Source organism: Salvelinus fontinalis, chromosome 24 (genome assembly GCF_029448725.1).
Source record: "Salvelinus fontinalis isolate EN_2023a chromosome 24, ASM2944872v1, whole genome shotgun sequence".
Lineage (NCBI taxonomy): Eukaryota > Metazoa > Chordata > Actinopteri > Salmoniformes > Salmonidae > Salvelinus > Salvelinus fontinalis.
Window position 1 is genome coordinate 28,504,639 of NC_074688.1, and position 121,896 is coordinate 28,626,534.

At 44.3% G+C, this 121,896-nt stretch overlaps 2 protein-coding genes across 4 annotated transcripts; both read left to right on the plus strand.

Annotated features, from left to right (window-relative positions):
* Window positions 1-42,265: 42,265 nt before the first annotated feature.
* On the plus strand, window positions 42,266-71,325 carry LOC129822232 (short transient receptor potential channel 4-like). The gene is made up of 16 exons (XM_055880330.1): window positions 42,266-43,065; window positions 43,192-43,379; window positions 43,801-44,019; window positions 49,784-49,924; window positions 50,133-50,309; window positions 50,510-50,710; window positions 59,700-59,885; window positions 60,037-60,187; window positions 61,889-62,028; window positions 64,758-64,901; window positions 65,196-65,368; window positions 65,904-66,099; window positions 66,559-66,753; window positions 67,548-67,589; window positions 67,908-67,997; window positions 68,185-71,325. The coding sequence occupies exons 2-16, from the start codon at window positions 43,221-43,223 to the stop codon at window positions 68,770-68,772; spliced, it is 2,802 nt and encodes a 933-aa protein (XP_055736305.1). The 5' UTR covers window positions 42,266-43,065; window positions 43,192-43,220; the 3' UTR covers window positions 68,773-71,325.
* A 3,507-nt stretch (window positions 71,326-74,832) lies between these two features.
* On the plus strand, window positions 74,833-121,352 carry LOC129822233 (periostin-like). 3 transcript variants are annotated; one of them, XM_055880332.1, is made up of 22 exons: window positions 74,833-75,059; window positions 76,668-76,766; window positions 97,156-97,220; window positions 97,724-97,881; window positions 98,153-98,317; window positions 98,614-98,760; window positions 99,668-99,809; window positions 102,369-102,581; window positions 102,936-103,070; window positions 108,319-108,467; window positions 108,991-109,127; window positions 109,779-109,909; window positions 110,217-110,347; window positions 113,428-113,530; window positions 114,862-114,929; window positions 115,359-115,404; window positions 115,522-115,554; window positions 119,208-119,419; window positions 119,577-119,673; window positions 120,021-120,083; window positions 120,312-120,350; window positions 120,556-121,352. In XM_055880332.1, exons 1-22 carry the CDS (start codon window positions 74,944-74,946, stop codon window positions 120,597-120,599), a joined length of 2,493 nt encoding a protein of 830 aa, XP_055736307.1. In that variant the 5' UTR covers window positions 74,833-74,943; the 3' UTR covers window positions 120,600-121,352. The 3 variants fall into 3 exon arrangements, with proteins under 3 accessions (XP_055736307.1, XP_055736308.1, XP_055736306.1); XM_055880331.1 differs by having other exon boundaries at window positions 74,834-75,059; window positions 119,208-119,458; XM_055880333.1 differs by lacking the exon at window positions 120,312-120,350 and having other exon boundaries at window positions 119,208-119,458.
* Window positions 121,353-121,896: the final 544 nt, after the last annotated feature.

Genomic DNA, 121,896 nt, shown 5'->3' on the forward strand with positions numbered 1-121,896 from the left:
AAACAGAGATGCTTGTTCTAGGTCCCAAGAAACAAAGAGATCTTCTGTTGAATCTGACAATTAATCTTGATGGTTGTACAGTCGTCTCAAATAAAACTGTGAAGGACCTCGGCGTTACTCTGGACCCTGATCTCTCTTTTGACGAACATATCAAGACTGTTTCAAGGACAGCTTTTTTCCATCTACGTAACATTGCAAAAATCAGAAACTTTCTGTCCAAAAGTGATGCAGAAAAATTAATCCATGCTTTTGTTACTTCTAGGTTAGACTACTGCAATGCTCTACTTTCCGGCTACCCGGATAAAGCACTAAATAAACTTCAGTTAGTGCTAAATACGGCTGCTAGAATCCTGACTAGAACCCCAAAATTTGATCATATTACTCCGGTGCTAGCCTCCCTACACTGGCTTCCTGTTAAGGCAAGGGCTGATTCCAAGGTTTTACTGCTAACCTACAAAGCATTACATGGGCTTGCTCCTACCTATCTTTCCGATTTGATCCTGCCGTACATACCTACATGTACGCTACGGTCACAAGACGCAGGCCTCCTAATTGTCCCTAGAATTTCTAAGCAAACAGCTGGAGGCAGGGCTTTCTCCTATAGAGCTCCATTTTTATGGAATGGTCTGCCTACCCATGTGAGAGACGCAAACTCGGTCTCAACCTTTAAGTCTTTACTGAAGACTCATCTCTTCAGTGGGTCATATGATTGAGTGTAGTCTGGCCCAGGAGTGTGAAGGTGAACGGAAAGGCTCTGGAGCAACGAACCGCCCTTGCTGTCTCTGCCTGGCCGGTTCCCCTCTCTCCACTGGGATCCTCAGCCTCTAACACTATTACAGGGGCTGAGTCACTGGCTTGCTGGTGCTCTTTCATGCCGTCCCTAGGAGGGGTGCGTTACTTAAGTGGGTTGAGTCACTGACGTGATCTTCCTGTCTGGGTTGGCGCTCCCCCTTGGGTTGTGCCGTGGCGGAGATCTGTGTGGGCTATACTCGGCCTTGTCTCAGGATGGTAAGTTGGTGGATGAAGATATCCCTCTAGTGGTGTGGGGGCTGTGCTTTGGCAAAGTGGGTGGGGTTATATCCTTCCTGTTTGGCCCTGTCCGGGGGTATCATCAGATGGGGCCACAGTGTCTCCTGACCCCTCCTGTCTCAGCCCCCAGTATTTATGCTGCAGTAGTTTATGTGTCGCGGGGCTAGGGTCAGTTTGTTATATCTGGAGTACTTCTCCTATCTTATCCGGTGTCCTGTGTGAATTTAAGTATGCTCTCTCTAATTCTCTCTTTCTTTCTTTCTCTCTCTGAGGACCTGAGCCCTAGGACCATGCCTCAGGACTACCTGGCATGATGACTCCTTGCTGTCACCAGTCCACCTGGCCGTGCTGCTGCTCCAGTTTCAACTGTTCTGCCTGCGGCTATGGAACCCTGACCTGTTCACCGGACGTGCTACCTGTCCCAGACCTGCTGTTTTCAACTCTCTAAAGACTGCAGGAGCGGTAGAGATACTCTTAATGATCGGCTATGAAAAGCCAACTGACATTTACTCCTGAGGTGCTGACTTGCTGCACCCTCGACAACTACTGTGATTATTATTATTTGACCATGCTGGTAATTTATGAACATTTGAACATCTTGGCCATGTTCTGTTATAATCTCCACCCGGCACAGCCAGAAGAGGACTGGCCACCCCTCATAGCCTGGTTCCTCTCTAGGTTTCTTCCTAGGTTTTGGCCTTTCTAGGGAGTTTTTCCTAGCCACCGTGCTTCTACACCTGCATTGCTTGCTGTTTGGGGTTTTAGGCTGGGTTTCTGTACAGCACTTTGAGATATCAGCTGATGTAAGAAGGGCTATATAAATAAATTTGATTTGATTTGGAGATGCTTAATGTGAGTCTGGAAGGAGAGTTTACTGTCTAGCCAGTCACCTAGGTATTTGTAGTTATCCACATATTCCAAGTCAGAACCGTCCAGAGTAGTGATGCAAGTCAGGCGGGCGGGTGCGGGCAGCGATCGGTTGAAGAGCATGCATTTCGTTTTACTAGCATTTAAGAGCAGTTGGAGGCCACGGAAGGAGTGTTGTATGGCGTTGAATCTCGTTTGGAGATTTGTTAACACAGTGTCTAAAGAAGGGCCAGATGTATACAGAAGGGTGTCGTCTGCGTAGAGGTGGATCAAAGAATCACCCGCAGCAAGAGTGACATCATTGATATATACAGAGAAAAGAGTCGGCCTGAGAATTGAACCCTGTGGCACCCCCATAGAGACTGCCAGAGAAACCAAGGCTGTTGAGTCTGCTACCAAGTCTGATGCCGAAAAAGAAAGGAAATTCTTGTGTTACATCCGTCGTTAGAAGGAGACCAAGGCGCAGCAAGCGTACATCTTTCTTTATTAAGATGAACACCAACAAACGAATAAACGAATGTAACGTTCTGCAGACTACCTAGTAACTGTGCAAAAACAAGATCCCACAACTGAAAGTGGGAAAAAGGGCTGCCTAAGTATGATCCCCAATCAGAGACAACGATAGACAGCTGCCTCTGATTGGGAACCATACCCGGCCAACAAAGAAATAGACAACCTAGAATGCCCACCAAAATCACACCCTGACCTAACCAAATAGAGAAATAAAAAGGCTCTCTAAGGTCAGGGCTTGACATCTTGCCTACTTCACCCATATTTTTTATTTTTATTTTTTTAAGTGTGTAGTTCCAGTAGTTAGCTACACCGCTACATGGCAAAACAATTATTAACTACTGAAACCACTACCTAGATTTAAATTTAGTTTAACTACCACCAAGCTACTGCAAAGTTGAACTACATGTAGTTCACTAATCCCCAAGACTGCTAAATAGGCCTACTGTATAAGGACATATTGCACATACAAATTCATAGTACTAATAATTCCTTATACGTGGTCTAACCCAGGACAATCATCTGAAATATGTGATATGGGATATGTGTCGTTGACTGACATGTCTTGCATAGCATTGCATAGCTTTGTACAGCAAATCTGAGTGGAGAAGGCAGCTAGCTGCTTATAATGAATGTGAGAGAGAAAATGGACAACAGGCTGATGTCAACACCATCAGAAAGGGAAGTATTGAGTGTTCTAGTCTGCTGGCACACAGTTGATTAATGTCTCTATGCATGCATCCCCAAATTGCACCTTATTCCCTACATAGTGCACTACTTTTGACCAGACCCAATATCATTAGTTGTGGTTGATTTACTCTATCCTGCAGAGTTTAGCAGTGCTAAGCCATGCAGTGACTTCCTCAACCTGTGTCCTTCCTCCCTACCTCCCTCCATCCGTCTCTCTCATCACCCAGGTCTTCTAGCTGTCAGATGTTTCCTAAACAGAGCATTCTGCTCCGACAGCTGTCAGGCACGGTCAGGGTGCTTCTACCTCTCTCCACACCACTGATCTTTCTCTCTTCCCTCTGCTAACCTGATACTCCGCTCATCTCTCCCCATTCTGCCCCAGTCAGAATGTTTCTCTCTCTCTCTCCCCCTCTCTCTCTCTCTCTCTCTCTCTCTCTCTCTCTCTCTCTCTCTCTCTCTCTCTCTCTCTACACCCCTCATCTCTCTCTCCACACCCATCGGCTGGCAGCTGAATATTGATTGAGAGGCTACAGTCAGTCAAAGACAAAGGAAAGTATGATATGGTACTGGGATGAAAGTATGATATGGTACTGGGATGAAAGTATGATATGGTACTGGGATGAAAGTATGATATGGTACTGGGATGAAAGTATGATATGGTACTGGGATGAAAGTATGATATGATACTGGGATGAAAGTATGATATGGTACTGGGATGAAAGTATGATATGGTACTGGAATGAAAGTATGATATGGTACTGGGATAAAAGTATGATATGGTACTGGGATGAAAGTATGATATGATACTGGAATGAAAGTATGATATGGTACTGGGATGAAAGTATGATATGATACTGGGATGAAAGTATGATATGGTACTGGGATGAAAGTATGATATGGTACTGGAATGAAAGTATGATATGGTACTGGGATAAAAGTATGATATGGTACTGGGATGAAAGTATGATATGATACTGGAATGAAAGTATGATATGGTACTGGGATGAAAGTATGATATGGTACTGGGATGAAAGTATGATATGGTACTGGGATGAAAGTATGATATGATACTGGGATGAAAGTATGATATGATACTGGGATGAAAGTATGATATGATACTGGAATGAAAGTATGATATGATGCTGGAATGAAAGTATGATATGATACTGGGATGAAAGTATGATATGGTACTGGGATGAAAGTATGATATGATACTGGGATGAAAGTATGATATGGTACTGGGATAAAAGTATGATATGGTACTGGGATAAAAGTATGATATGGTACTGGGATAAAAGTATGATATGGTACTGGGATAAAAGTATGATATGGTACTGGGATAAAAGTATGATATGGTACTGGGATAAAAGTATGATATGGTACTGGGATAAAAGTATGATATGGTACTGGGATAAAAGTATGATATGGTACTGGGATAAAAGTATGATATGGTACTGGGATGAAAGTATGATATGGTACTGGGATAAAAGTATGATATGGTACTGGGATGAAAGTATGATGGAATACTGAGATGAAAGTATGATATGATACTGGGATGAAAGTATGATATGATACTGGGATGAAAGTATGATATGATACTGGGATGAAGTATGATATGATACTAGGATGAAAGTATGATATGATACTGGGATGAAAGTATGATATGATACTGGGATGAAAGTATGATATGATACTGGGATGAAAGTATGATATGATACTAGGATGAAAGTATGATATGATACTGGGATGAAAGTATGATATGATACTGGGATGAAAGTATGATATGATACTGGGATGAAAGTATGATATGATACTGGGATGAAGTATGATATGATACTGGGATGAAAGTATGATATGATACTGGAATGAAAGTATGATATGATACTGGGATGAAAGTATGATATGATACTAGGATGAAAGTATGATATGATACTGGGATGAAAGTATGATATGATACTGCCAGCTCATCTAAATGAGCTCATTAGCTCAGTGCATGCAGAGAGGAACCTGGTGGTTATAGATATAGATATTATAGATAGGCCCACAGTTGTTTTTGGTCACATTTACTATGCAGTTTAGTTTTAGTACGCAGTATAGCACACGGGTATAACTTTTATTAATTCAGCAAGTCAACAGTGAGCACTGCAAACACAAAATACATACAACACTCAAACAAAACGTGCATTCCTCTATGAGCTTAATGTCTTAAAATGACAACATTTTCAGAGCTTAAGTGTACCCTGAGGCTGGAGTAGTGTAGCCAACAGACCAGAAGCTGTGACATGTCCATAGACATGCTGGAGGGAGGCTTTTAGACATAATTGCACTGTTTAACGAAGAAAAGGAGACTGAAGAATATTGATGTATATTGAAGATCTGATGCTAAAAGTAATCGAGTTAAACAATGATATAGTGTTCCAGTCAGTTTGACAGTATACTTACTGTATGAGTGTCAGCTAGGTTGTCATTCACCACCTCATCCACTGTGTTCTACCGCACATGTAGAGAGGGCCTCGCCCTGTTTATGTGTTGTGCAACCCAAATAGCACCCTACACTATCTCCTATATAGTGTACTACTTTGACCAGGGCCCATAGGTAGTAGACTATATACAGTAGTGGATAAGGTGCCATTTGAGATATAGACTATCTACTTAGCTGATTGTACATACTGTCATGGTTTCACCTGTCACCAGAGGGCAGCAGAGACCATCCTAAAGACATTGATGACACTCAGGTGTGTTCTATTTACTCATTATGATTTCTCTGTTAAAATAGGTGTGTTTTCTGTTGTCCTTTGCTGAAGCTTGAATTATGTGCCGTGTGCGTTTGTTTCCTGCGTGAGTTTTCGAGACTTAGTGTTTGTTGTTTTCCCAGTGTTACTGTGATCCATCCGTTACCATGTCTCAGTAAAGTATTATGTTTATCCTTAACCGCTGATTCCTCGTCTGGTCTCTTCTCAGCTCTCTCAGAGATCACCCAGATCAAGAATGTTATAACCCACCAAGGAGCACTGCTGGGGCGGCAGCAACAACAACTCTTCCAGATATCAGAAACCCTCCAACCACAGTCCAGCCCCAAGCCTCCAGAACCCAGCATTGAAGAGCCCATGCAGCTGGGACGCACACGTTTGAGCCCACAGGAGCGTGACAGGCGCATGCGCAAAGACTGTTACCTCTACTGCAAAGGTCTCGGCCATCTCCGTGCTACATGCCAGGACAAGGGGAGACCCTGTCGAGCTGTGCTGTTACCCCCCGGCTACCCAGTCACCGTCTCTCACTACCCGCAATCCTCCACTGTGACAACCGCCAGCTCCAGATTCAAGCCTTCGTGGACTCCGGGGCCGCACATAATTTCAATGATCAAGACTTCACCAGAGAATTACAAATTCCCTTCGTGAAATGTCCTATCCCTCTGCAGATTCAAGCCCTCGATGGATGCCCCATTGGCTACAGGCCAGGTGGAATATCAGATCAAGCCCATTCTACTGCAGGTTGGGGTGAATCACTCAGAGGCTCTTAGTTTTCTTTTGATTATGGCTCCCGAGAACCCCCTTATCCTAGGGTACCCTGGCTAAAGCTACATAGCCCACTACTCTCCTGGTCCACAGGACACCTACTAGACTGGGGTAAGAACTGCCAGACTAAATGTATAAGACCCCCACCTAGAGCCTCATCCCCCTGCATCCATTGACTTCTCCGCACTCCCTACCCAATGCTTCGACCTGTGGGAGGCAAGCCGCCACCCTCCCTCCTCATTTGCCATACGACTGCGCCATAGAACTCCTACCAGGCTCCACCCCTCCCCGGGGTCATTTGTGCTCCTTCTCGATCCATGAAGCTGCAGTCCTGGACAATTACATCCGTGAGTCACTGGAGGCGGGTTTCATTCGCTCCTCAACATCACCAGCTGGAGCAGGTTTCTTCTTCGTGGGAAAGAAGGATGGAGGTCTGCGTCCCTGCATCGACTACAGAGGGCTGAATAGGATCACGATTAAGAACCGTTATCCTCTACCCCTGATGTCCACCGCCTTGGAGCTGGCCCAGGGGGCCCAATTCTTCACCAAACTGGACCTCCGCAACGCTTACAATCTGGTGAGAATCAGGGAGGGAGATGAATGGAAAACTGCTTTAACACCCCTAGTGGCCACTAGGAGTATTTAGTCATGCTATTCGGATTATCAAACTCACCGGCAGTCTTCCAAGCATTGGTCAATGACACTCTTAGGGATATGTTGAATCGGTTCATTTTTGGCTACCTCGCCAACATCCTGATCTTCTCCAAGACCCTTCCGGAACACATCCTGCACGTCCGCAAAGTCCTGAGACACCTCCTGCAGAGTCAAATATACGTCAAGATTGAGAAGGGTGAGTGCCATGTATCCCAAGTCTCTTTCCTGGGCCACATGATCTCTACCACTAGCATCCAAATTGACCCTGTTAAGGTTAGGGCGGTCACTGACTGGCCCCGTCCTGCCTCACTCAAACAAGTCCAGCAGTTCCTTTTACAGGCGTTTTATACTGAACTTTGGTACGTTGGCAGCACCTTTCACGGCCCTAACCCGCAAGTCCCAGACTCGTTTTTGTCTGGACCCCGGCTGACAGGACATTAATGGAGCTCAAGGGACGTTTCACCTCCAGACCCATCGTCGTTCATCCTGATCCTACTCATCCCTTTGTGGTAGAGGTGGACGCCTGGGACACCGGAGCAGGGGCGGTCCTTTCACAGCGGAACGAGGGGGACAAGAGAATGCACCCATGTGCTTATCTTTTGAAGCGATTCTAGCCAGCGGAACGCAACTACGATGTAGGCAACTGGGAGCTCTTGGCAGTCAAGTGGGCCCTTGAGGGGTGGAGACACTGGTTAGAAGGGGCACCTCATCCTTTTGTGATCTGGATGGACCATAAGAACTAAGCCAGGAGGTTGAATGCTTGCCAGGCTAAGTGGGCTTTGTTTTTTAACAGGTTCAACTTCACCCGGGATCCAAGAATCACTGTACGACAAGCCCAGACCCAGCGGGGGTCCCACTAGCAGACTTTATGTTCTGCTATCAGCCCGTTCTCGAGTGCTACAATGGGGACACTCCTCTAAATGAACTGGCCATCCAGGGGTTAATCGGACACGGGTTCCTGAGGTAATTCTCAATTCTGGTGTCCCAACTTGAGGATGTGAGTTCCTTTGTTGCGGCCTGCTCCACCTGTGCCCAAAGCAAGTCCTCACGACAGCGACCGGCTGGGTTGCTCCAACTTCTGCCCATCCCCAGCCGGCCCTGGTCCCACCTGTCCATAGACTTTATCACAGGGTTACCTCCATCCCAAGGGCTTACCACTATCCTGGCGGTTGTTGATCGGTTCTCCAAGGCAGCCCATTTCATTGTCTTACCCAAGTTGCCCTCAGCGAAGGAGTCCGCTGATCTCATGAATACCCATGTCTTTTGACTACACGGACTTCCCCAGGACATTGTCTCGGATCGTGGGCCCCAGTTCGTCGCACGGTATTGTAAAGCCTTCTGCTCCCTGTTGGGGGTGTTGGTGAGTCTCTCCTTGGAGTTCCACCACCACCTCGGGGTTCCAGTCGAATGGGCAAATGGAGCGGGTCAACCAGGAGAGTTCCTCCTCTGTTTTGTCTCCACCAGGCCAGCAACTGGAGAAAGTTCCTCGTCTGGGCGGAGTATGCTCACAACACAATGCCGAACTCGTACACTGGACTGTTGCCTTTCGAGTGTCAGTTCAGGTTCGCCCCCCTCTTGTTTCCTGAACAAGAGGCCGAAGCAGGGGTGCCATCAGCCGAGGCATTCATTCGATGATGTCGCCGCACCTGGATCAGAGCGCCATCTTCCTTGCTCCGCTCATCTGCCCGACACCAACACCAGGCAAACTGGCACCGAAGGCCTCTTCGGCTCCTCCGACTGGGTCAACGAGTGTGGCTGTCCACCCTCGCAGAAGCTCGCTCCACGCTACATATGACCATTCAAGATCCTGGGTCGCATCAACCCGGTCACTTATCGTCTCCAGCTTCCCAGGTCTATGAGGGTCCATCCTTCCATATCTCCCGTCTCAAGCTGGTAAGGACCAGTCCCTTCTCTCCCCCCACACCTGCCCCTCCACCCCCTCGGCTTGTCGATGGTCGCCCGGCCTACACTGTCCGGTGTCTGTTGGAGGCTGGTCGTGTCCAAGGCACCCTGAGTTACCTGGTGGACTGGGAGAGCTATGGCCCCGAGGAGCGGGCGTGGGTGCCAGCCCGGGACATCCTGGATCCGGGACTTGTTCGGGACTTCAACCAACTGCGTGGTGGCTCCGCGGCTGGAGCTGCTGCAGGAAGGGGGGGTATGAGTGAGTTTTTGAGACTTAGTGTTTGTTGTTTTCCCAGTGTTACCGTGATCCTTCCGTTACCGTTCCTCAGGAAGTAGTATGTTTATCCTTAACCGCTAATTACTTGTCTGGTCTCTTCTCTGCACCTGGGTCCAACCTCAAGATGTCACACATACCTTATGATTCCCTCCGGTTGTAATGTCCCTGCAGATTTAGATGAGCTGAGAAAGTTTGACATAAAATATGCCACCACTGAAGGAGCTGTCACTGGGCTGTGGCTCCACTGTGGCTCCTTGGCTTCCATTTGGAGAACTGCCATTTCATCCACTGGCTCCAGGGTTCAGCCTCTCTGTCTGGCTGGCAGGAGAGATGGACATGGGATTTAGACAATGTGATCCTGGATTATGGAGAACGTGCTTTGTTTATGAACATATTTGACTGCCTTACAAAAGATACGTGCATGACAGATGGCACCCTATCCTGTGCGATGGAGATGGAGAACCTACAACATTTATTAACCTATTTGACTGCTTTACAAAAAGCAGATAAACTCTCTCCCAACTAACACGTGTTGAATGATGTATATCAGAACGCATTAGGATGTTAGGAACACACCATGGGTGCTTCAGGCCTTTCCATCAGGGCCCAATTAAAAACACATGAAAAGAGGTTGACTGCAGAGCGAAGCCCCCAGCCATACAGGGCCTGGAGGAAAAAGATAGATGAGAGAGAGGGAGGGAAGAAGAGTAAATAACTGTATTGTACTATGTTGTGGCACTCTGTGCTAAAGACAGAGAAATATGAACTAGTGCTGTGCAGATGTTGTACATGAAGATTGTTCCATGTATGACATTTATGAAAAAATTACTAAAGCGCAGGTGACCTATTTGTTTACCAATATCCTGAATGGACAACACATACATGGGCTACATTTACAATAAGAAAATATCTTTTTGTTTCTTTTATTTTTCGGTAATGTCCTTAAATAGACACGTTTGTGTTCAAAGTGGGTCATACAAGACTACGCTACAGTACATCACCCTGTAATCACGCCACTAGTATGTTTGGAACCATTCGATGCTGTATACTATGTTTAAGCTATGTTTCTACACACACTATGTGTAGACTAAGTATACAGCTCTGTCTCTGAATGCAACGGTGATGGTTAGTGGAAAGCCCCATGAGGAAGAGGCATAACCAGGAGAGGGTTGGCATAATGCACAACACAACCCACCTACATACATGGGCCCCTATTCATAAAGCGTCTCAGAGTATGAGTGCTGATCTTGGATGATTTTAATAATGGATGGACAGGGAGGAATCTGATCCTAGATCAGCATTCCTACTCTGAGGCTTTATGATTACGGGCCCTGGAGATAAACATGTTGGACTTGATAGTAACTAAAGTCATTATCTAGTCAACAGTTGAGGTGCAGTGGGTCACGGCAGACTGGTAGAGAACCACCGCCTGGCACCTCTTCTAGAATACCTCTAAAACATCAACTCTGTTACAGTCAAATTAAAGTGAGCCCTGTCATCCTTTTAATTTAACTTCAAGCACTGGTTAAAGTGTATCCACGATAATAACAGACAAACAGAAATGGGTGTGTTGTCTGTGGTACTGTTTAAAGCATGTGTGTGTTCTCCATCCCTGGTATTGTTGAATGTTTAATCTGGGTTGTCTGCGGTATTGTTAAAAGCATGGGTCTGTGTGTTGTCCATCCATCCATGATTTATTGAAAGCTGTAGTAACATGACAGCAGTTTCCCCTCTCATAGAACGGTATCCCAAATGGCACCCTATTCCTTATCTAGTGCACTAGGGTGCCATTTGGGACGGGGTCTAGATCCTCCTGCTGAAATCTATTCCTGTTAATTGTCCCCCCAGGCGTTAGCCCCACATTGCCTTCAGTGTAAAAGTCATTCATGTTGATTCCAGTGGAATAATAGTTGGAGTTTATCAGATCTATTTTAGCTGCTGGGTTGTGAGAGAGACAGGGCTGGCTGGGCCCCACTCTGCTCATTACGGCTATTTCAGTTCATTACTTCACAGCCAGGGACCAGGCTTTATCACTAATGCTGGTGGGGTTGACACACAAGCACGCTCACTCACACGCATACACAGGCATGCACACAAACACAGGTAACCTACATCTGTACCATAACAAACAGGGGGCAGAATCCAACGACCCCTGAGGAGTTAGAGGGGTGTGCCATTTGGGACGCACACAGGGGTAGATAAAGAAAAGTGGTGCTATTGACCTGAACAGTGTACTACTTTGATATTGAGGATTGGTCCTACATACGTTTCATTGTCCAGGGCAATAGTTTTGTTTATTCAGATACCCATTAGTACATCAGGACTAATATTTCTGAGTTCATACTGACACACTCTCCAACACAATGCAATACATGAAACACAAAATAGATAGTCTCTAGACTCATTTGTAGCAGAAAAAAAGAAAATGGAGAGAGACAGATGTATACAGCTGTAGATCTGTCATAACACACCATGTAGTAATCTACTCTGATAGATTCCCTGCTAGCGGCAGTAAAGATGTGTGGATTAAAACTTGATTATTGATTATCTTTACCAACTGTTCAGAAAATGAGTTGCACTAAAACAAAACCCTTAACAAGTTCTTCCCATCCAGCTAAAATGGTGGGGTGTTGATATAAATGACAGAATCCCAGATTCTCTGGCAGAAAAATGTTACAAGATATACTTCTATAAGTGTTCTAGTTAAAGCTCAGAATGCCAGTAAAACTATACTAACGGTCACACACCAAAAACCATTCATAAAGTCTTCACCCTTTTATGGTATACAGTACATACGTACAATGTTTGGGTGTGAGGCATGTAGTGGACAGTTAATAAAATAAAAGATGTGAGGCATGCAAGGAACAAGACAGCTGTTCTGTTCTGTTGTGATGGAATTATCCATTTTACTGTCTCTTTACACTTTATCCTATCTCTTTACCCCACTCCTGGTATGTTTCATGTGGATCTCACACAGCAATTTTAAGACATAGGACTTTAAGTAAAAGCAGTGAGATCAAACAGACAGAGGAGGGTATATTACTTATTATTATGAACAGAGGCGTCTCAACATGAACACAGACATTAGACATTTCCAGGGCAAGTACATGCAACACTAGTTCTTCTGATATCTTTAATAACAGGGGTAGGGGTAAATGATATAAGAGCTCCTCTTCCAAATCAGATCGCTCCGTAGGTGGGTGTTTCCCAAATTGTACCCTATTCCCTATGTAGTATGTAGTGCACAACTTTTGACTAGGCCCTGTCGATTACTCACACAGATCTGAACCCATTATAGTGAACTATAAAGGGTATAGGGTGTCATTTTGGACTCACACACATACACCTGTTTTTCCCTGAAAAAAAAATGACTTGTTAGCTACATCCTAATTATTTCCACTGACTGGCTGCCCATCCCTATTCACCCCTAACCATCTATTAAATCCCTCTGAGCCAAAGCACATACTAGAAGCACCAAGGACAGGAAATAGAGTTATTTCACAACTACCCTCCTCACATTCCGGTGTTTAACTAGTTGCTGAGAGGCTGGGGTTGAATCCCAAATGCTGTACACTACTTTTGACCAGGGCTCTAGGCCCATAGGGCTCTGGTCAAAAGTAGTGCACTATATAGGGAATAGGGTGCTATTTGGGATGTAGCCTGGGTTAGGTTAATAAAGATCCTGCAGGGTCTAAATGACTGACTGCATCAATAATGTCACTGCTGTGACTATTCAACCAGAATAGAAAACAGTCTGACTCTTGCCCAGAGCTGTGAGCTTTTATAGAACTTATTCAAAAGTCCCTGATGGTTTCCTGCTGGGCTGTAGTCACCTAGAGTTCAGAGGTCACTGTGTTTAATCCGGTTTGTGCCAGTTCTGCTTAGATCCCACACAGGCTGTAGCTCTGCTGATGAGTTTTAAACCCAAAGCACTTAACCCACAGGCCCGCTTTATGGCTGTACCAAGCCCAGACCACCCCTTTAACATACTACAGGATCGTAATTTGGTCACCTGTTGTTGCAGGAAATTTGCACAGCAGGACTTAGTGTATTCAAGGTTTAAAAAGGATTATCGAGTTTGCAATTTCCAACTGAAAATTTCAGACTTGGTTTGCACTAGCTGAGGATTCTCAACTCCACGATACTAAAAAATATGCGGTTGTCACGACTTCCGCCGAAGTCAGGTCCTCTCCTTGTTCGGGCGGCGCTCGGCGTCGCTGGGCTTCTAGCCATCGTCGATCCACTTTTCATTTTCCATTTGTTTTGTCTTGTTTTTCCACACGCCTGTTTTCAATTCCCTCATTTACTTGTTGTGTATTTAACCCTCTGTTCTCCCCATGTCTTTGTGTGGGATTGTTTATTGTAGTGCTTGTGCACGTTCCCCGTGAGCGCACGACGGGTTATTTTTGTGCCCATTTATCTTGTTGTTCTGGATGCCTTTGGTTTTGCTTAATAAATCTCCGGTTATTACCCACTTCTGCTCTCCTGCACCTGACTTCCCTGCCTCCAATTACGCACCCTGCTACAGCGGTGAAATGACTGGGCTGCTCCTTCGCCATTAACAAACAACAACTCCCTTGGCGGACGCTGCGTAAAAAGCTATTTTCATCAAAAACTCTGGATTAAATAATGTATTTTTTTTTAAATACCGACTGATACCGACTTGATGTAGTCCGAGGTACACTCAGCCAAATCTCATCACCACTCAACTCCATTGTGGGATTGAGAATTCTCAGCTAGATTTGCCGTAAATAAAAATGTATCAACCCCTCCAAAAATGTCCATTAATTATAATTCACACAATAATTCACATTTCCTGTTGCTGCAGGATTCTTTTCCTGCTGTGAGAAACTGGTCAAATTAAGATCCCACACCTATACGTCATACAATGAAAAGATAACACTCTCTTTGTCATTAAGAATCACAACTCTACTTGTGAAAGTAGAGTTTCATAATGCCTGGTGGGAGGACAGCAGTAGTCTGAGTAGCATTACATGGATATGTGTTTTGTTCACAACCTGACACTTCTGTGTCACACACTATAACAATAACAACAGCCTTCTGGAAATTGTCAGAAAATTGTTAATGGAATATTTGCATCCAAACTGTGGTGGTTTCAGTGTCTACAGAGAGAGCTGCTGGCTTTGAGATTCATATTGGTTAACAATGATTCTACTGCATAATGGCATGAGGTTTACTCTTCATTGCTCTCTCTGTGAGTCTATCTGTCTGTCTGCCTCTCTGTGTCTGTGTGTGTGTGTGTGTGTGTGTGTGTGTGTGTGTGTGTGTGTGTGTGTGTGTGTGTGTGTGTGTGTGTGTGTGTGTGTGTGTGTGTGTGTGTGTGTGTGTGTGTGTGTGTGTGTGTGTGTGTGTGTGTGTGTGTGTGTGTGTGTGTCTTTCTTTGTCTCTCTCATTCTCTCTCTCTCTGTTTATTCTATGACAATGCTGCTCTCATGGTGAATTGTTTTTCTCTTTGGATTGAAACCGTGGAATCATATGAACTGACAGTTATTTTTACTGTTAAACCAGAGGGCAAACAGACATCAACCACGTAAAACATTACTTTAAGGAGGTTATTATCAGTTACTGTACTTTTACAAAAATTATTCTCAGACTATCAGGATGAAATACACTGACAACTGCTGCCAGAATCAACCCCAAATGATGATAATGCCTACTTCCAAAATGGGACTATTTCTTATTTACTGCACTACTTTTGACCAGAACCATGTGTACTGCACTATTGCCCTGGACAGCAGCCACCTACTAAGGGCCCACTCAGGTCCCACTGGGGCTGGCAGTCAGTGGCTGTGTTTCAAATGGCACCCTGTTTCCTATGTAGTGCATGAAGATTCTATACAAACTGCTAATGTACTTGTACTTCATCCTTGATGCCAGAAGGTGGCAATGTAACATTTTATATCTTTATTGTATCATGTTTTTCACTTCAATCTACTTTGCATTTCTAGATAGGAAGTGATGAGCCTGTGCCTTCATTACTATTTTACTCAAATGTATTTCCAGTAAAATCCAATATGAGATATCTGTTATTAGCAGAGGTCGACTAATGGAAAACTGAGTGAGAAGTGAAAGCTATAGAGCACCAAGCTGTTCAAGTCTCTGAGAGACCATAAGACATGCCTTTAAGCGCCATTAGTATTTGTGTATGTCCCAAATGGCACACTATTCCCTATATAGTGCACAACTTTTGACCCAAGGGCCTATGGGTCCTGGTCAAAAGTAGTGCACTATAAAGGGAATAGGGTGCCATTTGGGACGCATTCCTTTGTCATCACTGGTTGGTTTTACAGAGGAACCTAAAGGCATCTCAGAGAGTAGAGGAGTAACAGTCTGAGTGTTACAGACTAGCTGATCCAGTCTCTCTCTGAGCTCTGTGGTTTTCACTAATCGATGTCTGTTTGGTTAGAGTCCGACCGCTAATCAATATCTGTAGTCTAACAGGAGAGTGGAAGACAGACAGGTAGTCAGAACGAGAGAGAGTGAGGCAAAGAGAGAGAGAGAGATAAACAGAGTGAGATCATTTGGTTTGCTGGCTGTGTGGGTTTATATTAGCCGCTGGAAAGACATGGGCAATTTAAGAGTCACATGCACCACTTTTGACCAGAGTCTTATGCGTTCCTGGTCAAAAGTAGTGCACTATTAAAGGATTAGAGTTCCATTTGGGACATGCTCAGATCTATCCTGTAGTCCAGTGTCACCACTCTGCTTGTATCACCTTTCTGCCAGGAAGAACATAGTTGCACTCCTCTGTGTTTCTTCTCTGTGCACACAAGGAGATACCTTCACAGCAATGCAGTATGTCTGACAAACTATATGAAGTTTCATAACTCGGCTACAAACTGTACCTTGTGAAGTCTGAATTGTTGTTCTGAGCTGGAGTATTGCGTCAGGGCACTTTGAGTGTTCATTTGCTGTACCGAACCTCTCCATGCTCCACAGTACATTTTAAAACGTCTAATAGTTTGATGATTAAAACAGCTCAGGACAGGACAGGACCCCATGGAAAGGAAGGCTGGACCCTAGAGTATAGAATTCCATATAGAAACAGGAATTATAAGATTTCTATGTGCACAACTAGGTCTGAGGAAGCAGCCTCTGTGATGTCTGAGAATAGATGGTTTCCATGGGGAATCTGGTGTGTTTACATTGACCATTACAATATTGTATTCCATTAGTTTTTTCCATAGAATTCCATACTGTATATCATTTATAGGATCTATGTGGTCTTTGTATCAACCATTATTGAGAGAATACAGAGATAATATATTATAGACTGTATAAAGCAAAATAATATATACATTCAGTTCTAATACTGTAAATCTTAAACAGCAGGAAGTGGCTGCAAAATGTATTTTATGCAACTATACAGTATATTGATATTGATTACTGCATTGTTGAGAAAAGAGCAAGCAATAAAGGAAGTCCTCAGTGATGTCCACAGGCACACAGTGATGAATCAACATTGTTTCCACATCATTTCAATAAAATTACTTTGAACCAACGTGGAATAGACGTTGACTTGACGTCTGTGCCCATTAGGATTTCACTGTACTAGTGCACGTGACAATAAAACTTGAAATCCACCAACTATTCCCAGTCATGATACATGATCCACCAAGACTCTTCCTAGAGCTGGCTGCCAGGCCAAACTGAGCAATTGGTGGAGAAGGGTCTTGGACAAGGAGGTGACCAAGAACCCGATGGTCACTCTGACAGAGCTCTAGAGTTCCTCTTTGGAGATGTGAGAACCTTCCAGAAGGACAACCATCTCTGCAGCACTCCACCAATCAGGCCTTCGTGGTAGAGTGGCCAGTCGGAAGCCACTCCTCAAATAAAGGTTCAATAAAATTAAAATAAACACATTTTTTAAAAAGTATGTGATGCTTGTTCCATTTGACATCCTTTTCTCGCTTTTGGTGATTTACATTTTCATATTGTGTTTGGATCTGGCAAGTGTGTCACGCCCTGGCCTTAGTATTCTTTGTTTTCTTAATTATTTTAGTTAGGTCAGGGTGTGACATGGGTTATTTATGTGGGTTTTGTAGTGTCTAGGGTGGTTGTAAGGTTTAGGGGGTTTATTTAGAGTAGTTGGGTTTATGTTTAGTGTAGTTGTCTAGGTGTGTCCATGGTTGAGTGTAGGTGTTTAGGAAAGTCTATGGTTGCCTGAATTGGGTCTCAATTAGAGACAGCTGGATATTGTTGTCTCTGATTGGGAGCCATATTTAAGGTAACCATAGGCTTTAGCTGTTTGTGGGGAATTGTCTATGTTGAACGTTTGTAGCCTGTGTGTGTGTGTGTGTGTGTGTGTGTGTGTGTGTGTGTGTGTGTGTGTGTGTGTGTGTGTGTGTGTGTGTGTGTGTGTGTGTGTGTGTGTGTGTGTGTGTGTGTGTGTGTGTGTGTGTGTGTGTGTGTGTGTGTGTGTGTGTGTGTGTGTGTGTGTGTGTGTGTGTGTGTGTGTGTGTGTGCGTGCACTACGTTTATAGCCTCACGGTCGTTTGTTGTTTTGTTAGTTTGTAAGTGTTTTGTTTCGTTTTGCCTTCTTCAATAATAAAAGAAGATGGCTTATTTTCCACATGCTGCGTTTTGGTCCGTCTCACTCCCACACGATCGTGACAAAGTGAAAGAGTAGGGTATATTTGAGAGAGAGAGGGAGAGACAAAAAGACAAACAAATATTTTATTTGCTGATTTAGTGAGTTTGGGAATACCTACTGTTTTCTACAGTTATATAATACTTTGTCATCAATATTTATAGCTTCCTCTGAAGTTGTGTCTGCAGCAAACAGTACTGTATATGCAGTAACTTTTTCAAGGGAAACAAAACTCACCGACTCTAACTGTGTCCCAGTCACTTATAATGCATTCGGACCCCTAGACGTTTTCCACATTTTGTTAGGTTACAGCCTTATTCTAAAATAGATGAAATTGTTTTTTCCACCTCATCAGTCTACACACAATACCCCACAAAATCAAAGCAAAAACTGTTTTTTGGAACAATTTTGAAAACTGAAATATAACATTTACATAAGTATTCAGACCCTTGACTCAGTACTTTGTTGAAACACCTTTGGCAGCGATTACAGCCTCAAATCTTCTTGGGTATGACGCTACAAGCTTGGCACACCTGTATTTGGGCACATTCTTCTCTACAGATCGTCTCAAGCTCTGTCAGCTTGGATGGGGAGCGTCGCTGCACAGCTATTTCAGGTCTCTCCTGAAATGTTAGATTGGGTTCAAGTCCGAGCTCTGGCTGGACCACTCAAGAACATTCAGAGACTTGTCCCGAAGCCAGTCCTGCGTTGTCTTGGCTGTATGCTTAGGGTCCGTTGTCGTGGTCGAAGGTGAATTTTCGCCTAACCCTAACCCTAACCCTAGCCCTAACCCTAACCCTAACCCTAACCCTTTTCTGTCCTGAGCGCTCTGGAGCAGGTTTTCATCAAGGATCTCTCTGTACTCATCTTTCCCTCGATCCTGACTAGTCTCACAGCCCCTGCCGCTGAAAAACATCCCCACAGCATGATGCTGCCACCACCACACTTCATCGTAGGGATTGTGCCAGTTTTCCTCCAGACGTGACTCTTGGCATTCAGGCCGAAGAGTTGAATCTTGGTTTCATCAGACCAGAGAATCTTGTTTCTCATGGTCTGAGAGTCCTTTAGGTGCCTTTTTGGCAAACTCCAAGCAGCCTGTCATGTGCCTTTTACTGACTAGGCAAGTCAATTACTTCCTGTTGAATCTGCAGACGTGTTGCTGTGCGTTTTGTTGCTGTGCGTTTTGCTGCCAACTTTACTGTACAAACAGTACAAGACCCAATTCACCACAACTCTCTCAAATTAAAACGTAATTTAGCTGACTGACAACTTTACAAATTTTTGTTTTGTTTTTGTTTTTAATTACCGTTTATATTTTTAGTTTTTCCATCGCAACTTTTTTCCCTCATTCAACTTTTTCACTCCGGACGCTTTATCTGGACATGGTTCGTCAACACCTTCAACAGCCGAAGCTAAGTAGTAACATTAACATGATGTCTTCTAATTGCAGTCGCTGTACTCATAATATACAGGAGAACGATCGCCTTACGGCGAGAATAGCTGTGCTACAAGCCCAGCTTCAGACGCAATCGTTAGGCAAGGGTAATTTCAGTGTAGGAAAGGAAGAAACAGCGTCTGTGCCACCAGTAAGTACAGATAGTAATGTTAGTATAAATCCCCCCGCACAGTCCCCGCAGCCGGACAACTTTCTCATGGCTTCTGGAGGGAAATGCTGTTGGAATGCTCAACCGGTGTCGCTCATTCAGCCGACAGAAACTTTCAACCGGTTTTCCCCATTATGTAGCGAGTCGGAGTCTGAGGCTGAGTCTTCTCTTGTCTCTACTCCTCCCGTTACGGGGTCTGAGACGCCGAAGGCTCCCACCATTAGCTCTGACAAATTGAAAACCCTAGTCATTGGCGACTCCATTACCCGCAGTATTAGACTTAAAACGAATCACCCAGCGATCATACACTGTTTACCAGGGGGCAGGGCTACCGACGTTAAGGCTAATCTAAAGATGGTGCTGGCTAAAGCTAAATCTGGCGAGTGTAGAGAGTATAGAGATATTGTTATCCATGTCGGCACCAACGATGTTAGGATGAAACAGTCAGAGGTCACCAAGTGCAACATAGCTTCAGCGTGTAAATCAGCTAGAAAGATGTCTCGGCATCGAGTAATTGTCTCTGGCCCAATCCCAGTTAGGGGGAGTGACGAGCTCTACAGCAGAGTCTCAGCACTCAATCGCTGGTTGAAAACTGTTTTCTGCCCCTCCCAAAAGATAGAATTTGTAGATAATTGGCCCTCTTTCTGGGACTCACCCACAAACAGGACCAAGCCTGACCTGCTGAGGAGTGACGGACTCCATCCTAGCTGGAGGGGTGCTCTCTTCTTATCTACCAACATAGATAGGGCTCTAACTCCTCTAGCCCCACAATGAAATAGGGTGCAGGCCAGGCAGCAGGCTGTTAGCCAACCTGCCAGCTTAGTGGAGTCTGCCAATAGCACAGTCAGTGTAGTCAGCTCAGCCATACCCATTGAGACTGTGTCTGTGCCTCGACCTAGGTTGGGCAAAACTAAACATGGCGGTGTTCGCCTTAGCAATCTTTTTAGGATAAAGACCTCCTCCATTCCTGCCATTATTGAAAGAGATCGTGATACCTCACATCTCAAAATAGGGTTACTTAATGTTAGATCCCTCACTTCAAAGGCAGTCATAGTCAATGAACTAATCACTGATCATAATCTTGATGTGATTGGCCTGACTGAAACATGACTTAAGCCTGATGAATTTACTGTGTTAAATGAGGCCTCACCTCCTGGTTACACTAGTGACCATATCCCTCGTGCATCCCGCAAAGGCAGAGGTGTTGCTAACATTTACGATAGCAAATTTCAATTTACAAAAAAAAAAATGGCGTTTTCGTCTTTTGAGCTTCTAGTCATGAAATCTATGCAGCCTACTCAATCACTTTTTATAGCTACTGTTTACAGGCTTCCTGGGCCATATACAGCGTTCCTCTCTGAGTTTCCTGAATTCCTATCAGACCTTGTAGTCATAGCAGATCATATTCTAATTTTTGGTGATTTTAATATTCACATGGAGAAGTCCACAGACCCACTCCAAAAGTCTTTCGGAGCCATCATCGACTCAGTGGGTTTTGTCCAACATGTCTCTGGACCTGTTCACTGCCACAGTCATACTCTGGACCTAGTTTTGTCCCATGGAATAAATGTTGTAGATCTTAATGTTTTTCCACATAATCCTGGACTATCGGACCACCATTTTATTACGTTTGCAATCGCAACAAATAATCTGCTCAGACCCCAACCAAGGAGCATCAAAAGTCGTGCTATAAATTCTCAGACAACACAAAAATTCCTTGATGCCCTTCCAGACTCCTTCTGCCTACCCAAGGACGTCAGAGGACAAAAATCAGTTAACCACTTAACTGAGGAACTCAATTTAACCTTGCGCAATACCCTAGATGCAGTTGCACCCCTAAAAATGAAAAACATTTGTCATAAGAAACTAGCTCCCTGGTATACAGACAATACCCGAGCTTTGAAGCAAGCTTCCAGGAAATTGGAACGGAAATGGCGCCACACCAAACTGGAAGGCTTCCGACTAGCTTGGAAAGACAGTACCGTGCAGTATCGAAGAGCCCTCACTGCTGCTCGATCATCCTACTTTTCCAACTTAATCGAGGAAAATAAGAACAATCCAAAATTTCTTTTTGATACTGTTGCAAAGCTAACTAAAAAGCAGCATTCCCCAAGAGAGGATGGCTTTCACTTCAGCAGTAATAAATTCATGAACTTCTTTGAGGAAAAGATCATGACCATTAGAAAGCAAATTACGGACTCCTCTTTGAATCTGCGTATTCCTCCAGGGCTTAGCTGTCCTGGATCTGCACAGCTCTGCGAGGGCCTGGGATCGGGAGAGACACTTAAGTGTTTTAGTACTATATCTCTTGACACAATGATGAAAATAATCATGGCCTCTAAACCTTCAAGCTGCATACTGGATCCTATTCCTACTAAACTGCTGAAGGAGCTGCTTCCTGTGCTTGGCCCTCCTATGTTGAACATAATAAACAGCTCTCTATCCACCGGATGTGTACCAAACTCACTAAAAGTGGCAGTGATAAAGCCTCTCTTGAAAAAGCCAAACCTTGACCCGGAAAATATAAAAAACTATCGGCCTATATCGAATCTTCCATTCCTCTCAAAAATTTTAGAAAAAGCTGTTGCGCAGCAACTCACTTCCTTTCTGAAGAAAAAACAATGTATACGAAATGCTTCAGTCTGGTTTTAGACCCCATCATAGCACTGAGACTGCACTTGTGAAGGTGGTAAATGACCTTTTAATGGCGTCAGACCGAGGCTCTGCATCTGTCCTCGTGCTACTAGACCTTAGTGCTGCCTTTGACACCATCGATCACCACATTCTTTTGGAGAGACTGGAAACGCAAATTGGTCTACACGGACAAGTTCTGGCCTGGTTTAGATCTTACCTGTCGGAAAGATATCAGTTTGTCTCTGTGAATGGTCTGTCCTCTGACAAATCAACTGTACATTTCGGTGTTCCTCAAGGTTCCGTTTTAGGACCACTATTGTTTTCACTATATATTTTACCTCTTGGGGATGTTATTCGAAAACATAATGTTAACTTTCACTGCTATGCGGATGACACACAGCTGTACATTTCAATGAAACATGGTGAAGCCCCAAAATTGCCCTCGCTAGAAGCCTGTGTTTCAGACATAAGGAAGTGGATGGCTGAAAACTTTCTACTTTTAAACTCGGACAAAACAGAGATGCTTGTTCTAGGTCCCAAGAAACAAAGAGATCTTCTGTTAAATCTGACAATTCATCTTGATGGTTGTAAAGTCGTCTCAAATAAAACTGTGAAGGACCTCGGCGTTACTCTTGACACTGATCTCTCTTTTGACGAACATATCAAGACTGTTTCAAGGACAGCTTTTTTCCATCTACGTAACATTGCAAAAATCTGAAATTTTCTGTCCAAAAATGATGCAGAAAAATTAATCCATGCATTTGTTACTTCTAGGTTAGACTACTGCAATGCTCTACTTTCCGGCTACCCGGATAAAGCACTAAATAAACTTCAGTTAGTGCTAAATACGGCTGCTAGAATCCTGACTAGAACCAAGAAATTTGATCATATTACTCCAGTGCTAGCCTCCCTACACTGGCTTCCTGTTAAGGCAAGGGCTGATTTCAAGGTTTTACTGTTAACCTATAAAGCGTTACATGGGCTTGCTCCTACCTATCTTTCCGAGTTGGTCCTGCCGTACATACCAATACGTACGCTACGGTCACAAGACGCAGGCCTCCTAATTGTCCCTAGAATTTCTAAGCAAACAGCGGGAGGCAGGGCTTTCTCCTATAGATCTCCATTTTTATGGAACAGTCTGCCTACCCATGTGAGAGACGCAGACTCGGTCTCAACCTTTAAGTCTTTACTGAAGACTTATCTCTTCAGTAGGTCATATGATTGAGTGTAGTCTGGCCCAGGAGTGTGAAGGTGAACGGAAAGGCTCTGGAGCAACGAACCGCCCTTGCTGTCTCTGCCATGCCGGTTCCCCTCTCTCCACTGGGATTCTCTGCCTCTAACCCTGTTACAGGGGCTGAGTCACTGGCTTGCTGGTGCTCTTTCATGCAGTCCCTAGGAGGGGTGCGTTACTTGAGTGGGTTGAGTTACTGACGTGATCTTCCTGTCTGGGTTGGCGCCCCCCCTTGGTTTGTGCTGTGGTGGAGACCTTTGTGGGCTATACTCGGCCTTGTCTCAGGATTGTAAGTTGGTGGTTGAGGATATCCCTCTAGTGGTGCGGGGGCTGTGCTTTGGCAAAGTGGGTGGGGTTATATCCTTCCTGTTTGGCCCTGTCCGGGGGTTTCTTCGGATGGGGCCACAGTGTCTCCTGACCGCTCCTGTCTCAGCCTCCAGTATTTATGCTGCAGTAGTTTATGTGTCGGGGGGCTAGGGTCAGTTGGTTATACCTGGAGTACTTCTCCTGTCTTATCCAGTGTCCTGTGTGAATTTAGAGACTTTCCTCACTTTTTTTGAATACCCAGCAGAAATCAAATCAGAGAAAGGAAGAATCAATTTTAAACACAGAATTCTGAGGGAGAACCCAGAAACTTTGTTTGCCGACTGCTCACAAAACAGGACTGTTACAAACCTGTTATTTTACACAGACCACACCACTGCCTGGCATGCAGCTGTAACCAGGCATTTCAGCTATACCACGAAGAAAGGCATCTGCAAGGGAAGGCAAATCCACATTTTTGAGGACAGCGATAAGGACAAGGAAAACAGGTTTCTGACGGTAAATATGTATCAGAACGGCACTGTCATGGTCCAGGGCAGTGAGGCTGCACTCAGCTCTGTTGTGCAGGACTTCCCCACCCTAACGAAGACAGCGGAAAGCAACAAAGAAAAGGACAGCACCCCGACCTCTCCCCTCACCTCAGGCACCCCAACAGCAGGACCATCCTCCCCCCTGCCTGCCTACAACCACCAGAGCCAAGACCACACTACCATCAGCCTGTTGAGAGACAGGCTGGCTGTGATAGAGGTATGGGTTACTGAGCTGAAGGAGCAGCCCCTCAGCTACACCACCACCAGCCCAGACACAGAGCTTCTACAGGACCAGATCAACCAGTGCAGGACCCAGCTGAAGAACTCTGTCCAGGAGCTGAGAGAGAGCCTTACCACAGCGCTTGAGGAGGTAAAGGCCACCATGAGGAGAGAGCTGGTGCAGGTAAAGGAGGAGATGGCAAAGGAGTTGTCTGGCATCAAGAGGGTGCTGCAGCACAGAGAGCAGACTGTAGAGACTCCTGGAGAGAAGCTGCAGCCCCCCACCACCCCTAACAACCCCACCACCCCTAACACCCCCACTGACCCACCTTTACCCACAACCCCCCCCCATACCGACAACACTTTACCCACACCCCCAGTCAACAAGAAGGCTCACATGGAAACACCTACTACAGAGAGAAGCTCTCTGGCCCCCCCTGACACACCCCCACACGCCCCTCCATGTACACAGGCCCTGTGTACTCCAGCCCCAGACCGTAAACCCACTAATCTGGTAAAACCCGCTGAGGTGGCCATCCTCATTGACTCAAATGGGAAATTCCTCCAAGAAGATAAACTCTTCCCACAACACAAGGTGCGCAAAATATGGTGCCCAAAAACACAGGATGCACTCCACATCCTGTCCCAGCCTGACTTTGGCACACCAGGCAACATTATTATTCACACCGGCACCAACAACCTGCGAGAGGAGCAGGAGAGAGTAGGCAGCCTGGTCAACAGAATAGCAGAGAGGGCCTCTGAGCGGTTCCCCAACTCCCACATCACCATCTCCACTCTGCTGCCCCGCAAAGACTTTCATCCCCATACCATTCAGAAAGTCAACGCTGACATCACCAGAGGGTGTGGCCTACTCCCAAACGTACACGTTGCTCACCACCCAACAATCACCCCAGAGCATCTGCACGACCACTCCCATCTGAGGAAACAGACATTAGGGATGTTTACCAAGTCTCTAAAGGACGTGGCACTTGGTAGACAAACACCCCATGCCGTATTGGACAGAGGACCACCCAGAGACCCCTACCAGACCACTGCACCACCAAGGAGCCCCAGGCCCCTTCAACGCCACACCAGACCCAGCGCACCCCACAGGCCCCACCCACCACCAGACCATCACCACTTCCATCGGCTTAGCCAGACCGGACCGGGCCCAGCCTACTGCCCCGCATCAGACCACCATCCCTACCAGACCAGAGAGGAAGCCCCACGGCCCAGACCTGGTCCCCCTCCACTCCACAGGGCCCAACAGCAGGACCAGCGCAGCTACGCAGAGGTCGTCAGAGGACAGGAGAACCTTGTAGGATTAAGTGAGATTAAACAGCTCCTCCAATACATCTGCACTAAACTGCACTAAACACACACACACGGACGCATGCACACACACACACACACACACACACACACACACACACACACACACACACACACACACACACACACACACACACACACACACACACACACACACACACACACACACACACACACACACACACCTATTGTACTCAAATGTACTTGTTCAATGAATAGGAATGTTTATATATATAACAGAAAGAATGTTAGCTGTTATCCTGTTTATCTCGCTCTTAACAACTTAATAGTTAGTAGTCACAGTATTTCTGACTGCTATTCTTTCTTTTGTAACATGAAATCGCTATCAGTTAGCATGTGGAACATTCAGGGCCTAAACTCATCAACCTTTGGACTGAAGAGTTTAGCACTGGAGTTCAACAAAAACCTTAAAGATGTTGATGTCATCATTCTTCAGGAGACATGGTGTAAGGCTGACATTGTCACTCACTGTCCCACAGGTTACAGAGAGGTAATTGTACCGTCACAGAAACACAGCTCTGTCAATAGAGGCAGAGACTCTGGAGGACTGATCATTTGGTACAAATCCGAACTACAACATCTAATTGACCCCCTCAAAATTGGCAAATATCACATTTGGTTAAAACTGAAAAAAGAACTTGTAGTGACAGAAAAAGATGTGTTCCTTTGCGCAATTTATATCCCCCCCCTCAGAATCCCCATATTACTCAGAGGAGATCTTCCCCACCCTTGAGGAAGAGACGTGCCATTTCCAGGCCCAGGGAAATGTGCTCATCTGTGGGGACACAAATGCACGCACAGGAACACTACCTGATCTAACGAGCACACGAGGGGACAGCTTTATTACAGGCCATACTGTTTCTAACTGCCTTAATCTCCCCCATAGAAACAACAGTGACAGCACCGTCAACAAAAACGGAAGGGATCTGTTGCAGCTCTGTAGAAGCCTGGGTCTATACTTTGTCAATGGTAGGTTACGGGGGGACTCTTTGGGGAGATTCACCTACTGCTCACCTCTTGGCCACAGTACAGTAGACTATATGATCACAGACATTGACCCTTTCTCTCTCAGCTCATTCACTGTCAAGCCACTAACACCTCTGTCTGATCACAGCCAAATTACATTGTTCCTCAAAAGAACAGACATGGAAACAACCACACATTCACAGCCCAGTAAGCTGTACAACATCAGAAATTCATACAGATGGGCCCAAAACAGCACAGAAGAATACCAGAAAGCAACCTGGAACCAAAATATCCAAACACTCTTAGATAACTTTCTGGATACCACATTCACTCACAGTAAAGAAGGCATCAATCTAGCAGTACAAAACATCAACTATATATTCAGGCAAACGGCAAAAGAAGAAATTGATAAAAAACAAAACAAAAAAGATCACAGATGACAACTGGTTTGATGCAGATTGTAAAATTATAAGAAAAAAAATTAGAACACTATCCAACCAAAAGCACAGAGACCCAAATAATGGTGAATTACGCCTTCATTACTGTGAGACTTTAAAACTCTATAAACGTACACTCAGAACCAAAAAAGCCCAGTACAACAGAAAGCAGCTGATGCTAATTGAGGAGTCCATAAACACAAACAACTTCTGGCAAAATTGGAAAAAATTAAAGAAATCTAAACAAGAGGAATTAGCGATACAAAATGGTGACATATGGACAAACCATTTTAAAACACTCTACAACACCGTTCAAATTGACACAAACGCAGAACAACGCCAAATTCATGAGAAGTTGAATGGATTAGAAAAAGCTATAAAGGACAACCAAAATCCACTGGACTCCCCAATTACTGACCAGGAGCTCTATAAGAAACTTCAGGCTCTCAAATTTAAAAAGGCATGCGGACCTGATGGCATCCTAAATGAGATGCTCAAACTCACTAGTGCAAAATTTCAATTGGCCACATTAAAACTGTTTAATTTGATCCTGAGTGTAGGTTATTTCCCTGACATCTGGAATCAAGGACTCATAACCCCAATCTTTAAAAACGGAGACAAATTTGACCCTAACAATTACAGAGGCATTTGTGTGAACAGTAACCTGGGGAAGGTTTTCTGTAGTATTATAAATGTAAGAGTTCTAAACTTCCTTAATAAGCACAATGTCTTGAGTAAAAGCCAAATTGGATTTATACCAAAACATCGCACGACCGATCATATTTACACCCTACACACCCTGATAGGTAAACATGTCCACCAAAATAATACCAAAATACACGCTTGCTTTATCGACTTCCAAAAAGCATTTGATTCTATTTGGCATACAGGACTGTTCTACAAAGTTATTGAAAGTGGTGTAGGGGGTAAAACATATGACATAATTAAATCAATGTATACTGGCAATACGTGCAGCATTAAAATTGGCAAGAAAAGAACAGAATTCTTTAACCAGGGGCGGGGCCTTCGTCAGGGTTGTAATCTGAGCCCTGCACTCTTCAATATTTACATCAACGAATTGGCCACTATTCTAGAAAAATCCTCAGCCCCTGGTGTTAGTCTCCATAATTCAGAGGTTAAATGCCTACTCTTCGCAGATGACCTATGCCTGTTGTCACCCACAGCACATGGCCTACAGCAGAGCCTGGATCTGCTAGAGCAGTACTGCCAGACCTGGGCCCTGGCAGTAAACCCCAAAAAGACTAAAATAATGATTTTCCAGAGAAGATCCAGATCTCAGGGAATTAGACCAAAGTTCTCAATTGGTACAAAATATATAGAGTACTGCACACACTACAATTACTTAGGTTTAAAAATAAGCTCAACTGGACACCTTAATGAGGCAGTGAATGAACTGAGAGAGAAAGCACGCAGGGCATTCTACGCAATTAAAAAGCAAATTCAAATTGAAATACCTATTAAAATTTGGCAAAAAATAATTGAATATGTCATTGAACCAATTGCACTTTATGGCAGCGAGGTGTGGGGTCCACTTGCAAAACAAGATTTCATCAAATGGGACAAACATCCCATTGAAACCCTGCATGCAGAGTTCTGTAAGATTCTCCTACATGTCCAGAGGAAAACTACAAACAATGCATGCAGGGCAGAATTAGGCAAATATCCACTAATAATAAAAACTCAAAAAAGAGCAATTAAGTTTTGGAAACATCTAAAATACAGTGACCCCCTCTCATATCACTACCAAGCCCTGCAATACCAAGAGCTGAGCAAAGAAAAGAGTCCCCTCATCCAGCTGGTCCTGGGGCTGAGTTCACAAACCTGTTCTACTAACACACTGAAGCCTCAGGACCAGAACATCCAATCAATCAGAATAAACCAAATTACAACACAGTCAAAACAAAACTACATTGCTTATTGGGAAACACAAGCACAAGCACAGAGCAAAATGCAGTGCTATCTGGCCCTAAATCGACAGTACACCGTGGCTAACTATTTGACTATGGTTACTGATCAAAACCTTAGAAAAACCTTGACAAAGTACAGGCTCAGTGAGCACAGCCTTGCCATTGAGAAGGGTAGACACAGGAAAACCTGGCTCCCTGTAGAGGAAAGGCTGTGCAACCACTGCACAACAGCAGAACCTGAGACGGAGCTGCATTTCCTGACAAAATGTCAAAAATACAAAACAATTAGAGTGTCATTTCCCCAAATTTGAAACTCTTATTCAAGGTTTCAAAGACCTCTCTGATGAGGATAGGCTACCCGTCCTGTTGGGGGAGGACGCAGAGAGCTGTGGGTTGGCAGCGCACTACATTGCTGCCTGCCATAAGTTGAGGGACAGTGTCTGACAGACCAATCAACCTGCACATGTACTCTACTGTATGTTTATTGTTATTGTTGAATGTATGGTTATTTTGACACTTAGTTATTGTTGTTACTGTTGTCCTGTTGACCATTTTGATTCTCATTTTTATATTGTAAATAAGCTTTGGCAATATGTACATTGTTACGTCATGCCAATAAAGCAAATTGAATTGAATTGAATTGAATTGAATTGAATTTAAGTATGCTCTCTCTAATTCTCTCGTTCTCTCTTTCTCTCTGAGAACCTGAGCCCTAGGACCATACGTCGGGACTACCGGCCGTGGTGACTCCTTGCTGTCCCCAGTCCGCCTGGCCTTGCTGCTATTCCAGTTTCAACTGTTCTGCCTGCGGTTATGGAACCCCTACCTGTCCCAGACCTGCTGTTTTCAACTCTCAATGATCGGCTATGAAAAGCCAACTGAGATTTATTCCTGATTATTATTTGACCATGCTTGTTATTTATGAACATTTTGAAAATCTTGGCTCTCTCTAATTTTCTCCTTCTCTCTTTCTTTCTCTCGGAGGACCTGGGCGCTAGGACCATGCGTCGGGACTGCCGCCCGTGGTGACTCCTTGCTGTCCCCAGTCCGCCTGGCCTTGCTGCTATTCCAGTTTCAGCTGTTCTGCCTGCGGTTATGGAACCGCCACCTGTCCCAGACCTGTTGTTTTTCAACTCTTAATGATCAGCTATGAAAAGCCAACTGAAAATTATTCATGATTATTATTTGACCATGCTTGTCACTTATGAACATTTTTGAACATCTTGGCATAGTTCTGTTATAATCTCCACCCGGCACAGCCAGAAGAGGACTGGCCACCCCTCATAGCCTGGTTCCTCTCTAGGTTTCTTCCTAGGTTTTGGCCTTTCTAGGGAGTTTTTCCTAGCCACCGTGCTTCTACACCTGCATTACTAGCTGTTTGGGGTTTTAGGCTGGGTTTCTGTACAGCACTTCGAGATATTAGCTGATGTACGAAGGGCTATATAAAATAAAATTGATTGATAAATTGATTGAATTAAGAACAAATTCTTATTTACAATGACTGCCTACGAAGAGAGACACCAAAACACTACATAAAGAGAGACCTAAGACAACAACACAACATGGCAACAACACATAACATCACAGCATGGTAGCAACACAACATGACACAAACATGGTACAAACATGGTTAGGCACAGACAACAGCACAAAGGGCAAAAAGGTAGAGACAACAATGCATCACGCAAATCAGCCACAAGTGTCAGTAAGTGTCCATGATTGAGTTTATTAATGTAGAGATGGAGATAAAACGTAAAACTGAAGAAACTAAGATCAGCCTTCAGTTCAATGAAACACGCTGTCCTTACAGTACACCCAGCAGCAGCAAATGCAACAGTTGTCAGTAACAAGCAATGTTCCCTAAATGTGTTTGGAACTGAGAAAACTTCAGGTCTTCGCAAACTTGAATGTTGTGAAAATTCTGTGCAACTTCCTGAGCGTGTTTACTGTGAACACTGAGGCTGTACCCGCTTTAATTTTTTGTTTTAACATTGGCCAAGGAGGCTACTGTGACTGTTTGGTCACAAAGTAGGCCTACTAGAGTGGCCTACCATAACAAACAATGGAGAAAATGCATCACCTAACATTTTAACATGGAAATAGCGGTTCTATCATTCAGCCTACAGTAGCAGACAATATGTGATGTTCAATGTAGGCCTACATTCCATGAGACTTTTTGGGGGGGGGAAACATGCAGGGCTTGACATTAACCTGTTTATTCACTTGTCCTCCAGACTGAACATTTTGTTGTGTTCTTTGATGCAAGAAACCACTTTACAAAATAAAATGCATTATTATTCCCATACCATTATTACAGAGAATCAGACAAATTATCCTACCCTCTGCCTATTGGCTACTTAGCTTATTCAAGCCTGTCTCAAAATACAACACTGCCCCTTAAGAGATTTTTTTTTTTTAAAGCTCTTTACCTGACTTGCTTTTCAAAGATGGCTAGAGATGTTCACGTTTTGTGCTCTTACAGGAAGCAACCACTCCCACATTTCTGACTACAAATGAGTTATACCTGGGCTAATAACTCACTAACTAGATAATCATATGAACAAATGTGCACAAGTGGCTAAATGCAGCTCTCTCTCTTTGATCTCAAAACAAGCAGCGCATAATAATCGCAACCACTGTAAAACAGTCCAGTTCAAAGTGAACAGCACAAATCCAAATATGGCAATTCTCTATTTGCATATAATCCTACTGCAGCTCTGAATGGTTACTGCGCACCAGTCTGTGTAGGGTAAGGGTGGGCATTCCATCTCTTTTCAGTGAGCCGGCTCATTCCGCTCAGCTCACCAAAAAGAACCGGCTCTTTTGGCTCCCAAACGGCTCTTTAAAAAAATATGTTTTGTATTTTTTCAAGTCAAACAGTTTGCGATAGTTTGACTATGATTGGTGTTAAAATAATTCTCATTAAATTATTAAATTAAATCATACTCTACCTTAACCACAATGTATTTAAAAATGTATTGGTTTGTTATGAAAAATATTACTTTAAAAATGCATTTAAAGTATAACTTTTTAATGTATATAAACAAAGTGCATATATATCTAACCATTCAAAACGAATACAATCTGAACAGCATAATAGAATATTGCGCCAAATCAATGAAAAATAAATAACAATTTGCAAAGCTGCAGCATCCCACAAATTGAAATAAATGTAAAAAAGAAGGATGCTATTACGCATGTGCATTTAAAGTATAACTTTTTTAATGTATATAAACAAAGTGCATATAAATGTAACAATTCAAAGCTAATACAATCTGAACAGCATAATAATAGAATATTGCACCACATCAAAGAAAAATAAATAACAATGTGCATGTCACGATCGTCATAATGATTGGACCAAGATGCAGCGTGATATGTTTCCATCCCTTTTATTAGGAAGAGAAAACTCAAAGAACAAACAATAAAGCAAACAAACGAAACGTGAAGCACAGGACGTACTGGACTGTGGAGGCACACTGGAGGCCTGATGCGTGGGACCGGTACAGGTGGCACCGGGCTGATGACACGCACTTCAGGACGAGTGCGCGGAGAAGGCACAGGACGTACTGAACTGTGGAGGCGCACTGGAGGCCTGATGCGTAGAGCTGGCACAACCCGTCCTGGCTGGATAATCACTTTAGCTCGGCAAGTGCGGGGCACTGGCACAGGAGGCACTGGGCTGTGAAGGCGCACTGGCGACACAGTGCTAAGAGCCGGCGCAGGATTTCCTGGACCGAGGAGGCGTACTGGAGACCAGAAGCGCTGAGCCGGCAGAACCCGTCCAGGCTGGATGCTCACTTTCGCATGGCAAGTGCGAGGAGCTGGCACAGAACGCACCGGTCTGTGGATGCGCACTGGAGACACATTGCGTATCTCCGCAAAACATGGTGCCTGACTGGTCTCACGCTCCTCACGGCGACTGTCTTGCTCCAGACACCAAACCATCCACTCTACCTCATCACTCCCCTCAACTATCTCACAATACTCCTCGCTCAGTCTATCCCAATATTCCTCTTCGCTCTCAGACCCACCCCTCGGTTTCGCCGTTTTTGAGGCTGCATCTCGGGCTTCCGTCGTGGCCGCGAACCCCGGTGTCGTCGTTGTCCTTCCTTCACCACTTGCATCTGCTTCCATGGAAGGCTTTCGTCTCCTGCCATTATCTCCTCCCAAGTCCAGCATGTCTTTACCTCCTGGATATCCTCCCAGGCCCAAGATACCTGCTCCTCCTGGCCACGCTGCTTGGTCCGTTTGTGGTGGGATCTTCTGTCACGATCGTCATAATGATTGGACCAAGATGCAGCATGATATGTTTCCATCCCTTTTATTAGGAAGAGAAAACTCAAAGAACAAAACAATAAAGCAAACAAACGAAACGTGAAGCTAAATATAATGCTCACAGGCAACTATACATAGACAAGATCCCACAAAGCACAATGGAGGAGTATCATTTTTGAGGCTGTCACATAGCTGAAAAGAGAGAACAGTAACTTATTAGTTCAGGTTCATGTTTGTCTACTGATACTACATTCTCATCTACTGCTCATATACATGTATAATACAGGATTAAATAATGATGTAGCAATAACTGCTTACTGTACCTCTCTCCACTGATCTCCACAGTGACCTGCTCAAAGAGTTCCAGGACGCTGCACATTACCTCCACCACCTCCCATTCCTCTTGGGTCAGAGCATCAACAGGTGCATTGACAATGGCCAGGGTAGAGATGATGGCATCCTTTGACTCAAGAAGCCGCATCAACATATAAAATGTTGAATTCCGTCTTGTAGTGCAGTCTTGTTTAGGCCTCAGCTCAGGCATCCCCATCTGGCGTTGTGTAGACTTTAGTTTTTCAGCACCTACTGTGCTCCTGTGGAAGTATTCCACACCTGCTTTCACTTTGTCCACAGTGGGCTTCATCACCTTCAGAGCATCTCTTACAATCAGGTTGATTGTGTGGGTAAGGCATGGATGATGGTTCCATTTAAAAATGTTCATGGCTTTGATTATGTTAGCTGCACTGTCGCTAACACAACAGACCACTTTTCTATCTACTTGCCATTCTCTGGCCACTCTCAACAGTTCCTCTGCTAGGTTCTCTGAGGTGTGTCTGTTGCTGAACACAAAGCAGTCCAGAAGACAGCTAGACATCGAAAAACCTTCAATGAAGTGACATGTAACCTACATGTAACAAGTGGTTACCCTTGATGTCCAGCAGTCAGTGGTAAGTCAAACTGCAGTAGCTTTTTGGACTCTTTCCTGCACTGAAGCCTGTGTGCTCTCGTACAGTTGTGGAATAAGTGATTTTGAAAGGGTTTTCCTGTTTGGAATTGTGAACATTGGAGTTAGACTATTGCTATAATTTCTAAAACCTCAACCGCTACAGCTAGCTTCACAGTCGGGTGCACAGTTCGCATATGCCGGTGTAGGTTGTGCGTAGAACCGGCTTTATATGAGATTTGGTTTTGGCAAATTCTACGCTGTGCTCTAAAATTGTCTACATTATTAAAATGCATCCAAATGCTACTGTGCTTCCGACTCATTTTCCAGCTGTTGTTTTCACAGCTGTCCTTCCATTTCTCCTAGGCTGCTAAGTGTGTGACTGTGAGTGAGTTGGCTCGGCCCTCCCTCGCGCATCTTTGATTCATTGGTTGACACTGCGTGTCTGATTGACTGGAACAATAGGTGAGGCTGTTAGTCTGAGCAGACAGTCAGAACGAATGTGTGTGCGATTGAGCATTTAGGCCTATATTGTTTAAAAAAAAAAAGTTATTTGAATTAGATAATTCTATTCATTTAAATATTTAGATTATTCATATCTTCATTATCAATATCTTTATGAATAGATTCGGCTCTTCTGATATGCGAGCCGGCTCCCAACATTCACCTACAAGAGCTGGCTCTTAGAGCCGACTCATTCACGAACAACCCATCACTAGCCTGAGTCATGCTTGTCAATGCAATAGAATCCTACTCCGATGCGCTCTACCTACATATGTTGCGTTTAAAGTGGCTAATATTGCGTTGATTCGATCCCATTTCCCACAGTAATAGGAAACGTTGATAGTGCTAACAGGGAAAAATCGAGAAAGTCGAGTGTTCAATCTCCTGCTCAGGCTGATATTTCTTCTGCTCTGGCAGTCCTGGGGGAAATGCGGCGCAGTTTAGAGGGAACATTGGTAACAAGCATAACCTGCTGCGTTAGTCAGGTTATGCATCGAGAGCATCCTGACTGGTTGCATCACTGCCTGGTATGGCAGCTGCTCGGCAAAGCGCTACAGAGGGTAGTGCGTACGGCCCAGTACATCACCGGGGCCAAGCTTCTTGCCATCCAGGACCTCTAAACCAGGTGGCGTCAGAGGAAGGCCCTAAAAATTGTCAAAGACTCCAGCCACCCAAGTCATACAATCAAATGTATTTATATCAATCAAATTTATTTATAAAGCCCTTCTTACATCAGCTGATGTCACAAAGTGCTGTACAGAAACCCAGCCTAAAACCCCAAACAGCAAGCAATGCAGGTGTAGAAGCACGGTGGCTAGGAAAAACTCCCTAGAAAGGCCAAAACCTATGAAGAAACCTAGAGAGGAACCAGGCTATGAGGGGTGGCCAGTCCTCTTCTGGCTGAGATTATAACAGAACATGGCCAAGATGTTCAAATGTTCATAGATGACCAGCAGGGTCAAATAATAATAATCACAGTGGTTGTCGAGGGTGCAACAGGTCAGCACCTCAGGAGTAAATGTCAGTTGGCTTTTCATAGCCGATCAGTCAGAGTATCTCTAGCGCTCCTGCTGTCTCTAGAGAGTTGAAAACAGCAGGTCTGGGACAGGTAGCACGTCCAGTGAACAGGTCAGGGTTCCATAGCCGCAGGCAGAACAGTTGAAACTGGAGCAGCAGCACGGCCAGGTGGACTGGGGAAACAAGGAGTCATCAGGCCAGGTAGTCCTGAGGCATGGTCCTAGGGCTCAGGTCCTCAGAGAGAGAAAGAAAGAAAGAAAGAGAGAAAGAGAGAAAGAAAGAGAGAATTAGAGAGAGCATACTTAAATTTACAGGACACTGGATTAGACAGGAGAAATACTCCAGATATAACAGACTGACACTAGCCCCCCGACACAGAAACTACTGCAGCATAAATACTGGAGGCTGAGACAGGAGGGGTCTGGAGACACTCTGGCCCCATCCGACGATACCCCATGGACAGGGCCAAACAGGCAGGATATAACCCCACCCACTTTTCCAAAGCACAGCCCCCACACCACTAGAGGGATATCTTCAACCACCAACTTACCATCCTGAGACAAGGCCGAGTATAGCCCACAAAGATCTCCGCCACGGCACAACCCAAGGGGGGGCGCCAACCTGGACAGGAAGATCCGTCAGTGACTCAACCCTCCTAGGGACGGCATGGAAGAGCACCAGTAAGCCAGTGACTCAGCCCCTGTAATAGGGTTAGAGGCAGAGAATCCCAGTGGAGAGAGGGGAACTGGCCAGGCAGAGACAGCAAGGGCGGTTCGTTGCTCCAGTGCCTTTCCGTTCACCTTCACAGTCCTGGGCCAGACTACACTCAATCATAGGACCTACTGAAGAGATGAGTCTTCAATAAAGACTTAAAGGTTTCAATAAAGACTTAAATACACTGTTCTCTCTGCTACTGCAGCGGTAAGTCTGTGACTAAAAGGCTCCTGAACAGCTACTAGCCCAAAGCCAAAAGACTGCTGAACAGTTAATCAAATAGCTACACAGACTATTTGCATTGACCCCTTATTTTATTATTATTTATTATATTTTTTTGCACTGACTCTCTTGCACAGGCTCAATGTACACTCACTTTACTCCAACCACACACACACACACACACACACACACACACGCACGCACGCAGGCACGCACGCACGCGCACTCACACGCACACACATGCATATTGATGACACACACACACACACACATACATTCATATTCTTTCGCACTCTTCACATAAGCTGCTGCTACTCTCACTTTACCCCTACCTACATGTACTTATTACCGCAATTACCTCGACTAACCCGTACCCCTGCACATTGATTTGGTACTGGTACCCCTTGTATATACTCTCATTGTTGTTATTCTATTGTGTTAATATGTTTCCTTTAATTTATTTTGTAAATCCTTATTGTTGGTTAGGGGCTTGTAAGTAAGCATTTCAAGGTAAGGTCTCCAACTGTTGTTTTCTGCGCAAGTGATAAATGAACTGTTGTTTTATTTTATGTTAGTCATTTTCTGGCTTGCAGATGTCACGCCCTGACCTTAGAGATCCTTTTTATGTCTCTATTTTGGTTTGGTCAGGGCGTGAGTTGGGGTGGGCATTCTATGTTTTGTGTTCTATGTTTTATATTTCTGTGTGTTTGGCCGGGTGTGGTTCTCAATCAGAGGCAGCTGTCTATCGTTGTCTCTGATTGAGAACAATACTTAGGTAGGCTTTTTTCCCACCTGTGTTTTGTGGGTAGTTGTTTTCTGTTTTGTGTTTCTGCACCTGACAGGACTGTTCGTTTTCGTTCATTCTTTTTGTTATTTTGTTTAGTGTTGTGTTTAAATAAAAATAACATGAACACTTTCCACGCTGCGCTTTGGTCCACACCTAATTCAACAGACGAATGTTACAGCAGAGAGGACCTTTTCAAACAATTCTATGTCTTTGTGTCAGATAGTGAATGGTGCTACCTGTCACCGGATGACTAGCAGGCATAGAAATAGGGTGTTATTCTGCTGTGAGGTCTATCCTATGGTTCTGTCTGCCATCTGTACTGACAGATGCTTTGCGTCATGCCTAAGAACAACTCTTAGCTGTGGTATATTGGCCATATATCACAACCCCTCGGGCCTTGTCGCATTAATATTGCATAGCCGGTAAAGCCTATCTGGGTACAGAGTGGTTCTCAAACCACTAAAAGCTGCCATGATATTATGATACTAATGTTGTTGTAGCACTAGAAGATAGAAGATAATATAACACAGAGTGAAATCTGACTGAGAATACAGAGTAAAAGTGTGTAGAAATGGCATGGGTGCCATTTGGGATGCAGAGACAGGAACATTGCAGCAATCCAATTCTGATCACCTGGTCATAGTGCAAGAGTACCTCGGGAGTTACTGTGTGTTTTGATTTGATATACCCTACCTTCACAGACACAACCCAGAGCTTAGTAACACAAGGCCCAAACAACTGTCATTCTGCTTACATACACACACGGCTTCCAATGCGGTGGAGGAAAGAGTGGTTCAAAACTGGGCTGAGTAGATGTACTGTAGGCCTCTATTATTCCCTAGAAATAAAATAATAAAATATACAAAACTGCTTTGTGCTTTTAACATTGTGGGTAATGGGTATATCAAGGACACATTACTGCAGTGAATGCCCTGATCCGCTATATCAATCTATGTCAATTTGATTGGAGAACCTAATAGACATTATTTGTGGTGCGTCACAAGGTCTTATACATTTTGTTTAGGCTAGTTCCATGGTTTTAGATGCATAGGAAGAACAGATGTCAGAAGGCTGTTTTAAGGACCGCTGTTCTTTCAAACATAAGGTCAATTACAGTCGCGTCCCAACTGGGACCTTATTCCCTATGTAGTGCAATACTTTTGACAATTACATTCCCCACTATGTAGGGAATAGGATGCCATATGGGACGCAGCCTAAGAATGACGTTGTGGGGTGGTAATGGACATGAAGAAAACAAGTTCACATCATTTCCGGCTGATCAAATTATCATTTGATCAAATTATGTGTAATAACGACAATTATATAAAGAAGACTCCAACTCATCATTTAAACGGCTCCTTGGCCGGTATTCAATCTGTTGAGTGCTGTCGACAATGCACCGTTTAAAGGCAATGCTCATGCTTTCACAGATTAAAGATGCAGTCCGGAATGTTAAGGACAACAAATTTGTGACATAATGTACAAATTGGATTCGTTAACACACACACACGCATGCACGCACAATCGCACTACACACAAACACACACCTCATGTTCTCCTCTCCTCATTACAGTACCAGAGATGTCTTCTTTAGTTAGACATCAGCTCGTGCCTGTGTTATAAAGTACTGTTATACTTAAAGCCTTAACAGAGAAGAAGCCTATTATAAATATAGGTTGACATGAAGCACACAAGGTGGCACTTTGTTTCAATCTGGAGAGTGCCATGTTATAGTCAATGCAGAAGATGTGAGATGCTGGAGACCTACAGTACATCAGCATTTGTTATGATGCTGGAAAAATACGGTAGCCTGGTCCCAGATCTGTTTGTGCTATCACGTCAACTCCTTGCTATGCCAAAAACGACAATGTGTGGCAAGGAGTGGCATGATGGGACAAACAGACTGGTGCCCAGGCTAAATATACCAGAACATCACCATTTATTATAATCATAGAATTAGAATAGAAGATGATGGGCCTCCGAGGGCCTCCCGAGCGGCGCATCACTACAGCCTGGGGTTCGATCCCAAGCTGTGTCACAGCCGGCCATGACTGGGAGTCCCATACGGCGGTGCACAACTGGCCCAGCGTCGTCCGGCTTAGGGGAGGGTTTGGCCGGGGGGGGCTTTCCTTGGCTCATTACACTCTAGCGACTTCTTGTGGCGGGCCGGGCGCAAGCTGACTTCAGTCATCAGTTGAACGGTGTTTCCTCCGACACATTGATGCGGCTGGCTTCCGGGTTAAGCGAGCAGCAATGAGACAAGATTTGATCGCAATTGGATATCACGAAATTGGAGAGAAAAAGGGGAGAGGACTGTCATGTGGCAGAGGGAGAGAGAGAGAGAGAGAGAGAGAGAGAGAGAGAGAGAGAGAGAGAGAGAGAGAGAGAGAGAGAGAGAGAGAGAGAGAGAGAGAGAGAGAGGACACTAAAGATGTCTGTCATGCATTGGTACCCATATCAAGCTTCAGAACATAATACAACCCTAACCTAAACCAATCCGTCATACCCGGTTGGTGTTCCTGACCGTTACTAATGACGTCAACGGCAGTGGGAGAGGGACTCCTGCCTCTGACTGGGCTGTGGGGTAGGGACTCCTGACTCTCTTCTACTGCTTCTGACAGGGCTGTGGGAGAGGGACTCCTGACTCTGTCTGCTACTGCTTCTGACAGGGCTGTGGGAGAGGGACTCCTGACTCTGTCTCCTACTGCCTCTGACTGGGCTGTGGGAGAGGGACTCCAGACTCTGTCTCCTACTGCCTCTGACTGGGCTGTGGGAGAGGGACTCCTGACTCTGTCTCCTACTGCCTCTGACTGGGCTGTGGGAGAGGGACTCCTGACTCTGTCTCCTACTGCCTCTGACTGGGCTGTGGGAGAGGGACTCCTGACTCTGTCTCCTACTGCCTCTGACTGGGCTGTGGGAGAGGGACTCCTGACTCTGTCTCCTACTGCCTCTGACTGGGCTGTGGGAGAGGGACTCCAGACTCTGTCTCCTACTGCCTCTGACTGGGCTGTGGGAGAGGGACTCCTGACTCTGTCTCCTACTGCCTCTGACTGGGCTGTGGGAGAGGAATTTATAAAGGAGGCAGTCTAAGAGATGGAGCACGTGCCACATCAACTTCTCTCTCCTGTCCCCTCCTATCCTCTCTTGACTCTCAGCTTGTTTAAAGATGTGGTGCATCGTCTTGACGATGGGAAATGTTCACCAAGTCTGAGTCTCCTCTGTCCTCCTGACTGCCCTTAGTTTTTGAAGCTGTGCAGTGTGCAGAATCATGGCCCTGCTGCCGGGCTGATGGGAAATATTCACAACTCATGCATCTGCTTTGTCTCACTGTCAATGTTACAACTGATAGTGAGGAGAACAAAACCTAATGTTGCCGTATGTTTACATAAGCTTGTTAAACAAAGTAGGTTATCAATTATGGTGGACCAAACTGTATACTGTAAGGATTGGTTGTACAGTGTTTAATCTTATATACGTTTTTCTACAGAAAAGCTTCTCCAGTTTGATCTTGTGGGGACTTGATGAGTTGCTCTTAGATGTTCACTAAGATTGTGAACACATCTACATGCTGATGTGATGGTAAATGCTGTAAGGATGATAACAACTGACAAATAGTTATGGAGATTTTAGGACACACTGCACACACATAAATGTCCTCAAATGAAAGCTAACAATATCAGGAAGTTCATTAATCCATCTGTTGCTCAGTAATCCTAACTAAACTAATTGAATGCAACTCAATCATATGATTAATATTAATTCAATTAAAGTCAACTACCCCTCTTCAGTTCTCCTCTAATGTGATACAGACAACTGTTCAGCAGGAAAGTATGTTAAACTGTCAGACGCATGGCAAATGTAAGCTATGCTCAGCCCCTGTCCTCCTGCACTGAAGTTAGTGTCTGTCTCTATGTTTGTTTCAGGATGAACATCACCTGGCAGACATTGGAATTCACAATAGTATTTACAATATTAAGTTACCTCAGGAATGTTCTTCAGTCCCCCCTCCTCCATCTTCTCTGTTCAGTCTTCCTAACCCTATCCAGAGGCTCTAACTAAACCATCACAATTCTCTTAGTTCTACTTCATTCAGGTGGAGCCTAATGAAAATACTGAAGTGTCTGGTGCAGCATAATGTTGTTCACAACGTCAGCTAAATCAACCTCTTATTACAAATTCAATGCCACATGTTTACACCTCATGAGATATTTCAACCTCGTGTTTTTCTCCTCTAACTGTGTTGTAAAGGTTTGCTGAAATGAGAAAAGGATAATTGAATGTAATTTGCAGTTGGTTTGTTCCTTGCGATGTTGCATATGTAATGTTGTCTCTGGCTGGAACAACCTTTTACGTTAAATTATCAAATAAATTAAACCCATCAATCAATTCACATGGACATGCATCTCAAAGGAAGAACTCGGATTGCGCTTCAGTATTTTCCCTGCATGCTTTTCTTCTGCGACCATACACACTCCTACTGAGTCACGAGATGCTCCTGCAGTCTATCAAAGCGCGCGAAGCTGGAGGCAGCGAAGAGGATGCGTGCGTCTCCGGTGGACTAGATTGCGTGTTTGGGAATGTGTTTAACCAGGGTGGATTTCCTACTCTTGAACAAATAATTGTTTCCCAAGATCACACCTACTGAATTGAATGGTTATGAGTCCCGAGAATGTTCATGGAATTGTTGGAAATTCTGGAAAATATTTTTTTCTGCAACCATGTTTGATCGCGAACAGAGAGGAAGATAGTATCAGCTTGCTCTAATTATAACGCTGTTGCTTTAGGTTACATATTCAGTATAGGCTACTTCTGTCAACTGGAATACCCAAAGGAACAAGGTGGAATAGTTTTTCTTCGTCCTATTTCTATTCTGCAACCCCACAGAAGCCCTGCTGTAGTAGTAGGCCAATGTGTTTCAAACAATGAAACAGAAATGTATAATTTTTTGACAGTCAAATGTCATAGTCAAGACGTACTGGACTGAGACGGTAAGTTTAGCTGTGTATTTTTGTTTGCTTGTAAAATGCGTTTGTATAGTATATTGACATTGATGGGATGATCTACAAACAACCACATTGAACGTTTGAGGATATGAATGGTTTCACCAAATTCAGTTATTACCAGCAGTTGTTGTTATCATATTCATTTTAAAAATAAACGAAGAAATATTTATATTATCCAGAAAATGTATGTAAATGCTTTGCTGACTTTGTTGTTAGCCTCTGGATTTTTGTTGATTTAGATTCCGCTGGACTTTTTCTTTACTGCCAAGGACGTTGGAATTAGTCAACCTGCCCTCAGGGCAATTAATACGATTTGGTATGTAAATCTGATCCACTCCATTGAGCATGACACATTACAAATCTGATTCCCCCTGTCTCTGTCCACTGACTCCCCAAAATGTAGATTAGGGGTAATCAATGTTATCTAATCTAACCTGTCTAGGTGAGTGAGATTGCCTAGCAGTAGCAGCGATGTCTCGACTGTACTACAGGAGGACAGACAACTCCTCCTACAGGGACCGGATCGCTCTGAGGATTGTCAGGGCCGAGTCTGAACTGTCTGGCCTGGAGAAGAACTACCTGGGAGCAGTGGAGAAAGGAGACTACGCCTCAGTCAAACAGGCTCTAGAGGTAGGGATGAAGGGAGGAGAGGAAAGGAGGAGGGTGGAAGGAAGGGAGGGGATGGATGAGAAAGGAGACTTTGCACCTCAGTCAAACGGGCTCTGGAAGTAGGGAAGAAGGAAGGAGAGGTAGGGTTGAAGGAGCAAGGGGGAAGGGAGGGAGAAAGAGTTGGAGGAAGGGAGGGGGAGAGAAGGGAGAGAGGGAAAGTGTACTATACCTCCCTCCAACAAGCTTTAGAGGTAAGGATGGAGGGAGGAGTGGGAATGGAGAGATGGAAGGGAGGTAGAGAGAGAGGAAGAGGGAAGGGAAGGGTGGGAGGGAGGGATAAATACGTCTCAGTTCAAGTACAACATCAATAAACATACAATTTGCTATCATGATACCATATAACTAAGTAAACATCCGTTGTCATTCCCTCTCCCGCCTGTAGGAGGCAGAGATCTACTTCCGGATCAACATTAACTGTATAGACCCGTTGGGCCGCACAGCTCTGCTGATCGCTATTGAGAATGAGAACCTGGAGATTATAGAGCTGCTGCTCAGCTATAACGTTTACATCGGTGACGCTCTGCTACACGCCATCCGTAAAGAGGTGGTGGGGGCCGTGGAATTGCTGCTCAACCACAAGAAGCCCAGCGGGGAGAAACAGGTAGAACAGTTACAGAGTGCTTCCCAAATTGCACCCTTTTCTTGAGTGTTTGCTATAGTCACTTGGTGGAGGGGTTCACCTGCATACAGCACAACACACTGTCCTTGTGTTATCACCTACATACCAATAGGCTACCTGCTTTACAATCAGATTGGTCTTGAGAACGGCCTTAGACCAGACATGTCGATATAGAACAGTCTCTACTATATGCCTTCTTCTTGTTTTCCTGTGCTTTACACTACCCCATCCCCTCCCAGGCACATACTCATTCCTATAAGGATTACTTCAACCCTATTTTATTTTTCATGGAATAGATCAGCTATGAAATTAGCAGATTTGAGTCTATTAAATAACATTACTTGCATCACTTCTAATCCCGCCCCCTTCTTTTATATAATGGCCCAACCCCCCTCTCCCCTGGTTAGGGCTCGGTGGAAAACATTAACATTCAACCCTAACTGAAAGCTACAAGGACAAAATGTACATGTGCAATTTAGAAATGTTTCTCCATGCTATGACACACTGTATATTTGAACCATTTAATGTTGGTGAATTACATATTCTTCCTCCTCACATCTCTTGCTTCAGCACAGTGTCTCTCTCTTCTGCACATAATTCCCTTTTCACTTCTCTCTCTGAATGTGTTGGTATACTCTAATTAACTGGTTCTCTCAGAACTGCAATGAGATACGCTACTCTGGGCAATTTACAAATTTTCCCCATACACTTGCACTTTGGATATTTGAACTATAATTCTTACTATATATTCTCCACTGCATCTCTTCCCTCTCTGTGTTGATCTTGGTTGCGTCCCAAAATGGTACCCTATTCCATATTTAGTGCACACAACCCTATAAGCCCTTATCAAAATGAGTGCACTATATAGGGAATATGGTGCCATTGAGACTTGAACAGGTGAACAGAGGTATGATAAAACAGACAGGGGGTCCCTTAGGTTTGAAAGAGAATGCTTTACTCTGCTCATCTCTATATTTAAATCACTGCTGATCCACTAAACTAGATGCTCCTCACCACATCTCCTAGCCCTCCTGTGATTCCTCTGTTTGCAGTCTGTTTACTTATGCACTCGCTTCGTGATATGTTAATCATCTGATTTACATGTCTGTTGATCACTATAGCAAACGAGTCAATAGGCAGGTACCGTCTTTCATTTGTATAGGCTACTGTATTTTTCTGATTTGTGTGTACAGTGATACATCTGTAACCTATTGACGACATCTTATTATGTGATACTGTGAAAAGGTTACATGGTCTCACCAGGCCTAAGGGCAGGCAGGCAGTCAGTAGGAAAAGGAAAAGGTGCAAAAACATATTTTTCTAAATAACGGTAGTGATGGTAGAATAAATAAACATGTTGGGAAGATAGGCAAAATGACTTACAAAAACAAACAAACTAGGAGCAAAAATGTATTTCCCCGGTGTGGCAGGTAACCTAGTGGTTAAGAGCCTTGCCACAGTAACGGAAAGGTTGCTGGTGCAGTGTCCTGTATGCTCTGAAGGGGAGAGTGAACATATGTCCGTGGGGAGCGAGGGAGCTCCAAGAAGCAACACACAAGGACAAAGCATTAAAAATAAATGCTCAAACTGAAGGAAAATAACTTCACTCGAATTACATAGATAATTGGGCACTTGCGAACAAGTATTTAGCAGCATGTTAAAAACAGTAACAATATTGGCATGTCATAATTATACCAACCTCAAGGGTGCACAAGTGAGACCGGGGCTGTGGCCCTCACAGGCAAAACTCTTCCTAACAAAGGATACAATATCTTGAATTATGATATTAGGCTATTTAAACTGAACCATTTATCTTGAAAAAATATATTTTAGTGTGACTATTACTCTTGTTTGCAGAGGGCCAAAAATAGAACGTGAAATGTGACCGGAAGACATACACAGTCCTGAAATGCATACAACTTTATCAAAATACACTGCATTATCAAGGGTACATATATGATTTAGCTCGTTTTAAAACATGTAACAGAACAGAATACAGTAGGTCTGACACACACGCACACATGCACACACACATACACACACGCACACATGCACACACACATACACACACACACACACACACACACACACACACACACACACACACACACACACACACACACACACACACACACACACACACACACACACACACACACACACACACACACACACACACACACACACACACACACACACACAGATATACACACACACATTCACACACACACACACATACATACGGACACACATACCATTACAGAGATAGTATATGGGGCTGAACACTTCTCAAACACATTTTCAAAGACGTCAAAGAAAACTCCCACAGCACCAGAGCTGCTCTGAAACACTTTGGATTCAACTAAGATCCTTTTAACTAGATGGACAAGAACTCATAGAGCCTCCCATTTGGTTAGCTATTGAGACAATGTCTACATACCCCACACAGTATTACATCTGAGTTAGGATTCTGTCCCTCCATCAGATGGAGAGAGGGATAGAGAGAGAGGGAGAGAGAGAGGAGTGTAATAGAAGAGTGTATTTACACCATCTCATCTTTCTATCAGAGGAGACCGTTGCGTCTCGCTTTCACATCTCCACTGTATCCCCACCTCTATTTCTCCACCTCTCTTTCTCCACCTCTCTTACTCCATCTCTACTGTATCCCCACCTCTATTTCTCCACCTCTCTTTCTCCACCTCTCTTACTCCATCTCTACTGTATCCCCACCTCTTTTTCTCCACCTCTCTTTCTCCACCTCTCTTACTCCATCTCTACTGTATCCCCACCTCTTTTTCTCCATCTCTCTTTCTCCACCTCTCTTACTCCATCTCTACTGTATCTCCACCTCTCTTTCTCCACCTCTCTTTCTCCATCTCTACTGTATCTCCACCTGTCTTTCTCCACCTCTCTTTCTCCATCTCTAATGTATCTCCACCTCTCTTTCTCCACCTCTCTTTCTCCATCTCTCTTATTCCATCTCTACTGTATCTCCACCTCTTTTTCTCCATCTCTACTGTATCTCCACCTGTCTTTCTCCACCTCTCTTTCTCTATCTCTAATGTATCTCCACCTCTCTTTCTCCACCTCTCTTTCTCCACCTCTCTTTCTCCATCTCTTCTGAGGGAGATTAGAGATAATGATAATAAGGTCAGACTCCATCTCAACAGCATGACCTAACTGCCAGCGATGGTAGTCATTGTTTCAAATTCACATTGTTAATGCAAACACATCCTCTGGACCACACGCATGCACGCACACACACCATCAGGAGCATCAGGAATCAATGACAAGAAGACCTGTGGTTTACGGGAACATCACTTAGATCTGAGTTGTTGTGATAAGGGGAACAGTAATGTAATCCTGTCATCTAGTATTTCCTCATACTGTAAGTGAAGTGGTCACTCAAGTGCCTCTTTCCTTATTATCTCCTCCCAGAGGGAGACCAATCAGACTGTGGTTGTGTCCCAGATGGCCCCCTATACCCTATATAGTGCACTACTTTTGACCAGAGCCCTATGATGGTGCCATTTGGGACGCACACTAAATGATTAGACCCTGTCAATCAATCAATCAAATTGATATATAAAGCAGATGTCACAAAGTGCTTTTACAGAAACCTATCCTGAAACCCCAAAGAGCAAGCAATGCAGATGTAGAAGCATTGTGGCTGGCTAGGAAAAACTCCCTAGAAAGGCAGAAACCTATGAAGAAAACTAGAGCGGAATCAGGCTATGAGGGGTGGCAAGTCTTCTTCTGGCTGTGCCCGGTGGAGATTATAAGAGTACATGGTCATTAAGGCAAGATCATTCTTCAAGATGTTCAAACATTCATAGATGACAAGCAGGGACAAATAACAATCATAGTCTTTATAGAGTTATCCCGGGACAGGGCTAACCAGGCAGGATATAGCCACACCCACATTGCCAATGCACAGCCCCCACACTACCAGAGGGATATCAACAGACCACCAACTTATTACCCTGAGACAAGGTGGAGTATAGCCAATGAAGATCTCCCCACCGCAAGAGCTCGAGGGTGCGCAAAACCAGACAGGAAGATCACTTCAGTGACTCAACCCACTCAATTAGAGTATAGCGATACTCAAAAGTTATGCACCCCTCCTAGGGACGGCATGGGAGAGCACTAGCAAGCCAGCGACTCATACGGTCAGAGGCAGAGAATCCCAGTGGAGAGGGGGGAGCCGGCCAGGTAGAGACAGCAAGTGTGGTTCGTCACTCCAGTGCCTTGGTGTTCACGTTCGCACCCCTGGGCCAGACTTTACTCAATCACAGGACGCACTGAAGAGATGAGTCTTCAGTAAAGACTTAAAGGTTGAGACTATTCTATAAAAATTAAGGATAGGAGAAAGCCCTGCCTCCAGCTGTTTGCTTAGAAATTCTAGGAACAATAAGGAGTCCATGCAATGCTTTGTAGGTTATCAGTAAAACCTTGAAATCAGCCCTAGCCTTAACAAGAAGCCAGAGGCTTGCACTGGAGTAATATGATAAAAATGTTGGGTTCTAGTCAAGATTCTAGCAGGCGTATTTAGCACTAGCTGAAGTTTATTTAGTGCTTTATCCGGGTAGCCAGAGAGTAGAACATTGCGGTAGTCTAATCTTGAAGTGACAAAATCATGGATCAGCATTTCTGCATAATGTTTTGACAAAAAGTTTCAGATTTTTGCAATGATAAGAAGATGAAAAAAATATGCTCTTTAAATATTTTTATATGTTTGTCAAAAGAGAGATCAGGGTATGGAGTAACACCGAAATCCTTCATAGTTTTATTTGTGATGAGATTATTTGTCAGATCCAACAGCAGATCTCTTTGTTTCTTGGGACCCCTGTTTTGTCCGAGTTTAAAAGTAACAAATGTGCCGCCATCCACTTCCTTTTGTCTGAAACACAGTCTGGTAGGCAATTTTGGGGCTTCACCATGTTTCATCGAAATGTACAGTTGTGTGTTGTCTGCATAGCAGTGAATGTTGGTATGGTGTTTCCGAATGACATCACCAGGAGGTAGCACATACAGCGCATTTGGAAAGTATTCATACCACTTCCCTTTATCACATTTTGTTACGTTACAGCCTTATTCTAAAATGTCTTAAATTAAAAACGTTCCTCATCAATCTATACACAATTCCCCATAATGTCCAAGCAAAACAGTATATTTTTTATTTTTGCAAATGTGTACATATAAACCCGATCTAACATCTCTGGAGAAACCTGAAAATAGCTGTGTGGCGACGCTCCTCATCCAACCTGACAGAGCTTGAGAGGATCTGCAGAGAAGAATGGGAGAAACTCCCCAAAACAGGTGTGCCAAGCTTGTAGTGTCATACCCAAGAAGACATGAGGCTGTAATTGCTGCCAAAAGGTGCTTCAACAAAGTACTGAGCAATGGTTTGAATACTTGTCTAAATCTGATATCAATTCTTTTTTTTTTATATATATATTTGCAAAAATGTCTAAAAGCCTGTCTTTACACACGCACGCACGCACGCACGCACGCACAGCTACTTCTCAAGTAAAACCTAAGCCATGTACGTCTATTGTATTGGTTCATAACAAAACATTATGGTATTGATATTGATAATACTACAATGTTGTTATTAATTCAGTTTAGTCTAATTCGGTCTTCTTCTTCAATCGATATCTGGATTGAACACATATCTTCTCTCTTGCCCATCATCATCCCTATCTGACTAAAAGCTTTATTTATCTCTGCCCCGCCCTCCCTCCAGGTTCCTCCCATCCTATTGGACAAGCAGTTCTCTAACTTTACTCCTGACATCACACCCATCATCCTGGCAGCTCACACCAACAACTATGAGATCATCAAACTGCTGGTGCAGAAGGGGGTGTCCATGCCCCAGCCACATGAGGTGGGTCTGAATCTGGATATATGCTACACTATGGTGTAGTACTATGGTAAATGATTAAGTACTACATGCTGCAGTATGATATAGTATGTAATGTAGTACAGTACAATAGTCACTACACTATACAGTATGATACAATAGTAGAGTACAGTATGATAGTTACAGTACTGCCCTCCCTCCACTAACTCTCCAGTACCGGTGTGTGTTCCAGGTGCGTTGTAACTGCATGGAGTGCGTGTCCAGCTCTGATGTGGATAGTCTTCGTCACTCCCGCTCTCGTCTCAACATCTACAAGGCCTTATCCAGCCCATCACTCATAGCCCTCTCCAGTGAAGACCCTTTCCTCACAGCCTTCCAGCTCTCCTGGGAACTACAGGAACTCAGCAAGGTGGGGGTTTTAACAGATATTTGCTAAGTTGATTTAATTTAATTTAATTAAATTGAGGTGGAGAATGAGTCAAAGAAGAGTGAGGAGTTGTCTCAGCAGTGTAAGTACTTTATAAGCAATTTATGGACTATGAATTGACTTTATCCTCTTCATTCTTATGTGGAACAAGACTATTAACTAACAGTTTCTGACTGTTTCAGGTAGAGAATGAGTTTAAGTCGGAGTATGAGGAGCTATCTCAGCAGTGTAAACAGTTTGCCAAGGACCTGTTGGACCAAACCAGGAGCTCCAGAGAACTAGAGCTGATCCTGAACTACAGAGACGACATCAACCCTCTACTGGATGAGAACACCAATGACCTGGCCAGACTCAAACTGGCTATCAAATACACACAGAAAGAGGTAAGACATAACCCATGTTTCCTCAGGAAGGTGTGTTTATTGTTATTTTACTGCATGTTGAAGCTCGGCCAGGTGGCTCTCCCTCCCAATGTCTTTAGTACAGCTGAGGGTTTTACATGTTGTATGTCAGTGGATAAAGCATGAAGCTAATGTCTGCTGTTATCTCTAAGATAGGATTTAGGAGTAGTAGATGGCCAGATTGGGGTGGAGACTTCCTATGGGAGTTGTAATTCTGTGGTAATCACCAGGTTGTGTCTGAAAATGGCATCCTTCCTTAGTGAAACAACACAGTACTGGAACTATGTCTCAGTCTGCTGTCCAGTCCCTTGATGGGAACGTAATGAAACATAATGATAAAGCAATAAGGATGCTACTAATAGGATAATGTTTGCTTGGAATACTAACTCACAATGCATCAAAATTACACAGAAAGCAGCATGTTGCACAGGAAAACAACAACCTTGGCCATGTCCTATATGGCACCCTATTCCCTAGTACAGTTATGAAATGGAAGTTGTGAAATGTTGCCCCCTACTGAGTAGAAGGGGACACTGCATCTGTACTCACAAAGAGTGAAGATGACTGTGGACTGCAGAAAAAACACATTCATTGCTTAATACTTTTAACCCTTTCCATGAGGTGGACATTTACAGTATGACACTGCTGAAAATACACAACATGCTATATCCCTTTAGGGTTAGGGATATAACAGAGATAAGACTCAAGTCTCCATAGAGAGACATTTATAAGAACTCCAAGTTCCTGTTTGAAAGAGTGCCTGTCCGTCAAATCTGTTCCTCATGAAACATTGTTATGTTCTTCTCTCTGGGAGATTTGATTGAACCATCTGCTCTGCTCTGTGTGACGTTGAGGTTAATCTCAGTCTAACCGAATCACAAACAAATTACAACCAAATGGATCCCCATCACTTAGAGCAGGGCATTGTGGGGGATGAGGTCATCAGTGAGGTCATCAGTCAGAGAGCGACTGAGACAGAGAGTGTTTTAGATGGTACCTGAGACAGTCAGAGTGTTCCTTATCAAACCTTGTAAGCAGAGGCAGATCTGAAAGAAATGCCCTTTTCACACATGCTGAGCCTAGTTGAGCCAAACTGTAATGGTCTGGTTACACATCCACCACAGTTCCTGGAACTGTGCTGACAAGGACAATATGAAGAGAAAGCATCCGGCGCAGCGCAGTACAGTGTGTGAGGAGGATATTAGAGAGGAACAGAGATGCCAAGGAGGGACACTTGGGACCAGGCCAGGGACAGCTGGTAACACTCACCAGACTGATCAGGCACATTAAGGTCATTAACAGCTGGAGGTGCTGCTGGACTAAACCAGACCAAACAGTCATTGACCGCGGCCCAAATGGCACATAGGGTGTAATTTAGACCTCCTCCATTAGCTGAGTATGTTTACTGCTGTACCCAACTGTCCAACTGTCAGTATGCTGTACCCAACTGTCAGTATGATGTACCCAACTGTCTAACTGTCAGTATGCTGTATGCTGTACCCAACTGTCTAACTGTCAGTATGATGTACCCAACTGTCCAACTGTCAGTAGGCTGTACCCAACTGTCAGTATGATGTACCCAACTGTCTAACTGTCAGTATGCTGTACCCAACTGTCTAACTGTCAGTATGCTGTATGCTGTACCCAACTGTCTAACTGTCAGTATGATGTACCCAACTGTCCAACTGTCAGTAGGCTGTATGCTGTACCCAACTGTCTAACTGTCAGTATGCTGTACCCAACTGTCCAACTGTCAGTATGCTGTACCCAACTGTCCAACTGTCAGTATGCTGTACCCAACTGTCCAACTGTCAGTATGCTGTACCCAACTGTCTAACTGTCAGTATGTTGTACCCAACTGTCTAACTGTCAGTATGCTGTATGCTGTACCCAACTGTCTAACTGTCAGTATGCTGTACCCAACTGTCCAACTGTCAGTATGCTGTACCCAACTGTCTAACTGTCAGTATGTTGTACCCAACTGTCCAACTGTCAGTATGTTGTACCCAACTGTCTAACTGTCAGTATGCTGTACCCAACTGTCTAACTGTCAGTATGTTGTACCCAACTGTCCAACTGTCAGTATGCTGTACCCAACTGTCTAACTGTCAGTATGTTGTACCCAACTGTCTAACTGTCAGTAAGCTGTACCCAACTGTCTAACTGTCAGTATGTTGTACCCAACTGTCCAACTGTCAGTATGCTGTGCACAACTGTCTAACTGTCAGTATGTTGTACCCAACTGTCTAACTGTCAGTATGCTGTACCCAACTGTCTAACTGTCAGTATGCTGTACCCAACTGTCCAACTGTCAGTATGCTGTACCCAACTGTCTAACTGTCAGTATGCTGTACCCAACTGTCCAACTGTCAGTATGATGTACCCAACTGTCCAACTGTCAGTATGATGTACCCAACTGTCCAACTGTCAGTATGATGTACCCAACTGTCCAACTGTCAGTATGATGTACCCAACTGTCCAACTGTCAGTATGATGTACCCAACTGTCCAACTGTCAGTATGCTGTACCCAACTGTCCAACTGTCAGTATGATGTACCCAACTGTCCAACTGTCAGTATGATGTACCCAACTGTCCAACTGTCAGTATGATGTACCCAACTGTCCAACTGTCAGTATGATGTACCCAACTGTCCAACTGTCAGTATGATGTACCCAACTGTCCAACTGTCAGTATGATGTACCCAACTGTCCAACTGTCAGTATGATGTACCCAACTGTCTAACTGTCAGTATGTTGTACCCAACTGTCCAACTGTCAGTATGCTGTGCACAACTGTCCAACTGTCAGTATGATGTACCCAACTGTCCAACTGTCAGTATGCTGTACCCAACTGTCCAACTGTCAGTATGATGTACCCAACTGTCCAACTGTCAGTATGATGTACCCAACTGTCCAACTGTCAGTATGCTCTACCCAACTGTCCAACTGTCAGTATGCTGTATGCTGTACCCAACTGTCTAACTGTCAGTATGCTGTATGCTGTACCCAACTGTCTAACTGTCAGTATGCTGTACCCAACTGTCTAACTGTCAGTATGCTGTATGCTGTACCCAACTGTCTAACTGTCAGTATGCTGTATGCTCTACCCAACTGTCTAACTGTCAGTATGCTGTACCCAACTGTCTAACTGTCAGTATGCTGTATGCTCTACCCAACTGTCTAACTGTCAGTATGCTGTACCCAACTGTCTAACTGTCAGTATGCTCTACCCAACTGTCTAACTGTCAGTATGCTGTACCCAACTGTCTAACTGTCAGTATGCTCTACCCAACTGTCTAACTGTCAGTATGCTGTACCCAACTGTCTAACCTTCAGTATGCTGTATGCTGTACCCAACTGTCCAACTGTCAGTATGATGTACCCAACTGTCTAACTGTCAGTATGCTGTATGCTGTACCCAACTGTCTAACTGTCAGTATGTTGTACCCAACTGTCTAACTGTCAGTATGCTGTATGCTGTACCCAACTGTCTAACTGTCAGTATGTTGTACCCAACTGTCCAACTGTCAGTATGATGTACCCAACTGTCTAACTGTCAGTATGTTGTACCCAACTGTCTAACTGTCAGTATGTTGTACCCAACTGTCTAACTGTCAGTATGCTGTACCCAACTGTCTAACTGTCAGTATGTTGTACCCAACTGTCTAACTGTCAGTATGCTGTACCCAACTGTCCAACTGTCAGTATGTTGTACCCAACTGTCCAACTGTCAGTATGTTGTACCCAACTGTCTAACTGTCAGTATGTTGTACCCAACTGTCTAACTGTCAGTATGCTGTACCCAACTGTCCAACTGTCAGTATGATGTACCCAACTGTCCAACTGTCAGTATGTTGTACCCAACTGTCCAACTGTCAGTATGTTGTACCCAACTGTCCAACTGTCAGTATGTTGTACCCAACTGTCTAACTGTCAGTATGCTGTACCCAACTGTCTAACTGTCAGTATGTTGTACCCAACTGTCTAACTGTCAGTATGATGTATGCTGTACCCAACTGTCTAACTGTCAGTATGCTGTATGCTGTACCCAACTGTCTAACTGTCAGTATGCTGTATGTTGTACCCAACTGTCTAACTGTCAGTATGATGTATGCTGTACCCAACTGTCTAACTGTCAGTATGCTGTATGTTGTACCCAACTGTCCAACTGTCAGTATGTTGTACCCAACTGTCCAACTGTCAGTATGTTGTACCCAACTGTCCAACTGTCAGTATGTTGTACCCAACTGTCCAACTGTCAGTATGTTGTACCCAACTGTCCAACTGTCAGTATGCTGTACCCAACTGTCTAACTGTCAATATGCTGTACCCAACTGTCTAACTGTCAGTATGATGTACCCAACTGTCTAACTGTCAGTATGCTGTATGCTGTGCACAACTGTCTAACTGTCAGTATGCTGTATGCTGTACCCAACTGTCTAACTGTCAGTATGCTGTATGCTGTACCCAACTGTCCAACTGTCAGTATGCTGTATGCTGTACCCAACTGTCCAACTGTCAGTATGATGTACCCAACTGTCCAACTGTCAGTATGATGTACCCAACTGTCCAACTGTCAGTATGATGTACCCAACTGTCCAACTGTCAGTATGATGTACCCAACTGTCCAACTGTCAGTATGATGTACCCAACTGTCCAACTGTCAGTATGATGTACCCAACTGTCCAACTGTCAGTATGATGTACCCAACTGTCCAACTGTCAGTATGATGTACCCAACTGTCCAACTGTCAGTATGCTGTGCACAACTGTCCAACTGTCAGTATGATGTACCCAACTGTCCAACTGTCAGTATGATGTACCCAACTGTCCAACTGTCAGTATGCTCTACCCAACTGTCCAACTGTCAGTATGCTGTATGCTGTACGCAACTGTCTAACTGTCAGTATGCTGTATGTTGTACCCAACTGTCCAACTGTCAGTATGTTGTACCCAACTGTCCAACTGTCAGTATGTTGTACCCAACTGTCTAACTGTCAGTATGTTGTACCCAACTGTCTAACTGTCAGTATGTTGTACCCAACTGTCCAACTGTCAGTATGTTGTACCCAACTGTCAGTATGTTGTACCCAACTGTCTAACTGTCAGTATGATGTACCCAACTGTCCAACTGTCAGTATGTTGTACCCAACTGTCTAACTGTCAGTATGTTGTACCCAACTGTCTAACTGTCAGTATGCTGTACCCAACTGTCTAACTGTCAGTATGTTGTACCCAACTGTCTAACTGTCAGTATGTTGTACCCAACTGTCCAACTGTCAGTATGTTGTACCCAACTGTCCAACTGTCAGTATGTTGTACCCAACTGTCTAACTGTCAGTATGATGTACCCAACTGTCCAACTGTCAGTATGTTGTACCCAACTGTCTAACTGTCAGTATGTTGTACCCAACTGTCCAACTGTCAGTATGTTGTACCCAACTGTCTAACTGTCAGTATGATGTACCCAACTGTCCAACTGTCAGTATGTTGTACCCAACTGTCTAACTGTCAGTATGTTGTACCCAACTGTCTAACTGTCAGTATGCTGTACCCAACTGTCCAACTGTCTAACTGTCAGTATGTTGTACCCAACTGTCTAACTGTCAGTATGCTGTACCCAACTGTACAACTGTCTAACTGTCAGTATGTTGTACCCAACTGTCCAACTGTCTAACTGTCAGTATGTTGTACCCAACTGTCTAACTGTCAGTATGTTGTACCCAACTGTCTAACTGTCAGTATGCTGTATGTTGTACCCAACTGTCTAACTGTCAGTATGCTGTATGCTGTACCCAACTGTCTAACTGTCAGTATGCTGTATGTTGTACCCAACTGTCTAACTGTCAGTATGCTGTATGCTGTACCCAACCTTCTAACTGTCAGTATGCTGTATGCTGTACCCAACTGTCTAACTGTCAGTATGCTGTATGCTGTACCCAACTGTCTAACTGTCAGAATGCTGTATGCTGTACCCAACTGTCTAACTGTCAGTATGCTGTACCCAACTGCCCAACTGTCAGTATGATGTACCCAACTGTCTAACTGTCAGTATGCTGTATGCTGTACCCAACTGTCTAACTGTCAGTATGGTGTATGCTGTACCCAACTGTCTAACTGTCAGTGTGCTGTATGCTGTACCCAACTGTCTAACTGTCAGTATGGTGTATGCTGTACCCAACTGTCTACCTGTCAGTATGCTGTATGCTGTACCCAACTGTCTAACTGTCAGTATGGTGTATGCTGTACCCAACTGTCTACCTGTCAGTATGCTGTACCCAACTGTCTAACTGTCAGTGTGCTGTATGCTGTACCCAACTGTCTACCTGTCAGTATGCTGTACCCAACTGTCTAACTGTCAGTATGCTGTATGCTGTACCCAACTGTCTAACTGTCAGTATGCTGTATGCTGTACCCATCTGTCTAACTGTCAGTATGCTGTATGCTGTACCCAACTGTCTACCTGTCAGTGTGCTGTATGCTGTATCCAACTGTCTAACTGTCAGTATGCTGTATGCTGTACCCAACTGTCTAACCTTCAGTATGCTGTATGCTGTACCCAACTGTCTAACTGACAGTATGCTGTACCCAACTGTCTAACTGTCAGTAGGCTGTACAGTATGCTGTACCCAACTGTCTAACCTTCAGTATGCTGTATGCTGTACCCAACTGTCTAACTGTCAGTATGCTGTATGCTGTACCCAACCTTCTAACTGTCAGTATGCTGTATGCTGTACCCAACCTTCTAACTGTCAGTATGCTGTATGCTGTACCCAACTTTCTAACTGTCAGTATGCTGTATGCTGTACCCAACCTTCTAACTGTCAGTATGCTGTATGCTGTACCCAACATTCTAACTGTCAGTGTGCTGTATGCTGTACCCAACCTTCTAACTGTCAGTATGCTGTATGCTGTACCTAACCTTCTAACTGTCAGTATGCTGTATGCTGTACCCAACTGTCTAACCTTCAGTATGCTGTATGCTGTACCCAACTGTCTAACTGTCAGTATGCTGTATGCTGTACCCAACCTTCTAACTGTCAGTATGCTGTATGCTGTACCCAACCTTCTAACTGTCAGTATGCTGTACCCAACCTTCTAACTGTCAGTATGCTGTATGCTGTACCTAACCTTCTAACTGTCAGTATGCTGTATGCTGTACCCAACTGTCTAACCTTCAGTATGCTGTATGCTGTACCCAACCTTCTAACTGTCAGTATGCTGTATGCTGTACCCAACCTTCTAACTGTCAGTATGCTGTATGCTGTACCCAACTGTCTAACCTTCAGTATGCTGTATGCTGTACCCAACCTTCTAACTGTCAGTATGCTGTACCCAACCTTCTAACTGTCAGTATGCTGTATACTGTACCCAACCTTCTAACTGTCAGTATGCTGTATGCTGTACCTAACCTTCTAACTGTCAGTATGCTGTATGCTGTACCCAACATTCTAACTGTCAGTATGCTGTATGCTGTACCCAACCTTCTAACTGTCAGTATGCTGTATGCTGTACCCAAATGTCTAACTGTCAGTATGCTGTATGCTGTACCCAACATTCTAACTGTCAGTATGCTGTATGCTGTACCCAACTGTCTAACTGTCAGTATGCTGTATGCTGTACCCAACCTTCTAACTGTCAGTATGCTGTACCTAACCTTCTAACTGTCAGTGTGCTGTATGCTGTACCTAACATTCTAACTGTCAGTATGCTGTATGCTGTACCCAACATTCTAACTGTCAGTATGCTGTATGCTGTACCCAACCTTCTAACTGTCAGTATGCTGTATGCTGTACCTAACCTTCTAACTGTCAGTATGCTGTATGCTGTACCCAACTGTCTAACCTTCAGTATGCTGTATGCTGTACCCAACCTTCTAACTGTCAGTATGCTGTATGCTGTATGCTGTACCCAACCTTCTAACTGTCAGTATGCTGTATGCTGTACCCAACCTTCTAACTGTCAGTATGCTGTACCCAACCTTCTAACTGTCAGTATGCTGTACCCAACCTTCTAACTGTCAGTATGCTGTATGCTGTACCCAATCTTCTAACCTTCAGTATGCTGTATGCTGTACCCAACTTTCTCACTGTCAGTATGATGTATGCTGTACATTGTCAGTATGATGTATGCTGTACCCAACTGTCTAACCTTCAGTATGCTGTATGCTGTACCCAACCTTCTAACTGTCAGTATGCTGTATGTTGTACCCAACCTTCTAACTGTCAGTATGCTGTATGCTGTACCTAACCTTCTAACTGTCAGTATGCTGTATGTTGTACATTGTCAGTATGATGTATGCTGTACCCAACTGTCTAACCTTCAGTATGCTGTATGCTGTACCCAACTGTCTAACTGTCAGTATGCTGTATGCTGTACCCAACTGTCTAACTGTCAGTATGCTGTATGCTGTACCCACCTTCCAACTGTCAGTATGCTGTACCCAACTGTCTAACTGTCAGTATGCTGTACCCAACTGTCTAACTGTCAGTATGCTGTATGCTGTACCCAATCTTCTAACCTTCAGTATGCTGTATGCTGTACCCAACTGTCTAACTGTCAGTATGCTGTACCCAACTGTCTAACTGTCAGTATGCTGTATGCTGTACCCAACTGTCTAACTGTCAGTATGCTGTATGCTGTACCCAACTGTCTAACTGTCAGTATGCTGTATGCTGTACATTGTCAGTATGATGTATGCTGTACCCAATCTTCTAACCTTCAGTATGCTGTATGCTGTACCCAACTTTCTCACTGTCAGTATGCTTGCTGTATGCTGTACCCAACTGCCCAGGCTTGCTTAAGATGTGCCTGTTTTCGTGGCAGTTTGTCAATGTGGAGTGGAAAGCAAGTGAGAAAGAATAGTAAACATTGTGAAGTTGCATTAGACACACGTCTCCAATAACAATGTATCATAAAGGCTGACTCCCTCCCTCCCTCCCCTCCTTCCTTCCTCAATTTCCCTCCTCCAGTTTGTAGCCCAGCCCAACTGTCAGCAGCTGCTTGCGTCTCGTTGGTACGATGAGTTCCCTGGATGGAGGCGTCGTCACTGGGCAGGGAAGTTCCTAACCTGTGTCTTCATCGGCCTCCTCTTCCCCCTCTTATCCCTCTGCTACCTGGTCTCTCCTAAGAGCCGCTATGGACACTTCATCAGGCAAGTAGCCTAGAGGTTAGATAGGCAGGCCAGCAACCGGAGGGTTGCCAGTTTGAATCCCTGGTCTGATGGGAAAAATCTGTCAGGAACCTGAGGTTGAATTTCTGTTAGACCTATTGGTCAATTAAGTAATCTTCTTCTTCATCATTAGGAAGCCCTTCATCAAGTTTATCTGCCACACAACGTCCTATCTCACCTTCCTGTTCCTGCTACTGCTGGCCTCCCAGCACATCGTCTCTACAGACCCCAACAGACAGGGGCCGCCTCCTACTGTTGTGGAATGGATGATACTACCATGGGTACTGGGTAAGAATGTGTGTGTGTGTGTGTGTGTGTGTGTGTGTGTGTGTGTGTGTGTGTGTGTGTGTGTGTGTGTGTGTGTGTGTGTGTGTGTGTGTGTGTGTGTGTGTGTGTGTGTGTGTGTGTGTGTGTGTGTGATACGTGCGCAGAGTTGCACAACATGGTGCTTCATTGATACAAACAAGATGTCAACTCCACAGAAGGTCAGCTGATAATAGAGTCATTTGAGACAAACCAAGTAGACTGCTATTGATGTTAATGATAGTTGATGACAATTCTGACAGGAAATGGTGGAAACCAAGCTTGTGTTTCAGCCAAATACTCTATCAACCATTTACACCTAGTTTTCATGCATTGAACGCACACTGCATTGTAAGACAACCCAGCCCATGTGTGTCCTATGTAACTTCCATTATGGTGTTCTGTTTAGTGTAACCGCATGGCAGGATGCATGGGCATGCTACCTGTTCATACCTGTCTACCTGTCCTGCATCACCGCTTAATATGGCAAATGCACCGACCTCGATCGCAAAGCGATGCAGAGAGTAGTGTGGACACCTCGGTACATCACTGGGGCCGAGCTCCCTGCCATCCAGGACCTCTATATCAGGCGGTGTCAGAGGAAAGCCTGAGTAATTGCCAGACTGCAGCCACCCAAGCCATAGTTCACTCTGCTACCGTCCGGCAAACGTTGCCAGTGCATAGGCTCTTGGACCAACAGGCTCTGAGACAACTTCTACCCCAAGCCATAAGACTGCTAATTAGTTCATTAATGGTTACCCAGACTATATACACTGACCCTATCTTGTACTGACTCTATGCACACTCACACACAAACTACTATGACACTCACACAAAATCCACACACATTCACATACACTACATACGCACATACACATAACACACAAACGCATACCTAAAACATAAACACCACATACAGATGTAGGATCTTAATTTGAGCCTGTTTGCTACAGCAGGAAAAAAATCCTGCAGCACCAGGAAATGTGAATTATTATGTGGATTATAATTAATGGACATTTTGGTGGGGGTTGATACATTTTTCATTAGGGCAAACTTTAGAAGCCTTGTTAAAACTCAAATACACTACAAGTTTGCATTTCCTGCTATGCAGGAACATCCCCGGAAACAAAAAAGTGATACAATGAAGATCCTACATCTGTACACACACATGCATACTGAGTCACTTTACCCTGCCTTGTACATATCTAGCTGAAATACTGGTATGATCTGGTATTGGTACTCCCTGTATATAGCTCCATTCTAGTGTATTTTATTCCGCTTGTATTACTAATTAATTGTTATTATAATAGTTTAACTCTGCATCATTGGGAAGGGCTCGTAAGCAAGCATTTCACGGTTAAGTCTACACCTGTTGTATTTGGCGCATGTGACCTGAGGAATGTGGCCATAGATCAGAGAAGTGAGACAGACATGATAAATTAGCTCTGTCGGGCGTCAGACAGGCATGACAACCCTAACCCTAGGACTGCATCCCAAATGGCACCATTTTCCCAATTTAGATCACTACTTTTGACCAGGCCCCCATAGGCCCTCCTCAAAAGTAGTGCACTATGTAGGGGATAGGGTGAGTTACATAGGGCTCTGGTCAAAAGTATTGCACTTTGTAAGAGATAAGGTGCTATTTGGGACATACCATAACCTGCTGGTCTGTTCTCTGTCCTGTAGGCTTCATCTGGACAGAGATTAAACAGATGTGGGATGGAGGGTTCCAGGACTATATCCATGACTGGTGGAACCTCATGGACTTCGTTATGAACTCTCTCTACCTGGCTACCATCTCTTTAAAGTTCGTTGCCTATGTCAAGGTATGATGGTTGTTGTGTACTAGATAATATGAAATACGCTTGAATAAATTGCACAACGAGTTCTTAAAAATACAGCCAGCTTACACTCAGGCTTCATTTAAATGAATAGGAGCGCCTCACGCTTGTCAAAAGTTGTCCGGTGGAGCAGTCTTATTGGACAGACTATGGAATGTCTCTCCCTCTCTCCCACAGTAGACTCTGACCTGTCCCCTCCGTCTCTCTGTCTCTCCCACAGTAGACTCTGACCTGTCCCCTCTGTGTCTCCCTCTCTCCCACAGTAGACTCTGACCTGTCCCCTCCGTCTCTCTGTCTCTCCCACAGTAGACTCTGACCTGTCCCCTCCGTCTCTCCCTCTCTCCCTCAGTAGACTCTGACCTGTCCCCTCCGTCTCTCTGTCTCTCCCACAGTAGACTCTGACCTGTCCCCTCCGTCTCTCCCTCTCTCCCTCAGTAGACTCTGACCTGTCCCCTCCGTCTCTCTGTCTCTCCCTCAGTAGACTCTGACCTGTCCCCTCTGTGTCTCCCTCTCTCCCACAGTAGACTCTGACCTGTCCCCTCTGTGTCTCCCTCTCTCCCTCAGTAGACTCTGACCTGTCCCCTCCGTCTCTCTGTCTCTCCCACAGTAGACTCTGACCTGTCCCCTCCGTCTCTCCCTCTCTCCCACAGTAGACTCTGACCTGTCCCCTCTGTGTCTCCCTCTCTCCCTCAGTAGACTCTGACCTGTCCCCTCCGTCTCTCTGTCTCTCCCACAGTAGACTCTGACCTGTCCCCTCCGTCTCTCCCTCTCTCCCACAGTAGACTCTGACCTGTCCCCTCCGTCTCTCCCTCTCTCCCACATTAGACTCTGACCTGTCCCCTCTGTGTCTCCCTCTCTCCCACAGTAGACTCTGACCTGTCCCCTCCGTTTCTCCCTCTCTCCCACAGTAGACTCTGACCTGTCCCCTCTGTGTCTCCCTCTCTCCCTCAGTAGACTCTGACCTGTCCCCTCCGTCTCTCTGTCTCTCCCACAGTAGACTCTGACCTGTCCCCTCCGTCTCTCTGTCTCTCCCACAGTAGACTCTGACCTGTCCCCTCTGTGTCTCCCTCTCTCCCTCAGTAGACTCTGACCTGTCCCCTCCGTCTCTCTGTCTCTCCCACAGTAGACTCTGACCTGTCCCCTCCGTCTCTCCCTCTCTCCCACAGTAGACTCTGACCTGTCCCCTCTGTGTCTCCCTCTCTCCCACAGTAGACTCTGACCTGTCCCCTCCGTCTCTCTGTCTCTCCCACAGTAGACTCTGACCTGTCCCCTCTGTGTCTCCCTCTCTCCCTCAGTAGACTCTGACCTGTCCCCTCCGTCTCTCTGTCTCTCCCACAGTAGACTCTGACCTGTCCCCTCCGTCTCTCCCTCTCTCCCACAGTAGACTCTGACCTGTCCCCTCTGTGTCTCCCTCTCTCCCACAGTAGACTCTGACCTGTCCCCTCCGTCTCTCTGTCTCTCCCACAGTAGACTCTGACCTGTCCCCTCCGTCTCTCCCTCTCTCCCACAGTAGACTCTGACCTGTCCCCTCCGTCTCTCCCTCTCTCCCACAGTAGACTCTGACCTGTCCCCTCTGTGTCTCCCTCTCTCCCACAGTAGACTCTGACCTGTCCCCTCCGTCTCTCTGTCTCTCCCACAGTAGACTCTGACCTGTCCCCTCCGTCTCTCCCTCTCTCCCTCAGTAGACTCTGACCTGTCCCCTCTGTGTCTCCCTCTCTCCCACAGTAGACTCTGACCTGTCCCCTCCGTCTCTCTGTCTCTCCCACAGTAGACTCTGACCTGTCCCCTCCGTCTCTCTGTCTCTCCCACAGTAGACTCTGACCTGTCCCCTCCGTCTCTCCCTCTCTCCCACAGTAGACTCTGACCTGTCCCCTCTGTGTCTCCCTCTCTCCCACAGTAGACTCTGACCTGTCCCCTCCGTCTCTCTGTCTCTCCCACAGTAGACTCTGACCTGTCCCCTCCGTCTCTCTGTCTCTCCCACAGTAGACTCTGACCTGTCCCCTCCGTCTCTCCCTCTCTCCCACAGTAGACTCTGACCTGTCCCCTCTGTGTCTCCCTCTCTCCCACAGTAGACTCTGACCTGTCCCCTCCGTCTCTCTGTCTCTCCCACAGTAGACTCTGACCTGTCCCCTCCGTCTCTCCCTCTCTCCCTCAGTAGACTCTGACCTGTCCCCTCTGTGTCTCCCTCTCTCCCACAGTAGACTCTGACCTGTCCCCTCCGTCTCTCTGTCTCTCCCACAGTAGACTCTGACCTGTCCCCTCCGTCTCTCCCTCTCTCCCTCAGTAGACTCTGACCTGTCCCCTCCGTCTCTCTGTCTCTCCCACAGTAGACTCTGACCTGTCCCCTCCGTCTCTCCCTCTCTCCCACAGTAGACTCTGACCTGTCCCCTCTGTGTCTCCCTCTCTCCCACAGTAGACTCTGACCTGTCCCCTCCGTCTCTCTGTCTCTCCCACAGTAGACTCTGACCTGTCCCCTCCGTCTCTCCCTCTCTCCCACAGTAGACTCTGACCTGTCCTCTCTGTGTCTCCCTCTCTCCCACAGTAGACTCTGACCTGTCCCCTCCGTCTCTCTGTCTCTCCCACAGTAGACTCTGACCTGTCCCCTCCGTCTCTCCCTCTCTCCCACAGTAGACTCTGACCTGTCCCCTCCGTCTCTCCCTCTCTCCCACAGTAGACTCTGACCTGTCCCCTCTGTGTCTCCCTCTCTCCCACAGTACAGTGGCTTCATGGCCAGGAACGAATGGCAGATGTGGCATCCTACCCTGGTAGCAGAGGCTGTGTTTGCCATCGCTAACATCTTCAGCTCCATCCGCCTCATCTCTCTGTTTACAGCTAACTCCCACCTGGGACCTCTACAGGTCAGGATTATCATACAACTGCGTTTCTGTCATTATGTCCAGGAGTATATGTATTAAGCGTCTTAGAGTAGGACTGCTGATTGAGGATCAGTTTTTCCTTTTATTCGCAATGAATAATGTTACCTGGTCAGGGGAGGACCTGATCCTATATCAGCAATCCTACTCTGATAAGATTGGTATATATGGCCCCTGATCTGTAAAGCACTTTGAGCTGCAATTTATTGTATGAAAGGTTCTAGTTTATGATGATGATGACTATGATGATGAATATGACGATAATCCTCATTATTGCAGATCTCTCTGGGCAGGATGCTGCTGGACATCCTTAAGTTCCTGTTTATCTACTGCCTGGTGCTCCTGGCCTTCGCTAACGGGCTCAACCAGCTCTACTTCTACTACGAGACAGACGAGGGACTGAAGGGATGCAAGGGCATCCGCTGCGCAACACAGAACAACGCTTTCTCAACGTTAGTAAAGACCATGCATTATAATGTGTTCGTTCGTAATATATTAAAGTTTTGGTTGGGCTACAACATTCTGGTAACTTTCCCAATATTCCCAGAATCAGGAGGCAATTGTCATTTTTGTAATTTAGACAGATATGTATGTTTTGACAATTACCTAGATTAGGGCAAAAGTAGAATAGCAGCCTTTTATGATAAATTGACTATTCTTGTAAATCCTGCTTACCTTATATACTGTATTTAGAAATATAACCCTCTCTCTCTCTCTCTCTCTCTCTCTCTCTCTCTCTCTCTCTCTCTCTCTCTCTCTCTCTCTCTCTCTCTCTCTCTCTCTCTCTCTCTCTCTCTCTCTCTCTTCTCTCTACTCTCTCTACTCTCTCTCTCTCTACTCTCTCTTCTCTCTCTCTCTCTACTCTCTCTCTCTCTCTACTCTCTCTTCTCTCTCTCTCTCTACTCTCTCTCTACTCTCTCTTCTCTCTCTCTCTCTACTCTCTCTCTACTCTCTCTCTACTCTCTCTCTACTCTCTGTCTCCTCTAGGTTGTTTGAGACGCTCCAGTCGTTGTTCTGGTCTATCTTTGGGTTGATCAGTCTGTATGTGACCAACGTGGAGGCAGACCATCAGTTCACAGAGTTTGTAGGGGCCACCATGTTCGGAACCTATAACGTCATCTCTCTGGTGGTTCTACTCAACATGCTGATCGCCATGATGAACAACTCCTACCAACACATCGCTGTGAGTGTAACCCTAACCTTAACCCCAGCCATGATGAACAACTTAACACATTGCTGTGAGTGTAACATTAATCCTAACACACTAACCCTAGCCATGATGAACAACTTAACACATTGCTGTGAGTGTAACATTAATCCTAACACACTAACCCCAGCCATGATGAACAACTTAACACATCGCTGTGAATGTAACATTAATTCTAACACACTAACCCTAGCCATGATGGACAACTGCTACCAACACATCGCTGTGAGTGTAACATTAATTCTAACACTAACCCCAGCCATGATGGACTACCAACACATTGCTGTGAGTCTTACTCTATCACTGGAATGCAAAATCATTAATTCATTCACTTGTTTGTTTACGAGTCCAACAACCTGTCTGCTGTCATTTAATATCACACAGTTTTGTTCATATCACTTGTTCAGATGCTTAGCATGTGTTGTTTCTGTTCAGGATCATGCAGACATTGAGTGGAAGTTTGCAAGAACCAAGTTGTGGATGAGTTACTTTGAAGAGGGGGGGACTCTGCCTTCTCCATTCAACATCATCCCTAGCCCCAAGTCAATCTGGTACTTCATCTGCTGGATCAGGAAACACATCTTCAAGATCACCAGGGCCAAGAAAACAGAAACATTTGGAACCATAGGGGTGAGGATGAGGTCTCTAGTCTACATCAACAGTACTTTTATTGAACAGTAGGGTGGCAAAATTCTAGTAATTTCCCCAAATTCCCAGGTTTTCCAGAAATCCTGTTTGGATGATTCCCGTATTTCTTGTTTATTCCCTCTGATTCTGGGAATCTTCCAACTAGGATTTCTGGAAGACCTGGGAATTTGGGAAAGTTACTGGAATTCTGCAACTCTTACAGCTTACAGTTGAAACTTCTACTCCTTCTCTTCTCTAGTCTCAGTGGGTTGTTCACAACGAATTATCATGAATGAAATGACCTGTTCTTCCCAGAATGGTTAGACGTGCATCATGAGACATAACTGTTCTGATAGCATCAGCAGTTAGAAGTTAAAGGGATAGTTTGGGATTTTGGCAATGAACCATTTTTATGTCTCTGCGTCCAGTATGAAGGAAGTTAGAGGTAGTTTCACAAGCCAATACTAACTAGCATACGCGCTAGCTTAGCGAAAAAGACGTAGCCCAAAGACGGGAAGTCTTCTCATACAGCTAGTTAGCATTGGCTCACAAAACCACCTCTACCTTCCTTCATACTGGATCCAAAGACATTAAAATTGGATCCACGAGTTCATCTGACTCTGGAGAAGAAGATAAAGGGCTTCATTGCCCAAATCCTAAACTATCCCTTTAACAGAGAATGGGCAGGTGATGACAGCGCTAGCTGGCCAAATCTCTACCAAGCAGGAAATCACATTACCTGATTAGTCATGCTGCCTGGTGTGCTTTTGGAGTAAATTAATGTTCCTCTTTTGTAGAGACGGGCTGCTATAAACGTAAGAATAAACCACCAGTATCAGGTATTTATGTGTTTCTTTTTTCAATATAAAATTCATTATGTTTCAGTTTTCAATGTGTTTCATTCTGTAGATGCACATATTTTGAACTTGATTTTTCCCAAATGGCGCCCTATTCTCTATATAATGCACTACTTTTGACCAGAGCTCTATGGCCCTGGTCAAAAGTAGTGCACTACAGTATATAGGGAATAAGATGCCATTTGGAAGACATCCCTGTACCTGTCCACTCTCAGGATAATGTTTTCCATATTATTAAGTAACCCAGCAGTGGATGTATTTGATAGGATTTTATCAACCTGTGGACTGTGTTGTTTTCAGGAGGTTTTGAGGAACCTGGTGAAGAGATATGTAGCAGCCATGATCAGAGATGCCAAGACAGAGGAAGGACTGACTGAGGAGAACTTTAAGGTAAGGTTTCCTCTGACATTACACATGTATTTACATGTGTTTCTCTATCCAGCACCAGACAGGGACTACAGAAGAACAATAAGCATTGTTTCTAACTCCAGCAATGAATGTTGATTAACGTGCACTGTCCACTGTAAATGTCATAAATAGATAAACAAGTTGTATGTGTGTATGTTTCTTTCCCCAGGAGCTGAAGCAGGACATCTCCAGCTTTAGGTATGAGGTCCTGGGGATGATGAAGGGGAAGGTGGGGCCCGGGGGTGGGGGCGTGGCTCTAGCAGGAAGTAAACCCAGTGAAGAGGCAGGGGCCTCCATTTTGGTCTACCCTGACCACTCCTTCAAGTACTCCCCCAAGTTCTCCCCAGCCACGCCTAAGACCAACATGTTTCCCGACACCACATCCATACTCCAGCAGAGGGCAGCCCCCTCCTCCACCTCCTCCTCCACATCCCCTTCCACCTCTCAGGGCTTGAACCGACTGGTCAACGGCTCTGTGGTACCCTCTTGGGCCTCCACTGACACCTCCTCCAACCCCACCTCCTCCACTCCCATCTCCTCTTCCTCCTCCACTCCCATCCATGCCTCCACCAAAGACATGCTGGCCAGGAAAGACTTTCCCAAAGACATCTGTGACTTTGGGCTCTACTCTGTGTCTGAGGAGATGGGAGAGGCTGACCTGGAGGTGCTGGACTGTGATGGAGAGAAGGAGGAGCAGGGTGGAGCGAGGGAGAGGACGTGTACAGAGAAGGAAGAGAACGAAGGGAGGGGAGAGTGAAGAGAGAGAGTCCATGTTAAAACAGACTGTTGAGGATGAGACTGATACGTAGAAGGACTTATTTTAATGTATCGTTATGATGCGTCTTCATGGAGGCCTGTGTAGTAGCATGCCTTGCTTCTCCAGAACTAATTCAGCTCTCAGACTAATATATTCTGGTCTATAAGACAGAATGTATAAGCTGGAAAACAGGAGACAAGAAGTCTGTTTCTTGGTCTGTGTCCCAAATAGCACCCTATTCTCTATATAGTGCACTGCATTTGACCAGGGGACAAAAGGGCTCTGGCCAAAAGTTGCGCACTGTGTAGGGAATAGGGTGTCATGTGGAACAAGCAGATAAGACGTCATTCTCCAACCAGGATTTCTGGGAAACCTGGGAATTTGGGGAAAGTTACTGGAGTTTTGCCACCTTATACTGTACGGGATAGAACTATCAGTATTTTATTAACAGTCCCTGTCTCTGCTGCTTCCCCCAGTCAGCCCCATGCTATTTGCACAACAATCCTTTGCCATAATGTATAATGGAAAACGCTAATGAATCTTGCAGGTAGATCTAAAACAATGTCACACATTGGCAAATTATTCAAAACGAGTTGGATGAAGCTGTCTAGTCTATCTCGGGTGTTTCCCAAAAGGCACCTAATTCCCTATATAGTGCACTACTTTTGATCAGAGCCCTATGGGGCAACACCTGGAGAAGTATGCAAGTGTTCGCAGGGCTACTCCTGATGCTCGCAGGGCTACTCCTGCCCCCTCCAACCAAGCCTTCACGTGCCCTGTCTGCCCCTGCAGCTGGAAATCCAGGATTGGGCTCCACTACCACCAGAAGACCAGAAGTAGGGCCTAAAGAACATTGTTTTTCTATGCAAGCGAGTAAGCCCTTTAGATGCAACGTTTTCTTTCAAGTGAAATCCTACAAGAGATGCTATACTGTACATGTAGGGAGAGTGGGGTAAGTTGAGCCCCCTAGGGAACCATACACAAAATTAATAATTGGACCAAATGTTTAGGAAGAGGTAATTTTATGGATTCTGTGAAGGAAGATACATGGAAAAATTTGTGCGCAAAAATGGATTTTCACCAAGTCAAATGAATTTGTTGTGTTAGAGGTTTCATGATGCTTGTATCTAAAACAAAGTAGATCATTTTAAGATTGTTCTATACATCAGTTGAGGTTATAGGCTGCAATATGAAGTCCTAAACCTAGCATGAAAGTACATCCTAGTAGCTGTGTTGGCTAATGTGTCAAAATGTTTGCCTTGGGGTAAGTTGAGCCAATGGCCATGGGGTAAGTTGAGCCAATGGCAAGTTGAGCAAATTGAAATGTTTTCTTCCCAGGCCTAATGCAAGGCATTATTGCTGGGATAGGAGGTAACATATGTTGAAATGTTAATAGTGCTTTAAAATGTACAGTGTTTTTTAGGTGTTAAGCCTGTGTTAAAAGATGCTTACACTTATTTAAAGACAAAAAAGTGATTGTAATTGTGTTAAAGATAGACATGGTTTTAAAAAGTCAGTGGTAATATTTCATTCAGTACAGAAATGTGAAGGCGGCTTAACTTACCCTGTCCCATGGTTCAACTTACCCCATACTCTGAGTAAGTTGTGCCAAGAGACAACTTTTTTTTGGACAAGCTATGTTTTAAAATCTGTAATGTTTACTGGAATTCTGATTATTTCCAGGGATACACAGCATCCTGAAATATATGTAGATATCTTTGTTAGAAATAATACTATATTTCCCTTGACGGAGTGATACTGAATGTAAAAAATGGCTCAACTTACCCCACTCTAACCTGAACTTATCCCACTCTAACCTGAACTTACCCCACTCTCCCCTACACTTACCCCACTCTCCCCTACACTTACCCCACTCTCCCCTACACTTACCCCACTCTAACCTGAACTTACCCCACTCCACCCTTAACTTACCCCACTCCACACTTAACTTACCCCACTCTTCCCTACACTTACCCCACTCTCCCCTACAACTGAATGTTGACATGGCTTAGCTTGTGAAATCCAATTCCTTAGCAGTTAGCTTTTGTGAGGAATTCCCCCCGTTCTTACCATATGATGCTATACTCAGTACTGACAGTAACACTGCACACTAACTCAGCTCCCAGCATCCCATTGTTAACCTTAAAGGGGTAATCTGAGATTGGTACATCCATTTGTGCATATTTTGGGTGGCCTTTTATAGCTCTGTTTATGAATTAGAGTTTTTTTTTCTTTAGGCCCATCCCTCAGCTTTTTATGAAAACAAGTGGCGGGGTTACCACTTTGTTGTTTTTGGAATCCCAGATTTGCCCTTTAAGTTAATATACTGGGACTCTCAGCATCCCATTGTTAACCTTAATGACATAATACTGCATTCACATATGAAATATTGAAATGTATTCTGTTATTCTGATATGCAAGTTGGTTAGATATGTATCATTTCTGAGGGAGTGTTAATGTTGCCAGTATTTTTATTGTATTTTATGGCATTCATTCAAGCTCCAGAGGGCTATACAACATGAATCAATAAACATAATATGTTTTTAACATAAATGATTTGAAGTCAGTATCACCATCCTTTCAATAGACAGTGAGAGTTTCTCACATACATATCACCATATCACCATTCCTCATTCATCTTTTTGCACTTCCATGGATATTCTCAGCTTCACACCTAAAGATCTGCTGGAGTGTCCCATCTACTCATCAGATTTCTGTCTCCATGGTAACATGAATTGGAAGAATCCTTTTCTATTATTTTTATTTATTTAACCTTTATTTAACTAGGCAGGTCTATAATGAAGGTACTTCACTGCTACTTCTGACTAGTTAAGGTCACACAGAGGAACCCTCTCTTGGCTGATACCTTTAAAAAAAAAAAAACTATTTTCCCTCGATCATCTGACTTTATTTTCAAATATTTTTTTATGATAGGATAGATAGGTACAGTTTGGGAGATAGACATAAAGGATTTAAGGGCACAGACAGACGGCTGAGCCGGGACTCAAACCCCCGTTGCACCGTCGCACTATGGGCTGTGGTCAAAATTAGTGCACTTTATAGGGAATAGGTTACCATTTCAGAGTCAGACATAGCCCGTCTTTCCTGCTGCGCTTCTCCCCAGTCACTCAGTGTTCCAGCAGTCTGCTGGCCTTTACAGGGAAAAGTCACACTGCATGTGCTAAATGTGTTGACCAGCCTGGGTGTACAAACACTGTCATTACTCTCATCTAACAGGGACATGCTGCTCCGGGAGATTGCCTGGTAACTCTGGCTAATGGAAATACTTAATTATGGATCGTAGAGTGAATTGATTATAGATTGTTTAATAGGATTATAAACTGTATCAAATCACCATGGATGTGGTGGGATGTTTGGCTTGACAATGACAGCGATTGGAGTTGGGGAACCCTGACTTTGGTCTATGGGCTGTAAAGAACTGCCTGCATTCTCCACCGTATGCGTCATAAACTGTGAGTGTTAGGGTTCAGGGGACGTGTACTGTGTAGTTTCTGGTGTGTATACTGTGTACTGTGTAGTTGCTGCTGTTTGTGCAGAATTTAGTGAACAGTAGGCGTGTTCTGTTCATCTAACCAGAGAGATAGAGACACACTGCCCTCCCTGACGGTAAGGTTATCTCTATGGTCCTGCCAACCTCACATATCTCTGTCTCTCATAGCGCATGTGGAGCAGCTCAAAACAATGATTGACTTGTTAGTTGGGTTTGTGTTGTGTTGTGCAGACTCAACTCTTCAAGTAGCTCGGAGAAACAATTTGATTCGATTGCACCATTTCCAAAGGTACAGTAAAGTTGCACAGCTCACACATGTAAAAAATGACATTTCAAACACATGCAAACAATCAACAGATGATATAAATGCTATAAATGCTAATAAATGCTCTTGTTCCTTTCTGTTAGAAGTTAAGTGATAACTGACCCATATCACCCACAAACACTGGTACGAGGGCTCTCCTACACAAACACTGGTACGAGGGCTCTCCTACACAAACACTGGTACGAGGGCTCTCCTACACAAGCACTGGTACGAGGGCTCTCCTACACAAACACTGGTACGAGGGCTCTCCTACACAAACACTGGTACGAGGGCTCTCCTACACAAACACTGGTACGAGGGCTCTCCTACACAAACACTGGTACGAGGGCTCTCCTACACAAACACTGGTACGAGGGCTCTCCTACACAAACACTGGTACGAGGGCTCTCCTACACAAACACTGGTACGAGGGCTCTCCTACACAAACACTGGTACGAGGGCTCTCCTACACAAACACTGGTACGAGGGCTCTCCTACACAAACACTGGTACGAGGGCTCTCCTACACAAACACTGGTACGAGGGCTCTCCTACACAAACACTGGTACGAGGGCTCTCCTACACAAACACTGGTACGAGGGCTCTCCTACACAAACACTGGTACGAGGGCTCTCCTACACAAACACTGGTACGAGGGCTCTCCTACACAAACACTGGTACGAGGGCTCTCCTACACAAACACTGGTACGAGGGCTCTCCTACACAAACACTGGTACGAGGGCTCTCCTACACAAACACTGGTACGAGGGCTCTCCTACACAAACACTGGTACGAGGGCTCTCCTACACAAACACTGGTACGAGGGCTCTCCTACACAAACACTGGTACGAGGGCTCTCCTACACAAACACTGGTACGAGGGCTCTCCTACACAAACACTGGTACGAGGGCTCTCCTACACAAACACTGGTACGAGGGCTCTCCTACACAAACACTGGTACGAGGGCTCTCCTACACAAACACTGGTACGAGGGCTCTCCTACACAAACACTGGTACGAGGGCTCTCCTACACAAACACTGGTACGAGGGCTCTCCTACACAAACACTGGTACGAGGGCTCTCCTACACAAAAACCTTTTTAGAAGGGTGTTGTGTTTTTCTGTATTTTCTATGTCCATAATGCATCACTGGGAATGTCTCATATTTCTTCCCACAACAATTTTGTTTGTTAAAATCTGAATTCAATTTTTTAAAGGCTCTTTGGATGTATGAGACACTGGCTTGTGTTTGTGGCACTGTTTGTTCCTCTGATGTGTAGACAGACAGGCTGAGCGAGGCCTCCTTCCCTAACATCTTTAGTGTTTTAAAGAGTTCATATGGCTCTGGTATTTACAGCCACACTGAACCCTGCCTCTCCTCTCCTCTCCTCGCCTCGCCTCGCCTCGCCTCGCCTCGCCTCGCCTCTCATCTCCTCAACACGCTCCTATCCTCAACACGCTCCTATCCTCAACACGCTCCTATCCTCAACACGCTCCTATCCTCAACACGCTCCTATCCTCTCCAATAGTCATAGGCTCCTCTATGTCACACTCCCCTCGGTCCCCTAGGTGGGGCTAAACACAAACTTACTTCGGACAGAATCCATTTCGCACTCCTACCTGTGAGTTTTGTTTGTGTGGTTTAATAACTGGGAAGTGATATACAGATCAGTGACTGGCACTGGAGGACTTATCTCCTTTAAGTCCATCTGGAGTGTGTTTGTGGCTTTCTAAATTTCTTGAATAAAAATGACTTACAGCCTCCAGGTGTGCCTGCCTGTTCACAGAGGTGACTAATGCTGCAATATGGTACCATGTCTGTCTGGACCTTGTCTAACTAGAACAGGATACCTCTCTGTCTAGCTACTTGTTTTCAAACAGGAATGGTGGATCTATGTTCTGACTTCTAGATGCCAGTGTGGTTTCCACAGGCATGTGTTTTACATAGCATAAGTGAATACCATATGTATGATCTTGTCTTGATTTTTCCTTTAACTTAAACGTAATCTCAACAGAGTCTGAAGAACAAAATCTGAAGTGAGAGCAAATTATCAGTATGAAAATTATTACTAAATAACACTCTCAATGATGACAATACCTTCCATTAATCCTACAACTATTTCCCTGTACAGTAGCATGTCCATCACACAATATTAGCGTAGGAGTGAGTAACATGGTCTTGGAGGGTTGCTGGTTGGTCCAGGCGTGGCTCTGACTTTGATGTGTTGCATTCCTCCCTCTTAGTTCCTCAACCAGCCAGCCTAGTGAGTCTCTCCTACTATATAAGTTCCCTCTCCCCAGCCAGATCCCAGTTCTCAGTGCTTCTGTGTACCTGGAGGAGCTTCCTGGGATATCATCATGAAGATCCTGTTTGCAGCTCTCCTTGCTGTGTTTGTCCTGTCTAACTTTGACATGGTGGACTCTTCTTATGATAAGATAGTCTACCACAGTAAAGTCAGGGCAAGAAAAGAGGGGTAAGTTTACTATTTTGGTTATTATTGTTATTATTATTGGTAATAGTAGTAGTTGTAGTAGCAGTATTGTTATTATTATTATTATTGCTATTATTATTTGTATTATTGTTGTTGTTATTATTACTATTATTAAATGAAGGGCTTGCTCTGCATTCACTGATTTACGCTGATCCATACACCGTCTCTACAAATGTGTCATGCTGATCCATACACCGTCTCTACAAATGTGTCATGCTGATCCATACACCGTCTCTACAAATGTGTCATGCTGATCCATACACCGTCTCTACAAATGTGTCATGCTGATCCATACACCGTCTCTACAAATGTGTCATGCTGATCCATACACCGTCTCTACAAATGTGTCATGCTGATCCATACACCGTCTCTACAAATGTGTCATGCTGATCCATACACCGTCTCTACAAATGTGTCATGCTGATCCATACACCGTCTCTACAAATGTGTCATGCTGATCCATACACCGTCTCTACAAATGTGTCATGCTGATCCATACACCGTCTCTACAAATGTGTCATGCTGATCCATACACCGTCTCTACAAATGTGTCATGCTGATCCATACACCGTCTCTACAAATGTGTCATGCTGATCCATACACCGTCTCTACAAATGTGTCATGCTGATCCATACACCGTCTCTACAAATGTGTCATGCTGATCCATACACTGTCTCTACAAATGTGTCATCAAAAGTCATTATTAATGCAAACTTTTGCTGAGTTGAAACAATACTCTTTTTCTGCTTTTATAATAATTTACGGAGACTTTAATTCTGAATATGATTATTTCATAAATGATAAATTGATCATGCTTTAAAGTTCACTAAACTACATTTAAGAGCCAATGTCAAATCAAATCAAATGTTATTGGTCACATACACACAATTAGCAGATGTTAATGCGAGTGTAGCGAAATGCTTATGCCCTATAGTTCCGACCATGCAGTAATATCTAAAAAGTAACCTAACAAATTCACAACTACTACCTTATACACACAAATGTAAAGGGATGAATGAGAATATGTATATATAAATATATGGATGAGCGATGGCCGTGCGGCATAGGCAAGATGCAGTAGATGGTATAGAGTACAGTATATACATATGAGATGAGTAATGTAGGATATGTAGACATTATTGAAGTTGCGTTATTTAAAGTGACTAGTGATACATTTATGACATCCATTTATATTTTTTTTTCAAGTGGCCAGAGATTTGAGTCTGTATGTTGGCAGCAGCCACTCAATGTTAGTGATGGCTGTTTAACAGTCTGATGGCCTTGAGATAGAAGCCGTTTTTCAGTCTCTCGGTCCCTGCTTTGACGCACCTGTACTGACCTCGCCTTCTGGATGGTACGGATTCATGTAAAGAACTTGCTATGTCAGAAACATTTTTATGAAAGCAAATATTACCAAATTGACAAAAGTGAAATAATAAAAGTGAAACATACTGTGAAAGTGAAATAAGGATAAGAAATCAAACAGACATACAGTATTTACTACATGGTATGCTGCATGCAGAACACTTTAGCTATTCCAACTGTGTTCATTTAACCATCTGTCTCCTCTGTTTCCCTGGCGACCATTAGACCCAACGTGTGCGCTCTGCAGCAGGTCATGGGGACCAAGAAGAAGTACTTCAGCACTTGTCGTAACTGGTATCAAGGGGCCATCTGTGGAAAAAAAGCGTAAGTGACTTTTAGTTATTTTTTAGGCTCCTCCTGAACACATTCTTTTCTCTGGGTTCAAAGATGAGTAATATGACACTGCTAGCTTTAGCTTCAGAGCTTTGATAGGGACCACTGTGTGGACCACAGATGTGTCCCAAATGGCATCGTGTTACCTATATAGTGCACTACTTTTGACCAGAGTCCGTAGGGGGTCATAGGCTTCTGGTCAAAAGTAGTGCACTATACAAAGAATAGGGTGCCATTAGGGACAGACATGAACCCAGGAATGATGTAGTCTCATGTACCACACAGAAATGTCCAAATGAACACTGGACGCTCCCTAGTGCCATGGAAACCACAGAACCTCAGAGCAGAGCTTAATAATAGCAATAATAATAACAATAATTATTAAGTGGGTGCTTATATTTGTCATTTTTCACACATGTACAAGTAAATGTGTATTAATACATGTGTGAATTGGAAATGTGTTATTTTGCAAATCCCAACTCCCCCGTTGGGATACAGCCAGGGGTCACATTCCCTCACTTGGAAGTCAATGTAACAGATTTATGTGCCTTTCGTGAAGCTTTGAATCAGTTCCAGAGTCGAATATGGTACGGATTATACTGGTTATGTATTATGGTACAGATTATATGTGGTATGTGTTATGGTACGGATTAAACGGGTTATGTGTTATGGTACGGGCTATACGGGTTATGTGTTATGGTACGGGCCATACGGGGTATGTGTTATGGTACGGGTTATACGGGGTATGTGTTATGGTACGGGTTATACAGGGTATGTGTTATGGTACGGGTTATACGGGGTATGTGTTATGGTACGGGTTATACGGGGTATGTGTTATGGTACGGGTTATACGGGGTATGTGTTATGGTACGGGTTATACGGGGTATGTGTTATGGTACGGTTTATACGGGGTATGTGTTATGGTATGGGATATACGGGGTATGTGTTATGGTACGGGTTATATGGGGTATGTGTTATGGTACGGATTATACGGGGTATGTGTTATGGTACGGGTTATACGGGGTATGTGTTATGGTACTTGTTAAACGGGTATGTGTTATGGTACGAGTTAAACGGGTATGTGTGTAGATTTACGATCACCCTTTAAAACCAGTCAGGAATTTTGAGGATATGTCCCAAATGGCACCCTATTCCCTATATAGTGCACTACATTTGACCAGAACCAAAAGTAGTACACAATATAGGGAATAGGGTGCCATTTGGGACGAAACAGGGAATTTTAGGGAAGATAACAAAGGTCTGTGTTATCTTTGACTTATTTTGTCACCAACATCAGAGGAATGTTTAACGTAGGAGGATGTTGAGAAACAAAGAGACCTTTAACGGAACTGAATTTGAATTTGAGAGGGAGAGCAGTTAAGAAGGATAGGTTAAATTAACATAAAAATGAACAGCACTCAAGATTAATCTAGGAGGATGACGGACCACCCTCTCTTCATCCAGTGTATGTTGGGAAACAAAGACTACTCTGAAGCAGAGGAGTTCAGAGGGTTTAGTAAGGGTAAGATTATACCCAAGCAAGCCTTCAGCTCTTGCATGAAACATCAATGCACAATCACATGCATTATAAAGGTCCTGGTTACCATGGTTATGGTGGTTATTATGGTATGGTGAGCGTGGACGCCGTAGGGACGCCACTGTGGTGCACTGCTGGATCCTGGCTCTGATAGAGCATTAATGTGTCAGCCATATTTACTGGTTTGAGGTTGAATCATTGGAAACTCTCTGAGTACAGACAGAGAGGACAGAGCCCACATAGTACAGAGGGTTCCCACATAGTGCTGCTCACATAGTGCTGCTCACATAGTGCTGCTGCTGCTCACATAGTGCTGCTGCTGATCACATAGTGCTGCTGCTGCTCACATAGTGCTGCTGCTGCTCACATAGTGCTGCTGCTGCTCACATAGCGCTGCTCACATAGTGCTGCTCACATAGTGCTGCTGCTGCTCACATAGTGCTGCTCACATAGTGCTGCTCACATAGTGGTGCTCACATAGTGCTGCTGCTGCTCACATAGTGCTGCTCACATAGTGCTGCTCACATAGTGCTGCTCACATAGTGCTGCTCACATAGTGCTGCTGCTGCTCACATGGTGCTGCTCACATAGTGCTGCTCACATAGTGCTGCTGCTGCTCACATAGTGCTGCTCACATAGTGCTGCTCACATAGTGCTGCTGCTGATCACATAGTGCTGCTGCTGCTCACATAGTGCCGCTGCTGCTCACATAGCGCTGCTCACATAGCGCTGCTCACATAGTGCTGCTCACATAGTGCTGCTCACATAGTGATGCTGCTGCTCACATAGTGATGCTGCTGATCACATAGTGCTGCTGCTGCTCACATAACGCTGCTCACATAGTGCTGCTCACATAGCGCTGCTCACATAGTGCTGCTCACATAGTGCTGCTCACATAGTGATGCTGCTGCTCACATAGTGCTGCTCACATAGTGATGCTGCTGCTCACATAGTGCTGCTCACACAGTGATGCTGCTGATCACATAGTGCTGCTGCTGCTCACATAGCGCTGCTGCTGCTGATCAAATAGTGCTGCTGCTGCTCACATAGTGCTGCTCACAAAGTTATGCTGCTGCTCACATAGTGCTGCTGCTGATCACATAGTGCTGCTCACATAGCGCCGCTCACATAGCGCTGCTCACATAGCGCTGCTCACATAGTGATGCTGCTGCTCACATAGCGCTGCTCACATAGCGCTGATCACATAGTGCTGCTGCTGCTCACGTAGCGCTGCTCACATAGTGATGCTCACATAGTGATGCTGCTGCTCACATAGTGCTGCTCACATAGCGCTGCTCACATAGTGATGCTGCTGCTCACATAGTGCTGCTCACATAGTGATGCTGCTGCTCACATAGTGCTGCTCACATAGTGCCGCTGCTGCTCACATAGTGCTGCTCACATAGTGCTGCTCACATAGTGCTGCTCACATAGTGTTGCTGCTGCTCACATAATGCTGCTGATCACATAGTGCTGCTGCTGCCCACATACTGCTGCTCACATAGTGCTGCTGCTCACATAGTGCTGCTGCTCACATAGTGCTGCTGCTCACATAGTGCTGTTGCTCACATAATACTGCTGCTCACATAGTGCTGCTGCTCACATAGTGCTGCTGCTCACATAGTGCTGCTGCTGCTGCTCACATAGTGCTGCTGCTGCTGCTCACATAGTGCTGCTCACATAGTGCTGCTCACATAGTGCTGCTCACATAGTGCTGCTGCTGCTCACATAGTGCCTCTCACATAGTGCTGCTCACATAGTGCTGCTCACATAGAGCTGCTCACATAGTGATGCTCAAATAGTGCAGCTGCTGCTCACATAGTGCTGCTGATGCTCACATAGTGCTGCTCACATAGTGCTGCTCACATAGCGCTGCTCACATAGTGATGCTGCTGCTCACATAGTGCTGCTCACATAGTGATGCTGCTGATCACATAGTGCTGCTCACATAGTGATGCTGCTGCTCACATAGCGCTGCTCACATAGTGATGCTCACATAGTGCTGATCACATAGTGCTGCTGCTGCTCACATAGTGCTGCTCACATAGTGCTGCTCACATAGTGCTGCTGCTCACATAGTGCTGCTCACATAGTGCTGCTCACATAGTGCTGCTGCTCACATAGTGCTGCTGCTGCTCACATAGTGCTGCTGCTCACATAGTGCTGCTGCTCACATAGTGCTGCTGCTGCTCACATAGTGCCGCTGCTGATCACATAGTGCTGCTCACATAGTGCTGCTCACATTGTGATGCTGCTACTCACATAGTGCTGCTCACATAGTGATGCTGCTGATCATATAGTGCTGCTGCTGCTCACATAGCGCTGCTCACATAGCGCTGCTCACGTAGTGCTGCTGCTGCTCACATAGCGCTAATCACATAGCACTGCTCACATAGTGCTGCTGCAGCTCACATAGCGCTGCTCACATAGTGCTGCTCACATAGTGCTGATCACATAGTGCTGCTGCTGCTCACGTAGCGCTGCTCACATAGTGCTGCTCACATAGCGCTGCTCACATAGTGCTGCTCACATAGCGCTGCTCACATAGTGATGCAGCTGCTCACATAGTGCTGCTCACATAGTGATGCTGCTGCTCACATAGTGCTGCTCACGTAGCGCTGCTCACATAGTGCTGCTCACGTAGCGCTGCTCACATAGTGCTGCTCACATAGCGCTGCTCACATAGTGATGCAGCTGCTCACATAGTGCTGCTCACATAGTGATGCTGCTGCTCACATAGTGCTGCTCACATAGTGATGCTGCTGCTCACATAGTGCTGCTCACATAGTGCCGCTGCTGCTCACATAATGCTGCTGATCACATAGTGCTGCTCACATAGTGCTGCTGCTCACATAGTGCTGCTGCCCACATACTGCTGCTCACATAGTGCTGCTGCTCACATAGTGCTGCTGCTCACATAATACTGCTGCCCACATACTGCTGCTCACATAGTGCTGCTGCTCACATAGTGCTGCTCACATAGTGCTGCTGCTGCTGCTCACATAGTGCTGCTCACATAGTGCTGATCACATAGCGCTGCTCACATAGTGATGCTCACATAGTGCTGCTGCTGCTCACATAGTGCTGCTGATGCTCACATAGTGCTGCTCACATAGTGCTGCTCACATAGCGCTGCTCACATAGTGATGCCGCTGCTCACATAGTGCTGCTCACATAGTGATGCTGCTGATCACATAGTGCTGCTGCTGCTCACATAGCGCTGCTCACATAGTGCTGCTCACATAGTGCTGCTGCTCACATAGCGCTGCTCACATAGTGCTGCTCACATAGTGCTGTTCACATAGTGCTGATCACATAGTGCTGCTGCTGCTCACATAGCGCTGCTCACATAGCGCTGCTCACATAGTGCTGCTCACATAGTGCTGCTGCTCACATAGCGCTGCTCACATAGTGCTGCTCACATAGTGCTGTTCACATAGTGCTGATCACATAGTGCTGCTGCTGCTCACATAGCGCTGCTCACATAGTGCTGCTCACATAGTGCTGCTCACATAGCGCTGCTCACATAGCGCTGCTCACATAGCGCTGCTCACATAGCGCTGCTCACATAGTGCTGCTCACATAGTGCTGTTCACATAGTGCTGATCACATAGTGCTGCTGCTGCTCACATAGCGCTGCTCACATAGTGCTGCTCACATAGCGCTGCTCACATAGTGCTGTTCACATAGTGCTGATCACATAGTGCTGCTGCTGCTCATATAGCGCTGCTCACATAGTGCTGCTCACATAGTGCTGCTCACATAGTGCCGCTGCTGCTCACATAGTGCTGCTCACATAGTGCTGATCACATAGCGCTGCTCACATAGCACTGCTCACATAGTGCTGATCACACAGCGCTGCTCACATAGTGCTGCTCACATAGTGCTGCTCACATAGTGCCGCTGCTGCTCACATAGTGCTGCTCAGATAGCGCTGCTCACATAGTGCTGCTCACATAGTGCTGCTGCTGCTCACATAGTGCTGCTCACATAGTGCTGATCACATAGCGCTGCTCACATAGCGCTGCTCACATAGTGCTGATCACACAGCGCTGCTCACATAGTGCTGTTCACATAGTGCTGCTCACATAGTGCCGCTGCTGCTCACATAGTGCTGCTCACATAGTGCTGCTCAGATAGTGCTGCTCACATAGCGCTGCTCACATAATGCTGCTCACATAGTGCTGCTCACATAGCGCTGCTCACATAGTGCTGCTCACATAGTGCTGCTCACATAGCGCTGCTCACATAGTGCTGATCACATAGTGCTGCTCACATAGCGCTGCTCACATAGTGCTGCTCACATAGTGCTGCTCACATAGTGCTGATCACATAGTGCTGTTCACATAGTGCTGATCACACAGCGCTGCTCACATAATGCTGATCACATAGTGCTGCTCACATAGCGCTGCTCACATAGTGATGCTGCTGCTCACATAGTGCTGCTCACATAGTGATGCTGCTGCTCACATAGTGCTGCTCACATAGCGCTGCTCACATAGCGCTGCTCACATAGTGATGCTGCTGCTCACATAGTGCTGCTCACATAGTGATGCTGCTGCTCACATAGTGCTGCTCACATAGTGCGGCACAAATAGTCCTGCTGCTCACATACTTCTGCTGCTGCTCACATAGCGCTGCTCACATAGTGCTGCTCACATAGTGCTGCTGCTGCCCACATACTGCTGCTCACATAGTGCTGCTGCTCACATAGTGCTGCTGCTGCTCACATAGTGCTGCTGCTGCTCACATAGTGCTGCTGCTCACATAGTGCTGCTGCTGCTCACATAGTGCTGCTGATGCTCACATAGTGCTGCTCACATAGTGCTGCTCACATAGTGCTGCTCACATAGTGATGCTGCTGATCACATAGTGCTGCTGCTGCTCACATAGCGCTGCTCACATAGCGCTGCTCACATAGCGCTGCTCACATAGTGCTGCTCACATAGTGCTGCTCACATAGTGCTGCTGCTCACATAGCGCTGCTCACATAGTGCTGCTCACATAGTGCTGCTCACATAGTGCCGCTGCTGCTCACATAGTGCTGCTCACATATTGCTGATCACAAGGCGCTGCTCACATAGCGCTGCTCACATAGCGCTGCTCACATAGCGCTGCTCACATAGTGATGCTGCTACTCACATAGTGCTGCTCACATAGTGATGCTGCTGCTCACATAGTGCTGCTGCTGCTCACATAGTGCTGCTGCTGCTCACATAGTGCTGCTCACAAAGTGATGCTGCTGCTCACATAGTGCTGCTCACATAGCGCTGCTCACATAGTTATGCTGCTGCTCACATAGTGCTGCTCACATAGTGATGCTGCTGCTCACCTAGTGCTGCTCACATAGTGCTGCACAAATAGTCCTGCTGCTCACATACTTCTGCTGCTGCTCACATAGTGCTGCTGCTGCCCACATACTGCTGCTCACGTAGTGCTGCTGCTCACATAGTGCTGCTGCTCACATAGTGCTGCTGCTGCTGCTCACATAGTGCTGCTGCTCACATAGTGCTGCTGCTGCTGCTGCTGCTCACATAGTGTTGCTGCTGATCACATAGTGCTGCTGCTGATCACATGGTACTGCCGCTCACATAGTGCTGCTGATCACATAGTGTTGCTGCTGCTCACATAGTACTACCGCTCACATAGTGCTGCTGCTCACATAGTGTTGCTGCTGATCACATAGTGCTGCTGATGATCACATAGTGCTGCTCACATAGTGCTGCTCACATAGTGCTGCTGATCACATGGTGCTGCTCACATAGTGCGGCTGCTGCTCACATAGCGCTGCTCACATAGCGCTGCTCACATAGTGCTGCTGCTGCTCACATAGTGCTGCTGCTGCTCACATAGTGCTGCTCACATAGTGCTGCTGATCACATGGTGCTGCTCACATAGTGCTGCTGCTGCTCACATAGCGCTGCTCACATAGCGCTGCTCACATAGTGCTGCTGCTGCTCACATAGCGCTGCTCACATAGTGCTGCTCATATAGTGCTGCTGCAGCTCACATAGCGCTGCTCACATAGCGCTGATCACATAGCGCTGATCACATAGTGCTGCTCACATAGCGCTGCTCACATAGCGCTGCTCACATAGTGCTGCTGCAGCTCACATAGCGCTGCTCACATAGCGCTGCTCACGTAGCGCTGCTCACATAGTGCTGCTCACATAGCGCTGCTCACATAGTGATGCTGCTGCTCACATAGTGCTGCTCACATAGTGATGCTGCTGCTCACATAGTGCTGCTCACATAGTGATGCTGCTGCTCACATAGTGCTGCTCACATAGTGCCGCTGCTGCTCACATAGTGCTGCTCACATAGTGCTGCTCACATAGTGCCGCTGCTGCTCACATAGTGCTGCTGACATAGTGCTGCTCACATAGTGCCGCTGCTGCTCACATAATGCTGCTGATCACATAGTGCTGCTCACATAGTGCTGCTGCTCACATAGTGCTGTTGCTCACATAGTGCTGCCCACATACTGCTGCTCACATAGTGCTGCTGCTCACATAAAGCTGCTGCTCACATAGTGCTGCCCACATAGTGCTGCTGCTCACATAGTGCTGCCCACATAGTGCTGCTGCTCACATAGTGCTGCCTACATAGTGCTGCTGCTCACATAGTGCTGCCCACATAGTGCTGCTGCTCACATAGTCCTGCTGCTCACATAGTGCTGCCCACATAGTGCTGCTGCTCACATTGTGCTGCCCACATAGTGCTGCCCACATAGTGCTGCTGCTCACATAGTGCTGCTGCTCACATAGTGCTTCCCACATAGTGCTGCTGCTCACATAGTGCTGCCCACATAGAGTTGCCCACATAGTGCTGCCCACATTGTGCTGCTGCCCACAATGGTCTGCCCACATAGTGCTGCCCACATAGAGCTGCCCACATAGAGCTGCCCACATAGAGCTGCCCACATAGTGCTGCCCACATAGAGCTGCCCACATAGTGCTGCCCACATAGAGCTGCCCACACGAAACAGACACTCAGTACAACCGCATTGTATTTTGAGGACCACACTGGAAAAAAGTGTATTTCCAATATACTTTCATGTGTACTCTACGATTTCTTTCTACTTTTCAGTGGTTTAAACTGTATGGACTGTTGTACAAAAAGTTACATCAAATCAAATAACAGAATGGTTCCCTTGGTTCCAGCTCTCTTATTAACTTTCTGACCCATGCTGGACTCGGGTCACGTCCTAGTTCCCTATCATCAATTTGACAGCATGGACACTGCTGCTAGGTTGTGTTGCATGGTGATGCACTAACACTCTTAGATGCTGAATCGTAATAGTGTTCTATGCTCCTGGATCCTGAGTAGTGTTCTATTCTCCTGGATCCTGAGTAGTGTTCTATGCTCCTGGATCCTGAGTAGTGTTCTATTCTCCTGGATCCTGAGTAGTGTTCTATGCTCCTAGATCTTGAGTAGTGTTCTATGCTCCTGGATCCTGAGTATTGTTATATTCTCCTGGATCCTGAGTAGTGTTCTATTCTCCTGGATCCTGAGTAGTGTTCTATGCTCCTGGATCCTGAGTAGTGTTCTATTCTCCTGGATCCTGAGTAGTGTTCTATGCTCCTAGATACTGAGTAGTGTTCTATTCTCCTGGATCCTGAGTAGTGTTCCATGCTCCTGGATCCTGAGTATTGTTCTATTCTCCTGGATCCTGAGTAGTGTTCTATTCTCCTAGATCCTGAGTAGTGTTCTATGCTCCTGGATCCTGAGTATTGTTATATTCTCCTGGATCCTGAGTAGTGTTCTATGCTCCTAGATACTGAGTAGTGTTCTATTCTCCTGGATCCTGAGTAGTGTTCTATGCTCCTAGATACTGAGTAGTGTTCTATTCTCCTGGATCCTGAGTAGTGTTCTATGCTCCTGGATCCTGAGTATTGTTCTATTCTCCTGGATCCTGAGTAGTGTTCTATTCTCCTAGATCCTGAGTAGTGTTCTATGCTCCTGGATCCTGAGTATTGTTATATTCTCCTGGATCCTGAGTAGTGTTCTATGCTCCTGGATGCTGAGTAGTGTTCTATGCTCCTGGATGCTGCGTAGTGTTCTATGCTCCTGGATCCTGAGTAGTGTTCTATGCTCCTGGATGCTGAGTAGTGTTCTATGCTCCTGGATGCTGAGTAGTGTTCTATGCTTCTGGATCCTGAGTAGTGTTCTATGCTCCTGGATCCTGAGTAGTGTTCTATGCTCCTGGATGCTGAGTAGTGTTCTATGCTCCTGGATGCTGAGTAGTGTTCTATGCTATTGGATGCTGAGTAGTGCTCTATGCTCCTGGATCCTGAGTAGTGTTCTATGCTCCTGGATGCTGAGTAGTGTTCTATGCTCATGGAAGCTGAGTAGTGTTCTATGCTCCTGGATGCTGAGTAGTGTTCTATGCTATTGGATGCTGAGTAGTGCTCTATGCTCCTGGATCCTGAGTAGTGTTCTATGCTTCTGGATCCTGAGTAGTGTTCTATGCTCCTGGATCCTGAGTAGTGTTCTATGCTCCTGGATGCTGAGTAGTGTTCTATGCTCCTGGATGCTGAGTAGTGTTCTATGCTATTGGATGCTGAGTAGTGCTCTATGCTCCTGGATCCTGAGTAGTGTTCTATGCTCCTGGAAGCTGAGTAGTGTTCTAACCTCCTGGTTCCTGAGTAGTGTTCTATGCTCCTGGATGCTGAGTAGTGTTCTATGCTTCTGGATCCTGAGTAGTGTTCTATTCTTCTGGATCCTGAGTAGTGTTCTATTCTCCTGGATGCTGAGTAGTGTTCTATCCTCCTGGTTCCTGAGTAGTGTTCTATGCTCCTGGATGCTGAGTAGTGTTCTATTCTCCTGATTCCTGAGTAGTGTTCTATGCTCCTGGATCCTGAGTAGTGTTCTATGCTCCTGGATCCTGAGTAGTGTTCTATGTTTGTTTATGCTGAGTAGTGTTCTATGTTTGTGTATGCTGAGTAGTGTTCTATGTTTGTGTATGCCGAGTAGTGCTCTATGTTTGTGTATGCCGAGTAGTGTTCTAAGTTTGTGTATGCTGAGTAGTGTTCTATGTTTGTGTATGCTGAGTAGTGTTCTATGTTTGTGTATGCTGAGTAGTGTTCTATGTTTGTGTATGCTGAGTAGTGTTCTATGTTTGTGTATGCTGAGTAGTGTTCTATGTTTGTGAATGCTGAGTAGTGTTCTATGTTTGTTTATGCTGAGTAGTGTTCTATGTTTGTGTATGCTGAGTAGTGTTCTATGTTTGTGTATGCTGAGTAGTGTTCTATGTTTGTGAATGCTGAGTAGTGTTCTATGTTTGTTTATGCTGAGTAGTGTTCTATGTTTGTGAATGCTGAGTAGTGTTCTATGTTTGTGAATGCTGAGTAGTGTTCTATGTTTGTGAATGCTGAGTAGTGTTCTGTGTTTGTTTATGCTGAGTATTGTTCTATTCCAGGAATGCTCTGCAACACCGACACACAGCCAAAGAATGTGATCGATGTTGATGAGGAATTATTGGAATGCTTGTCTGTCTATTCTTTCTATGGAATCAATCAAACCACAGTATCCACCATCAGGGGGCACAGAACATTGTAATCTTCCATTTTTTTAAACCTCCACCCCTCAGAAGTGGTAGCTAAAAATAGGTAAATTAGGGGCAGTTTAAGGGGAGAGTCAATGAAACCATTGTTGGATCTGTGTTCGATTCCCGTTTGGGGCTACAACATACATCCATGGTTGTTTTCATTAACTCTTACCTTAAACTGCCCCTAACAACTTCTGAGTCTGTTGGAGACGATCAGCTTGCGCAAGGTGATGTGCAGAATCACTGATGTACAAATAGAATTCCCTCCCAAATGATAGGCTTTGTCGAACCCTGGTCCAGCGACTGTCAAGCCAACACCTTAAGCGTTACACTAACAGGTCCAAACCTCTTGGTGTCATGGTTGATGTGTTGGATTCCATGGTTAGTTTCATTGACTGTCCCCTGAGGTGTTGAATCACTGATCTATAAATAGTATTGCCTGCCAAATAACAGGCTTTGTACAATTAAGATTCGTAGTGCTACGCTTCCCTGGCTTAGGCGATCCTCCCACCAAACACTCACGCACAATCAGACATTTATTGAATAATTTATTAATAGGAGACAGATTGTTCCAATTAAATAACATGTCCCAACATTTTTTATCTGCAGCAAACCTAATGTATAATGCTGGATAGAAACCCCCACAAAAAACTACCAAAACAACTGGCCCTGCTCATTAGTAATGATATGTGTTTTGGAAACAGCACAGTTTTCTCCTGTGACCACATGCCAGTACTACAGTAGTATTGGTTTGGCTGGCTGACATACAGAGATCTCCAGTATAAAGTAGAGCTGCTGACCAGACAGAGGGAAGTTTCCAATCCCGAGGCCAGGCCAGAGGGAGTCTTGGTTCTCCTGTATGTGCGTGGGAGAGATGGTTTTGCTGACTGTGCCTCGTCAGGGCATGTGTGATCTCATGCCTGGCTCGTCTCCCCACTCCTCTTCTTCTCTGTGTTTCCAGGGGCTAAGTTCAAAAGAAGACAACTATGGCAGATAGCCATGAGCCATGAGCCATGAGCCATGAGTCATGGCCTCTTGTCTCCTCATCTGCGTCCCTATTGGCACCCTATTCCCTCAAACTCAACTCTGGGCCTCAAAGCCAGTTACTCTGTGTTTTTTCCTAGTTGCCCTCTAATTAGGAAGTGATTAAGAGTTGGGACACCAGGTGGATGCAATTAATAATCAGGGTAAGAATTGAATACCTCTGTTCTATACAGTGCAATACTTTTGACCAGAACCCTATGGGCCCCTATGGGCCCTGGTCAAAATGGTGCATTATATTGAAAATAGGGTGCCATTTGGGACGTAGCCCTTCTCATCGTACAGCAGGCCTTGATCTGCTCTGTTTCTGTCAGCTCTGTGTGTGCTCGTTTGCGTGCATGTGCATCTGAGGGATGAGCCGTGGATGACAGCCCTGAACACCCAACCACACTGTAGCCTCATCGTCTGTCGCTATGAAGGAAACAAGCCAGTGTAAACCTCACTCCATCCTGCCCTCGACCCCCTCTCTCTCCACTCAAACTCTGTTGATTTAGACAAGGCATATTATGGACCCAGCTACCACTGGAACATGGAGAACATGTGGAAATGTTTTTCTGGTTTGCAGGCGTCCCAGGGGGACCACTGATGAAGAAGCACAGCTGGACTTAAGTTTCAAGCCACCACAGACTGAACAACCAGCAACCATTACTCATAAACCATTACTCTGGAGAAAAGAAACTGAATCCTCTACCATCATCCAGACATGAGTTAGTGAGTTATCTAGGTTCAGCATCATGCAGGGTGAGCTCACTGGGCACAAAGGTCAATTCAACATTTAATTTTGTTAAACTTGGAAAGAATGTTGATTCAACCGGTGTGTGCCCAGTGGAAGGGTTCAGAAAGCTTTCTTCAGAGACCTGAAACCCACACTAGACATTTCAGTTTCACAACCACGTAAGGTCTGGTCCACATCAAACTGGACATCTATCTCCTACTGTAGCCTACTTCATCTATCGTTATTATTTGTATATTCAGCATTTGCTGATTTGTTGTGGTGGTTTAGAATTTCTGCAGCCGAAAACAGTGGAATAGCTTGCTGTCCAGGAGTGTATTTGTACATCAAGCTGCCTCACGTTTGTCTCTGGCTCAGAAAAGTCTTACTTACATTTGACATTTTAGTAATTTCTTCTTCTTAAACAGTAGAATACACCCTGAGGTATTTACTATCATAAAGCAAGCTCTGTGAGTCCTCCTCTCTCAACAGTACCGCTGGCTCTGCACAAATTGAAGCATCATTGTTCTGCTTTAACGAGTCATGTCATGGTTCATGAGGTGTGCGATTATGAAATTGTCTAGCTAGTCTGCGTCCCAAATAGCACCCTTTTCCCTTTATAGTGCACTACTTTGATCAATGCCCATAGGGTTCTGGTCAAAAGTAGTGCACTATATAGAGAGTAGGGTGCCATTCAGGAGTCAGATAGTGTCATCTATGGTTTTTGTCTATTAAACCCAACAGAGCTGGAAGGGCTCTGCTTATAATTAATTAATTAAATTCTGATGCCAACTTTGTGCCCATGTGGTACTGCTTACAGTTTAAATACCTATATACAGTAGGAGCTGATTACCGCTAAAGACAGAGATGAAGAGTAGTGACGGGGTTTCTCTGAGTGGATAAATCAGACTTTTACTGTACGCTCAAAACGTGCACAAACTCTCTCTCTCTCTCTCCCCCCCCCCCCCCCCCTCTCTCTCTCACACACACACACCCATGAACACACCCATGAACACGCACGCACGCACACACACGCATGCACACACGCTCAGACATGATCTACAGGATAAGGCCCTTTATATAGCTAACAGCTGCAGGCTGGATTTCCCCGTCTTTATATCTTATAATTCTTTGTAGTAATTTATAGCTATTGTGTCCTGTCCTGTTCCCATTCAATTAGATTAAACAGGACTTCACGTCACATGTTGGTACAAGTCACAAAACATCTAACCTTGTCCCCAGACTCAATTGCTACAGAGAGACGGCTGGCTGGGTGGACGAGATTACAAAACATCCATGTGCAGAGGTGTCATAAGGATACATGGGATATGTCCCATTTGGTTCCCTATTCACTTTATAGTGCACTACTTTTGACCAGGGCCCATAGACTATGAAGGGAAAATGGTGCCAAACGGGACGCAACCCAAGTCTGAAAGCATCAGTCTTTGATACAGTTCTACAATTCTAGGGAGAGAAAAGGGTTTTGTAATGTTACCCGTAATGTTGCAATAATGTTTGAGTGTCCAGTTTTCCATTAGTTGGGGGAACATTCTATCTATGTTAGCAAAAACCTTCTGAGAACATTTTTAGCATGTTTGGCGTTAGTTAGGAGACAGAAAACAGAAAATGCCCATAACGTTGTTACCATGTTCTCAGAATGTACAATATTAATGTTCTAAGCACGATACATTGGACGTTGCAAGCACATTCATGTGTCCAGTTTTTTTAGGGTTAGGAGAATGTTCCATCAACGTCCCACCAAACATACACAGAAAATGGTTGCCATGTGCTCAGAATATAAGATATTCATATTCTAGACATGTTTTATGGGAACATTGCAAGAACATTCACGTGCCCATTTTGCTGTGGGTTATGAGAATATTCCTTCAACGTCCACCCAAACATACCAAGTTCTATTTTACATGAAACCTTCTCCTATAATTTCCACGGCCCGTGGAAATCTAATCATAATTTTTTTTAAATCCTCATCAAAATCTGTCTGTTTAATCTACACTCGTAGAAAAAAAGGTGCTCTCTAGAACCTAAAAGGGTTCTTTGACTGTTCCCATAGGAGAACCCTTTGAAGAACCCATTTTGGATCCAGGCAGAACCCTTTTGGGTTCCATGCAGAACCCTTTCCACAGAGGGTTCTACATGGAACCCAAAAGGGATCTACCTGGAACCAAAAGGGTTTTCCTATGGGAACAGCCAAAGAACCCTTTTGGAACCACGCCCACAAGCCTCACAAGACTCATCTGAAGGTCCCCAGTACCAGTTTGAATGGATGGATGGAAGTACACTGAACAAAAATATAAACGCAACATGTGAAGTGTTGGTCCCATGTTTCATGAGCTGATATAAAAGATCCCAGAAATGTTCCATATGCACAAAAAGCTTATTATTCTCAAATGTTGTGCCCAAATTTGTTTAGAGATCTGTTGATGAGCATTTCTTCTTTGCCAAGAAAATCCAATCACCTGACAGGTGTGGCATACAGTTGAAGTCGGAAGTTTACATACACTTAGATTGGAGTCATTAAAACACGTTTTTCAACCACTCAACAAATGTCTTGTTAACAAACTATAGTTTTGGCAAATCGGTTAGAACATCTACTTTGTGCATGACACAAAGTCATTTTTCCAACAGTTGTTAACAGACAGCTAATTTCACTTATAATTCACTGTATCACAATTACAGTGGGTCAGAAGTTTACAAACACTAAGTTGACTGTGCCTTTAAACAGCTTGGAACATTCCAGAAAAATGTCATGGCTTTAGAAGCTTCTGATAGGCTAATTGACATCATTTGAGTCAATTGGAGATGTACCTGTGGATGTTTTTCAAGGCCCACCTTCAAACTCAGTGCCTCTTTGCTTGACATCATGGGAAAATCAAAGGAAATCAGCTAAGACCCCTGAAAAATATTGTAGACCTCCACAAGTCTGGTTCATCCTTGGGAGCAATTTCCAAATGCCTGAAGGTACCACGTTCATCTGTACAAACAATAGTACGCAAGTATAAACACCATGGGACCATGCAGCCGTCATACCGCTCAGGAAGGAGATGCGTTCTGTCTCCTAGAGATGAATGTACTTTGGTGCAAACAATGCAACTCTATCCCAGAACAACAGCAAAGGACCTTGTGAAGATTCTGGAGGAAACAGGTACAAAAGTATCTATATCCACAGTAAAACGAGTCCTATATCGACATAGCCTGAAAGGCCGCTAAGCAAGGAAGAAGCCACTGATCAAAACCACCATAAAAAAGCCAGACTACAGTTTGCAACTGCACATAGGGACAAAGATTGTACTTTTTGGAGAAATGTTCTCTGGTCTGATGAAACAAAAATAGAACTGTTTGGCCATAATGACCATCGTTATGTTTGGAGCAAGGCCGCTCAGCAAGGAAGAAGCCACTGATTAAAACCACCATAAAAAGCCAGACTACGGTTTGCAACTGCACATGGGGACAAAGATCATACTTTTTGGAGAAATGTTCTCTGGTCTGATGAAACAAAAATAGAACTGTTAGGCCATAATGACCATCATTATGTTTGGAGGAAAAAGGGGGAGGCTTGCAAGCCGAAGAACACCATCCCAACCGTGAAGCATGGGGGTGGCAGCATCATGTTGTGGGGTGCTTTGCTGCAGGAGGGACTGGGGCACTTCACAAAATAAATGGCATCATGAGGATGGAAAATTATTTGGATATATTGAAGCGACATCTCGAAACATCAGTCAGGAAGTTAAAGCTTGGTCGCAAATGGTACTTCCAAATGGACAATGACCCAAAGCATACTTCCAAAGTGGCAAAATGGCTTAAGGACAAAAAAGTCAAGGTATTGGAGTGGCCATCACAAAGCCTGGACCTCAATCCTATAAAAAATGTGTGGGCAGAACTGAAAAAGCGTATGCAAGCAAGGAGGCCTAACTCAGTTACACCAGATCTGTCAAGAGAAATGGGCCAAAATTCACCCAACTTATTGTGGGAAGTTTGTGGAAGGCTATCTGAAATGTTTGACCCAAGTTAAACAATTTAAAGGCAATGCTACCAAATACTAATTGAGTGTGTGTGAACTTCTGACCCACTGGGAATGTGATGAAAGAAATAAAAGCTGAAATAAATCACTCTACTATTATTCTGACATTTCACATTCTTAAAATAAAGTGGTGATCCTAACTGACCTAAAACAGGGAATTTTTACAGGGATTAAATGTCAGGAATTGTGAAAAACTGAGTTTAAATGTATTTGGCTAAGGTGTATGTAAACTTCCGACTTCAACTGTATCAAGAAGCTGATTAAAAGCATGATCATTACACAGGTGCACCTTGTGCTGGAGACAATAAAAAGCCACTCTAAAATCTGCAGTTTTGTCACACAACACAATGCCACATATGTCTCAAGTTTTGATGGAGCGTGTAATTGGCATGCTGCAGGAATGTCCACCAGAGCTGTTGCCAGAGAATTGAATGTTAATTTCTCTACCATAAGCCACCTCCAACTTCATTTTAGAGAATTTGGCAGTGCATTCAACCGGCCTCACATCTGCTGACCACATGTATGGTGTCGTGTGGGCGAGTGGTTTGCTGATGTCAATGTTGTGAACCGAGTGCCCAATGGTGGCGGTGGGATTATGGTATGGGCAGACATAAACTATGGACAACGAACACAATTGCATTTTATTGATGGAAATTTAAATGCACAGAGATACCGTGACGAGATCCTAAGGCCCTTTGTCGTGCCATCCATCCCCTCATGTTTCAGCATGATAATGCACGGCCCCATGTCGCAAGGATTGTACGCAATTCCTGGAAGCTGAAAATGTCCCAGTTTTTCCATGGCCGGAATACTCACCAGATATGTCACCCATTGAGCTTGTTTGGGATGCTCTGGTCCACGCCCCTACCTTTTTTAAAGGTATCTGTGACCAACAGATGCATATCTGCATTGCCATGAAATCCATAGATTGGGGCCTAATTAATTTTTTTCAGTTGACTGATTTCTTTATATGAATGGTATCTCAGTAAAATCTTTGAAATTGGTGCATGTTGCATTTATATTATTGTTCAGTATATATATTGAGATAGTTTAGTGCCTAAAATAAGTGTTGATTTTAATTTTAATAGTTTCCTGATCTTTCTTATATCTCTCAGATATAAGATAGACACTTCAGAACAAACTTCCTTTGATTTTTGGGGGACTATCTGTTGTTCCATGTAGTGAATCTGTTATTCAGTATGTTTCTATTGGCTAATAGTAGTAATGCCAAATTCAATGTTTCATTAAATATATATTTTTAAATGATATACCTTAAGGGGTCTTAGACAGGGCTTAGACTCTAGAGCAGGGTTTCCCTTACACAAGGGGTGCACATTTTGGTTTTTGCCCCAGCACTACACAGCTGATTCAATGAATCGACTAATCATCAAGCTTTGATCATTTGAATCAGCTGTGTAGCGTTAGGGCCAAAACTAAACGTGCACCCCTTGGGGTCCCGGGGACCGAATTTGGGAAACGCTGCTGTAGAGAGTTAATGGAATGGTCTCTTGGAAACAATATCTTGCATATCACAGGAAAATTGCTATGAAAATGTTTGTTAATGACTCAATGAGACTCTTAAGGGAACGTTCTCTAACGTTGTGGGAATGCTTGCTTGTTGTTAGCTGGGTTGTAATGTCATGGGGTTTAATTAAAGAGGCCTGTTCTGTTTTTGTGTCCCTGTGATTACGACTGCTGTTAAAAGGTGTTTGATTTAGATTAAAGATTACAGTGCCATTTCCTCAAATAATTTCCCCCCCAAGTCATTTCTAATGAGCTAGTCTGTTACAGTTTCCACACAGCCCATTCAACAGTTTGTGGCATATGCAGGAGTTGAAAAGTTCCATTTCCTAGCCAAGGTTGTCAACTGCTTACAGATTTAATTTCAATACTCAAAACATAATGTCTTAGAGGTTAAACAAGGCTAAATCATGGACTAGAGGGCTAGAATAATTGTTTAGCTTCAAAGGGGCAGTGTCCTTGGTATATGACACCCTATTCCCTACAAAGTGCATTATATATGGACTAGGGTGCCGTTTGGGAGGCAGACATAGTTTATGTATCTACAGTATACAATGTGGTAGCGTTACCCTGGAGGCGTGCTGGCCTGGGCCCTGGGACCACAAAGCCTTATGGTTATTAATAAAACAGATAATGAGGACCATGTGGAAACAACTGAACACACACAGGAGCATGAAACAGCCTTTCAGTACAGACATTAGTGATGATTCAGCTGAAATACACTAGGATGAACTCCAGGATAAATATACGATGTGCTCTGATGTTCTGAAATAAGTTCTAGAACACTAACTACATGGGATGTGGTGATCACTGTTTATGTACCCCGACTCTGAATATTTAAATAGAGGATAGGGTATGTCTCTTTCTCTAGCTCGTGATCTGTCCGTCTGTGTGGGATGTCTCCATCCCTCCCTCCTCTCTGTCTCTAATGTTTGTGTCCCTGTGTTGTCTGTTGGACAGGGCTGTTTATGGGTATCTCTGTGAGTTGTCTCCTTCTCTAAAATGTGACGTGTACATGTGTTGTCTCTAAATTTGGTCTCTGTGTGTTGTCTGTAGGACGGTGCTGTATGAGTGATCTGTCCCTAAACATGGCGTGTCTGTATCTCTATGTCTGTAGGACGGTGCTGATGAGTGATCTGTCCCTAAACATGGTGTTTCTGTGTCTCTATGTCTGTAGGACGGTGCTGTATGAGTGAGCTGTCCCTAAACACGGTGTGTCTGTGTCTCTATGTCTGTAGGACGGTGCTGTATGAGTGATCTGTCCCTAAACATGGTGTGTCTTTGTCTCTATGTCTGTAGGACGGTGCTGTTGTAACGGTAGTCCTCCTCCTCTTCAACCGAAAAGGAGGAGTAGTGATTCGACCAAGGTGCAGCGGGTTGTGAATACATAATTTTAATTAACAAGACGGAAAAAACACGAAACGAAATACACTTGAATGATTAACAAAATAACAAAACGGAATAGACAGACCTGGACATGGAACTTACATAAAACACGAAGAACGCACGAACAGGGAAAATAGACTACACAAAATGAAGATGTACAAAAACAAACCGAACAGTCCAGTATGGTGCGACAAACACTGACACAGGAGACAACCACCCACAAGGAACACTGTGAAACAACCTACCTAAATATGACTCTCAATTAGAGGAACGCCAAACACCTGCCTCTAATTAAGAGCCATACCAGGCAACCCTAAACCAACATAGAAACAGAAAACATAGAATGCCCACCCAAACTCACGTCCTGACCAACTAACACATACAACAAACTAACAGAAATAGGTCAGGAACGTGACAGCTGTATGAGTGATCTGTCCCTAAACATGGTGTGTCTGTGTCTCTATGTCTGTAGGACGGTGCTGTATGAGTGAGCTGTCCCTAAACATGGTGTGTCTGTGTCTCTATGTCTGTAGGACGGTGCTGTATGAGTGAGCTGTCCCTAAACATGGTGTGTCTGTGTCTCTATGTCTGTAGGACGGTGCTGTATGAGTGCTGTCCAGGTTACATGAAGCTGGAAGGAATGAAAGGATGCCCTGCAGGTATGTAGCTACGGTCGGTTACAGTGTATGTAATGTTATAGGGTACAGGTTACGCAGTGTACTCAAGTTTGTAGTGCACTTAATGTTATAGTTTACTTCAAAGGTTAATAAACAAGAGGTTAAACTAAGACATATCAATGGTATTGCATTTTCTCATAACATTTACGAGTCACAACGCCACACCAACATAAAGATTTAGCTGGCACATCATCCTACCCATACATGTTCCCTTTCAGCGTCATCCGGCTGTCTTTGGGGTTCTTTATAGTTGTTAGAGTTGTTTTAATGAGACTTGTGTGTGTCCCAAATGGCACTCTATTCCATAAGTACTGCAATAATTTAGGGCTCTAATCAAAAGTAGTACACTATATAGGGTATAGGATGCCATTTGGGATCACTCCTGGTATGTAGAGTGATGTAGTCATTATGGTACCTTCTCTTCCCTGTTCCACAGTGGCCCCTATAGACAATGTGTATGGTACCTTCTCTTCCCTGTTCCACAGTGGCCCCTATAGACAATGTGTATGGTACCTTGGGCCTGGTCAAGGCCATCTCCACCCAGGAATACTCTCACATCTCCAAGCTGAGGGAGGAGATAGAGGGATCTGGGTCATACACCTTCTTCGCTCCCAGCAATGATGCCTGGGACTTGTTAGATGGGGTACGTCAGGATAAGTGTCATCTCTTACAGCTGTAAAATTCCAGGTAATTCAGATAAATTACCTGGAAAAATGAACCCACCAGCGATAGTAGTAACTATTCCATAACCAAAACCATTCAGTGCTTGTAATGTGACCATTTAAAAGAGCGACAACATAAATCACCAGAATGTATGGTTGATATACCTGAACCCTACAGCCAGTTGCTGTCATCACTTTACGTTAAGTATTTATGTTATCTTAAGCCTTTTTTATTCGGCATTTCTTCAACAGGAAGTGCGTAGTGCGTTGGTGAGCAACGTGAACATTGAGCTGTACAACGCCCTGCACTACCACATGGCTAACAAACGCCTGCAGACCAAAGACCTGAAGAACGGCCTGGTGGTCGACTCCATGTACAACGACCTGGGACTCTACATCAACCACTACTCCAACGGGGTGAGCATCCCACTAGACCTATACATCATCTTCTGCATCCCAAATGGCACCCTACTCCACATGCAGTGCACTAATTTGACCAGCGCCCATGGAATGTATTGGAAATCCAATAGTTTCCATGCCATGAGATAGGAAAGTTGACATCATGGAGAGCTAAGGCTTTATTGTGTGCAGGTAGTTGTTGAAGAGTGTGTTGTGTGAACATTGGAGAGTTACGGACGGTATGCTTTTGTGTGTTGTGTGCAGATACTAACTGTGCTGTGCATGTCCTATGCGGTGTGTTATTATTTATGAAGATCGTGACGGTGAACTGTGCCAGAATTATCCATGGCAATCAGGTTGCCACCAACGGAGTGGTGCACGTCATCGACCGTGTCATCGCTGCCGTGAGCAACACCATCCAGGATGTCATTGAGGTTGACGATGACCTCACCACTCTCAATGTAAATTTTATTTTCTTCTGTTCTCCTCTCCTCTCTTCTTGCCCCTTCATTTCCATTCCTTTCACTTTCTTTCTTTCCTACCTTTCCTTTCCTAACTTTTTCTTCTATATCCTTCTCCGCTTGTCTCCTTTCCCCTTCTCGTCTTTTTGTTTTCAGTCTATTCAATTTAGGTAAGTCTATTCAATCTAGGTAAAGTCCCCCTTATCTCAGCTTGTTGGTCACCATAGCAGCACCAACCTGTAGCACGCGCTCCAGCAGGTATATCTCTCTGGTCACCCCCAAAACCAGTTCTTCCTTTGGCTGCCTCTCCTTACAGTTCTCTGCTGCCAATGACTGGAATGAACTACAAAAATCTCTGTAACTGGAAACACTTATCTCCCTCCCTAGCTTTAAGCACCAGCTGTCAGAGCAGCTCACAGATTACTGCACCTGTACATAGCCCATCTATAATTTAGCCCAAACAACTACCTCTCCCCCTACTGTATTTATTTATTTATTTATTTTGCTCCTTTGCACCCCATTATTTCTATCTCTACTTTGCACATTCTTCCACTGCAAGTCTACCATTCCAGTGTTTTACTTGCTATATTGTATTTACTTTGCCACCATGGCCTTTTTTTTTGTTGCCTTTACCTCCCTTATCTCACCTCATTTGCTCACATTGTATAAAGATTTATTTTTCTACTGTATTATTGACTGTATGTTTGTTTTACTCCATGTGTAACTCTGTGTTGTTGTATATGTCGAACTGCTTTGCTTTATCTTGTCCAGGTCGCAATTGTAAATGAGAACTTGTTCTCAACTTGCCGACCTGGTTAAATAAAGGTGAAATAAAAAAATATTTTTTTTTTACACAGGGTGGCACACACAGTATTAATGGAGGATATGATGTGTTCTATCACTACAGGATGTGGCCCTGGCCTCAGGCCTGCTGGACAAGCTGGGACAGCCCGGCCAGTACACCCTGTTTGCCCCCACCAACGATGCCTTCGCCAAGCTGGACTCGGACGTGCTTCAACGACTGATGGGTGACAAGGGTGTCCTCCAAGGTAAACCAAACCGCTGGGCCAGGCTTCAACGCTCTATCACCTCTCTGGAATGTCTTCTATGAATACAGAGAGCAGCTCCCAGGAGAGTACTTTAAAGCAGAGGGGAGACATATAGACTTTATAATAAATCTCCAAATTCAGGCCATATCCGTGTTTAATGAGATGAAAGTGCAGGAAAAGGAACTCATTGGTTCCCGCTCGCTATGTTTGCAGGGCTGAGTTACCGCAGAGTTTTTACATGTAAGCGCTTTTCCCTACTCTAAACAGATGGAGCCGACTAGTTACAGTCTGAGCTGTGGATTTTGAATTCTCAGACAGTTGGCAAACTGAGCGTTCACCACAGTTGTGTGAGTGAGTAATGAAAAATAAAAGAGCTCTAGTTTCACATGATGGGCTACGAAATAATGGCTATTCAGACGTAAACCTTCATATGGTGAAGCTTTTTGATAATTTGACACATTAAAGAGCTAAACATTTACTGTCACTCTATAATTTATGTCTGGGTGGCACACAATAATAAAACACTCCACTTGTTCCAAAACATTTCCAAAGAGGTATCGTTCATACGGTTCTAAACACCACAGGGCAGGAAGCAGGAAGCACCCCGCTCTGCCTGTGTCCCAAAGGCTGTGCACCCTATTCCCTACTTCGCTCATACGGCTATGGTCAACAGTAGTGCACTATTAATAGAGTACCATTTTGGGACACACCTCAGTCAGAGGGTTGGGACTGGAAAGGTTCAGAAGGTTCAGAGCATTAGGAGGGTTGGCAGCGGTGTGATGATCCACAATATTAGTCCTAGGAGTTCCCTGAGCTATGAGATCACACCACTTCACACACAGTCGAACCGAGTCAAACAAAGCAGTAAAACAGTCATGAATCTCCCTGCACTCAATAGACTCCCGACAGCAGAACCCATGAGATCTAGGGGATCTCCAGGTCTCCTGAATTTCATAGGCTGCGTCTCAAATGGAACTCGATTCCCTATTTAGCGCACTTCTTTTGACCAGGGCCCATAGGGATCTGGTCAAAAGTTGAGCACTTAAAGTCCCAGTGTAGCAGGCAGCTGCTTCATTAAAAAATTAATCCAATGTGATTTAATTATAATTTTGCTATCTACATTAGTTATCTAGTTGTGGCCATTTGGTTAGTATAAACAAGGGCTTACTACAAATTTTAGCTAGCAACAACATTAGCGCAGTTGTCATTATTGGCTATAGAGTAAAGAATTCATGAAAACAAAAATGTGCTTTTTAGTCATAATTTGAGTTTAGGGTTAGGCATAAGGTTGGCAGTGTGGTTAACGTTAAGGTTAAGTTTAGGTTTAAAATCACATTTTTGGTAGAAATAGGTGGGGTTTATGACTTTGTGGCTGTGATAACTAGTGATGACCCATGAGCACAGCTTGCTAGTTAGCTTACATTATCTACAGCATGCATGAGACAAACAAGCTGCTGCCACATTGTGGACTGGATTATTTAAACGAAGCAAATCGGAGGTTTTGGCCTTCTATGGCGATAACACCATGCGGTAAATTAGTTAATGGACCAATAAGAAAGAGAGTTCCAAACCTCTCTGCCAATAACAGCACATTTTTTGTTTTTCCCTCCCCACTCAAACCACTCCCAGACAGTCCTAGCAAAGTTCTTGCTTTAGAAATTGCTGTTTGCTAAGAAGCTATTTTTGTTACTTTTTGACAATTTTAACTGAAAACAATCACAGTATGGTACTACATTTGTACCCCAAAAGTATTATATTTTGAGATAAAAATGGCTACATTGGACCTTTAATGGATAATAGTGTGCCATTTGGCACGCAACCTGTGATTCATTCACTATTCTGAAGCTATGCTAGAAATGACATAATCCGATGCAAGGCGCCTCTGTTTCTAGCAGCCAACTGGCCTACTCTCATGTTCATGTTCAAATCTCAGTCAAATTCATCCAGACATGTAATGCAAGCCATAATACAAGGTAGCCATGAATTTGCTCCTATAATCCGATACGGTGCCAGAGCTTATGAAAGTATAAAAACCTGTACCAATATCCTCAAAGTTCTTTATAGTCCTAATAAAAAGTGTGTGTGTTTGGGGGTTTAGAGCAATTGGAGAACACCATCATGAGTGTCTCCCCTTTCCACAGTGGGGTCATATTAGTTTGAAGCCCAAACTGTTCAGATGCTACAGACACATCAGCATTACCAGTTGACACATCAGCATTACCAACTGCAGACAAGCCCTTGTGGGAAGCTGATTTTTGGGGATTTTTTTATTATTATGTTACTACTATGTTACTATTATGTTACTAAGACTAAAAAGTACGCCTTGCAAGTACAGTATATGAATTCAAATTTTCTCAGGATGCTGGGCCAGTCATGTCCGTAATGTAGTAAACCAAATTTAAAAAAAATGCTGTTAATCAATAACGGTATATATAGAAGTATCTGAGTCTGTGGGTCCGATTGACACCTCTCCTCTCCTCTCCTCTCCTCTCCTCTCCTCTCCTCTCCTCTCCTCTCCTCTCCTCTCCTCTCCTCTCCTCTCCTCTCCTCTCCCTCCAGCCCTGCTGAACTTCCACATGCTGAACTCTGTCCAGTGTTCAGAGGGCATCATGTCCGGCCAGACCTTTGAGACCCTGGAGGGCCACAACATTGAGATTGGCTGTGACGGGGAAAGCCTGACGGTCAACGGCATCAAGATGGTGCTGAAGAAAGACATTGTCACCACCAACGGAGTCATCCACCTCATTGACGAGGTCCTCATGCCTGACTCAGGTTAGCTCTCGGCCCGTCTAATAATAATGCATGTCATTTGTATAGTGCTTTCATTACAGAGTTGTAATTCTGAGTTACATCTCAGAATATACATGTGTTTGTGTTTTTGCATTTGCATTTGTTTGTTGAAATGTAAATGGTTTGAACTGTTTCACGAAATACACAACACCTTTATTTGGAGCTCTCTTTGCTTTTACACTAGTATACAAGTCAACCATACACATAGGAACATAGATGGAAATTGACACAATGACGCCAAGACTAAGATCAAATCTGAAAACTCTGAATAAGTGTAGAAGTTTTGATCCTTCAGTGGTAGTTAAGCTTTTAATGGTGTTGTCTGTGTCCTCTAAGCTAAGCAGGTGATGGAGCTGCTCACCCCTTCCCAGTCCACCTTCAGTGACATGGTGTCAGAGCTGGGTCTGTCTGCAGCCATGGAAGCCAAGGCAGAATACACACTACTGGCCCCGCTCAATTCTGTCTTCACTGGTGAGTACACACCACTGGCCCCGCTCAATTCTGTCTTCACTGGTGAGTACACACCACTGGCCCCGCTCAATTCTGTCTTCACTGGTGAGTACACACCACTGGCCCCGCTCAATTCTGTCTTCACTGGTGAGTACACACCACTGGCCCCGCTCAATTCTGTCTTCACTGGTGAGTACACACCACTGGCCCCGCTCAATTCTGTCTTCACTGGTGAGTACACACCACTGGCCCCGCTCAATTCTGTCAAAGCTGGTGAGTACACACCACTGGCCCCGCTCAATTCTGTCTTCACTGGTGAGTACACACCACTGTCCCCGCTCAATTCTGTCTTCACTGGTTAGTACACACCACTGGCCCCGCTCAATTCTATCTTCACTGGTGAGTACACACCACTGGCCCCACTCAATTCTGTCAAAGCTGGTGAGTACACACCACTGGCCCCGCTCAATTCTGTCAGAGCTGGTGAGTACACACCACTGGCCCCGCTCAATTCTGTCTTCACTGGTGAGTACACACCACTGGCCCCGCTCAATTCTGTTGTCACTGTGAGTACACATCATGGCCCAGCTCAATTCTGTTGTCACTGTGAGTACACATCATGGCCCAGCTCAATTCTGTCTTCACTGGTGAGTACACATCATGGCCCAGCTCAATTCTGTTGCCACTGTGAGTACACATCATGGTCCAGCTCAATTCTGTCTTCACTGGTGAGTACACATCATGGCCCAGCTCAATTCTGTTGCCACTGTGAGTACACATCATGGCCCAGCTCAATTCTGTCTTCACTGGTGAGTACACATCATGGCCCAGCTCAATTCTGCCTTCACTGCTGAGTACACATCATGGCCCAGCTGAATTCTGTCTTCACTGGTGAGTACACATCATGGCCCGGCTCAATTCTGTCTTCACTGCCGAGTACACATCATGGCCCGGCTCAATTCTGTCTTCACTGGTGAGTACACATCATGACCCGGCTCAATTCTGTCTTCACTGGTGAGTACACATCATGACCCGGCTCAATTCTGTCTGTAACGCTTCTCTCGTTCCCTTAAACACTCTTGAACATCCTATCTCTCTCTGTCTCTCCCTTTCCCTTTTGCTCTTTCTAGCTCTTCTCTGTCCCCCTCTTCCTCTCTCTAGCTCCTCTCTCTGTCCCCCTCTTCCTCTCTCTAGCTCCTCTCTCTGTCCCCCTCTTCCTCTCTCTAGCTCCTCTCTCTGTCCCCCTCTTCCTCTCTCTAGCTCCTCTCTCTGTCCCCCTCTTCCTCTCTCTAGCTCCTCTCTCTGTCCCCCTCTTCCTCTCTCTAGCTCCTCTCTCTGTCCCCCTCTTCCTCACTCTAGCTTCTCTCTCTGTCCCCCTCTTCCTCTCTCTAGCTCCTCTCTCTGTCCCCCTCTTCCTCACTCTAGCTTCTCTCTCTGTCCCCCTCTTCCTCTCTCTAGCTCCTCTCTCTGTCCCCCTCTTCCTCTCTCTAGCTCCTCTCTCTGTCCCCCTCTTCCTCTCTCTAGCTCCTCTCTCTGTCCCCCTCTTCCTCTCTCTAGCTCCTCTCTCTGTCCCCCTCTTCTTCTCTATAGCTCCTCTCTCTGTCCCCCTCTTCCTCTCTCTAGCTTCTCTCTCTCTGTCCCCCTCTTCCTCTCTCTAGCTCCTCTCTCTGTCCCCCTCTTCCTCTCTCTAGCTCCTCTCTCTGTCCCCCTCTTCCTCTCTCTAGCTCCTCTGTCACTACTTTTATCACTCCTCTCCTTCTTTCTGTTTCTCTCCTCTCAACAGGTGGGTAATGCACACTGAGCTCCAAACTGTGACATTAGTCTTGCAGTCATGCTAACTCACTAGTAAGCTTCATATACTAGACTTACTATATACGGGTCACATGAGGGAAGAGTGCTGGAATGATTTATAGCTGGAGCTTCATGCCATGCAACCACAAGAATGCATAATTACCACTGTGCGCGCAGACACACACACACACACTGCATAGGAACATTCTAGACCTCAAAAGGTGTGGTGAGAGATATCTCCTACCTTAACTCTAACGCCTCACAAACCCGGATCCGGGAGCACCCCCATCACAAAAGCTGACTAGCATAGCCTAGCCTAAAGTTACAGGGATATCATAAAATAAAATGTTCATGAAATCACAAGTCCAAGACACCAAATGAAAGATACAGATCTTGTGATTCAAGCCATCATCTCTGATTTTTAAAATGTTTTACAGGGAAGACACAATATGTAAATCTATTAGCTAACCACGTTAGCAAAAGACAACAATTTTCTTACTCCACCATTTTCTAACTGCATCAGTAGCTATCACAAATTTGACCAAATAAAGATATAAATAGCCACTAACCAAGAAACAAACCTCATCAGATGACAGTCTGATAACATATTTATTGTATAGCATAGGTTTTGTTAGAAAAATGTGCATATTTCAGGTATAAATCATAGTTTACAATTGCAGCCCCCATCACAACTATCACTAAAATGACTAGAATAACTACAGAGACCATCGTGTATTAGCTAATTACTCATCATAAAACATTTCTTAAAAATACACAGCGTACAGCAATTGAAAGACACAGATCTTGTGAATCAAGACAATATTTCAGATTTTCTAAGTGTTTTACAGCGAAAACACAATATAGCGTTATCTTAGCTTACTACAATAGTCAGTCACACAGCAGCACTGATTCAAGCCAAAAATAGCAATAACGTTATAAACCACCAAACGCTATTAATTTTTTCACTAACCTTCTCAGAATTCTTAAGATGACAGTCCTGTAACATCATATTACACAATGCATATAGTTTGTTCGAAAATGTGCATATTTAGCCGCACAATTCGTGGTTACACAACGTGTTTAGTGGGCAAAAAATCAAGCAATCTGTCCGGCGCCATTTTGGAAAGGCACCTAATCTTATCGAAAACTATTCATAAATTTGACTAAAAAAATACAGGTTGGACAGCAATTGAAAGACAAATTAGTTCTTAATGCAATCGCTGAATTACATTTTTAAAATTAACCTTACTGCGCAATACTGGGTACAATACAGGGTGCGATAGCGCAACGCTACACGGAAAATAATGGCGTCTAATATATTTTACTTTTTCAACAGAACAACGTTTTATCAGCATAAATAGTACTTACTATTAGCTGAACTCCCATCAGAATCTTGGGGAAGGTGTCCGTTGGCCAAAAGAATCGTTGCTGGGTTGGAGAATGTTTCCTTTGACGTTGCAATTAGCAGTACAGAATGGCATTCGAGAGAGAGACACCCAAGTTTCTACAGCGCCATGGAAATAAATACCTGAAAATCGCAATATACTGACATAAACTGGTATAATTCGGTTTCAAAATAACAAAATTATGATGACTTTAAAGCCTATAGCGAATAAAAACAGAGCCGGATACATCTAGGAGCTAAAACCAGAGGTTCTAAAAAGACATGCCAAGACCCTTTCTGCGTCAGCGCGAGGTCCCAAAAGGCCGGACACCTCGGTTCCAACCAATTTATAGACTTCCTGAACCGTGTAGAAACTCCATTTCAACTCTCCCTATTCGCTAACAGCCAGGGGAAGGCGTATGCCGTGCATCTCAACCAATAGAAGACAGGCAAAGTTAAAGACAGGTCTCAAAGCAGATGATAAAATTTGCCATTCTCACACAGACATAGGAAAAGTGCTCTAAGTCGAGTTCTGTTTCACTTACAGACATAATTCCAACGGTTTTAAAAACTAGAGAGTGTTTTCTATCCAATAGTAAGAATAATATGCATATTGTACGAGCAAGAATTGAGTACGAGGCCGTTTACATTGGGTACACATTTGTGCTATGTCGAAATAGCACCCCCCTAGTGGCAAAAAGTTTTAATCCAACATTTGTAACGCACATGTGATAAACTGAACCAAAAGTATAATAATCACCAGTATGATAGACTAGCCTGCTGCACGCTGTAGGAAAGAAAAGAATCCCCCAGGATGGAAAAGCTGTGTTACGGCGTTGAGCTCGTAAATTCCCCCACTAACTTGTTCTCTGATTTAGACCCTACATCATTTGTCCATTTTCGAAGTAAAGTACAGTGTGGAACAGCTCTATCTCAGACAGCCCTGCAGCTGTTCCTCTGTTAATAGAGCCACAGTGTGGAACAGCTCTGTATCTCAGACAGCCCTGCAGCTGTTCCTCTGTTAATAGAGCCACAGTGTGGAACAGCTCTGTATCTCAGACAGCTCAGCAGCTGTTCCTCTGTTAATAGAGCCACAGTGTGGAACAGCTCTGTATCTCAGACAGCCCAGCAGCTGTTCCTCTGTTAATAGAGCCACAGTGTGGAACAGCTCTGTATCTCAGACAGCCCAGCAGCTGTTCCTCTGTTAATAGAGCCACAGTGTGGAACAGCTCTGTATCTCAGACAGCCCTGCAGCTGTTCCTCTGTTAATAGAGCCACAGTGTGGAACAGCTCTGTATCTCAGACAGCTCAGCAGCTGTTCCTCTGTTAATAGAGCCACAGTGTGGAACAGCTCTGTATCTCAGACAGCCCAGCAGCTGTTCCTCTGTTAATAGAGCCACAGTGTGGAACAGCTCTGTATCTCAGACAGCCCAGCAGCTGTTCCTCTGTTAATAGAGCCACAGTGTGGAACAGCTCTATCTCAGACAGCCCTGCAGCTGTTCCTCTGTTAATAGAGCCACAGTGTGGAACAGCTCTGTATCTCATACAGCTCAGCAGCTGTTCCTCTGTTAATAGAGCCACAGTGTGGAACAGCTCTGTATCTCAGACAGCTCAGCAGCTGTTCCTCTGTTAATAGAGCCAAAGTTTCCTCTCTGGAGGAGGCAGCTCTTCTTCCACAGGACATCAGTATAGTCGGTATGACAACCCCAGGGTAATGCAGACTGGAACAGTCACTGGTTGTGTCCCAAATGGAACCCTATTCGCTATATAGTGCACTACTTTTGACCAGAGCCCTATGGGAATAGGGAAATAAGGAGCCATTTGGGACACAGACACTGTTACAAGGTGGCTGATCAATCTGATTTCCTGGAAAATAAGGTTGTCATTTTACAATGACTGACTAGACCACCAGACTGCATTATTAGCCTATATTATGAATCATGTGACGATACCTTTTTTTATCGTCTGCGTCCTGTAAAAACCTCAATTTTTGCAGAATTGGGGATAGTTTCTCAAAGTTATTGTTTACAAACATATTTAATGTCATATTTTGATCTCTTACAATGTATCTGTATGAAATATCTTGTCTTCCAGATGAGGTGATGGCCATTGACCAGAGCTTTCTGAAGGTGATTCTGGAGAACCACATCCTGAAGGAGAAGATCACTCTGGGACAGCTGTACAACGGACAGCGCCTGGAGACCATCGCCGGGAAGTTCCTCAGAGTCTTCATCTACCGCACAGTGAGTCTGTGTGTGTGTGTGGGTGTGTCTGTGTGAGTTTGTGTGAGTACACGACTATGTGTGTGTATGTGGATGTGTGTGTGTGCGTGCATCTCTTGTCTCTGAACAGCTGGTCAAACACAATGGCCATACAACACATATCCGTTTCACTGGGCTATCCATCCACTGGACTGACTAAGAGGCTGTTCATTCAGTAGCTAGCAGACTGTTCAACTTCATGTCTTATAAAGAGCCACTTCAGCAGATGTTCCAACTCAAATTTCAGTTTTAAAGATGCTCAAAACAGAAGTTAGGTGACTGGAGAAACCATTAGCCTAGCTAGCTAACTATCTGGCTAGCTAACTAGTTAGGTGCTTATGCTAGCATACCAAAATGCCCAAATATGTAATCATTTTGCTAGAATTAGGATATTAGGACTAGAGTTACATTATTAGGATTAAAAACCAGAAAAACTGTTTTCAACAACAACAAAAAGTAGAGTTTTCACTAAAGTGGTTCTTTAACCTGTCCTGTCTGTCTATAGGCGGTGTGCATAGAGAACTCCTGCCTGGTGCGCGGCAGCAAGGAGGGCAGTAACGGAGCCCTCCACCTGATGAGGACTCTGATGAAGCCAGCTGAGACCACCATGTTCCAGATCCTCACTAACAACGGAGGATTCAAGTAAGCTGCTTGGACACATAAAGACTCTGTGTGCTTTAGCCTGGTCCCAGATCTGTATGTGCTTCAGCAAATGAAATAGTCAGAGAAGTTAGCTCAAGCTCATACAGATCTGAGACCAGACTAGTGGAAGGATTTTTGATCAAGGGACAGACAAAGATTGTTCTGATTTTGCGGCCAATTCACGAATATACTGTATACTAAACAGTGTTGGACAACCTTGTCTCACCTCCTACTCGAGAAACAATGTTCTTTAGCTAACCCAACAGCCAAAGAGACAGAGAGAGTTCAATCAAATTCATACAGACCTGGGAGCAAGCTGGGAAAACAGTTTATGCAGACATGTGGGCCAACTTCTTTCTAAATCATGTACACCTCTTGCAAGTTATCTTATTATTTAAATAATACAAAGGATCTCATCACTGAAGAGGATCCTGTTCTATAGGTCAATCGGTATGTACATTGTCAAGCCGGCGGTCACGTGTGTTGGCGAGGTAGAGAACCCTGGTCAAGCCCAGTCAGAGACGAGTTTAGGGAGGCAGTGCTATATGTTAAGCTATCACACTGGCACCGGTTGCCGGTTATACAGTATCTACCCTCAGTGGTTGTCATGAGTGGCAGGTAACTGTTTCCTTAATGTTGTTTTGGTTGCAGGATCTTCCTGTCACTGATGGAGACAGCTGGTCTGACTGACCTGCTCAAACAGGAAGGAGAATACACTCTGTTCGCTCCCAGTGATGAGGCCTTCGCTGGCGTCAGAGACAGCGACCTGGCTCTGCTCAGAGGTTGGTTCATCTCTCTCTCCATCTCTCTCAGTCACTCTCTCCATAATTTTCTCTGTCCTTCTTAGTCTGTCTCAGTCTCTCTAAAAACAAATCATAGCCAGAGGTTTTTCTTGTCAGGCCACATCATGATGGTCAGGAAAAACTGCTGACCTTAACCATAGCTACCATAGCTACCATAGCTACTAGCTTTCTCCTAAAGGTTGTAATGTCAAAGGAACATCCATAAGACTTAGAGTTAGTGGTTGTATGTACGACACGTTCTATGGTACTATAGTCTTACGTCTAAAGTCCTGTCTGTCCTGTCCAGGTAATATGAACGCCCTGCGTACCATCCTGCTCTACCACTTCAGTAACGGAGTGTTCATCGGTGGAGGTCTGGAGACTGGGGTGACCAACCTCCTCAAGTCTCTGCAGGGCAATAACCTCCGAGTGCTGCATGTGAGTACAAATCTCTCAACATGCAACAAGGCTGTAAATATAAGAAATCATGGCATTTTCCAATGTACGTGTGTATGAAAAGCCAGAAAAAAAGCTATTATCAGACAGATCCTGAAGAGATTGTACAATGTTTTTACTGTGAATCAAGAGCCTCTCCTCCAGATCCACTCAGTATTACTAACATCCGCAATCCTTTGTCATCAACAATGTAAACCAACGTTCAAAGTAGGAATTATGACTAACCCTTACTTCTTCGAAAACGTATATATAACAGTTCACCGTGGAAAAAGAGGACGTCTGAAATAACGGTCATCTGATGAGTAAGAAACCAGAACCGTAATTGTTGGATTAACTTCCCCAGAGACAACTTCCCAAACATAATTCAGCATGCTGACAAGATTTAGGATTTCACAAAGGCTTGCATTGACCTTTGATATTTACTGTTTTAACCTTGGGTTAATTTTATACTTAGCTTTTAAGTTTGATTACAGCAATGTCCTTAGGGTCATATTCGAAGGTCATTAAAAAAAATCCTTTCTTAAAATCAACCATAAAGCCATGTGAAGACCCTGGATGTTTGCAGTGCAGACTATTCATGATTTAGTTTAGATTACATTTGACTTCTAACAACAGACAGTTGCATTCCATTGCTACCAATTACTTCACACTGGAAGAAGTTAAGCTACACTAAAGCTACCCTTAAGAAAAATATAGTTTACTTAACTAAGTTACTTTGAAAAAGTAGTTCACTACATCCAAACTACTTAGTGAAAAATGATCATATCTAAATTTTAATCTGACTACAAACTGCAAGAACAGATCACTCTGGAGTCAAATATCAACAGTATTAAAAACAACAATATTAAAAACAAAAATAATGGTTCAAGTGCGAATTGGGCAGGTCTGATGCCGAAAAGGAAATGAAATCCTTGCCTACTTCACCCATATTTTATTTTATTTTTGCAAAAAAAAAGTTGAGTGTAGATCTAGTAGTTAGCTACACTGCTACATGGCAGAAAAAAATATTAACTGATGAATTTAAAACTACCGCCAAGTTACTGAAAAATGTACACTACCGTTCAAAAGTTTGGGGTCACTTAGAAATGTCCTTGTTTTTGAAAGAAAATCAAGATTTTAGTCCATTACAATAACATCAAATTGATTAGAAATACAGTGTAGACATTGTTAATGTTGTAAATGACTATTGTAGCTGGAACTGCAGATTTGTAATGGAATATCTACATAGCCGTACAGAGGCCCATTATCAGCAACCATCACTCCTGTGTTCCAATGGCACGTTGTGTTAGCTAATCCAACTTCTAAAATCAAGTCTATCACTGTAGTGTCGTCTACAAACTTGATGATTGAGTTGGAGGCGTGCATGGCTACGCAGTCATGGGTGAACAGGGAGTACAGGAGAGGGCTGAGAATGCACCCTTGTGGGGCCCCAGTGTTGAGGATCAGCGGGGTGGAGATGTTGTTTCCTACCCTCACTACCTGGGGGTGGCCCGTCAGAAAGTCCAGGACCCAGTTGCACAGGGTGGGGTCGAGACCCAGGGTCTCGAGCTTAATGACGAGTTTGGAGGGTACTATGGTGTTAAATGCTGAGCTGTAATCGATGAACAGCATTCTTACATAGGTATTCCTCTTGTCCAGATGGGTTAGGGCAGTGTGCAGTGTGATTGTGATTGCGTCGTCTGTGGACCTATTGGGGCGGTACGCAAATTGGAGTGGGTCTAGGGTGTCAGGTAGGGTGGTAGTCTCTCAAAGCACTTCATGATGACGGAAGTGAGTGCTATGGGGCGATAGTCGTTTAGCTCAGTTACTTTAGCTTTCTTGGGAACAGGAACAATGGTGGCCCTCTTGAAGGATGTGGGAACAGCAGGCTGGGATAGGGATTGACTGAATATGTCCGTAAACACACCAGCCATCTGGTCTGCGTATGCTCTGAGGACGTGGCGAGGGATGCCATCTGGGCCGGCAGCCTTGCGAGGGTTAACACGTTTAAATGTTTTACTCACGTTGGCTGCGGTGAAGGAGAGCCCGCAGGATTTGGTAGGGGTCCGCGACGTGGCTGGTTTTCTTTTTGTAGTCCGTGATTGACTGTAGACCCTGCCACATACCTCTCGTGTCTGAGCCATTGAATTGCGACTCTACTTTGTCTCTATACTGACGCTTAGCTTGTTTGATTGCCTTGCGGAGGGTATAGCTACACTGTTTGTATTCGGTCATGTTTCCGGTCGCCTTACCCTGATTAAAAGCAGTGGTTCGCACTTTCAGTTTTGCGCGAATACTGCCATCAATCCACGGTTTCAGTTTGTGGAAGGTTTTAATAGTCGCCGTGGGTACACTGATCACTGATGCACTTGCTAATTAACTCGCTCACCGAATCAGCGTATACATCAATGTTGTTGTCTGAGGCTATCCGGAACATATCCCAGTCCACGTGATCGAAGCAGTCTTGAAGCATGGAATCAGATTGGTCAGACCAGCGTTGAACAGACCTGAGCACGGGCGTTTCCTGTTTTAGTTTCTGTCTGTAGGCTGGGAGCAACAAAATGGAGTCGTGGTCAGATCTGCCAAAAGGAGGGCGAGAGAGGGCTTTGTATGCGTCGCAGAAGTTAGAGTAACAATGATCCAGAATTTTGCCAGCCCGTGTCGCGCATTCGATATGCTGATAACATTTAGGGAGCCTTGTTTTCAGTTGAGCCTTGTTAAATCCCCAGCTACAATAAATGCAGCCTCAGGATATGTGGTTTCCAGTTTACATAGAATCCAATGAAGTTCTTTCAGGGCCGTCGAGGTGTCTGCTTGGGGGGGATATACGCGACTGTGATTATAATGGAAGAGAATTCTCTTGGTTGATAATGCGGTCGGCATTTGATTGTAAGGAATTCTAGGTCAGGTGAACAAAAGGACTTGAGTTCCTGTATGTTATGATCACACCACAACTGTTGCAAATGTTCTGTATATAATGTCATCAATGCCAACCTAATTGAGAAACATATGGTGCATTACCAGCTTGCACTCATCATCTCATCAGTGTTTGGATCTTAATCCTCTCTACTCCTCTCCTCCAGGCTAACAACACAATCAGAGTGAACACTATTGAGGTCCCTGAACACGATATCATGGCCACTAACGGAGTCATTCACTTTGTCAAAACCCTCCTCTACCCTGGTGGTAAGACTGACTCAAACCTCTCTGACTGCCATCTCCTCTGTTGGAGAAACTGATTATACCCTGATTATATTGTCATGTGTTGAGAGACGCACTGTGCAGTGAATCATTTATTGATATATTACATATATTTAGCAGTGCTGAATGGTTCAGTACGTCTAACACCCTGTGCTGTGCTGTATGTATGCTAATGAATGTATGTAGAGGTAACTGCCAAAATAAAGAACACGCCAACATAAACTGTCTTAATAGGGCCAACACAAGCCCGAACATGGTTTTATGCTCATCAAATCATTCAGTGATCACTCGTGCCTTGTGGATGGGGGCATTGTCATTCTACAGGCGCATAGCCATGGTAGCCAAATAATAGCCTGCCCTGCATTTTTATTCATGGCCCTAAGCATGATGGTATGTTAATTGCTTAAATAACTCAGGAACCACACCTGTGTGGAACACCTGCTTTCAATATACCTTGTATCCCTCATTTACTGAAATGTTTCCAATTATTTTGGCAGTAACCTTTAGTATAAAGTGTTACCAGTATGTCTAACACCCTGTGCTGTGCTGTATGTACCTTAGTGTAAAGTGCTGCCAGTATGTCTAACACCCTGTACTGTGCCGTATAAAGTGTTATCAGTATGTCTAACACCCTGTACTGTGCTGTATGTACCCTAGTATAAAGTGTTACCAGTATGTCTAACACCCTGTACTGTGCTGTATGTACCCTAGTATAAAGTGTTACCAGTATGTCTAACACCCTGTACTGTACTGTGCTGTACTGTATGTACCCTAGTATAAAGTGTTACCAGTATGTCTAACACCCTGTACTGTGCTGTATGTACCCTAGTATAAAGTGTTACCAGTATGTCTAACACCCTGTACTGTGCTGTACTGTATGTACCCTAGTATAAAGTCTTACCAGTATGTCTAACACCCTGTACTGTACTGTGCTGTGCTGTATGTACCCTAGTATAAAGTGTTATCAGTATGTCTAACACCCTGTACTGTGCTGTATGTACCTTAGTATAAAGTGTTACCAGTATGTCTAACACCCTGTACTGTGCTGTATGTACCCTAGTATAAAGTGTTGCCAGTATGTCTAACACCCTGTATGTACCTTAGTGTAAAGTGCTGCCAGTATGTCTAACACCCTGTACTGTGCTGTATGTACCCTAGTATAAAGTGCTGCCAGTATGTCTAACACCCTGTACTGTGCTGTATGTACCCTAGTATAAAGTGCTGCCAGTATGTCTAACACCCTGTACTGTGCTGTATGTACCTTAGTGTAAAGTGCTGCCAGTATGTCTAACACCCTCTACTCTAATGTCCTGTAGAGCTGCCTGCTGGAAACTCTGACCTGCTTGGGCTGCTGAGAAGACTCATCAAGTACATGGAGATCAAGGTTACTGTACCAGGCCACACCCACATAAAGGAACAGACCACGCCCATTTAATGAACCAGGACAATAGGCCACACCCACATGACTATCATACCACAGCATTACTTACAGTACTGAACAAGGCTAGACAGGTTATTATGATTAGGAAAATGACTACGATGCCAGAGAACCCTGAGCTAACAAGATGAGATTAACATCTAAGTGTTTCTTACAAAATTACCTTAAAATGACAAGACGTCATGTAAAGCCTTGAACAAATACAGTACCCACCACATAATAGAGGCAGAAATTTCTCCTGCCTTCACAAATCCCAAGCAGTGCATCTGAAGGTTCATTGTTGCCCTCTGCATTGGAGTTGAGCAGAATTATGTGTACACAGACCTACAATAATATGGTTTACAGCCTCTAATCCTTCTTTCCATTCATTCACAGTTCGTGTCAGGATACAGCTATAAGGAAATCCCCCTCACATTCATGAGTGAGTTAAACTATATCTGTCCAAGTCTTAGATGTCCGCTGTACCTTTTTGCATTGCAACTACATTTATTTGTTGTTGTCCAGTGACTAACTGCTGTGTGTCTTCTGGTTCCTCTAGAGAGGACGATCGTCACACGCGTCATTGAGTCAGGTAAGTTACAGTTAAAGGATTGAAGCAACATTCTTCATGCATAAATCTTAGCTTTGTGTAATACGCTGAGTGTACAAAACATTAGGAACACCTTCCTAATATTGAGTTGCATCCCCTTTTCCCCTCAGAACAGCCTCAATTCGTAAGTGCATGAACTCAACAAGGTGTCGAAAGCGTTCAATAGGGATGCTGGCCCATGGTGACTCCAATGCTTCCCTCAATTATGCCAAGTTGGCTGGAGGTCCTTTGGGTGGTGGACCATTCTTGATACACATGGTAAACTGTTGAGCATGAAAAGCCCAGCAGCATTGCAGTTCTTGACACACTCAAACTGGTGCGCCTGGCACCTACTACCATAATCATATTTTGTCTTGCCCATTCACCATCTGAATGGCACACATACACAATTCATGTCTCAATTGCCTCAAGGCTTAAAAATGCTAATTTAACCTGTCTCCTCCCCTTCATCTACACTGATTGAAGTGGATTTAATAAGTGACATCATTAAGGGATCATAGATTTCACCTGGATTCACCAGGTTAGTCTATGTCATGTAATGTTTTGTACACTCAGTGTATATAATTTTTAATGATATTTAGTCTTGGAAACACATTTAGTCTTGGAAAGACTTGAAGACATTGTGCTACAAGAGTTGATAGAATAGTTGGCACAGTTCAGATAGGGGGGATCTCAGCCTTCAATGAAATTCATGACCCACGTCCAAGAGGAAAAACCATTATGGTTGTTCAGATAATTACAGTACAGACAGCAACAAGAAAAGACTTGCCATAGTAGCAGACACCTGGGAAGGTTTTGTCTGTTCTGGGTAAAATAACCGTTCTTTATTGGGCTTAATCCTGACCTTTGATTTGTGTGGTTAATTCCTGGCATCAAAGAGAAATATGCACAGAAGTTCAAGTTACTGTTTATATGTAACGGTTCTCGTGGGCTGAAGGAAGAGTGGACCAAGATGCAGCGTTTAAAGTGTTCATGATTTAATCCAAAAAACCACATCGAACGAAAGCAAAACAGTTCTGTCTGGTACAGACACAAAAACAGAAAACAACTACCCACAAACCACAGGTGGGAAAAGGATACCTAAGTATGGTTCTCAATCAGAGACAACGATAGACAGCTGCCTCTGATTGGGAACCACACCCGGCCAAACATATAGAAATAGAAAACATAGAACAAAAACATAGAATGCCCACCCCAACTCACACCCTGACCAAACCAAAATTGAGACATAAAAAGGATCTCTAAGGTCAGGGCGTGACATTATACAATTATCTCCAGTCAAGATTCTGAAAGTGATACACTACCGGACCAAAGTCCTAAAACACCTACTCATTCAAAGGTTTTACTTTATTTTTTACTATTTTCTACATTGTAGAATAATAGTGAAGACATCAAAACTATGAAATAACACATATGGAATCATGTAGTAACCAAAAAGTGTTATATTTGAGATTCTTCAAATAGCCACCCTTTGCCTTGATGACAGCTTTGCACACTCTTGGCATTCTCTCAACCAGCTTCACCTGGAATGTTTTTCCAACAGTCTTGAAGGAGTTCCCACATATGCTGAGCACTTGTTGGCTGCTTTTCTTTCACTCTGCGGTCCGACTCATCCCAAACCATCTCAAATTGTTTGAGGTCGGGGGATTGTGGAGGCCAGGTCATCTGATGCAGCACTCCATCACTCTCCTTTTTTGTCAAATAGCCCTTACACAGCCTGTGTTGGGTCATTGTCCTGTTGAAAAACAAATTATAGTCCCATTAAGCCCAAACCAGATGGGATGGTATATCGCTGTAGAATGCTGTGATAGCCATGTTGGTTAAGTATGCCTTGAATTCTAAATGAATAACTGACAGTTTCACCAGCAAAGCACCCCTAGACCATAACACCTCCTCCTCCATGCTTCACGGTGGGAAATACACATGCGGAGATCATCTGTTCACCTACTCGGCATCTCAAATAGACACGGCGGTTGGAAACAAAAATCTCCTATTTGACCAAAGGACAAATTTCCACCGATCTAATGTCCATTGCTTGTGTTTCTTGGCCCAAGCAAGTTTCTTCTTATTGGTGTCCTTTAGTAGTGGTTTCTTTGCTGCAATTTGGCCATGAAGGCCTGATTCACGCAGTCTCCTCTGAACAGTTGATTTTGAGATGTGTCTGTTACTTGAACTCTGTGATGCATTTATTTGGGCTGCAATTTCTGAGGCTGGTAACTCTAATGAACGTATCCTCTGCAGCAGAGGTAACTCTGGGTCTTCCATTCCTTTGGCGGTCCACATGAGAGCCAGTTTCATCATAGCGCTTGATGGTTTTTGCGACTGCATTTGAAGAAACTTTCAAAGTTCTCTAAATTTTCCATATTGACTGTTGTTTCTCTTTGCTTATTTGAGCTTGTTTTGCCATAATATGGACTTGGTCTTTTACCAAATAGAGCTAACTTCTGTATACCCCCCTACCTTGTCACAACACAACTGATTGGCTCAAATGCATTAAGGAGGAAAGAAATTCCACAAATTAACTCTTAAGAAGGCACTATCATGACACAAGGCGAGACCCAGATGCAGACACAGGAGGCATATGGTTGGAGTCTTACAATATTTATTAATTCAATAGGGTAATGCAAGAGAATGGTCGTGGACAGGTAAAAGATCAAAACCAGATCAGAGTCCAGGAGGTACAGAGTAGCAGAAAGGCTTGTGGTCAAGGCAGGCAGAATGGTCAGGCAGGCGGGTCCAGAACAAGCAAGGGTCAAAACCGGGAGGACTAGAAAAAGGAGAACAGCAAAAGCAGGAGTACTGGAAAAAACACTGGTTAACTTGAAACATGCAAGACGAACTGGCACAGAGAGACAGGAAACACAGGGATAAATACACTGGCACAGAGAGACAGGAAACACAGGGATAAATACACTGGGGAAAATCAGCGACACCTGGAGGGTGTGGAGACCATCACAGGGACAGGTGAAACAGATGAGGGCGTGACAGGCACACCTGTTAATTGAAATGCATTCCAGGTGACTACCTCATGAAGCTGGTTGAGAGAATGCAAAGAGTGTGCAAAGCTGTCATCAAGGCAAAGGCTGGCTACTTTGAAGAATCTCAAATATAAAATATATTTTGATTTGTTTAACACCTTTTTGGTTACTACATGATTCCATATGTGTTATTTCATAGTTCTTTTCACTATTATTCTACAGTGTAGAAAATATTAAAAACAAGGGGAAACCCTTGAATGAGTAGCTGTTCTAAAACTTTTGACCGGTAGTGGTGTAGTTGCAATTCTAAGGGGAAAACTGATGTCATGGAGAAAGCCTTTACCTGGAAAGTATCCGCAAAGCACATATCCACAATTCCTTTGATTATGTCCAGTCATATGAATCCTTTTAGAGTCTGTGAAATGTTGCCATTCAGTCTAATTTGATAAAACCTATAAACTGTAATCTCTATTAAAGAAGGAGTAGAGGAACCACTGACACACTACATGTCTGTAGTTTGTGGAGTCTAGAGTTTCTAAGTTTATTCGAACCTTCAGATCTTACTAGTGTGCCCTTTAAACTTCATGTTCTTCAATGACGCTTTTGTTGTTGTTTATTCCAGTTGTTAAACTTGTTGTCCTCTCTCTCTTTCTAAAGTTCCTGATGTGACCCATGTGACTAGGGTTATCGAAAGAGAACCTACCATCACCAAGGTGACAAGGGTGATTGCGGGAGAGCCTACCATCACCAAGGTGACAAGGGTGATTGAGGGAGAGCCTTCCATCACCAAGGTGACAAGGGTGATTGAGGGAGAGCCTAACTTCACCAAGGTGACAAGGGTGATTGCGGGAGAGCCTACCATCACCAAGGTGACAAGGGTGATTGAGGGAGAGCCTACCATCACCAAGGTAACACCAATGTAACAACCCATGCTTCAAACATTGTACCCACCCATGTACCCACAAAATCCCTTTTAGCAATCAGGAAAAGCGTTACATAAATCTAATACATGATTATGATTATTAGGTGACCAGAGTCATTGAAGGTGAGCCAAAGTTCACCAAGGTCACTCGAGTCATCGAGGGAGAGCCCAAGGTCACCAAAGTTACCAGAGTGGTCTCAGGTACATACCTCACAGACACACATGTCTTTATTGACTCTTGTCCATGAGCTCTGAAGAACTCTGGGTACATAGTAACATCTAGTAAAATAAACGTATTGTAGGCTACAGTATGCTATGCCTGTTTTGGTCTATAGTTGCTATATAGTGTATTGATGCACCACATGAAACAAAGAAGGGTGTGTTTGGTTTGCTGAGGTGAGACACAGGACTGCAGATGTGAGTCTTTTGTACTGAATCCCCTCTACTGTACATCACCCCCCTCGTGACTCCTACAGCTGCCCCTCTGTGAAAACATGATGTTTCTATGTGAAGACTGATGTAGGGTTTCATTATGATGTCATCCACAGGTCCTCAGTACTCGGCCAGCAACAGTGGCTCCAGCATTGGTATCGCCAACATCCAGCAGAAAGGTCAGTAACATCACCCCTCTGGTCATAGATAGATAACTTAATATATAGGAAATAATGCAATGTTTCATTGAAAATCACATCTATGCATTTCACTGGATGGACATGTGACAGGTTATGTTAGAATCTGGGTTTAGCAGATAGTGTGAAGCAGAGACTGACAAACACGATTCAAACTAACTGTCACATTTCCACCCTGTGATATTTGGCGTCGTAAATGTGTCTTCACAGTGGTAAACCCAAGACCAGTAATTAGCAGGAGAATTCCAGGTAAAACATGATTCCTTGATAACATAATGTTAGACCGTGTTGGAGGGATTCAAATGATTGGTAATATCATCCTATGAGGAGCTGTGATTGTGACCATATACATAGAATGACCAAGAACATTGACTTGAATGGGAATGTCCATTCTAGGAACTTTATTTCTATGATTTTAAGTGTATGAGGATCTTTCTGTTGTCTCTGTTCCTAGCTGGTCCCAGAAGGAGTGTCAGACCAAAGGAACAAAGTGCATGAACATGGACAGACCAGGTGACTGAAGATGCACCAGCAACCAGAGAGAAACAACAGAGATAATGTCAATGAATGGTCTCCCATACAAGCGCTACACTCCAAATAACGTGTGTGTAGACATCAGAACTTGAACTTAGTGAAACCCGTAAAGCCATTTGCTAAACAAAACACAAATCATTGGTGCATGTATCTAAAGATAACTAAAAGCCATCAATATGTAAATAGTGTACACATATTTGTGGGTTTTGGGGGTGTATTAGAGATTAAAGATTAGAAGCTAGCCAGGGTTCGCAAAATAATCTTTAAAACCAAGCTATTGGAAGCCTTGACCATTGGTTGAGGTGATACAACAGGATTTCTGGGAAGTTTTAGTAATTTTTGGGAACTTTTTTAATTTACCTCTGCATAATATCAAGTTTGTGGTGCTTACATAAAAATAAATAAAATACAAATGTGATTGCTATTTTCTGACTGTAACTTAATTTCTGCAAATGTTTATATTTTTCTACCAGATGTAATTTCAGCTCTGATCTGACTTGGATGTCACAGTAGTGTGTTTGCTTTCTCTTTCTGCCTTTCTGTCTGACTGTCTGTTATTCTACCTAGCTAAACATTCACATATTGATATTGTCTTTGCTTTTAGATGTTTCAAATGTGCAACATTCTGACAAAACTTAACTTTTCACATACTGTATTCTCTCAATAGCTTTTTTAAATGCAGTTTTTAAACATTTTTCAATAAAGTATATTCTTGAATATGAAGTGCATCATTCGCCAGGAGAAAAACCTTAGTTGGAAAACTTTTTAGTAGTTCATCGCTATAAGGAATTAAAGTCAAGTCACATTTTAGAATCATATTTACTTAATTTGCAGAGAAGATGTATGATAACCAAATCTAATTTGTGCCAGTGTACTAGTCCCTGTCTACTTAATGAATTCCATTTTCTGAGTATAACGCTAGTTGTTTGAGGAGGGAAAAGTGATTGTCTGTTTTTTAGATCTCCTAAAATCTATAAAAAAGTCTGATAATGCTAAAATTGTTCAACTTTAAACTAGCTCCCTCTAAAGAGAAACTCATAAAGTGAGAACGAAGTCAAATCTAAAGCAAATGTCAAATATCAGAGTGTGAATTATACCGTGACATTCGGGGGTCTCTATCCTTTTGACTGGACCTCCTGTGTGCACGCGATTGTGCATACATAAAATGTAAAGACATATCATTTAACAGTATTTTTTATTTATTACCTTTTAATTTGGCATGAACACAACCAATCATGATGTTTTCAACTTATTGTCAAAC

Coding starts and splice junctions, on each gene's coding strand:
- LOC129822232 (XM_055880330.1), top strand. CDS start 43,221: ATGTCTCGACTGTACTACAGGAGGACAGACAACTCCTCCTACAGGGAC. Junction 50,310..50,509: donor AACTACAGGAACTCAGCAAG/GTGGGGGTTTTA, acceptor TGACTGTTTCAG/GTAGAGAATGAGTTTAAGTC. Junction 67,998..68,184: donor TGACTGAGGAGAACTTTAAG/GTAAGGTTTCCT, acceptor TTCTTTCCCCAG/GAGCTGAAGCAGGACATCTC.
- LOC129822233 (XM_055880331.1), top strand. CDS start 74,944: ATGAAGATCCTGTTTGCAGCTCTCCTTGCTGTGTTTGTCCTGTCTAAC. Junction 99,810..102,368: donor TGACAAGGGTGTCCTCCAAG/GTAAACCAAACC, acceptor CTCTCCCTCCAG/CCCTGCTGAACTTCCACATG. Junction 103,071..108,318: donor GCTCAATTCTGTCTTCACTG/GTGAGTACACAC, acceptor CTTGTCTTCCAG/ATGAGGTGATGGCCATTGAC.